General features: G+C 37.5%; 2 protein-coding genes and 1 long non-coding RNA gene across 4 annotated transcripts; 2 read left to right on the forward strand and 1 right to left on the reverse strand.

Annotated features, from left to right (window-relative positions):
• The first annotated feature begins 17122 nt into the window (after positions 1–17122).
• pi15a (peptidase inhibitor 15a) lies at positions 17123–32519 on the forward strand. Of its 2 annotated transcripts, XM_087308762.1 has the most exons (7): positions 17124–17257; positions 18970–19300; positions 20462–20580; positions 20727–20859; positions 21879–21994; positions 25486–30307; positions 31093–32519. In XM_087308762.1, the coding sequence occupies exons 2-6, from the start codon at positions 19022–19024 to the stop codon at positions 25619–25621; spliced, it is 783 nt and encodes a 260-aa protein (XP_087164888.1). In that variant the 5' UTR covers positions 17124–17257; positions 18970–19021; the 3' UTR covers positions 25622–30307; positions 31093–32519.
• A 32836-nt stretch (positions 32520–65355) lies between these two features.
• On the forward strand, positions 65356–99613 carry crispld1a (cysteine-rich secretory protein LCCL domain containing 1a). Its single transcript, XM_087309367.1, has 15 exons — positions 65356–65573; positions 70833–71141; positions 81100–81218; positions 83384–83516; positions 86315–86430; positions 86554–86654; positions 90395–90541; positions 91130–91190; positions 93799–93865; positions 93956–94086; positions 94166–94209; positions 94417–94489; positions 94612–94687; positions 97020–97153; positions 97540–99613. The coding sequence occupies exons 2-15, from the start codon at positions 70869–70871 to the stop codon at positions 97589–97591; spliced, it is 1527 nt and encodes a 508-aa protein (XP_087165493.1). The 5' UTR covers positions 65356–65573; positions 70833–70868; the 3' UTR covers positions 97592–99613.
• On the reverse strand, positions 84332–90249 carry LOC147838000 (uncharacterized). The gene is made up of 3 exons (XR_015524852.1): positions 88988–90249; positions 87415–87668; positions 84332–87293 (listed from the first exon to the last, which is right to left on the reverse strand). It is a non-coding gene; the product is annotated as an uncharacterized LOC147838000 (long non-coding RNA).
• Positions 99614–144179: the final 44566 nt, after the last annotated feature.

Raw genomic sequence — 144179 nt, forward strand, 5'->3', positions numbered from 1 at the left:
AAAGTGTACCAAGAAAATATCCCACACACCATTATACAACCACCAGCAGCCTGAACCGTTAATACAAGGCAGAATGGATCCATGCATTCATGTTATTGATGCCAAATTCTGAACCTACTAGCTGAATGTCACAGCCAAAATCGAGACTCATCAGACTAGGCAATGCTTTTCCAATGTTCTATTGTACAATTTTAGTGAGCCTGTGTGAATTGTGTCTCAGTTTCCTGATCTTAGCTGACAGAATTGGCACAAGTTGTGATCTTCTGCAGCTGTATCCCATCTGCCTTGAGGTTGGACATGTTGTGCATTCTGACAAGCCCATGGTGGGCTGTGCGGCCCTCCAAAGAAATGCCACCCCAGACCATTACTGACCCACTGCCAAACTGGCCATGCTGGATGATGGCAGCAGAATGTTCTCAACTGTCTCTAAGATTAGTCTTGTCTGTCACATGCTTAGTGTGAACCTTTTTTCACCTGTGAAAAGAACATGGCACCAGTGTTGAATGTGCCAATCTTGGTGTTCTCTGGCAAAAGGCAAACGTCCTGCATGGTGTTGAGCTGTAAGCACAACCCCCACCTGTGGACATGAAGTGACCAAATCATCAGCCAGGAAGCACAGGAATTTAAAACTGGTCTGTGAGCATCACCTGTAGAACCACTCTAATCGCGTGTCTTGCTAATTGCCCATAAATTCCACCTGTTGTCAATTTTAATTTGCACAACAGCATGTGAAATTAATTGTCAACAGCTGTTGCTTGTTGTTTAAGTGTTCGCTTTATTTTTTAGCAGTGTATTATAAATTCTTACACACTACAAGGTTTTGTGCCCAAATTACATCTACGATAGTGCAGGAGGGCAGCACGGTGGAGCAGTTGGTAGCGCAATCGACACACAGCAAGAAGATCGCTGGTTTGAGCTCTGTCTGAGTCCGTTGGCATTTCTGTGTGGAATTTGCATTTTCTCCCTGTATTTGCCTGGGTTTCCTCCGGGTGCTTCAGTTTGTCCCACAAGTCCAAAAAACATGCGTTACTGGTGAATTGGGTGAGCTAAATTGTCCGTATTGTATGCGTGTGAATGAGTGAGTATAGATGTTTCCAAGTGATGAACTGCAACTTGAAGGGCATCCATTGCTTAAAACATATGCTGAATAAGTTGGCGATTCATTTAGCTGTGGCAACCCCAGATTAATAAAGGGAATAAGCCGGAAAGAAAATGAATAAATAAATGAATAGATCTGCAACCCTGTAGGTTTTGAGAAAATTAAGCAAAGACCATCTTCCATTAACTCATTTTGTTCAGTTCCTCCTGTAAATGTATCAAAACTTTTATTATATTCTTAAGTACTTAATTGTTAAGTACTTAATTTGGCAACCCAAGCTCTTTACAGATATGTGCCCTGTGCTATATTTTTGATTACTGAGAAATGTGTACCCTGGGCTACAATTTTTGACAATCTCAACTTCATTTTCATGCGCGTCCGTGAGAGAAGCCGGTCTGCTTGTCATGCATAATTCATCAACTTAATATCGATTGACCCACCACCTTCCCTAAACCCAACCAATAGTGTTTTCAAAAACAAACTAGAAAAGAAAAGCTATTGTGGCCACATTCGTTTTACCCTGATTTTACATAGCTTATTTGGGGTTTTGCTTTACCTGGTTTCTGGAACTATACTTCGCCGGACACAAACCATGACTCATAGCATTCATTCTACACGCAAAATGCAAAAATATGTACCCACAAGCACATATTTCTGTTTTCTTAACAATGTTGCCCTGGGCACATATGTGTTGCAATTTGGATAGCTTTACAACCTATCCATTTTATATTTCCCTTTTTTGAACCCTCAGATTCCAGATTTTCAAATAGTTGTATGTCAGTTATTTTAAAAAAAACACACTGTACATCAATGGAAATCTTATTTAACAATAAATCTTAGTTTATAGACATTGTAAATGTGTAAATTGTGGAACATAAAGTCATAAATTGAAAAATAAAACAAAAGGTCAAGAGTTATAATACAGATGCCACAATGGCTATTTCTTAACCTAAATATTGTATTCTGTCACAGAAACATCTTTTATATACCTTTGAATCTATTCACATTTAAACAGTTCTAAACAGCTGGTATTATAAAGTGCTGTAACCTTAAAAAAACCCGAAGCGCCTAATACACACTATTCCTTACTTCATCCACTAATTCGTTTTGCACATACAACGATTTCTCCTGTCAGATCTGATATTTATCGCCAAGTGAGAAGAGACACATACAAATAACAAAGAAAGCAAGCCACATGTCACTAGGGTGTTCATCTGACACACAACATTAAGTTAAAATTGCACATAGGCAGTGTGATTTGGATACATGCTCTTGAATTAGCCGTGACAGGTAGAAAACCTTGGCGAGGGAACAAGGCTGAAACCGCCAGCTGCCAAAGCTACAAGTCATCTTTCATCTGCTGTCTAGACAGCCTCAGGCCCTCTTCAGCCGCAGCCAATCCGCTTGCTCATTTTCACAACCAAGGGTGATCTGCTAGACCGCGCTGACCCACACTGCACACTCTTATTCCCACCAAGGACAGACCAGAGATCTGCTCCAAAACCAGTATAAACAGGGAAAATGTCAGCACGGTCTGTCCTTTCGCCAACATATATCTTCGTACGCCATTCAGAGTACTATTCCATTAAAGGTATGGTTCACTTAAAAATAAAAAAGGGAAGTCTGTTCTGAGTAACTTCCTTTCTTTTGTGGGATTTACAAATTTGTTTTCTGCATTGCGTTATTAAAACAAATCTATTGTTAAAGCTAAGATTCATTCATTTTGACTGATCTCTAAAATACATTGATTTTTGTGCAGCTATTTTGTAAAAACACTGTTCTACTAGCAGCCACACAACAATTTCTATGAGAAAATTCACACTTTATTTCAGATTGTTGCAGTATTTTATGATTGCATTTTTATTAACTTTAGTAGAAAGTGTATATATGTGGTAATCACCTTCACTATATATTGTTACATATATTGTTCAGGGGCATATTACATAAGGTTTTTATTTTTTGAAATTTTTTGGCCTACCTAAATATTCTACTAAAAGCTGCATTTGGATCTTCTTGTCACCTTTTAACATTCCAATTGTTTTGTTTTGCGGCAGTGAGACAAATTTACAACTACAAGTCTTTTTAAGTTCCTAACGTTATTCCATTCAATGCCTGTCCACAGCAAATAGAAAGCAAATGTTTAAAAATCTTACATTTTCTAAGAGCCACCATCGTTATTGTCATGGTCACCAAGTTGAGTGCCCATCAGACACGCTAGACATCCCATTTGCCACTGAACTGAACTACATTTCCCACCATGCTCTGCAGTCACACACCTGTTCCAGATCCCCTCTTTAATACACACACAGCTTAAGCTGTGACAGATTACATTTACTATACATACACACCTCTCTCTCTCTCTCACACACACACACACACACACACACGCACATCTTTGCTGAGTCTTGTTAACTGTGATTAAACATTACACAGTGTTTCCCTATCTAGGCTAGCTGTGTTTTGACTCCGTTTTTTTTATGTTTTGTTTGTTTCAATGATTTACCTGTTATACCATTCACCTGTTATATTAAGCACTCTTTGGATTATCTACTGTACATACTAACTTCTGTCCCTGTTTGAACCTTGCCTGCCTGGTGATTTTAATTTAAGCTGCATTTGAATCTTGATGTCAACTCCAGCTCTTGTTGTCACCTCCAATCATGACAATTGTTTTGTTTCAAGGGAGTGAGAGAAATTTACAACAGGATGGGGGCGTTGTGTTCATCAGATGTGATGAACTGAACTACATTTCCCACCATGCTCTGCAGTCTAACAGGGACAATGCACAACAATTACATTAACCTCAAAGAGGACAGATGCATTGTGCCAGATTGTAGAAGGATTGCTAATTTCCACCTGCAGTCCCTGGACAGGTTAAAATTAAAACAATTATATCCAATTAATAAAAAAAAAGTCAGTTTAAAACATTCAAGCATAATCCCATATAAACTAAACCACTGACAACTCAAAAACAAATTACTCAGTGTGTACAAATTTGATTTGACAAAAACCAGGCATGAAAGCATCTTATAATTTGTACATGTGATTATTTCTGTTGGGAGAGAAAACCATACTGTAGATTTAAGGCTTTATAAATAAAAGAGGATTGACCTAAAGAGGTCTCATATCTAGGGACAATACATTCCCCTCTTACCATAGAACGTGTCACTCGTGATGTTAAGCTTAAGCTTGCCATGATTGATTACATGTACTGTATATACACCACTCACACACATCTTTGCTAAGTCTTGTTATTTGTAATTGAACATTACAGTGTTTCCCTATCTAGGATAGCTGTGTTTTGACTCTGGTTTGTTTTATGTTAATATTTGTTTCAACACCTGCTTTAGTCATTCACCTGTTATATCCACCACTCTCTGGATTATCTACATACTAACTTCTGTCCCTGTTTGAACTTCGCCTGGCTGATGATTCTAATGAAAGCTGCATTTGTATCGTGTTGTCTCCTCCAATTATTATTACTGTTTTGTTACGAGGCAGTGTGACAAATGTACAACCTCTCCTACACTGCAGCATATGGGCATTAAAGTATTTGAAAATACAATCACCCAGCCTATTTGAACTTCTTTTAGCCCCCAATTGAAGAATGAAAAATAACTTTAAAGTGTACGAGATCATGTTATCTAGATACATGCTTTCACTGGTGTAAACTAGTTATAGTCAGGTTTGAAGTGTACATTTGAAAGTTAGCTTTTTTAACCTCTAATTTTGTTAACAAATTCAGATAATTAGTTCTTCTGATTAAGTGTAAACATTGTTGCACATTGCCAGATCGGACTGCAATATTGGTGCAGTTAAAAGAATCTCTAGCACAACAATAAATATAAAACATCTTATACAGACTTAAAAAAACACACCTGCAGGTCAGAAGGGTATAGACGTTGTATTGCTCACAGTAAATAAAGCTGAAGTCTGGGAACATGATCATGCATCTACATGCTACTCTACTGTATCTATTTTTAACATACTACATTCCTGCACAGGCAAAATATTCCCTCTCATATATATATAAGACATTTATGACCAGCTTTGATGCTCCGACTATATAAGCAGGGGGTCAGTTGGCTTCTTGGCTGTCCTACATATTTCACAGGAGGTTCTGATGTAAACGCCACAGGGACAAGTAAACATGAAATGCTCCCCAGGTCTAAACTTAGCCAGGTTTTTTTTTTTAAATCTGAGAATGAAGTTGTACATGAACGCAACATACAGTATGAAGCAAAAACTCACATACTGTACAGTACTGTAAACAATTAAATGAATGAATGATTACACCTCAATGTTTTTTGTATCATTTATATTGTATATTTTAGTATTTTAAATGAGCATTTATGTTTTCATTTCAATTTAGTTGTTTTTTATATTTATTTTAATACATGTACATTAAATTCACAGTACATCCTATTAAAACACCTTATGTAATTCTCATGAATAACTGTTGATTACGGTTTCAATAGTTTAGTGTCATTGTAGTCTATTTTACTTTGTTATAATTTATATATTTTAATTTACCTTTTTAATTTGACATTTCATGTTCGGTTTTCCGTCAGTTCTAATGTTTATCCATTAAGTTTATCATGATCTAATAATAATACTGTTTTATAACACAATCTATGTTTTATGGGTGTTTTTGGGTTTTATGGGTTGAGTTATATTTTGGTGTAATTTTCTTTGTGTTTGATAGAGCTCTAGTTAGCTTCCCAGGTTTCTGATGATATGTTTGTTTTTGTGGTTTATGATTTGCACCAAAAATATTCATTATTGACCTTATTCTTGATGTATGAGTGGGCGTAGACATTGTAATCTTTTAGGCTCCAGACTTCTCATTCACATTTAATACAAAGTAGCAGAGCTGTTACAAATGGATTCACACCTGTATAATCATTCACAGATTGATTTTAAAGACTCGGAGGGGGTCGCATCATGTCTTTTAAAGTTCCTAACATAATTTGATTCAATGTCTGTCCATGGCAAATATAAAGCAAATGTTTGTGATTCTCACATTTTCCCAGAGCCACCATCGTTGTTCTCAAGGTCACCAAGTTGAGTGCCCATCAGACATGCTAGAGGGCATTCTACACATTCAATTTGCCACTGAACCAAACTACATATCCCACCATGCCCTACAGTCACACACCAGTTCAAAGTCACCTTTTGACTACACAAACAGTTGAAGCTTCTAGTCTCATTCACGATCATTGCTTTTTTTTTTAGATGTTAAAGACAGCTGTTATGCTGCTCGATTTTGAAAGATGAGATTTTTTTATTATATTATTCTACGTTTTATGCTTAGTCATGAATACACATGTTTGTAGAACAAGTAGTTTGAAAATATTCTGCTTTTTCTTTTCCTAGCTATTTCTCCCATAGGCAACTGAATCGAAAGGACATCATACTTCAGGACATTATTTATATATATATATATATATATATATATATATATATATATATATATATATATATATATATATATATTTTTTTTTTTTTTTTTTTTTTCCTCTTTTTTACTTCTTTTTTATTGACTATGGATTTGCCAGCTGTTAGAGTTCTGTGCCTGGAGTGAGACGATTGCTCCCTTGAGGACCACACAAGACATTTTTTTTTCAGGTCTGGCTTACCTGACTCATTTCCCAGACAGCTGCCTTTGCACATGCTAAAACTTTTGACTTAACACCTCAAAAAAGGCTTAGCTGTCTGAGGAAGCTTTGTTGTATTTGTAGAGTGGGTGCTGGCATGTAATGGATCACCCTCACTTAGGAGGACATCACCAGAACCACTCCTAATTCAGGGCCTTACTAGCTGCCTCTCACACCCCACTCACCCGTCTAAATGAGGCTAAGATGCCAATCGGGGAACTGTGGGATGGCAGCAATTGATAGTATATTATCCTTGGTTCACAACAAACATAAAGAAAATTTGCAAATCACAGTATTTGGTCTTGTTGACCTGCCGGATGTTTTTCACCTCATGTGAATTTTCCTCTCTAAATGTATTTTTTGAACTAAAGATGCAATTGAATTGAATAATGTGCATTTGTGGCAAACATGTAACCTTCACGTAATTTGCATTGCTCTGGGCAAATGTATTTCTATTTGTACAGACGCACTGACTTTGTGATTTACTTGAGCAAAAACACTGTATTTCATTAAAGGGTAGTGAAGGGGAAGGCCTGAAAGAAGTCAACATGTACATATACATCAGTAATCTAACTATTTGTGTTAATCTGAATAACACACTAATATGATTAAGGTGTTTACATCAGTTGCTTTTTGAATGTTTCTTTTCATGATCCCGCTTTACGTTACAGCACATAATTCGATTTTATGTGCACTTTGACTTTCATTCAGGGACATTTCGTGTATGCCCCCATAACAAACAAGAGATTGGATGAGAGTATGAACTGCTGAAGAGTGTAGTTTGAATGGAGTTTGATACCGCCGGCTGTATGGAAAAAAAAAAAAAACTTTCCTCATTTCACAATGCGGGTGTCTGTGGTCCTTCACTGACTCGGTAGGTGCAGAGAATAGTGTTAAACAGCAGTGTGTATTTAGACTGTCCTGTTGCAAAATCCTTCACGATGGGAGTAGTTTGATTAAGATGTTTACATGTCCATACTGCACTTCAAATAATGCGACTAAAATCGGCATACTCCACATATCTAAATCTGATTTCTGTTTAGTTCGATTATGACCTTAATCGACATAAATCAATTAAAAATCAATGTTTACATGGTAAACTCAAACTGTTGTCTTAAGGTGCTTTCACACTAGCACTTTTGGTCCACGCTTGGGTTTGTTGATGTCAAAGTACAGTACATTTATCTAGTGTGAACATGTCTTCTGATATCAGGTGCACACCCATTAACCGTTACCGAGTCCGGCTGAAAGAGGTGGTCTGGGGTACAGTTCGTGTGAACTCTGGTATGGTTTTGTGATATGAATGCAATCGTACCAAATAATGGAAGTGAACTGCCAACTGTACAACAAAGTTTAGTTGTTATAACTAAAATTGTCTCCAATAAAAAACTTCTGCAGACATTGCATGATGTTCTGAACATTTTAATGTTAAAAAAAAAAAACATTGTAGATGCAAGTGACTCTCTGTAATTTGTTTTTGGTAACAAATTCAAAAGATTCAAGAAAAAGCAAAATGACCATGATATGCGGACGTCTTCATTTTGGCGCTTTGGTTTTGTGGCCATGACCTAACAGCAGCTGTTCACAAATCAGCAGTTTGATGATGCAAGCAAAGGAAAAAAGACAGTGTGATCACAAACCAGCTGAAAAGGTGGCAAGGAGGGGGACAATTAAACTTGGATTCGGTCCAGGCAATTCAACCAAGTGTAAAAGCACTCTAAATCATATTAAAATCAGGTTATTAGTGTGCATGTAAACATACTCAGTGTGACTTGTATATCAAAGTTTAAAATGACCATACTACAATTCAAGAGTTCACACTTAGCTGATAATCAATAAAGCGTAATTGGCATGCTGCCCCGGGAGAGAGCCCTGAGCTCGTAATATCCTCGAGCACGGGGTAAGTTCGAGCTCAGGTAGGTCTCGCGAACTCCCCTGCTTGTCGCCATGTGAGAAGTGTAAACTAAGGTTGTCTTGGGTGATAATTCGGTTTAGTTGGTTGCTATGGTGTTTTTTTTTTGGACGATGGGAGGAAACCGGGGAACCCAGGGGAAATAGAGAAGAAGCGGGGAAAAGTAGGGATGGAAGGGGGGGAAAGCTTTGAGACGAAGATAACTGGAGTAAAAAACTTTTTAAAAAACTTTAAAAAGGTTATTTATTATCTATAAGCTTCTGTAATCATCTAATAGGGCAGATTACGTAGCTAATGAGATGCCAACCGTGATGATCATAAGCATGTGCTCCCCTCAAAATTAGTTTATAAATAAACCACACTACAAAACAGATGGACATACAGTAAAAGTATATCTGCTAACGACATGGATGAGCCACTATACTGACACTCCACCTTAAGTTTATTTCTAAAATCATTTCGATAATAGTATTTTGAGAAGAAAGATGTGCCAGTTTTGAGCAGTAAAATATACTAATGATTTCCACACTGGAATAAATCCCAGAGATGGTTCTGGACCTTTCAACGATTACAAACAAAAACAAATTATCAGTGACTGCTCAAATCATATCACAGCTGCGGTGTAGCTCTCAAATCTGACCCCTGAGGGCAGATGCTGGTTTTGCTAGTCTCAAGGCAGCGGTGTTTAAGTTTCATTCACACACCGATGACTGCTAAGTGATTTTCCTAGACATGCTGTTCCCTGCCAGAGAAGAAACTAAAGCCTTCGGGTGGAGTTCACAGCTGTGAGTCTATGTCTGAACGCATGGGCTGAAGGCACACTGATGAACTCCATGATGTGTAGCCTTTTTTTTTGTGTCTAACCCTGCTGGCATCAGCAAGGCTTCCGCGAGGCCCGGAGAGGGAGCGCAAGGGGAAACTTGGAATGAAGAAATAAGTAAATAAATGTTCTGTCTGAAAAAAAGTGGGCTTCTCTAACAGTCCTCCACTCTCAGTCTATCCCTCACAAACGAGAAGTGATTGTTTGTTTGACTGTGCGATCATTAAATGAGGTCTAATTACCTGTGGCAGTGCTGACTGTTGATGTTATAGATTAACTTTTGGAGTTGAGAGACCCAAAAGACATGAAAAAACACAGGAAAATCACGTTTCTTGATGGCGATTGGGAGTTCCCTTTTCTTACAATAGAAGGTATACGATTTGTTGTCAAGCAATTAGATTGCAAACTTTCTTTGTTGTTAAATGATATGACTGAAGCAAGTGTGGTGTGCATAAACGAACATCTTTCCAGAGGTGTGCTTCAGTAAAACCAGAGCAGGTGCAGTGAGGTCATAGTAAACGCTGTTTATTGGTGTGTTCACACTGAATTTGGATTGGTCTGGTGATGGAGGTTCTGTTTTGATGCAAGAGAAAAAATGAATTTATTTGACTGTAGATGTTACTTACAGTAGGTTGTGGTTAAATGGGACAATTGAAGAGTTTCTTTAAACCTTGTCTTAATAAACTGGATACTGTATGTGGTACTTGTGGAGATATACTTAATATCCGCTTGTTAAATGTGACGTCATGCGAAGCGGTTTTCCGGTCCAAGCGCTCTATCAAATTGTATGGGGGGACTCATCAAATGACTATAATAAACACTTACAAAGCGATGTATTAGTTTTGGAAATCACAATTGCAATATCGCATATTAGGTATAGATATGCTATGGTGACTTTCACCTTGATATTTTAGTGCAGATGTATACCTGACTGGTAAGCCATCAGACAAACAAATGCCCGTCTGAATCAAATTAGCAGGATGCCTGACTTTAACAGCAGGTCGGCAGTTTTACTTTAACTCATTCATGCCACCGTGACAAACTGGGGTATTAGACACAAATAAGGAATAATGTCTGGTAAGAGTGTTATGGAATTTAATAACACACGTCAAATGAAAAGAAAAAAAAACTTCATTCTCAAATACTTATTATTTGGGTAGTACACATATTCTGAATGTCTTTGGCAGAATTCAAATGAGCCATTTTAATCTAGATTAGATAATTCTAAGATTAATCTAGATTAAAAAAATGTATCTATCCCCACCTATTATATATATAATATATGGTCACACTTTACAATAAGGTTCATTAGTTAATGTTAATTAATGCATTTACTAAGATAAACAAACAATGAACAATACATCTACTTCTGTATTTGTTCATGTTAGTTTATGTTAGTTAATAAAAATACAGTAGTTCATTGTTAGTTCATGTTAACTCATGGTGCACTAATATTAACAAGCATGGACTTGAATGTTAATAATGCATTAGTAAATGTTCAATTATGATTAATAAATGCTGTACAAGTGTTGTTCATGATTAGTTCATGTTAGTAAATGCATTACCTAATGAACCTTATTGTAAAGTGTTACCTACTATATATATATATATATATATATATATATATATATATATATATATATATATATATATATATATATATATATATATATATATATTTATTTATACATATTTCAGATAGCTAGAAAGTAATTTATTTTTTATTATTTGTTTTAGTTTTAAAAAAAAGTGAGAAAAGAAAAACAAAATTTATTATTTAACAATTAATATTAGTTGTATTTTACAAGTGAACAAAAAATATAAAGTTTGTCACTATAAAAATACAACACATTGACATATAAATAGATTATTTTTATTCATTCATTCATTCATTCATTCATTCATTCATCCCCTCATTCATTCATTTTTTTCCGCTTATTCCCTTTATTAATCTGGGGTTGCCACAGCAGAATGAACCACCAACTTATCTAGCATAGGTTTTACGCAACGGATGCTCTTCCAGCTGCAACCCATAACTGGGAAACATCCATACACACTCATACAGTATTTCAGAAACTGCTGATTTACTGGGATTTTCACGCACAACCATCTCTTGGATTTAGATGGAATGGTCAGAAAAAGAAAAAATATATAGTGAGCGGCAGTTCTGTGGGCGCAAATGTCTTGGAGATGCCAGAGGTCGGAGGAGAATGGCAAGACTGGTTCAAGCTGATAGAAAGGCAGCTGTAACTCAAATAACCACTAATTTAAAACCAAGGTATGCAGAAGAGCATCTCTGAATGCACAACATGTCAAACCTTAAGGTGGATGGGCTACAGCAGCAGAAGACCACACCGGGTGCCACTCCTGTCAGCTAAGAACGGGAAACTGAGGCTACAATTTACACAGGTTCACCAAAATTGTACAATAGAAGATTGGAAAACTTGTCCTGGCCTGATAAGTCTCGATTACTGCTGCAACATTCAGATGGTAGGGTCAGAATTTAGTGTCAACACCATGAAAGCATGGATCCATCCTACCGTGCATCCATGGTTCAGGCTGCTGCTGGTGGTGTAATGGCGTAGCAGATACATTTTCTTGGCACTATTTGAGCCGATTAGTACCAACTGAGCATTGTGTCAATGCCACAGCCTACTGAGGTATTGTTGCTGACCTCCATGTCTTTATGACCACAATGTACCCATCTTCGGATGGCAACTTCCAGCAGGATAACGGGCCCTGCCTTAAAGCGTAAATCATCATGACAATGAACATGACAATAAGTTCACTGTACTCAACTGGCCTCCACAGTCACCAGATCTCAATCCTATAGAGCACCTTTGGGATGTGGTGGAATGGAAGATTCAAATCATGGATGTGCAGCAGACAAATGTGTCGCAACTGCGTGATTCTATCATGTCAATATGGACAAAAATCATAAAGGAATATTTCCAGTACCTTGTTGAGTCTATACCACAAAGGATTGAGGCAATGCTGAAGGCAAAATAAGGGTCCAAGCCGGTACTAGTAGGGTGAACCTAATAAATGCCGGGGGAGTATATATATAAATAAATAAATACATATATATATATATATATATATATATATATATATATATATATATATATATATATATATATATATATATATATATATATATAGGTAACACTTTACTATAAGGTTTATTAGTTAATGCATTTATGTACTAACATGAACTAATCATGAACAAAACTTGTACAGCATTTATTAATCATAATTGAACATTTACTAATGCTTTATTAACATCCAATTTCCTGCATGTTAACATTAGTTAATGCACCGTGAGTTAACATGAACTCACAATGAACAACTGTATTTTCATTAACTAACGTTAACTGACATGAACAAATACTGTAGTAAATGAATTGTTCATTGTTTGTTCATGTTAGTAAATGCATTAGGTAACATTAACTAATGAACCTTATTGTAAAGTGTGACCTTTTGTTTTTATTTTACTTCTGGGGATGTACTACGCTCTACATGTCTGCATATGGTGTAGATCTAACAGTCTGATTTTCCCACAGAGAGCACAGACTGACCCATTAACTTCAGCAGCTCTCCTCCAACAATGCACTTGTATGACCGCTTCATTTCTCACAGTCTTAGCTCTTGTAGACAATCACTTCCAAGAAAGTTTGGAAACCGCTGGCATTTGTACGGAGGAGAGGCCTGTTTTTGCGTCACGTTGCTTTCATTTGTCCTTCAGCAGCCAAAAAAAATGATTAAACCGGTGAGGGGGTTTTGCTTTTGGCTCAACAACTACTATGGCACACTAAATTGGCTAGACACCAATGCTGAACAAGTGCAATCTGTACAGTCTAATGAATTATTATAAATACGACAAAGAAAATAAAGTGGAGAGCAATAACTCTGTTGGACTTCACCCAGCTATTCTTGAATGTCCTAATTACTTGACCATTTAAGCCAGTTTAAGACTATTGTTGTGTTGTAACTACAACATTTAGTGGTGTAGCCTAACCGACAGGCATTAAAACTAGTTTATAGTATATAAAAGCAAACTCAGTTTATAAATATTTTTATGGCATGATAACTGATTAAATGAAAAATTACAAGAAAATGCATAATATGCTCAGTATATTGAATGTTCAGTATGATAATGTTGCAACCTGGAAAACCAGGGCTATTCAGTGTTTTTATTCACTTTTTTCTAAACAGAGTTCTTTTATTTGACTAAATTCGAATCATTTATTTAAATGATTTTTAAAAAAAAAAATCCACTTCTATTTTTTCGAAATCTACTTCCGATGGCCACATCTGGGTGAGGGCAATCATGGTCATCATATTAAATAATGGTTCCAAACTAAAGTGAAACCTGCAGCTTTTTCAAGGATTTTGAAGTTATTGTGCATATTTAATTTGTGAAGCAGATTATAAGACCATGATGGTGCAGAACTGCACCCTTCAATGATCTTGCTTTAGAAGGTAAAGACTTTTAATAGATTATGGCAAAGGGATGAGCCCTTCATAATGAAACACAGACATAAAATAACCATCAAAGTCAATATTAATACTAAACACTGAATAAAACAAGTTTTTATAATTGGTTTTAATTGGTTAAATTTAAACAATTATTTTGGAATGAGTTACTTGGTAAAGCAAAACCAGATTTAAAAAAAAAAACTTGCAAAACTGTCTCCAAAATGTAAGTTAAAATGAATTATCCTCGTGTTTTTCTAAAACGTTGTTGTATTTCACTCGTTTGTGCTTCTGTTTTGTTATTCCCATAAATTTCCATAGCCCAAGTTCATTCTTTCATTCTTTTTCTTTCCGGTTTAGTCCCTTTATTTATTCGGGGTCACCACAGAGGAATGAACCGCCAACTTATTCAGCACGCATTTTTTACGCAGTGAATGCCCTTCCAGCTGCAACCCATCTCTGGGAAACATCCATACACAGTCATACACTACTTACAATTTAGCCAACCCAATTCACCTATACCGCATGTTTTTGGACTGTGGGGGAAACTGGAGCACCCGGAGGCAACCCACGTGAACGGAGGAAAAAACCCAAGTTCAACACAAACAAAAAGGGCACCATGTCTTTTGTACTGTTATATTAAAGCAATCTTGCTTTGTTTTTAGTTGCTAACCCATAAAATGGAGGTATAATTAGTAACAACATTATTCTTTGACAAAGATTTGACTGATATCAACAAATTCTTTTGCCAGTGCAGATGGACAAAGATAAACGGAGGTGTGAAAAAGGGTCTTGTGCTCTTGGACATTCAACCACTTAACAAAAAAAATTTGGCTGAATTGCTATCATGTAAAGACTAATGTGTACTTATATGACAAAAGTCTGAAGTCAGAGTTCTTCCCAGTCCGAAAATATAAATCCACAGTGTTCAGCATTGTTATGCTTCCATGTTTTGATGTCAGTCCTCCACTACTCTTTACCAGTTTTGGGAGTAACACATTACAAGTAAAACAAGTTCATCCATTTGTCTTCTTTTCGGCTTTATTAATCTGGAGTTGCCACAGTGGAATGAACTGCCAACTTATCCAGCCCTTCCAGCTGCAATCCCACACTGGAAAACATCCATACACACTCATTCAAACACATGCCCTATAGACAACTCAGCTTACCCAATTCACCTATACCACATGTCTTTGGACTTGTGGGAAAATCCAAAGCACCAGGGGAGAACATACAAACTCCACACAGAAATCCTAACTGACCCAGCCGAAACTCAAACCAGCGACCTTCTTGCTGTGAGGCGATCGTGCTACTCACTGCGCCACCAAGACAGCCCTAATGCAAGTTATCTAATAAAATTACTTTTCTAAGTAACAAGTAAAGTAATGCACTACTTTAAAAAATAAGCAATAATATTAATAATATAATATAATATAATAAATGACGACGCAGTAGGTAGTGCCTCACAGCAAGAAGGTCGCTGGTTTGAGCCTCGGCTGGGTCAGTTGGCGTTTTTGTGTGGAGTTTGCATGTTCTCCCTGCGTTCACGTAGGTTTCCTCCGGGTGCTCCATTTTCCCCCACAGTCCAAAGACATGCGGCAAGTGAATTGGGTAGGCTAAATTGTCCGTAGTGTATGATTGTGAATGAGTGTGTGTGGATGTTTCCCTGAGATGGGTTGCGGCTGGAAGAGCATCCGCTGCGTAAAAAACGCAGTGTTTGTGTTGTGAAGTGAAGATTTCTTTAACTCAAGTACACTGAAAAAAAAAGGTTCGTTGTAAATTTTTGCAAACAAGTCATATAGCAGGGTGACACGGTAGCTCAGTGTTTAGCACTTTCACCTCACAGCAAGAAGTTCGCTGGTTCAAGTCCCAGCAGAGCCAGTTGGCATTTCTGTGTGGAGTTTGCATCTTTTCCCCGTGTTCGCGTGGGTTTCCTCTGGGTTCTCCGGTTTGCCCCACAATCCAAACACATGCGGTATACATACTGTAGGTGAATTGAGTAAATTAAATTGGTCGTAGTGTATGTGTGTGAATGAGTGTGTATAGATGTTTCCCAATACTGCGTTGCAGCTGGAAGGGCATCTGCTGTGTAAAACATATGCATTATAAGTTGGCAATTCATTTCACTGTGGCGACCCCTAATGAATGAAGAGACTAAGCCAAAGAAGAATTAATGAATTTATATAGCCTAAGCTGAGTTTAAACCAACTAATTAAGATGAACATTACTAAATTGAATTTGCTTGTTAGCCCATATAAATTGTTTACAACGACATACTTACTCCCATGGCTGTTTATATGGAAGTTAATATTTAGTCACACCTTGTTGGTATTTAAACATCCCATTTTAACGAGGTGGGACATTAACCCAATGCTCAACCCCCAACCTGAAGGACCAGGACATACACACATACACCATGGACAATTTAACTTGCTCATTTCACCTATAGCACATATCTTTGAACTTGTGGGGGAAACCAGAGCACCCGTAAGAAATCCACACGAACACAGAGAGAACATGGAAACTCCACACAGAAACACCATCTGACCTAGCCGGGGCTGGAACCCGCCACCTTTTTGCTGTGAGGCGACAGTGCTACCCACTGTGCCACCATGCTGCCTGTTTCCAACTACTTACCTTAAAAATTGTGTAAATCTAATGAATAAATATTCAAGATATTCTGATTCAGAATTGTGTTAAACAGTTTTAGACTGTGTAGATTGTAGATTTCTAACTGACTTTGAATTGATGTAAATAAATGTGGAGCTATTATATTAACATTTGAGACATTTGGCACAAAAACAGATACAGACTTTAAAAAAATAGTTACAACACTCCCTGGTTTAATAATACTCATCTATTTGTTAATTTGGAGCATCTTTATTGGACTAAGCTGCGTTTTTGGGGTCACGGGATTATTCACTTGCTTATCTTATGTTTTCTTTTCTACTCGCGCCAGCTGTGAAAACTAAAAGCAGATGTTTTGATTAAGCCTGCTCGGATGTGCCAGGAAAAGGATAAAAGAAACGCCGCGTTACGTCACAGATGATGTCACGCTTCAGGTGACGAATGGGGCGGAACCCCGCGCACCTTCAAAGCCCGAACACTTCCTGATGCGGCACCTCAGCCGTATATAAACCCGCAGCAGTGCTTCTCAGCGGGGAGAGAAAGAGAGAGAGAAAGAGTGCTCGAGTTCACGGAGAATCAAAGCACATGCACTGCTGGGCAGTCTCGGGCTAACAAGGAGACTTATTTAGGCTATATCCACAGGCAGCTCTAGCATCTCTGAGAAGGTAGGGATAACTGTGTGCTTTAGCAAACCTTTATTTCATTAATTTGGTTTTTGGTTTATAGTTGTGCAGAGTGTAGGCGGATGTGCGCATGCTCAGTATTGGGTAGTATCTGGAAAATATTGTGGAGTTATATTTATCTGAAGGAAAAGCATTTTTATTTCTTTTAATGTTATTGAATTAATAAAATGTATTATTGTAAAATTTATAATTCTAATCAGCTTTAAAGTATTTTAAGTCATCCGTTTATGCATTTAGATATTTTTTTGTTTATAACTGTCATATTGTTTTTTATTTTTTTATTTACTGTATTATTGTTATATGTGTGTGTGTTTTGGTTTGTTGGTTAATTATTATTATTATTATTATTAAAATTATTATTATTATTACTTTAAATGTATTTTCAAAATTATACAGTTTGAATTGTGACTTTTGCTGACATGTTAGTCACATTTTAACTTCAGAAATGAGGATAATCTTATTTGCTGATCTGCTGTGATTTTATCTCTTATTAGTGTTCTGCTTACTGATAGTTTTTTCATCAAAAGTGTCATTTTTAATGTACTTTCCCATGGTTTCCACAAAAGCAGCTCATATTTTTTGACTTTGATAATAAAAAGTAACATAAATGTAAAATAATAACTTTTTGAGCAGCATACTCTTTAACTACCTGCTCAACAAAATGGTTTACCATATTTTGACTGTTTTAAGTAATGACTGGTAAAGTCATTTAAAGAATGAACGTTTTAAATAATGGTTTACACTAAACAGCATTGTTGGTTTACAAAACAACAAAAAAAAAAAAAAAAAAAAAAAAACAATCTTGTTGCATGACTTCATTTGATTTTGGTTTTATTGTAAAAAGCAAACAAGAAAATGTGTTCAATGAGAATCTAGAATATTTTATGCCACACTTTAAAAAAAGGTGATTTAATATTCAAAAAATGTTTTATTTTTGTATATTTTTTAAAGTAAATTGGTCTTACTCTTCATATTTTATTAGATTTTTTATAGTATATGTATTAATTCAGGTACTTTTACCATTAATCAACATATCAACCATTTGGTAGAGGTTGATATTTTAGAAGATGTGGAATGTAAAAAAATCCATAGACTTTGGTAACTAGTGACATTAGGAGTTAAGAAATGCAATCCAATTTTATTTTTACTTGGTAGGGCAGTTAAAGGGTTAACAAGATTTCTGAAAGCTAATGTGAGACTGAAGACACAAGATGGCTTTTAATCTACAGGAAAAAGTTTAATGAAAACATAAATATTCACATAGAAAATACCAATAATAAGTTGGAAATATATTTACAATATTACTTTATTTAATTTATTTTTAATTAAACAAATGCAGTATTGATGAGCATAACTTCCCAAATGCTTCATGTTTCCAAATTTTTGCATGACACTGGTGGCAATCAGAGTTTTACTTTCTGACTTGTATTAAAGTAACATGCATGTGGTGCAAAAGTTGCAATCTACATTAATTAAAGTTCATTACACTTTTACAACCAATGTGAAATTAAATTTATAATGGAAGAAAATTGATTTTGGATTACTCAAGAGGAACAGACAAGTTGGCAGCAAAGATGTGTTCATTATGAAAATGTTTTCAAGTGTGGCTATGTGGTACAGTGAGGCTCAAGTCAAGTGACAAGAATGGGATTTATTGCATTCTTTAATAAATGAGAGTCATTTCTGTTTCGCAGGCAGATTCTGCAAAAGGAATAGAAACCTCTTACCACATCTCAACCATCAATCATGAATGAAAACTGCTTGGCTATTGACATTCTGCTCTTGTGTATATCCTGTGGAGCAAGTGCACTGGCAGCCTTCAGTCCCACTGCCTCCTCATCTCTGCCAGCAACCAATTTGACTGATATTGGCTTTGCGCCCCCAAAATATCTCACAGAGGCCGCAAACATTCCCAAAACCAGACGGAAACGTTATATTTCACAGAACGATATGCTTGCTATCCTTGATTACCATAATAAAGTTAGAGGGAAAGTTTTCCCCCCAGCCTCAAACATGGAATATATGGTAAGTCACTTCAGTTACTTTTTTTCCTTAACTAATTAGCCTATCACACAATCAGGAAGCTTTTAAAACATTCTGCACGTTTGAACTTTTGCTCTACACCCTCGCTGCAGTTCACCGGGTTCACTTGTTTTATTTATTTAATTGTATAATTACTTGGCACTTTGCCTGGAAAGCGCATTTTGCTGCTGTTTTAGTTGGACACGTGAGCGTTGCACATGTAACTGCACTCATCACAGGATGCAGGAATGACAAGCTTCTCCGTGTCCATTTGGCACCAGCAGCTGTTGAGCAGATTTAATTGGCTCGGACCACCAGAGTAGATCCTCTCCAGTATAGATCATTGTGCTAAAACTGCAGCTCTGAAATGCATCCAAATGTGCACAGTCAGGAGAAATACAGTATCAGATACGTTTCATTAGACTCAAATGCTACATTTTTGTACTTAGTTTCTGATTTTTCCATGCTTGCCATGTCTACAGTGGCACATATTTTTATTTTTTCAGTGCATATCCATGATTTATGACTTGACTCACTTGGGAATCAGACAAAAATATTTGTTAAAGGAGAAAGTCCACCCAAAATTAAAAAGCATAACATTTACTCACTATCTGGTTACAAAGTTTTTTTTTTGTGCCTTCTGTTTAAAGGAATAGACTCATTTTACAAACCAGCTAGAGCTTTTAGCTTAGCATAAATCATTGAATCAGATTAGACCATTTGAATCTTGCTTAAAAATTTCCAAAAGTAGTTTTGATTAAGATTAGAAATGTATTTTAATAGGAAAATTTTTTAGTTTTTTAAAAGCAAGATGCTAATGGTCTAATCAAATTCAATGATTTATGCTAGGCTAAAGCTTCTCCCTCTGGTTATTGGCTGAATGGATTAAAAATTATAAACATGGGATGTTTCTTTAACACAAAATAAGATATTTTGAAAAATGCTAGAAACTGGTTGCCACTGACTTCCGTAGTAGATTCCAAGAAAACACTATTGAAGTCAATGGGTTTTAAACATTCTTGGATTCTGGAGGGTAAATGATAACATTTAGATGAACTGTCACTGTATTTCTGAGGCAATTCTACTTCCAATGAAATTCATTGTTATAATGGAGTTATATAAAAGTATGTTTATAGACTGATGAAGATGTAATTGATGTCTCAGGTCTGGGATGATACTCTTGCAAAGACGGCTGAGCAGTGGGCATCCACTTGTATTTGGGAACATGGTCCTCGCAATCTTCTTAGATTTCTGGGTCAGAACCTTTCAGTCCGAACAGGAAGGTATCCATCCTCACCCTTGTTCTCATTTTTTATCTGTAATGATTCTTATAGTTGTGTTGTACTGTTGTAAGAACATTTGAACCTGAAAGACTGAGTGTTTTATTACACTATAATAAAAATTTGTGCTAATCTGGGATTATTTACAGGTATAGATCCATTTTGCAGCTTGTGAAACCCTGGCATGATGAAGTGAAGGACTATTCGTTTCCATATCCTCGAGACTGCAATCCCAGATGTCCCCTTAAGTGCTATGGGCCAATGTGCACTCATTACACACAAGTGAGTTGATTTTACATTTGTAAAAAAACTAAACTTTTTTTATTTTTAAAATAGTAAGGATAAATTATAATGACTGAATGTTACTGATTCTTAACAGATTTCTGACAATAAATGCTGTCATTAAATTACATGTTTTTTTGGACATTGATAAAAATAATTCTTACTTGAGCTCTTAATTCGCATATAAAGTTACACTAACAACATAATAACGGTGTACTAAAATGGAAAGGTTTATTTTCTTTTGTTTCTGAAAAAACTCTATGATTACACCATCATTAACACAATTCTCATTCACATGGATCTTCAAAAATGATTATAAACACTGTATTATGCATCCTTTGTAGTTAGCAATGCCACTTTGTAAAGAAACACTACAGTCACCTGTCAGTTTTTATAAAACCACATATTTGAGAGCGAAACAATTTTCAAACAGGACTTTAAAGCCAGTTTTTAAAAGTTATCACGTAAATGAACTGATTTTACGTAAATAAAAAGATTGATGAAATCTTAAAGTTTCCATTGCTAGTTGAAAATGGTGCACTCAAGATGGTTTCTGAACACTGTGCTAAATTAAACCACTTAAAGTGGTATGTTAAACCTATTAAGTACCTGTAATTGTTCTCCGTCGGTTCTTTTGGGTGGTATATAGCACTATATGTGCTATGTATCACTAAATGTGGCTCTTTGGCTTTTAATCATAGAAGAACTACTTTAAATGCTATATCTCACCTAAACCACACCAAAGAACCGCTGTAGAACCGTTACATGTTCTTTATAGGTTCCATATAGTACTTTAATCAGTTCTCCTATGATTTACAACCCCCCACCCCAAAAAAAAAAAAAAAACTTTTTTAGACACTGCAAATTAGAGTAATGAATCTTTACAACATAGTAAGACTATTTCACTAGCATATTATACATTCAGCCTTTTGAGACTTCTTTCAAAAACATCTAGCCAGCCCCAAGGTTTCGAATACTGGTGTATATTATTTCTTACTAGCTGTTTATGTTTTTACCAGATGGTGTGGGCAACGTCAAATAAAGTAGGATGTGCAATTAATACTTGCCATAATATGAATGTTTGGGGCTCCGTATGGAAGAGGGCAACATACCTGGTGTGCAACTATTCTCCAAAGTAAGTATTACTTTAAGTTTTTTTTTTCAGCTAAACTCCACAGTGAACCTCTTCAGTCACGTAATTACAGTAGGCTAAGCTAGCAATCTGACACTGCTCTGTTAAAAACATTTTGACGTGGACATCCACAGGTCCTTCTGGTTCAAAGACCTGGACGACCTTTTGCATTCCTGCTCCATGTGGAATTTTAGCAGGATTCTGCCTCTAATTCCAGAATCAAAGAACCATAATCTTTGTGTGGCTGGTGACTTGTGACTGACTTCTGACCTCCTTTTTTACTCTTGTAAGGCAGTGCACTTGAGAAAAGTCTTAGGTTCCTGTAGTAGAGCATGTTATTTTTGAACTGTAGTAAAGGCTCAACTTGCTAGCTGAGAACTAGTTAAAGCAGTGATTTAAAGCATGAAAGATGAGAAGTAATGCCTCAGGTCAAGGCTCAGTACAGTTTAAAATATCTTTAGGACTGTCACAATAATTACTAAATCATTTTAGCATGCGGTATATGGACTTGACCTTGGTAATATTTGCTAATGCAATAGATTGTTTACTGAGTTTGCATATAAATGTTTGTAACCAGCATTTTAGGCAAATGAGCTGCCCTTGTCATCTAGTCTATTCTCTGTGAGTTCAGACACATTTACTGAAAGCTCAGATGACCACACAAAATAGTAAAACACCTAATTGGCAAAACTCACTATAATCAGCATTTAAACCCTTTTTGGTGCTTTTTAGTGAGGTTCATCATCATTAAAGCAGACGATCTGTGTTATGATTAGCGCCATTATTGTTCGTCATAAGAAGAAGCAGTACCTGCTTTATTCCGGGTGTCATTCGGGGATCACCTATTAGGCTACTGTGTATATAATATAATTATATTGTGTAATTCTATAATTTGCACGTATGATGAAGCCACTGACAATATCCAAGAATATGAAATCTCTTTAAATACCCCCTCATATGTCTGCACGATTCTGGTTAAAATGACAATCACGTTTTTTTTTTTTTTGCTTAAAATCAAGATCAAATCAAATCACTTTTATTGTCACATCAGCAGCAGCACGTGTGCTATGATGAGTGAAAAGCTTAGACAAACATTTATATGATCACAATTTTCTCACGATTCTGTGGATGTAAAATAAAGGTTAATATGAGTGGGCTATTATTATTGTTGTTTCTCAAACATATGGTAAAACGGCAATAATGATATTAGGCCTATGTGTAGGTCTACTGTTGGTTAAAATGCTAAATTGTGTATAGACTTTGAATGGTGGACTTAAACAAATAAACTTTAGAATGTTCTGGTGGTTAATTGACAGTAAAGTGATGGAATTAGAATAAAACTAATTATTATCATTCTAAAGATTAATTATTATGTTTGAGACTTATACTTGTCATTTGTCATTGACAACTTTATTAGACCATTTATTCACTGGTAAAAAGAGACATTTGTCATTATTAGATTCCCAACTGCATTATATTCAACGTTAAATAGGCTTTAATAGTTATACTGATACTGTAAACATTTATTCTCACACACAACACTGTTTACTATCAAAGAAAAAAACATATCAAATGCTTGTCGTAATCATAACTTTTAAAATGCGATATGATCATTTAAATGATGTTTAAAGTGCGTTCAGCTCACATATAATTTCGCGGCCGCAAGATCATTACATTAGGATAGAAATTACATTTTTGGGTGAATTATACCTTAAAAATACAGTATGTGACACTTTTAATGCTATTTGGAGGTGTCCATGTTGCTGTGAAGATTTGTGTGTGTGCACCCTTACACTTCTCTCCTCACCTCGAAAATATAATTGGCTGAATTGTAGAAAAACAGAATTAGGATTGTGTGTAGGGTCGAATCGAGATCCCAATCTTTTTTCGATTAATCGTGCAGTCCTACCCCCTCGGCTGTGCACTTTTTTGCTTTCACATTTGCTTGTCACAACCACGGTGCATTATAAATAAAACCAAGATGCACGTTTGTTATTATTCTCTGCAAGTCATCTGTCCTTATGTATAAAAAATATTTTTAAAAATATATTTATAAAAATATATATTTTATAATTAATTAAAGCCATTAAAATGCAGGGATAAAGCGAAGGAAAGGGAAAATGAAAGTGATAAACTAGTAGTTTATCATGTAAGAATAAAGAGTCTACTAAATTACAGTAAAATTATACTCATTGGACACAAGAGAACTAACCAAGTTAGTAGCGCTGTGTGGATTTTCGGACATTGAGGTACAGTTATAAACCTATTAAACTGATAAAACAGATAGATAGATAGATAGATAGATAGATAGATAGATAGATAGATAGATAGATTAAAAGATAGATAGATTGTCATCTTTTTTTGTCCTTGGCTAATTTGTGTGTAGATAGCTGCAGTGGTGCAGTGGAAAAATAATATACGTATGTGTTTTTTTATTTTTTTTATTTACTTTTATTTCAAATGTTTTAGTCCTATAATGTTCTAAATGTTTATATATATATATATATATATATATATATATATATATATATATATATATATATATATATATATATATATATATATTTTTTTTTTTTTTATAATTTTTTTTTTAAACATAGACTAAGTAATAACACAAGAACGATCCTTTTCCACATTAAAAGATGTATATTTGGAATATCATACTAATATTATCATTATGTAAGCCAAGGCATGCCCTAAATTGACAGTCATATTGCTGATGTCTGTGGCCAAAACATCTTGCACACCATGACAGGCCAATATATCCTCTACAGCATGTTTCCAGCAGGAACTAATCTTTAAATATGTATGCTTGGTATATTAGAGGGTTTCGCACAGGAGGAATTTTTACATAGTTTCTGGAACTGTTTCCCCACCATAATAACTATAGGTACAATTTTAGTTACAGGAACTTGTTTGTGGGGAACAAAATTAGCTCCTAGTTCAGAGTACAGTTTAACCCTGCACAACCCAGGAACATGGTTAAGAACAATTTTTAGTAGGCACTGATTTATACATGTGTATCTGTGGTACTTAAGAAGCTTTTGCACAGGAGGCACTTTTTAATAGTTTCTAGAGTGCTTGCTTTTTTGTGTGTGTGTGTGTGTGTGTGTGTTCACACCATAAAAACTGGGAACAAGTTTGGTATTAAGAACTCATTTTGGGGTAACTCAGGAATTAAGTTGTCATAGGTGATTTGGTTCTTTTTATCGCTTTATCAATCACATAACTTGTATGTCTACCTTTCCTTCTTTGTTATCATGACACAATGAAAACTACTTCGATCACCATGTCCTTCATCTCTAAATCATTTATTTTGTTAATTGTAATGACAGTCCAGCCAACATAAATGTTAACAGCTACAGAGTTCCTATAATAATATTGCAAATAAAACCAAGTCAAGGAAAAGTTCATGGGGACCAGCCTGGTTACAAGTATGTTCAAAAACATTATTTCTGTGTCAATAACTGTGCTGTTGCTGTTTTTGTTTACAGGGGGAACTGGATTGGTGAAGCCCCATATAAAGTAGGTGTTCCTTGTTCCATGTGTCCTCCAAGCTATGGAGGATCGTGCAGTAACAACATGTGCTTTCCTGCTGTGAACTCAAATTACCTGCACTGGTTCAAATAAACACAGACAGAATGCACATGCCCCATCACAGAGACACTGTCCCTAGTGGGAATTTGCACAACATTCCTGCATCACCCTGTTTTTTATGTATATGGGCCATATAGGGCCTAGGGTTTTGCAAGGCTGCTTTTTTTAATGATCTGTACATAACTTATTTTTTTATTGTTTATACCATGTATTATTGATAAATATATTGTTTTGTGTATGGACCCATTTAATGGAAATTGTTTTAATTTCCTAAGAGGGACTTTACTGTGATCTGTCAAGACATGGTTGGTACTTGTAGTGTTCAGCTGTAAATGTACTCGGTCTACTTGTTAGCAAGTCTAACATTGCAAGTTTTCTGTAGTGCCAAGCTAGCCTTTAGTCACGGTCACACTAATTTGGAGAATGCAAAATTACAGTATTGTATCATCACGCATCATAACTTTTATTTTTTTTTTAATAATTTAACATTCACCCAAAATATATGCTGCATTTTTCCTCTAAGCAATGCTCTAATTCTACAAATTTAAAGTTGCCATTTATTCAATTATGCGTTTTAAGTGTTATTATGCATTAATTAAGTGGCCATCCAGAATCCCTAATGGTCACATCTTCACATTATGTAATTTTGGAAATCCGAGTTCATCTTGAACTTTTGACCATTGCAAAATTCAGTGAGCTTGCTTAGGCTGCTAGTCTTCTGCATTCACATTTATTTATATGTACATATATACATGAATGGAAGTCAGTTGATTGCACCCATCCTTTTCATTGCTATTGTCATTGAGCTGACTGGGTTTTTTCATCTGTGGAAGACAAACCTCATTCAGATTACATGATCTAGATAAAAAAAAAACTGTGGCTACTGAGCATAAACATCAATGTAGCATAATTTTTGTAACACTGTACAACAATAACTGCTATTTTTTATATTACTGTGAGGGGCAGGTATAGGGTTATGTATGTGTAAATGTAAATAAAACTCATTTTATTGGTTAATCGCTATAGCCCTCTTAACAACAACCTACTGTCACCGGGCACTTTATTAGGAACACGTTACTAGCACTGGGTTGCCCCCCCCCCTCCTTTGCTTTCGGAACTGTTTAGGCTGTGGAGTTGAGATGACACTCAGTTGGTGCTAATAGGCCCTAAGTTAGCTAGGAAAATATCCCCCACACCATTACACCACCACCACCAGCCTGAATCATTGATACAAGGCAGGATGGATACATGCTTTCTTGTTGTTGACACTAAATTCTAACCCTACCATCTGTATGACGCTGCAGAAATCGAGAGACCAGACTAGGCAACATTTTTTCAATCTTCTATTGTCCAATTTTGGTGAGCCTTGGCAAATTGTAGCCTCAGTTTCCTGTTCTTAGCTGACAAGAGCGGCACCTGGTGTGGTCTTCTGCTGCTGTAGTCTATCTGCCTCGTGTTGTGCGTTCTGAGATGCTCTTCTGCATACCTTTTTGCATTGTTACTGTTGCCTTTCCAACCAGTCTGGCCATTCTCTTCTGACCACTGGTATTAACAAAGCATTTGTTCCCACAGAACTGCCACTCTCTAGATATTTTCTCTTTTTCAGGCCATTCTCTGTAAACCCTAGAGATGGTTGTGCATGAAAATCCGAGTAGATCAACAGTTTCTGAAATACTCTGACCAGCCCGTTTGGCACGAACAACCATGCCACTTTTAAAGTCACTTAAATCCCCTTTCTTCCCCATTCTGATGCTCCATTTAAACTGCAGCAGGCTGTCTTGACCATGTCTACCTGCCTAAATGCATTGAGTTGCTGCCATGTGATTGGCTGATTAGAAATTTGCGTTAACGAGCAGTTGGACAGGTGTACCTAATAAAGTGGCCTGCGAGTGTAGATTTTGTTGTTGTTGTAAAGCATTACAAACATGGAATTAGTTACACTCTAAACAAGAAGAAATTAATGAATTTTCCATCTCTATGCTTATATGTCATTTACGAATGCCCACAACACCCTATGTCAAGTTAATGTGCATAATATGAATGGAGCTTAAGATTTTTTTTTTAGCTGCTATCATTCAGAGACATTATTAATTGCTTCCTTTGTCATCATTTACTAATCATCATGTTCTGCAGAATACAGAGGAAGATATTTTGAAGAGTTCTGAACTGGTCCCCATTGGGTTCCACTACCTGTTTAGTTATCAATGTGCATGTTAATATGCACCAAAATGATAACTCAAAAAAAAAAAAAAAAAAAAAAAAAAAAAAAGCATTGAAATAACCACCCAATGCAAGTAAGTGGTGTACAAGATTTTATGAATAAATTAGTTTATTACCCAGTAGTAAAACTTAGTCCAAAACCTAATTACTAGCATATATTATTCATTCATTCATTTTCCTTTGGCTTAGTCTCTATTTCAGAAGTTGCCACAGTGGAATGAACTGCCCACTATTCAAGCATATGTTTTACACCGTGCATGCTCTTTCAGCCACAATCCAGTACTGGGAAACACCATTCTCACTCATTCAAGCACACTATGGCCAATTTAGTTTATTCAATTCACCTATCCGCTTGTTAAGCTGTGATGTATCAGTGACGCCGCTACTCATTTGATATGAGAAAATATTTGTTTATAAACATTTTTTTTTGGCCTATCACACAATAAAGTGAATTTTATATAAAATTAAAGTGTACATAAGTCTCTGGACTTAATACATCATGGACTTTTTGCATCACAAATACCAAAATTTTTACAATTTATAAAAGGTAATCAATACTGGCCATCGGATATTAGGCATGGAGATATATATTGCGATCAAGATTTTCGAAAGTATTACAGTGCTTTGTAAATGTTTATTATTACCATTTGATGAGTTTCCCTATACAATCTGATAAAGCAATTGGAGCCGGAAGCTGCTTCGCGTGATGTCACACTTAACAAGCGGATAGTGCATGTCTTTGAATTGAGGGCGGGGGGAACCGGAGCATCCGAAGGAAACCCTCATAAACACTGGAAGAACATGCAAACACACAGTAATGCCAACTGGCCCAGCCGAAACTCAAACCAGCGACCTTCTTGCTGTGAGGCGATAGTGCCAACCACAGAGCCACCGTGTCACCCCTAGCATAATTTAATCATAATTTTTTTTTTTTAAATTGTCTTCGTTGTATTAGTCATTAAGAACCAACACTAAAGCGATTTATGACCTTAATCCGATAAAGAAAAAAGGGTGAACACGTTTACATGACCACGTACAGTGTAGGTTTGCATAATCTGGTTAAGAGCATGCATGTAACTGCACATATTTTAATAATGATGTAAATTATGACAGACTTGAAATATTATATATATATATATATATATATATATATATATATATATATATATATATTAACTATCCCTTTGAATTAGTGTGATCAAATGACTTTAGGTAAAGCAGTTTTGTGTGATGTCAACATTAACCCTGCATGCTGACTTGTGGTGCTTCATATAAGAAGTTAAGCTAGCTCTTATTGAACTGTATGACACTCAACAGTACTTGACTGGTTTGAAAACACTCACTGGCATTTTTATTAGTGCTCTGTTTTTGGGTCTTCCCTTTTTGGAAGCCTTCCACATGAGTTAAGCCTACAAACGTGTGCCGGGGGCTTAAACATTGTGGAATGTTGATCAGGCGTCTTTTAAATAACCTCTGCATTTTGCAACCCCAGAAAGAGCATTTATTGCGGTGGCTAATCATGCTGTACCCTCATGAAGTCTTGAGGAGGATTAACATGGAAACATGTTTGATGTGTAAGTGCACCTTAAAATGTGTGTTTATATGTATTTTTAGTTTGAAGGCTGTCATTTAATGGTGTTTTCTTTCTCCTTGTTTTGATTTAATCATTTGTACATGCGTTTATTACGAATTCAGCACCAGCAAGACATCTTTAATAATACATAAACAATAGTGGCACACTATTGCATTGTATTGCATTGTGTGGATTTCACTCGTTTCCCACAAGCACTTAGGAAATCTACCAGGCACTACTCTGCAGTAATCTGGAAAGAGAGGTGAGGTTATAAAGCGCAGTTTGTAATTTTCACTATAAATTCAACATGATATCGTGCATAGAAATTGTATTTTCTGTTAGTCAGTCATGTACAATTGATTTAGTTTTAAAGTAATATGTCATTGACTGCATTTTTCATTGTGTTAATGTCTTTGTAGATATCTTTTTATTTTCAAACATGCTTAACAAGTTATGGTGCTGGATTCAATAATGTCATTTTGTGTATTTTTTGCCCATTGTTATGACTCCATATATCTAATTTGTAATTGTATTTCAGTAACATTTTATTTATCATCTAAAATGAGCTGTACATTGCTTTTTTTATACAAATCTCCTTTCTATGAAATACGTTTTATTTAAATGTATTATTTTGAGCCTAATTGCAAAGCAGAAATTAACTTTCAACAGTTTGAGGTCAGAAAGATTATAAGAAATCGATACTTTGATATCACTTTTTTTGATGATCCCTTTACCACAATTTGTTGAATTTAAGTTGCATTTCATTCTTATATTCTCATTAGATTATAAGTAGACTGTTAGGTTGGGGTTGGGGTTAGTGTAAGTTGACATGTGCTTGCAAAGTTTCTTATAGTCAGTTAAATGTCTGTTGAAGGAGCAGTATCAACAGATAATAAGCAGACTGACTACCAATACTTAAATGAGAAGTTCAAGAGTTCACACTTAGCTGATGATTGGTTATAAAGCTTGTTTGACATGCTGTCCCTGGAGTGAGCCCTGAGCTCAAAAGATCCTTAAACCCAGGGCTCCCTCCCGTTGCAAGGCGAGAAGGGAGTTTGAGCTCAGGTAGAACTCAAGAACTCCCCTTCTAGTAGCTAATGAACAGATAGTAATTGCTCTTAAGAGATAGCTACTTAGTAATTGCAGGTCAATTGTGCTGATATGGATTGTGGGAGAAAACTGGGGGACCTGGGGGAAACCCACGTGAGCATGGGGAAATTGGATTAGAATGTCTTTATTTGCCCCGAAGGGCAATTAGGTTTACAGCTATAGCCGACAGTTGACAGCAACAAGTCACACTCAACGACATAAAAATAACAATAAACATTAAAATTACTCATGAAAAGGAAAAAAACAAAAAAAATCTTAAAGCTTGTTTAGTAACCCAACTGCAGTTGGAACAAATAAATACAGATATATGTTGGACTTTACCCGTCTACAATAACTATACCTTCTGCCTGATGGAAGGAGGCAAAACTCTAAATAAAGTGGGTGGATCTCATTTGCTAAAATGGAAATAGCCTTCTTCATGACTCTCACCACATACACTTGTCCAATTCTAGTAAGATTTGTGCTCAAGATCTTTTGAGATTGATAAACAATTTTTAAAAGTCTGTTTTTCCTCGTCACGCTCAAATTACCATGCCAGCATCTACAGTAACTGCAAAAGTTAGGCCTATCCACATTAAATACCTTCAACTTCCTTAAGTAGAACAGTCTTTGATTTGCCTTTTTACAGATAAAATTAGTGTTGGCATCAAAATTCAGTTTATCATCCAGAATATTGCCCAGGTCACTCACTGTCTCAACAACAGTACCGTTTATAGTAGTAGCAGTAGCATAGAAATAGAGTCACGGTGAAAATCAATAAGCATCTCTTTAGTTTTTGAGTTGTTAAGTTATATATATGAGTCTTTGCACCAAGCAACAAAGTTTTCCAACACTGGGCCATGATCCTTCTCATGATCAAGCAAAAGACTGCCAATGACAGAATTATCAGCATACTTATGAATGTGCAAACTCCACACAGAAACGTTCGGCTGGTTTGGTAATGACCAGAACCAAAGACGTTCTTGCTATGAGGCAACAGTGCTAACCACTGGGCCACTATGCCACCGATCTAGGAAAGGAGGAGGAGTGTAAGGAGAGATTCTTCAAATCAAAGATGACTGAAACCTAGGTCATTTATAGTGGCTTAATAGTCGTCTGATTGGTGGATGATAAATTGTATAAAGCGAGGCCAGCACAAATCATAAGCACATGATCCTCTCGAAATTATGTTATAAATAAACTTTGCTAATTGGCATGTATTTGCAATGCATCTTTTAGTCAACAAAACATGCAATCGGGACCATCAAAATAAAGTGTGACCGATACTTTTAATCACTGGACACATAAAACTGAACAAAAAAATTATAATGAAGACATTTGCAATGTTACAATTTTTTTTTTCAATGCTGTGTTCACCAAAATTACTGTTCCTGCCAAAATATTAAACAGCTAAATATTTATAGTACAAAGAAAAAAAATTGAACACTAAAATTAGCAAATTATATTGATGTATGAGAGATTGTTTGGTGTAATTAGAAAAAAAATCAGCTATCTTTACCAGGAATAAAAAAAAAGGAAATTGTTTTTCTAAAAACTGTAGTAATGTTACTGTTTTACTGTACTTTTTTATGTGCTTCATTCCGCAGTGGCGATCCCTGATTAATAAAGGGACTAAGCCAAAACGAAAATGAATGAATGTACTTTTTAATCAAATAAATGCACCCTTGCTGAATACAGGATACTTGTATTAAGCGAATGAAAATATCTTACTGACCTCAAATTACAGCTCTCAAAAAAAAAAACACCCAATAGCAACAATTTTATGGTTTAAGTGTTTTGGATGGAGGATAAATGTTGAAAGAAACATCACCCGTGCTGGTTGAGGGTGGAAACGATGATTTTGGACTTTGGCCTGCAACAAAAACAAATATATTCCAAGCAGAAACTCAATTACCATTTGAAGTATATGTGTTTTATAGAAGTACAAACAATACCACCATCCTTGTTGATTATTTAAATTGTATTTATACTTTTTAATACACTCGCTGATGTATTTTGTATTGTGGAATAAAGCTGAGTTGGTTCAAAGTTTGCTTTTCTTCATTATTTTCTTCCTTCACAGAAACAGACGGGGCTGATAGCGATTATAGTGAACTCCTTCTCATCCCTGTTCCTTTTGATGCTCCGTTTACAGTTTCGCCTAAGCATTGTAGATGTAAGACCACACTTCCTTGATATGAAAACTGGTTACAATTATATCTCGATAAGAAAACGTTGACTTTGGCCCCTCTGATACCCGTCTACACAAACAATATGTATATGATCTTACCCGAGAGGCCCTCAGTTTTGCTGTGCAGCGAATGAAACCGATGAACTCTGTGAAAGCGGCAGGCTCCTCCTCGTGATCTCATTTGGGAGAAGGTGGAGCCAACGTTCAGACAGACTCCCCAAATTCAGCAGATTTTGGGAGAACTGCAGATATTACAGGGAAATATGATGCCATTAATGTTTTGATCTGTTGGACAGACACAGCTGTTTCTCTGCAGACTTCCAGCTGTTAGAGGATAGGGACTCCTGCCAATGGCGTAAAAAGAATAACAGGTTTCTAAACAGTATAGTATGCGGTAGCTGTGCACAAGTATGCCAAAGCATTAAAAAGATAGTGTTTTGGAAAAAGGATGAAGTGGGTGTACTGTAATTTAGAATGGGCAGTCACTATTTACTGTCTTTCTTACCAGTTTTGGTGTGCACGATTCATCTGTGCATTGTTAAAAAAATGAAAAATGTTGGTCTTCATGAGCTTTAATCAAAATGCAATACTGTGCGCTTCCTTTTAAGACCACTTTCCTTTCCCACTAACGTCAATCTGACGGCATGGATGAGGAAAACAGCCAAATGTGTCATCTGCTTCTTTCCAACTGTCTGCAATGACCACTCTATAAAACTGGTTTCAAGAGTTCACACTTAGCTGATGATTTATAAAAGCTTGTTTGGCATGCTGTCGCAGGAGAGAGCCCCGAGCTCAAGGGATCCTCGAGCCCGGGGCTTCCTCCTGTTGGCAGAGCGAGAGAGGAGCCTGAGCTCAGTGGATCTCAGAACTCCCCGGCTGCGGTAGCTAAGGAAAAAAGGGGTTAGACAAATACTTGATTGTTATGTATGTTGAATACCTTTGGATGGTGGGAGGAAACTGGAGAACCTGGGAAAAGCCTACGCAAACACGGGGAGAACATACAAACTCCTCACAGAAACGCCCGCTAACCACTGGGCCGCCGTGCCACTAGATCAGAGGTAAAGGAGGAGAATAGGGAAGGAAGGGGGGTTTCTTTCAAACGAAGATAAAATGGACTGAAAACTGTGGTGATTTATAGTAGCTTAGGGCTCATATGATTGGAAGATAGTGATTAGCAAATACGAGACCGGCCGTGATAAATCATAAGCGCGTGATCCTCTCGAAATTAGTTTATGAATAAACTTCACTTAGTGAGCAGAGATGGTGACAAGTCCATTTTTGTCTGCTTCTGGGCCAGAGCTCAAATGTATATTAGCTGCATTTCCATTACCCAGCAAATACACATTTTTTTTTTCTTTGGACATGATTCAGCAGGTGTTAAAAGGAACGGAAAAGAGATCTTTTCATTCAGAAATTGTGGGTATGGCTGTCACCACCTGCTAGTCTTTACCTTTAAACTCTTTACCTTTACTCTTTACCTACCTCTTTACCACTTTATGCACCAGACACCTTCTTATGAGCATCCAGTGGTGGAAAGAGTACTGAAAAATTATATTCAAGTAAAAGTACCATTACTTGCCTAAAAATATAGTGTAAGTAGAGTAAACGTATCTGTTGTAAATATTACTAAAAGTATGAGTAAAAAGTAGCCATTTCAAAAATACTATTACAAATAGTTATTATAAATAGTTTAAATAGCAAATATAAATGGTATTACGCTTTTAAAAGCTAATGCGTTTACATGTAATTTGTGCCTGTAAACGTAACATTCTGTAGTGCATTGAGTTATTGCCCAGCAGGCATAGAACATCATAAGACATTAACATTAGGTTAGATTGTCTAGCCAGCATCTAAGGACAACGTTGTTTGCTCAACAACAACATCAAATGATGTTGATATTTGTTTGACTTCAGGTTGTGTTGGAAAGTGACCAAAATCCAGTGTCGAGCACACATCCAACGTCGTTTTGGCATCACATGCTGACACTTCCATGATTTTCATGGTAAAACAAACTGCAACATCCACATGACACTGGGGTACAACTTAATACTGACATCATGTTGACATCTTGTGCCTGCTGGATGTTTATGGCCATTTCGATCATCACATAGTAAACATCTGTCATCTTCTCATCAGTGACATGCAGCTTAACAGTCTCTGGGTCAATGCATTTAAAGATTTTGGACATTGTACACTTTTAATGCTTCCAAACAGTTTGCTGCAATTATAAAGCGCACATGTTTTGAGGTAGGGTTGGGTATCGTTTGGGGTTATTTCAATACCGGTGCTCAATCGATACTTTTAAAACAGTACCGGTGCCAAAATGGTGCCTGAACCGATCCTTTTAAGCTACAAAATTATTTGAAAAAAAAAATATTTTAATCATAATAACTGAACAATATAAATATATATTTATAATAAGTTTAAAGTAAACTTCAATTCATATATTATATATTTGAATTGCATTAATATATTTCTTTTGATCAACCCTATATTGAAGTAGTTCATTATGAGTCGATATTTGATTTGATTGGACAGGAATCACAGGACTGATTTTTCTAATCCCCATAAACAAGAAAAAAGAAAGTAGTGACTGAAAGTTGAGGAAATCTAGTGGAGTAAAAGTACTAATTACTACACTAAAAATGTACTTAAATGTACTACTTACTAAATTACAATTTCTGATAAAAACTACTCAATTACAGTGATCTGAGTATTTGTAATTAGTTACTTTACACCCCAGTGAGCATCGCATACTTCTTGGAAACCTTGTGTGATTCTGAGTGTGCTCCGCACAGGTGAGTGGGCTTGGCATATAGGACACCCCTCTCTGCCTGCATCAGACACTTTCTTATCGACACTCCTTTTGAAATATAATGCGATTCTGGGTGTGCTTCATGCAGGTTTCTGGGCTTGACAATTAAGCTAAAGAACACTCTCTTTCTTCTCCAAATGCACCAGACAAAATCTTATTAGCATCCCATACTTCTTGGAAACAATATGCAATTCTGAGAGGTTCACACAGGTGAGTGAGCTTGGCAAACCACAAACAGGACACACTTCTCTATGCATGCACCAGACTTTCTTGTCAACACTCTTCTGGAAATAAAGTGTGATTCTCAGTATGCTTTGTGCAGATAAATAGGCTTGATAATATAGCTGAAAGACATACTCTTTTTCTCTTCATATGCACCAGACACCTTCGCATAAACACTCCCTACTTCTTGGAAAATATGATGATGTAGGCAGGTTTGGCTGTGGTGTCTCATGCTGGGAATATTTTCATCCATACCCCTTCACACTGTTTCGAGAACATAGAATTGAGATTGAGCCTCAGAAGATTGTTCATGATCTAGTCAATTCTCTATATGATGTAAAATATAATGTCATTTTTTAATTTTTAAAAAATACAAAAAAATTATATACTCTCTGCTACTCTTTTAACAGCTTTTGAACAATATCTAATCAGAAATCTGATGTATATTCAAACAGAGCATCAAAATGGGAAAGAGAGCTGATTTAAGGGACACCATCTTGTTGATAGTGCCTGATGGGCTGATTTGTATATTTCAGAAATTACTGATCTTTTGAGAGTGTCATGCACATCTATCTCTCTGGTTTACAGAAAATGCTCAGAAAAAAAAAAAATCCAGTGATTGGCAGTTTTGTAAGTAAAAATGTTTGGTTGATGCCAAAAACACAGGTTGTTACAACTTGTTGTGGTCTGCAGCAAAGCATATCTGAACATTAAACACATAAAACCTGTAAGCAGATGGGCTACAGCAGCAGAATAAGAGCACACAAGTAAAGCTAATCAGGCTGGCATACCAAAACTGGAAAATAGAAGAATGGAGAAAATATGATTGGGGTAGTCTTAATGGTCATTGGGGTCTATTTGAGCCTTACTTAAATACCACAGCATACCTAAGCATGCATCTTCCTGACCATTTCCATACATTTATGACCGCAGTGAACTCTTCAGTATGTGATGGCTACTTCCATCTGGATAACACACCATAACAAAAATTGATGTGTCCAATTGAAAAACTTTCTTCACTCGTAAATATCACATCATAGAGGTTAAATCTATTGTGAACAGGGTTTGACATCATTCCAGTTTATTCCATTATGTTTGATCATATTACTACATATTTATCAAAAGTTCTGTTTAGTAGATTTCTAATCTGATTTTTCACATGCCCCATTGTTTCATACTGTAGGCCTCATTAAGCTTATACAATGCAGCCCTGTTTTGATTTAAGCTCTCAGATCTAAATGACAATAAGTGTGCATTATAAAATCCACACAAAATTCAGTTCAACTGCAAATGAATGTGTTTAAGCAGATACTCTTCAAATCCAAAACCCCACATACAATGGCTAGCATAAATGAGTTCACCTGCAAATATTTTACAGATAAACATCAAACTATAAACTTAACACCATTGATTTGATATTATACACAAGATATTTCAAGAGTTCACACTTAACTGATGATTGGTAAAGTTTGCATGGCATGCTGTCCTGGGAGCTTCTCTTAGAGCTTACACGATTCTCGATTCCTGGGCTTCCTCCCGTTAGCAGGGAGAGTGGGGACTTTGAGCTCAGGTAGATCTCGATGAACTCCCCCAACTTTTTTCTGACTAAAGACCGATATAGGGAGCTAAGGAGAGATATATGGCTTGCATGTTTTTTTTTTTTTTTGGACTGTGGGAGGAAACTGGAGAACCCAGAAAAAACCTACGCGAGCATGAGGAGAACAAGCAAACTCCACACCGAAATGTCAACTGGTTTAGTAGGGACTTTAACCAGAGACATTCTTGCTGTGAGGCAACAGTGTTAATCACTGGCCCACCGTGTCGCCATCTAGAAAGGAGAGAGAGTAGGAGTGGGTGGGGGTATTCTTCAAGACAAAGATACTGAGATAAAAAAAATGGTTATTTATAGTGAGCTAGGAATCATCTGATTGGTGAGTGATACATGATAAATGAAAACACTTACGAGGCACTCACATGCGGCATGCATGTTTCCAGCGCCAACCTAAACTGAAATCAACTAGACTGGATCACTGAGAACGAAAAGTTTTTTGATTAAATGTTATAAGGGGAAATACGTTTTTGCTAAATAATGAAGCTCAGATTGTTACAGTCGCTACTAAGTCCCTACATATAATAATAATTAATAATAATTTAATTAAGCGTTAATTTTGATTTAATTTCAACTTTTCGATTATGGTTAAAAAATGAGTACACCCCAATGACTAAGTGAGGTGAAAATATCAAATCAAGGAGGCCATCCCAAATCGGTATCCTAAAATAATTCTAAATTTTAAAGATGTTAAGTGACATCGCTCTTTATATTAATGAATATAACTGTTTAATATTATGAGCGACACGGTGGTGCAGTAGGTAGTGCTGTTGGTTCCCAGCAAGAAGGTCACTAGTTCGAGCCTAGGCTGGGTCAGTTGGCATTTCTGTGTGGAGTTTGCATGTTCTCCCCGCCTTCGCGAGGGCTTTCTCCGGGTAGGCTAAATTGTCCGTAGTGTATGTGTGTGAATGAGCTGGGGCAACCCCAGATTAACAAAGGGACTAAGCCAAAAAGAAAATGAATGAATGAATGTTTAATATTCAATTTTTTTAAAAACTATTTTATTTTACAGTGTGCTCTCTTTTAAACCAAACAGAATATATAGAATCTTAAAATGTTAAATTTAAAATGGAAGATACAGAAACATAATGTGTAACGTGACGTGACGCTGACTACAGGGGTGCAGATCCAAATGCAGGTTTATTTAGCAGAATCGTCAGGCAAGCAACGGTCAAACAGGGGCAAACAGATGTATACAGGCAAATCCAGATTCATAGTCAAAATAACAGGCAGATAGCACAGGGCTAGGTTCAAACACGGCAAGAGAAAACACATTGTAATGTTTTACTAAACAAGATAACAAGACTCAGCCCAGATGTATGTGTGGACGCTCTATAAATAGTTCATGTAATCAGTGTTTGACAATCCTCCGGCTGTGTCAATGTAATCAGTCAGGATCAGGAACTGGTTATGTGTGTGTGTGGTGCATGACTGAATCTTGTAGTCCATAAATGGCGGATTTGTAGTCCGTTATTGATCTGCAGCCGCTAGTTTGCTGATAATCATAACAAAATGACTTTTACTTAGATAGCATGCCAGTGATTCATAGTCTTTCAGCAAGCTTTTATTTGTGAATTTCTTTTTTCTTTTTTTTGCGCAAACATGCCCTCAGACTCTTCCAGCTAAACATCAGGTAAATGTGGCTGACAGCGAACCAAAAAAAAAAAAGATTCAGAGTCTTTGGCTTGAAACTTCACATCATGGCAGACCAACAACTTGCTGATGAAAACTTGGCTCGCGTTCCTCTCCTTTCAAGTCTCCTGGGAGTCATCGCAGATAGCATTTTTCAATTCTTTGTGTGCTTTTTCCCTCCTCTCCCTCTATCTCTACACGCCATTCCCTCTTTGAGCAATCAACAAATCTGTTCATTGGACAACCATGCCTCCCCCTTTTCTCCCTGCGCCTCCTTCCTCTCATCTGAGGTGGCTAAGTTCAGACTGGCCTCTGCTGTCCTCGGACTGCCTCTTAAACACTGTCCCCACTTTCCATGATACATGAGAAAAAGCCAGGCCTTCGTCTTAATGGAGCTTTAAGCTTTATATAATTCTGGGCAAATGCAGCTTGGAGAAAAGCTTGTAATTTCATTTATGGACATTTTCAAAACTCACCTTTTAATTCCTGGGAGTTGAGGTTGGAGAAAAAAAAAACTAAAAAGCTGTGGTGTAATGGAGGGTGACTGAGTCTGCGGTGTAACGTCCTGCATCTGGAGCTCTCCACAGCTAGATCTGGTCTGCTGCAAAAGCAACAGAACTGAGTGTAAACATCCGTCTCTCCAAACTCCGATGCTACAAAGAGCTAAAGGTGTTAAAACGATAGTTCATCTAAAAATCTAAAAGTGAAAACATTTTTTTGGTAACTCACATGTTACCCACCTCTAAAACTTTATGAATTCTACTGCTAAACATAAAAGGAGTTTTTTTGTTGTTGTTGTTTCGCATGGCATGCATGCATGCATGTGCGTGTGTGTGTGTACCTTGTATTTCTAATGTTTGAGCGAACATTTTTTTGTGGTCCCCATGGAGAAAACAGCTCATAAATTATACAGAATGAGGTATTTTAAAGGTGCAGTAGGTAAGTTTGACACCCAGTGGTTGAATTAGGTATTGCATTCCTGGATCAAAATAAACGCAAGCGCAGGTTGCCAGATTGAGGACCAACTGGAGTGTATGTTCTAATTAAAAGCAACAGCACATAATAAAAGGAAAAGTTTTTGTTCTAACCGTCACCTCAAATTTATATATTAGAAACAGCTTCTTTTTTTAGCCGCTGAACAACAGAAAACTGCCAATATTCACCTCTGGTACACCTCATGTGCTTTATTCGGTGTTAAAGGCTAATAATATGAGTTTGAATGCCATTTTACATGACATTTCTTCACCTTGGAATTATGAGGTTCTATCTGCGTTCTGAATGATTCCGACACGTAATGCACATTTACAAAGCACTTTTCAAAGTCTTCAGTATTTTCAGATAAAAAATAACGTTCTCTTAGCATGTTTTCCAAAATATCTGCAAACATATCTTTGCATTTTTATGCTTAAGAAGAGTAAAAACATTACATACAGCACCTTAAAAATGTAATAATGCAGATTATTTCCTCTTAGGATTGGGTTTAGGGGTAGAGTTTGGGTATGTTGATGTGGCAATGTTTTTTCAGTGGCATGAACTGGGAAACTTGTCAGGATTAAGGGAACTTTTTATGTAGCTCATCAGACAGGGGAAACACTTCATCTTTCAAAAGGACAATGAGACCCAAAGCACATACTGTATACAAGATTGCAAAGCACTGACTATGGGACAACTCTGGAGAGATGTAAAAATGTCTGAGCACCGATGCTCCTTATCTGGCATGATATAGCTTGAGAGGTACTGCCCAAAAACATTGCCAAGCTTGCAGCATTCTGCTTAAAAAGCCTTGAGGCTGTAAATAAAAGGTCAACAAGTTCTGTCCAAGGGGGTCGATGTCCTGGAGACTTTTGCTCCAGCCCTAATCAAACACTCCTGGACAAGCTAAACAATGTCTTACTAGGTATAAATTGAATCTCAACTGTGAATGACACTGACCCTCCAATATCAAGTTTGCTGACCCCCAAAGAAAAAAGACCCTGTAGGGGTAAGTAATGAGCACCTATGTACATATTTGTTTTTAATACATTATGGGGTATTGTTTATTTAGTTTTAAGAGTAATAATGAATTTAACAATGAATGTAACGAAAAAGAGAAATGCTTTCTGGATTCAGTATAAGAGACAAAGCAGCAATTTGAGGACCAATGTCTTCAACTTTGACTTCTGAAGTTTGGAACACTCAAGTGCTCCAGGAGGGCCTCTAAAAGTAGCATTTTTCTCAGGCTGTTGTGTATACTGTAGTTTCAGTCATTTTACTCTTAGTGCAAATAATGCTGTACAACACAGGCTCATTCTGAAAACGTAGTCCCGTGAACGTTTCTGGAGACTGTGAATTATGTAGTCAGAGGTACGTATGGCTGCATTTAATTTTTTAAGCAAACTCTACGGGCCAATATGATGCCGTTCCTTTTCACACTTACCAGCTGACCGCTTGCCGCAATCAGTTTGTCCAATTAGCTTGTCGTGTATGTCGGCGGGCTTGAGATGCAGAGAGGAGTTGACCACGACAATGACCGGGTTTGAATCTGGGGAAGAGCTGTTCTAAAAATCAGGTGAGACAAAAACAGAATCCAAAAATACAATGAACAAATTCATAACAGGGTGAGAATGTGGTAAAATCCGAAAATACGGTAAAAATCAGACGAGGGCTTTTCTTTTTCTGGACGGCTTTTGTAAATTGTTGGTTGGGTTTAAAGATGTCAGCGGGTCAATCTGTAAAGTTGGTTGGGTTTAGGGAAGGAGGAGGGTGGGTCAGTCGATTGGCTGGTCACACAGTCAGTCATTCAGTCAGTCAGACAGACGGTCGTTCGACAGCAGCCTCTGGTGGGTTAACGCGAGAACAGCGAGAGACATTTGAGATATGAAAAAGCGATAACAGCGGCCTCTTGTGGATTCGCGAAAACAAAAACTGCAAAAATACATACCTCCCGGGACATATTTTGCGGTCTCCAGAGACGTCTATGGGACTACGTTTTCAGAATGAGCCTGGGTTAAAAGAATAGGTTATTTTCTTTACAGTTTAAGAGAAATAAATGATCATATATATAGAAGGCTGAGAAGGCTTTTTTTGCATCTTAACTCTTCATGTTAACTCCTACCTTAAAGGCTGTATTAATAAAGTGAATAAAACAAAAACACATCTAGGACCCTATCCTATACCCGGTGCAAAATGTGTTTGATGTGATTTGTTGCTATTTTCAGACCAGCGCAACCCTAACCAGCATAACCCTTATGTTTTGCACCACGTTGTTTAAATAACAAATCCATTTGCTCCACTTTGTGGTCTTATGGAGTGTGCCGGTCTATAAAGGAGGTGTGTTAAAGAGCATTGTTGGCGCGTTGCTGTTTTGAGGAACTGAAATAGACTGCACCATTGACCAAGTAAAAGCTGGTCTAAAGCTTAGTTTGGGTGTGTCAAATTCTGTCGTACGGCACTGCGAAAAGGGGAGGGATTTGCTCCATGTATTAAATTTCTGTCCAGAGAGGTCATGTTTTGATCCTTGATTGGTCTCACGCAGTCAAGTGCTGTGATTTTGCAGGTCAGAGTTCACCAAGCTTGAACTTTGCATCGCAGCAACCTGCGAAACTTGAAGCATGACCTGTGTTTCTGGTCTGACGCATTCGCGTGCGTATGGATGGAAGTCTATAGGAGGAAAAGCCCAGTGTGACCGCAGCTTAAAGCACAGAGCATGTTAGTTATGCGCCTATGCAGGTTCAAACACTTAATACACCCAGGATGTACAGCAATACACAAATATCTTTACATATAAAAAAAAAGTATTAAAATGTAAATTTTTTTTTTTTATTTAATACAAAAAAAAAACACTACCCTCAAACTGCCTTCATGTCCGGGGGGCTTTTTTCAGTTTATTGATGACAATTGTATTTTTATTATAATGTTATTAGTATTATTATGAGTGTTATTTGTTATTTGCATATTTATATTTGTTTTAATAAAAACAAGTTTAGGTTTGTCCGCCTGTCGGATTTTGGAGACATATGCATCACCATATGGGGCATAAAAATAGGACGTGTGTTTGGATATAACTCACTTTTTTGACCACATTTCACTATTATTGTTCAATTTTTCGTTTCTGGAAATTAGAACTGAATTTATAAATAGTTCTGAAACAAATTAACAAATTAAATTAAAAACATAGGCTAATGTATGTCTTCAGTGGAGTGCGTATAACACTGTTACCTTAATCATGAAAATAAAGGAGTAAAGTAAAAAGATATAGGCTGACTGGAGGAGGTTCATTCTTTATCCTCGCACTGCAGATGGTCTGTTTAACTGTTTTCTCGCTGGTAAATCGTTTAGTTTTTCCACTAACAAAGTCCACTATGTAAATAGCAAATGGGCCATGGCACATCGCAACTGGCTCTTAAAGAGAATGGGAGATGACACTCTGATTGGTTTAATACACATTGTGCTCAAAGCACACCCATAACTCATTAAGAGATTAAACACAACCCTGTTAGACCATGCGTCAGGGTGCAGAGCGTATTTTTCCATCCTTAAATTAGCAAAAGTGTATTCGCACACACCCTTAATGCATTCGCACCACGCGCTTTAGACTTTGCGCCTAGACTGTTCAAATAGAGCCCCCAATGTGAATTCATCATTCCTCATTTTGTTTAAATATCATTTCAAAATCTTCTGTATATAATGTAAAATAATTTTAAACTAAATTTTTTAAAACTAATCTTACCAGAAATGAAAACACTAATATCTTCACATGCTTAACTTTGACATGAAGAGCAATAAAGTGTGTGGGTAGCATGATAACATACTGTTGATAGTTGCGTTAGTTCATAGATGCGAAATTTCTCCAGCAGCTTACATGATATTTAATGTTTGACATAGAGTTGAATCATACAAGCAGATTTACATTAAACAGTTTATATTGCCACTTTGCCATGTGCTACTGTATGTTTACTACACTTTCTTTCAGGTTTCAGTTGATGAAAGAATGAGGAGCACTGTTAAAGTTGTTTTTGTGGTTTATGATGGCTAGAAAAGTGTGAATTTACACACATCTGCCTGACAGATAGCAAAGGCTCTGACTGGTTGGCGATCTTCACAGATGTCGGCATGTGGTCATAAAAAAGTTCTCAGCTGTAAATCTCTTGGTTTGGTGTGATAGCATTTGTAGTCCATTCTGAGGATACATCATAGTGAACTGTGCCTCCTTTCAACAGGAAAAAAAGTCATGGGCTGCAGCTCCATATGTGGTGACATTGCATCTATTTAAGCTATTTTATTAATTGTTTAGGCCTGTTAAGTCAATCTCTCTGAACATTGTTCTGTCCGTCCTTCCTATGAAACGGCTCATGACATCCACTGACGGGAATGCCTGATAAATCTTGATATGATTTGTTGTAAATTTGACTTGACAAAAAAATAAATGAATGACTGAATGTATTAATAATGGAGTAAAACTTAATTTTTTGTAATAAGTTTATTTTAATCATCTTGGTGATAATTTTTCATAGAGTGCATTAGTGTAATATTTTTATTGGTACTGTTGCAGAAGTGTTTTTTCCCCATATTCATCCTCACAGGGACTTAAAGAAATGTATTTATTAAAACGTTATAAGTCATGAACCAAACCACCTACTGTAGCTGCATTCACATTTAAGAATCTGTTGTGATGCATAATGGTGCACATAGATACATCCCCAGCATCAAGAGGAGCTTAGCTTGGAAACTTGAATTGCCATGGAATGTAGATCCGATGCCTCTTCACTTCTTAAGCATATGACATCCTGTATAGCTTTGATGGCATGTATATGGACACATGTGGACGGTGACAAAGACTATAGAATACACAATACATGTCACTTGTATGGAAAAGTTTAACGGTCAATATGCTGAATGAAGCCCCGCCTTCTAGTACAGGAGCCAATTATCAATCGCCATTGACTGATGTTTCTCCAGGGTGAAAGCTCAGACCAAATGTGTGATTCGACAGTTTGATGGTCAACAAACACACTGGAATCTCAATGAATGCTTACTTCAGAGACATAATTAATATATCCAAAAAAAGCTGTTGTTTAATTTTATTAGTGGTTCCATATATGTAATGAAATCACAAGCTTGTAAACAATTTTGGAGAATTTAATCCCCATTCAGACAGAATGGCTGTGCATACTGCCGGAGAGGCATTTCAAAGATGGTCGTCAAGTGAATTACTTACTGTACCAGTAAGGGACTTTGATGGTTACAGCTTGCTTGATGGGAATGAGCGTATATATCCATATCCTGCCACTCTTTTAAAGTGTGAAAACATAGATTGCGCAAATAAATAGATGTAGATGATTTGGATGCAGACCACACCTTTATCAACTTTTTGTGAACAGAGAAAGAAACACATCAATGTCGTTGAGCCACCATTATAGCAAGTGGGACGAAAATACCATGAATCCAACTTTGTTTTTGGCAGGTTTCTCTGGAAGGCTCGCTGTCTTTTCTCTTCAAAGCCTAGATGGAATCTTCCTCACCTCCGCGAAGGAAAGTATTAGTGGCGACGGGGAGATGGCCACAGTTGGCCTTGAGCTTTGAGTTTGTTGTGGTCATCCAATGTTGTGGAGTGACCCACCAGCAGCTTCTATCAGTAAGTTTTTACCAGCAGAATATAGCATGAAAAACAAAATGCATTGTCACTTTCACTGCTTTATATCCTACCTCACATGGTCTGCAGTGTTTGCATGTAATGCGTGTGGAGAGTAATGATTGCCCTATCAGACTGAGTTGAGTCAATAACGCTTCAGGAGAAGATTGTAAGGAGGGTAGTTCCTAGTGTGGCTCTCCAGAATGTGGAGTAAAGCTCGAAATGGAACTAGAAGAGCATAGAAAAAACCCACTGCAAAACAGGATGACACTGCAAAGACAAGACATTTAATGGGATGTGATGCAACATCATTTCTCAGCAACATAGTCTGGTCAAACGCCAAATAACAGGGTTTGCTGTAAAAAAAAAAAAGAAAAAAAGAAAGAAAAAAAAGAAAGCAAGTATAGACCCTTCCCCCAAAGAACTGCCGGGGTTTAAAATTTGAAGATTGGCTATAATGACTAAGGTGGAACTTTCTTCTCTGTGGTATTGGATTAAGTATTGGAGTAAAAGTGTTGAATTTACTTGAAGCCCAGCTCTCACTGTGAGATTTTTATTTTGTCAGACTGTATGTACTGTACATGATCCCCATATTAAACTGTAAGATCAAACATAGACATGCAACAAAACACACCAGGGGTTTAATGTCGTCCATCCATGGCACAATTACAATTACAATTACACGAGTTCAATAATTACACCTTGTGGCAAACATAAACAATCTGTAGCTGCAATTTTGCTAACAGTGTGCTCCAATATTAAAACCAGAAAAAGTCTAAATGTTCCTCTCTGTGGTTTGTAATTGACACACTGATAGCATCAGATTTGCCTCTCCTATTGGTTCCCATTTTGATTGTTGTTTTAGCCAGGGGCGATTTTAGGATTTTCATTTTAGGCGGCTCAGCTCGTTATAAGGTTAAAAAAAAAAAAGGCTCAACCCACCTGTTTACTGTAGTAAAAACCACTTTCTATATTCAAGTGTATTTTTTGTTTCCATGTATTGAATAAATAAACTGCTACTTTTCAAATTAAATGGCATATATATATATATATATATATATATATATATATATATATATATATATATATATATATATATATATATATATATATATATATATTTTTTTTTTTTTTTTTTTTTTTAATTTACAGGCTAATTCACATATTTCACGATCTGAATGATAATAACAAATAAGAATAATTCTAGACAACATTTCTATCTCTGTCAGTGACAGTTAAAATGAGTACATTCTCTAAGTGGTGTGTTTAATCCTTTCTGTGCAAGACTGTATGGTATAGTTAATGCCACACAAACTATAAAGTGTTTAATATTGGTAGTTCATTTTGAAATAGAAATAGCGAAATGTTCATTAAGAGTTTTCGCTGGAGGACACTGTGCTGATGAGGTGAACGCTGAGAAAACCTGACTGCTCCTCCGTGACATTGGTATACAGATGATACAAGGTTATCTATATCAAATAACTGCGAATAAGCATACTTAACAAATAACAATTTATTAATAAACACACAGATTATTCTCTCACTGTCCACGGCCGTGGTTTGCTGATCAAATGAAAAACAAAAGACGGTGAGGAGCCAAATTCTGTTTTCTTACACATGACAGAACATTGTTTCACTTTGGAAAAAAAAAATTTTAAATTCTGTGCAGAAAAAGTAATAGAATTTTGTAATAGACCTGCAATGTGCGTTAAAGAAAGAGCTAAATTAGTCTGTGTAAAAACAAACAATTACAATGGGCTGCACTGATGCAAGCATGCTCACACGTACTGTTGAAAACAGTTGTGTTGCTTATTGGTTGTGGAATCGTGATACATTTTTGGATTCTATGATGAATAAAATGTTCAAAAGAACAACCGTCCATACTGAATAAAACAATTCTTTTTTAATAGTTTTTTTTCTTTTATTATGTAGTGCACATAATAAAATATGTTGCTATTTATTATTTATTCGTTATACAGACCTTATTATCAAATTCACACAGCAATTATCATCAATACTTAATTGTTGACATATTTCTTGGGAACATTCAAACCTAGTGGATAAAATGTCAAGCCAGGTTTGATGCTAAAAAGCCCTACAAGATTCCTAGCACAACCAAAGATTGGGCTTGATCGCCATCTGCTGGTGATTCACCCCAAAGCGCAATATATATATATATATATATATATATATATATATATATATATATATATATATATATATATATATATATATATATATATATACACACACATACTTGATACTTGAACTTCTTATGAACTTAAACCTGTAAAGTAGTTAAGTAGTAAAGTTGTGTCACAGTATTATTTGAATTGTTATCAGAGTCTAGGATGATAGATTGGGATGATAGCAGCATGATCGATGATTCCTTGGATTTACTCTTTTTTTTTTTCGTTTAGTGGTTGTAAACAGTTTTTTTTTTTTTGGGGGGGGGGGGGGGGGGATGAATTTAAACAAACAAATTGTTTGTAAAAAATGTCCACCCTGGTTTTACATTCATCATCCTGGTAATATAGATGTTGGTCTAAAGCAGTAAATAATTAATAAATGAATAAGCAATTGATTTACAACAGGGGTCACCAAACTTGTTCCTGGAGGGCTGGTGTCCTGCAGATTTTAGCTCCAATCCTAATCAAACACACATGAACAAGCTAATCAAGGTCTTACTAGGTATACTTGAAACATCCAGGCAGGTGTGTTGAGGCAAGTTGGAGCTAAACCCTGCAGGGCACCGGACTTCCAGAAACGAGATTGGTGACCCCTGATTTACAACGATGTAGGGCACAGGGTTGCTTCCTACTGAGATTTCAGCTGCTGTCTGGGCTTCACTGCCTTTCTACACCTCCCTTTTTCATGTGTTCAGTATTACATGTACATGTAAATTAATTTGTAAATTAATTAGCTTTTTTACATATATATATTTTTTTGCATCTATGGGTTTCTTCACACTGTAAAACCCCAAAAGTTAAGGTAACTCAAACCAGTTGAGTAAATCGATTGCATCAAACAATTTAAGTTCAAAACGAATCGTGAGTACTGTAAACCTAATCCATTTGAGTAAATGAAGCAATTTGAGCACAATAAAACCCAATAAAGAAAGAGAACTCAAACCAACTGAGTACTGTAAAACCCAATAAGTTAAGGCAACTCAAACTGTTTGAAGAAACTGATTGCCACAAACCATTTGACTTAAAAAACTAAACTCTTTAAGTGCTGTAAACTTACTCCATTTGAGTAATGAGATATTGAATTAACTTACTACCTTTAACACTAAGTTTAAAACCCTTTTCAAATGAGTAGAATTAACTTTGAGTGAATTTTGAGTTAACTACACTTATTTCATGTGATAAAACTGACTGTTGGGTTTTACAGTGCAGTTGTAAACAACATCTGGTGAAAATTTCAGTCAACAGCACCTTTAGAAAAATGTTTTCTGAGAAAAATGTTGACGTGGTACTTATTTCTCCCACTGTATGTTCATTATCTGTCCATTGCAAGCTGAATCTGACCACTTTATTAATTCTAAAAAAAAAACTTGACTGATTTTCTGTCAAGCCTATAAACCCACAGACACTGTTAAATAGGTAGATATGACAACAACATTTTAAAGAGGTTTGGAAACCTGTAACCACTGGCTGCTATAGTATTTGTTTTTCCTTCTATGTAAGTCAATGATTATAGGTTTTGAATTTCCTCTCAAAATACCTGTTTTTTAATGTTAAACAAAATAAATAATAATTATTAATAATTATGAAGATTTGAATCCACACTAGGGTAAGTGAACAGTGAGTAAATTTCCATATTTGTGTGAACTATACATTTAAGTGGCTATTAAAGGTGTAGTTCCCCTTCGGTTAGGGAACTTAAGTGCCATAGAGTGGATGAAATCCACGAATGGGAGGATTCGGTTCAGAAGCCGCTTGTCTGAAAGAGTATTGAATGGGCCAATGAATGCAATGAATTGGCAGCGTAAGCTTGCACAGGTGTACTTCATTGCCAATTATCCCAGCATATAAGCACACCTGGAGCGAGCAGACGCCATCCTTTTCGCTTCAGAGACTTTCTGATCGAGTCGATGAGGGTTCCTCCTGCTGTGACCAGCGATTCTGAGCGAACGAGAGCATTCTCCCGGTCCAGAGTGTGTACACGCAGCGGCAGACGGTCGAGCTGGGTTTCTCCCTTGCCTGGCGTTCTTTGGGTCCGGTCCTCCAGAGCGGTGCGTATAACGTTGCAAACTTCACAGAAAGAGCAACACAGTCGTGCAGCACGTCCTTTTCAGAACAGCGCTCCGACTGTGCGTTTCTGGATGCGGTGGTTTCCTGTCCTCGGATGATGGGCACGGGCACTGCGTTGCATGTCTGGGGGGTCCAGCATGTTAATGCGCTGCTCGCGGGCAGTTCATGTCGTCATTGCGATGCCATGACTGTTGCGCAATAAAGATCGCGGCTAGCCTTTGCAAAAGGGCGAACCACCCCAGTTTTCCCCTGCTCTGTAGCGGGCACTCGGGCAGATCTGAGGGTTTCAGCGAGAGAGAATCCGTCGCCCACGGGCCCGCGGACCTCCCGCTCCTCTAAGCGCTCCATCCAAGCTTCGGGCGGGGGAAGCGATCCGTCTAACAGATGGTAGCCCTTACGCCCGATGACACTGGAGACCAGACGTCCACCGCGGCATCGGAGGGTGGGCTTTCATTGTCCGATGATGATCCAGACCCGCTCGCTCCCTTCGGGCTGGTGAGCGCTGTCACTACAGATCCTGAAACGGACATGTTAGCCGTGCTTTCCCGGGCTGCTTCGGCCGTGGGTTGGAGATGGTTTATCCCCCAGCTCCGCGGCCGGACCGACTAGAGGGGCGTTCCCTTCTTCCCGGAGGTGCACAGTAGGCTCACGCGGTCTTGAAAAGCACTTTTTTTCTGCTCGTGCTGCGTGTCCCTCCACCCTCACCACTCTTGACGGTGGAACAGCCAGGGGGTATGTGGCGATTCCTCAGGTTGAGTGCGCGATGGCGGTCAATCCGCGCGGCGCCTCTTCTTGGCGGGGTCCCTCGGAGCTAGAGCTTACATAGCTGCGGGCCAGGCTGCTTCCGCCTTGCATGCGATAGCCACCTACCAGCGCTACCTAGCGCAGGCGCTGGCCGAGCTGCACGAGGGTAGGTCCAACCCAGGCTTACAAGCTTCGCACCGCCGCCGACTTAGCTCTTCGGACTACTGAGTCCGCTGCGTGTGCGTTGGGGAGGACGATGTCCACATTAGTGATCCAGGAGCGCCACCCCTGGCTGATATGCGCGAAGTCGACAAAGTCCACTTTCTTGACTTTCCTCATATCCCAAGCCATGTTCGGCGACACCGTCTGTGAATTCACCCAGGAATTCAAGGCGGTGAGAGAGCAGTTGATGGGTGATGTCTTATCGGCGGTCCGTAGCCCGTTCCGCCCGCCGTGCCATTCATACCTGCTCCTCGCCGAAAGCGCCCGCCTACGAGAGTTGCTCCGCCCCCGCACACGCCTCTGGCGAAGCGAGCGCGTCGGGCACCTATAAAGCAGGCAGCCCTCCTGCCCAGAATGCCGCTAAGTCTGGCAACGGACCGCGAAGCGTCCCTGGGACAGGCCATCTGGAGAAGAGGGAACTTGCTCTTTCCCCGCTGGATGGCGGGGCCCTATTTCCAACGGCACTTTTTTACTGCCATGAAAACATTATGAAAGGGCACTTTTCACTTCCCCGGATGTGACAGCCCGAAATCTTTCAGTCTGGGACGCTATGCTTTCTAGCTTGCAGATTCGGTGCGTTTCGCCAGTGGCTCACGAGCGCTGGGAGGACGGTCTCCTTTCTCCCACCCCTCGAGCCTCCCCTCTGGAGCTCGGGTGCGGAGTGAGAGCAAATATCTCACCTCCAGCTTTTCCGTGGGACCCACGCGCTTCCCGGATCAGCACACCCACTCCGCGCTGCCCCACTGCTGGTACATCAGCGATTGTAGCGATGAGTCCATTAGCGGGAGCTCTGCCTGCCTGGTTAGCGCGGGCCAGCTCTTCGCGGTGGCTCATACGCACAATCAGACTCGGCTATGCGATTCAGTTCGCGAAACGGCCCCCCAAGTCTCGGGTGTGTATTCACCAGGGTCAGCCCCCTGTCCACCCCTGTCTTGCGAGAGGAGATTGCTGTCCTCCTGGTGAAGGATGCAATCGAGCCGCTCCCTTCAGCCGAGATGGAGAGCGGGTTTTACAGCCCACACTTCATCATGCCCAAAAAGAGTGGTGGGTCACGGCCAATCCTAGATCTGCACGTTTTGAACCGCTGCCTGCACAAGCTGCCATTCAGAATGCTCACGCAGAAGCGCATCCTCCGGTGCGTTCGTCCTCTGGGTTGGTCTGCAGCATTAGACCTGATGGACGCGTATTTCCATGTCTCCACTCTTCCTCGCCACCGTCAGTTTCTGCGGTTTGTGTTTGAAGGTCGAGCTTGGCAATACAAAGCCCTCCCCTTTGGGCTCTCTCTGTCTCCACGGGTCCTCACCAAGCCCGCAGAGGGTGCCTTAGCGTCCCTTCGGCTCGCGGGCATCTGCATACTCGATTTCTTTACGACTGGCTGATTTTTGCCCTCTCTCAGAGCAATTGATTATGCACAGAGACAAAGTGCTCTGGCACTTCCACCTGTGGGTTTCAGGTCAACCGAGAAAAGAGCAAACTCGCCCCCGTGCAGAGGATCTCTTCTCTCGGGCTGGAGCTGGACTCGGTCACCATGGCAGCGCGCCTCTCCGGAGTGCGCGCTCAGCTGATGCTGTACTGTCTGAGAGAGCTCGACAGCAAAATAGTGGTCCCACTGAAACTATTTCAGAGGCTCCTGGGGCATATGGCATCCGCAGCCGCTTCATGCCGCTCGGATTATTCTATATGTGACCACTTCAGCACTGGCTTCACGATCGAGTCCCCAGACGCGCATGGCACGCGCGCGCACACCGAGTCTCTGTTACTGCGCTGTGTCGCTGCGCCCTCAGCCCTTGGAGCGACCCCTCGTTCCTACAGGCCTGGGTGTCTCTAGAACAGGCGTCCAGTCTTGTTGTCGTTTCAGCAGACACTTCCAACACTGGCTGGGGGGCTGTGCGTTGCGGGCATGCGGCTGCGGACCTGTGGAAAGGTACCCAGTTGCATTGGCATATCGCCTGGAGCTGTTGGCAGTGTTCCTCGCTCTCCACCGTTTTTTTCCGGTGCTGGAGCGGCAACACGTGCTGGTCAGGACGGACAGTACGGCGGCGGTGGCGTATATCAGCCGTATGGGGGGTATGCGCTCTCGCCGCATGTCTCAGCTCGCCCGCCGTCTGCTCCTCTGGAGTCATCCGCGTCTGAAATCGCTGCACGCCATTCATATTCAGGCAAGCTCAACCGTGCAGCCGATGCGCTCTCACGGCAGCCTTACGTCCTGGAGAATGGAGACTCCACCCCGAGTCTATTCAGCTGATATGGGCGCGATTCGGGGAAGCCCAGATCGATCTGTTGCTTCCCCCGAGATCGCTCATTGCCAGTTGTTCTTTCCCTGACCTAGTGCTCTCGGCACGGATGCACTGGCTTACAGCTGGCCTCGGGGCATGCGCAAATACGCGTTTCCCCCAGTAAGCCTGCTCGCGCAGTTACTGTGCAAGGTCAGGGAGGACGAGGAACAGGTTGCTGGTTGCGCCCCTCTGGCTCAACCGGACCTGGATGTCAGAGCTCTCCCTCGCGATAGCCCTCCCCTGGCAGTCCCTTCGAGAGAGCACCTACTCTCTCAGGGACAGGGCATCATCTGGCACCCTAGCCGATCTTTGGAGGTCATTAGACGCGAGGAAGACTTAGGTAATCTCCGATTGCGGTGGCTAATACTGTCACTCGGGCTAGAGCCCCCTCCCCGAGCGCGCCTATGCCCTGAAGTGGAGTCTATTCACTGAATGGTGTGTCTCTCGCAGAGAAGACACCCGTAATTTGCCAGATCAGCGTTGTGCTTTCTTTACGCCGAGAGAAGCTGGAGAGCAGGCTGTCGCCCTCCACACTCAAGGTTACGTGGCTGCCATCTCCGCTCTCATAACGCGGTGGCTGGCAGCACCGTGGGAACGCATAACCTCATCATCCGGTTCCTCAGGGGCGCTAAGCGAATTAATCCACCCCGCCCCCTCTCATGCCCTCTTAGGATCTCGCCCTCGCTACACAAGCCGCGTCAGATCCCTTCGATCCTCGACTCAGTATCTTTCTGTCCCTGAAGACAGCTCTGCTGGTCGCGTTGATATCGATTAGAGGGTCGGGGACCCGGAGGCATTTTTCGGTCAGTGACTCGTGCCTGTAATTGGGCTGGCTTTCTCTCACGTCCTGAGACCCTGCCCGCGATATGTGCCCAAGGTTCCTACCACTCCGTTTTAATACGAGGTAGTGAGCCTGCAAGTGCTGCCCTCGGAGGAGGCAGACCCAGCCCTTCTTTATTGTCCAGTTCGCGTTTTACGTATTATCCGGACCGCACTCAGAGTTTAGATCATCTGAGCAGCTCTTCGTCTGTTATAGCCGTCGGCAGCAGGGAAGTGCCGTACCGAAATAAGTTCCCACTAGATTGTGGATGCCTTTCTTTCACTATCAGAGCCGAGGTGAGCCGCGTCCCCCGAGAGCGCGTGCGCACTTCCCTCGGAGCTTCGCATCCTCTCGAGCACGCGCACGCGGCGCCCCTCTAACAGACATCTGTAGAGCTGCGGGCTGGGTGACACCCAACACATTTGCAAGGTTTTACAATCTGCGAGTGGAGCCGGTTTCCTCAAGGATATTAGGTAACCCTTGGTGATTGAGGAAACAATTCGGTAGGGTGTTGGAACACGCTTGCTGCGCCATTCTCCCTAACACGGAGGTACGTGCGCCTTTTTATCTCTCAGTAAAGTTCCCCGTCAGGTGAGCCCTGCAGATTCCTCCGTGGCCCCCAGCACTGACTCAGCGGATGAGTCACTTGCTGGCCCACTACGTTGTAGGTCTGCCCGCTGGTCAGCCCGCGTTTTGGGTAAAGATGCCTGCTATGCGTGATCCCCACTAGGCGATCCCATATGCTTATTCCGCCACGGTTAAGTCCCCCCCCCCTGGGCGGACCCGTGTCTTCCCTCTCCGCTAACCACTCTTTTGCTATGCGTACTCCCCCTTTTTAGGGCTAGTCCATATGTAAATTCTGCCATCTATCCCCTCTTGGGTAACGGATGGCCTCCGCAGCGTCCTCCCTATCGGGATTGCACGCTTTCCAACGTACTGTCGTATTTTCCTAGAATTATCTAGATGCTCACGACTTCCCAAAAATATATCTAAATCCGTAAAACTTCTGTTGAAGTAGGATAAATTAGGGCCAGGGACACGTTGGAGGACCGCGCCTCCCATGATGTGGGTGCGTCACGCTTGCTTGACAATCCCCTCATCGGGGGCGTTGGTAAGGTGCAGTCATTATGGCCCTTTCCATACATCTCCCATTCGTGGATTTCATCCACTCTATGGCACTGAAGTTCCCCAACCGAAGGGAACCCTTCGTTCCCCGAGGAGGGGAACGGAAGTGCCATACTCCGTCGCCATAATGACTGTCCCTTAGCTGTTTGAAAGTCTCTTCAGCTTAAAAGGATGGCGTCTGCTCGCTCCAGGTGTGCTTATATGCTGGGATAATTGGCAATGAAGTACACCTGTGCAAGCTTACGCTGCCAATTCATTGCATTCATTGGCCCATTCAATACTCTTTCAGACAAGCGGCTTCTGAACCGAATCCTCCCATTCGTGGATTTCATCCACTCTATGGCACTTCCGTTCTTCTGTACTTCTGTAACCTCGAACGTTCACCCCCCCCCCCCCCCCCCCACAAAATAAAAATAAATAACTTTTCATTTATTCTCATTCATGTGGTTTAAAACCTTTATGAGTTTTTATATTTTATATATTTTCTTAAGTTTAACACACTATGTATTTTAAAAATGTTGGTTGCTGGCTCCCATTGAATTCCTTCTTTTTTCCTGCTATGGAAGTCAATGTGTGCCAGCAACACGCATTCTTTAAAACATCTTGTATTTTGTTCAACAAAAGAAAGAATCACAAACAGGTTTTGAACAAGTGCAGGGTGAGTAAATGCTGGTTTACTGCATGCCTTGCATGTAGCCGTGCATTTATACTTATGCATGCTGTTTGTGTTGCTTTGCAATAACACTTCTGAATTGCTAGCTAGTGGTAGGTTCTGTTACAGTATGTTCCTCTGTATCAAGATTTGTCGTGGGCGTTTTAGTTTTTTCTTAAATATACCTTAATTTAGAAGTCAGGGCCAGAGTGGGACTCCTTTTCAGCCCTGGAGTTTCTGGTCTTAGACTGGCCCACCTCAGTTCACGACTGACTATGTTAAAATAAGGTAATTTCCAATTCATTTTCTAATGACACTATCACATATTTTTCAATGAAACAGCTGCTTTAGAACTTTTCATAAATATGAAACATTAAAGGGTAGTCGTAACCCAACGTGCTGACCACTGGGCCACAATGGCAAGGTAACCATGATGTTACTTTATTGATGGCTTAATCTTTTTCTCCCCTTTTTAGATTTCTGATGAAGTAATGTCAGATTTATTAATGTAGTGAATCATCTGATTTTCATTGAGCAGGTGTAATATTCATTAATTTTAATTATTCAAATTCTTATTTTCACTAAGGTGCCGCTGTTTGGGATCGAATGATAGTTACATCATTATGAACCTGCAGGCCGCATTTTGCTCATGGGGCTGCAAGAAAATAAATAAAAAGAAGAAGATGCGACAAAATAATGAATAAAAAGAGTGAGGCTATGGTCAAATAAATAAAAAGATAAAAAAAGTGCGACAGCTGAGAGTACAAGCAGCTAGGGACACCGGCCCTCGCGGCCAAAAAAACGGACCGGCCCACCGGGAATTCTCCCAGTCCTCCCGATAAGCCAATCCGGGCCTGGTAGAAGTAGCTAAAACTTACTCATTCAAAGGTGGGAACCGGCGGACGTGCAACAACTTTGTCCATAAGGTAAACACAAAATATCTAGAGCTTCTTAGTGGGACTCGACAATTGTAGACAATTGCTCCATTGAGCTCACGGCTTTCAGCAACACCCACACTGGGCACAGCTACCAAGCTGACCAATCATAGAGGTTGTGCTACGCGTCGTTGCATCGTGTAGATAAATTTTTTGACAGGTGCGCGTCAGCATCAGCCACGGCGAAGGCTATGCGACCATGCGAAGGCTGCACAGGACCATACACATGCGCTTGACACAGAAGTATAAATCAGTCTTAAATGATGATTAAATTTTAAATTTTGGGGTGAACTATCTCTGTCAGAACACATGTAACAAACAAAATCAGTCATGTTATAACAACTAGTTTTATTTGACTTAACAAAATGCTTATATTTTTTGAAAAAATGTTTATAATTTTATGAGACGTGCAAGATCAACAGGTCCCATTGCAATGTACAGGGTTTTAAGAGTACCTATTCCCTTTTTACAAAATAAATTTCAGATGTCCCTAAAGTCTGTATATGAATGTCAAAATACCCCACAAATAACTCTTTGAAACTGCCCATTTTAGGCTTTGATCCTCATTGTGCCATTTTGGAGACTGTTGCTTTAAATTAAAATGGTATTGTGCTCCCTGCCCTCCTTCCAAAAGAGGGCGGGGCTACAAATACCTATGTGTCAGCATAGTGGCAGATTTAAAAACAACTCTCATGTCCTCTGCTAATGAGGGAGAGATCTTCATTAGTGGGCTGGACTTTCCCCCAGCCCACCCCTTTTTTAAATTGTAATTTTAGAACACAGGACATACAAGGGCAATAACATAACATTAAATTGACATCAAAATAAACACAATCGAAAGAAAAAAAATACAATTATTCAAAGAAAAGATTTAAGGCTTTGAGATAATTAACAGTTTTGCTTTGGCATTTTTTGTTTCTTTTATCATGCATAGGTAATGACCTATTTCTATTTTACAGTAAATATTAGGGTTTTACTGCCCATTTACATTTATGAATAAAAAAATCCATACATAATGAGAAAATGAACAATATGTCAAATTTTGATGTCAACTGTTTTCTCATAATAAACAAACATCTTTTTCTTTGAATTCCAATGCAATATTCGTACATTGTTTAGCAAAAAAAGAAAAGATCACACTAAAATAATTGTGTATTAATTGCAACCATAAAATAAATGAACAGTACTCTCTTCTTTATCATTGCAGAAAGCACATTTTAAATCAACATCTTTACAAAATTTTGCAATTACCTGTTTTACAGGATAAATCAACACAATCTCACGGCAATTCGTAACTTTTTCATTTAGTGGCTAATTCGTATGAATTCGTACGATCTAATTCGTACAATTTAGTAATATTTGCTTATCCCCCAATGACGGTTGGGGTTAGGGGTGGGGTCAGGTGCCACGCCTCCTTTTAAAAATCGTACCATTTCGTACGACTGAACTCGTACGAATTCGTACGAATTAGCCACTAAACTGGCAAAACGTAAAATACTTAAGTTTTCTCGTGAGATCAGGCTGGGATAAATATGATGAACAATTTTAAATGATACCTCTTTAATTTTACTTGTTATACAAAAATGTCTGGAAATCTTAAAAGTCTCATTCCAGTTGACCTTAAAAATGTGATCTACAAAATACAATGGCTGAAGGAACACTGACAATCCGGCAAATCATTATAAGATAATTATTATTACATTTTGTTCTTTTATATTTATACCTTTCAATTTTTTATATCATTTTCTAATAATTTCTTAAACTCTAAGGGAATACCATTAATTACTATCATATAGTCATTGACAGGTATTTAAAGGGATTTTTTTTCTAGAAACTCTATAGGTAAGCACATGACAATTACTATTTAAAAGTTGTGAAACCAGCAAATTATTATTTCTAAACCAATTGATTTAAAAAAGAGATTTATTTGAGTGTGTAACATATCTATTATTTTAAATTAAGCATTTGTGAGGGGGGAACATTTGTTTGTATATAATCATCCATGATAACAATGCCTGTTTGTGAAAATTAAAAAGTTTTATAGGAACCTTACTAATATTAAAACTGCTATTAGGAAGAAATTCAATGCAACCTACTATTTCAAAAAAAATTGAGCAAATAGGATTTTGTATCCACTTGATTTTGAAAATAGTGTTAAGTCAAGTACGTTTAGCCCACCTTGATGAATGGATTACAAAGTTTTTTTTTTATTATTCAAATAATGAAGTGTATTTTTTTCAAATAAAATTATATATAAATTTATTTAGTTAATGATAAATTTTAGAACGTCTATAGCCATTGCAATGAAAACTAATATAGATAAACGTTTAGATTTTGATAACAAAACTCTCCCCTTCAGAAATATGTCTCTCATTCGCCAAATGTTACATTACTTTTGCACTTTATTGACTAATAGGGTGTAATTTGGGACTTTCCCCCACTGATGACACGTCCAAAGGGAAAATGTCAGTAAAAGTATTTATGCAGAAGTTAATTTATGAAGTTAATTGTTTATTTATTTATTTTTTTTATCATTATAAGCCGGTTATATTCACAGACTGTTACCACACAGTTGTGTTTAATCCCCTTATAAAAGTGCTGTTCACAAAAAAAAGGTCCTCCATAAAAGATCTGCTGCCAGTCTTAATGCAGAATATCCTGTATAATCAAAGCCTTGATGCATTACACCTACTTTTTTTGTATAACAAGAGAGTTGCTTGTATAATTTTAGGAACGTGGTTACAGACATTAGTATAGGTATTATTTTCAGAGTAATTAGTGTATTCATTAATGTAATTCCACATAGAAAGCAGAAGAGGGAGACATTGAGCTGTGTTTTTGTACTTTTGGGTTCATTCAGTTTACAGAGAAGTAAATACACACACGACCGTAAGTTAAACACTTATCTGTCTCATCAGCCTTAAAGCACATGAACAAAGGAAGGAAGGGAGGATTTGGCTGCCCAACAGAGGAAACCAAATAAGAAGAAAGTGCATAAAAACTTTAGCTGGAATGAACCAACAATCTAAGAACTCTATATTGTTCTTCATTGCATAATTCATTTACTTTACATTGCATTTACGAATATTAGGTGAAGCTATAACTGTTTGGACAAGAAATGTAAAGCTCAATTATAAAAATATTGGAGTGTCTATAACATTTTTAAATCTCTTTCCACATATTAAACTATATGTGTACATGAGTCATTTTATGTAAGACATCCAATAAACATTATTTGGAGTTTTTGTTTTTTTAAATGTCTGGCTCAAGTTTAATGTCTTAACAGCCCATATTAGTAATACATTCTGAGAAGTCAAACATGGAGCAGTCATGACTCTTTGCTGTGGCTTATGAATTACTGTAGTGTTTTGTGAAGAGTTCCTGCTGCTTTTCTATTTCAGTTGTGGAGAGAGAGTCCTGGTCTCTTCACACAGCTGTCCATTCTGAAGCATGGCTGCGGTCGCGGCCCAACGCCAGAGACCTACACGACCAGCCACAAACTTCAGTTCACTGCTGTTTAAAATGTGGTAGGTCATGTGGTAGACTAGAGGCTCATTATAACATTAAGTGCAAAGTAAAGCTGGACTCCAAAAACATTGCTTCTGGTTTGGAGAGGACAGAGATGCTAAATAAGAATATAAGCGTCAGCAATAAAACTGGATCTCTGAGTTCAAATTTATGGTTTTGATTTATGGTGATGTACATTAACCCTCTGGTGCTGTTTAGTTTTTGTTTTGAACAGAACAGTTGTGAAACTTCTGTTCTGTGTGTGGCCCAAAATAGATACATTTAAAATGAAACTAAGGCCGTACTCACACTAGGTACAGTTGCCTCGAACCGGGCCAGAGCACGCTTGCCCCCCCTCCCATCTCCCACCCGCACTCACACCACAGTCAGGCCTCGGCACACTTACGTCATCGCTGCTGCGCTGTTCAGTGAGAAGCGCTCTCTCACTCAGCAGCACAGTGGAGATTTCTCTAGTTATATCATGTCAGTTGTTTGATATGCCGTGACATGCAGTCAAATATTTCGCCAAACAGTCCTTAGGGATGCGGTGACATGCAGTCAGATTTTTCGCCGAACAAATCCGTCACTTTTGGCACTCATAAACAATCATAAAGCTCTCGTGCTGCAGGAATGAGGAGGTCTGCTGAAGGTGCGCAGCTGTACAGCAGTTTGTGATCACTGAACAGTAAGAATGATTAATAAATCCATATAAAACAGTCCCTTAAAAGTCACGTCTAGCTTTCAGTTTCAGGCTTTGGCGCGTTTTGCACTCACACTACAAACATACCGCGCCAAAGCCCAAGTGAACCGAGCTCAGGCCCACCTCTTCCAACCGAGCCAGGGCCGGCCAAGTGAACCGTGCTTGAGCCCGATTCAGCGCACTCACACTTCTCAAACGATGCGGGAATCGGGACTGAGCACGGTACGGATGGAATAGTGTGAGTAGGCCCTAACATCATCCAGTGGAACATTTTGGTACTGCACCCAAACAAAGTCTTTATTTCAGCACACATTAAAACATGTAAATGTGTTACAGTCATTCCAGACTTTTCCTTCACTCAAAAACAATCTGTCGTCAGCATCAAATACCCTGGTAAAAATAAATATTACTCTGGTTTCAGTGTTTTTCATAATCAGAATCTCACCTGGATTTCTACAATCATATTTCCTCCTTCCTATTGTTCAATAAACATGTTTGTCCATGTCTTCAGTGGTGCTAATGTTACAGAAGACCAGACCAAAAGATCCCTGAAGGAGCCCTCATCTCAAATAACAGCACCTGTGGACGTCCTGATGGTGATAGAGAGAATAAATTGCTTCACATGAGGGAACAGCTCCACTCAGGATTATGCTCTCCATTTTAAAACATTAGCATCCACTCCTCAATCCTGGGTCAGCCAGACATTGCATCACTTCTATGTTATGTCAACAACTCTATCTCATAAAGAAACTCCATGATACTAAGTACAAGATTCAATCTATTAATGGAAGTCCCATTGGATGAGGTCTTGTGAGATTTCATGTGGAGGACATTCCATTGCTGCTTCTGGAGGAGTACACCACTGAGGGAGTACTAGTGTGCCCTTGGTTTGTTTCCTATGACCACTCTATCTCATAATTGAGAGGTATAATCTTTAAGTAGGTTAATGAATGTTTTAACCAAAGTTTCCTGATTTCTCTTCGCCTGTTTTGTCTCCAGCAGTGTTTCCTGTCAACCCCATGTCTATTGAAAGTCATATTAAAGACCTCTCCATCGATAACCCTTAAGGATTCTTTCACTTCAGTGATGTCTTATGCCAAAACTGAACCTCCAAAGTAATACCACACCGAACACAGAATTGTGCAATCAAGCTCCTTTCTAATAAACCAGTATCCAAAGGTAAAATACTCTCCATCTCTGAACAGAAGGCCATAGAGTAGTACATTAAGGAGATTCCTCAACAAGGCTCTATATAACCATCAACTTCCCCTGCTGCTTCTCTATCATCAAGAATTATAGTTCCATTATAGCCCATTGGCTAATCTTCTAAAAAAGGTAAACTCAAGTCTTTACATCATTAGCAACCCAGAGTTACTGCTCATTTAACTTGCCCAGGAAGAAAGGAGCCATGAGTTAAAAGGGGAAATCTGTTTCCAGTGGTATTTGACGTAAAAAAAAAAATAATAATAATAATATGAAATTCTGCAACTTCTGTATTTATTTCTACTTTTCCTGCAATAAATTTCCAGTTGTCCTTAAACATTCAAGATTTGAGAGTTTCAATTAGAAACTTTATTTTCTTCACAGTGGAGCCAGTCAACAGAAGGGCAATGGCGGAGATGATTGAGGCTTGGACTAAGGGTGCACTGATTGGTGGTTTGGTAAAATTGTGGTATATTGTTATTTCAGCAGGGCTACAGACCTGAGGGGAGGACTAAAGCAGTCACTGGAAATCACTATTGGGAACAGACACCGTACTGGGCCCAGGGAATGAAGCTGACACTGGACAGGGCTTGGGGATGGAGTAAACACTAATCGATTTATTCCCCTGCTCCACCAGCAGGAAAAGGAATTCAAGGAGTGTGGTGGGGTCTATGGAAACACAACGAGGAAACAAAACAAAACAAAACAAAACAAAACAAAACAAAACAAAACAAAACAAAACAAAACAAAACAAAACAAAACAAAACAATGTATAAACAAACACTGACCTGTGCAAAACAGAAAATTAAATATCACAAAAACTTTTCGGTCAGGACTTTTTCAGGTCTAAGTGCATACAAAGACTGCCAGAGAACACTAGAGGATAACAGAAAAAGGGGAGGAAACCACAAGGATGACAAAAGAGAAACAACAGGAAGCTGAACAAACAGTAGAATTTAATACACAAAGTAAAACTGATTACTAAACACAGGGGGAACTCATGGCAATCAACATGGGGGAGATACTGAATCCATCCTGACATCAGTCAGCTACATACAAGTATGTTCAATTACAGTTAAGATGAATGTCAGAATGTCTAAGAGATAGTTTATTACATTTGTTCAAGAGCGTATGGTTATATTATTCATCATAATCTGAAAAATACCCAGATAGAATACAATACTGTTTTTTCAAGTCATACTGGGCAAGAAATATGATCTGTAATTGTAACTACTGAATGATTTATGATGTCACACATGGTTTGAGTATAGACTATAGATATTCTGGGATTTTTGAGCGCAACAGACCCTCTAGAGCATAGGTCTGAAACTCGATTGCTGGAAGGCCCCAGCTCTGCACAGTTTTGCTTCAACCCTAATCAAACACAGCTGATCCAACTAATCTATAGATGCGTCCCAAATGGCACACTATACAATATGCACTCAACATTATAGTATATTTATGTAGTGTTGTCCTAGATAGAACACTAACGTTTTTTTTTTTGTTTTGTTTTTTGTTTTGACTAAGCAGAAATTTAAACTGTTTCCCTGAAATAAATGATCAAAGTACCAAATAATACCAGCCATGAGTATAAGCTCATTCACCATTGGGAAGCACTATAATCACTCTCATAGGGTGAATTTAGCTTTTACAATTCAAACATGAGCGCCTGAAAGCTCCACCTCGTCCACTACTTGAGCAAAGAGTGTCCATCATTCCACATATCTTTTTACAGGTTGAATAAGTGCATCAGTTGGGTAATTAAAGTGCAGCTATTGTTTTTAGAGTTTTCAGTGTGAACGCACTACTTACACTATACTAAAAAATGACATAAAATAGTGCATAAGTATGCGATTTGGGATGCACCTAAGGTGCTCAAGACTACTAGACTATTAAGCAAGTGTGAGTTAGAGGTGGTTGGAGCTAAACTATGAAGAGCTACGCCTCTCCAGGAATTGAGTTTGAGACCATTGCATTACAGCAAGGGTGTCCAAACTCAGTCCTGGAGGGCCGCTGGACGTCCTGCATAGTTTAGTTCCAATTTCCTTCAACACACCTTTCTGAAGTTTCTAATAGCTAGAAAGAGTTTGATTAGCTAACTTATATGTGTTTAATTGGGGCTGGAACTACAATGTACAGGACACCGGCTCTTGAAGACTGAGTTTGGTAACCCCTGCTTCAGAGCATAGTGAGAAAACAATATAGTGAATACAATATAAACCTATAAGTGGCAAAAGTTAAAATGCTTTGTTAATGAGATATTCAGCCAGGTGTAATCTGACAGAGGCAAAAGTACATGAATTGGCCACATGTTTGTTTTTCTTTATTTTCCACCTTGGAGCTAACTAGTTTTGCAGCAGCGAGTCACATAACATCCCATACAGATACTAAATTAACTACAAATCATTCACAGATAACCACTGTCATGTCAATCAGATTACAGTTTAATAATTCATCAGTTTAATAGCAACTAAGAAAAAAAAATCTTTAAAAAAAAAATAAATAATTGGCACCTGGTATTCTGAACTGATGTCCTCACAGGGGCAAGGTAATTGTAAGTGGACGCTTTGGGCCCCAGGAAATCTGAGGGCCCCCAAATAAATAACTAAGTATAAATGATACTTTAAATTATAACATTGTTTTCTATCATATTTTGTACGGTGAGGGTCTAATATTTTTTTTATTTGAACGTAATTATTACATCTGTGCAAATGTGTACCCCACCTTCAATCATGGACCAGTCTAGCAGTCAAATCAGTAAAGATTTAGTTTTAAAAACAAAATAGTTCATATATTATTTTTACTTAAGTGAATTCAATTAATTTCAAAAGTTTTACAAGGTGATTTACATTTTATTATTATGTTGCATAAAGATAAAAAATAGAATTCGAGATCAAGATCGAATAATATAAGAAAAAAACTGCAAAATAATAATAATTTATTTAAAAAAAAATCTACATAAAAGGTGCATTATAGAACTTTTGGGCCGCTTAGCTGGAACTGCTTAGGGCCCACCCCTGTGTCCTCATGGCAGCAATTCATTATAAATTATTAAATTTATTAAAAACAAGTTTGAACTTAAATGATCTGTTTCATTTAGATAAATCATGTTTGCTTGTTTTTCAGAGCAACTCTTATTGCATAGCGCCAAAATTGGACTATTGAAGCGTTTTATTTATTTGAAGGTTAGTGCTTGATACAAATACTAGTGATTCTGCAAGCCACATGGGATATAAAGACAGAAATACACAGATTGTAAATATTAATTTGAAACCAGGTCAAACGAATGGGTTGACTGAAACAAAGTAGGTGGGGTTTGCAAAGAAATTCGACTCTATAAAATGTTGAGTGTGGATTTGAAGAGATGCAGCAGTTTGTCCCACACACGGCACACAGGGGGAACCGAGTCTCCCCGGCACAGTGATGACCGTTCAGTTGCATTTATGAGCACAATCACAGATGCCTTGGGATCTATGGACAGGCACTTGCAGAAACAACAACACTGGCAGAACACTTGCAGAGCTCAATACTGAAACTTACCGCAAGTCTGCAGAAAATCTCACTCGCTGGATACACTGCTTCAGGTAATTCCGCTTTTAAAAGTTTAACGGGGTTATTAATAGACATTTTAAGCCGTTGCTTATAGACTCCTTGTTAGTAGTTATGCACATTATTAACTGTTTCGATAACCTTTGCTGAAAAAGTTTGATTTAAAGTGTTATACATGTTTAATTATAAACTCGTTTGTGCTGCTGTATGTATTTTATTGAGGAACTAAACTAAGCCAAATTTTAAATATTTTTTAAAGAATGTTTTAATTGTCTTTGTCATATCCTAAACATATTATTTTTGTACTAAATCGCTATTTTTAAAAAATAGTTACATTTTGTCTGTCTGTCTGTTGGTTATCTTTTTGAATCAATGCTTGAACAACGCTAAAGAAATTAATAACTAAATTATCGAATAAGACATTTGCATGCATAAATTAAAAACAAACAAATAAAATATACATTGTAGTTTCCACATTATGAATCCATCTGATAACGTTTCTAATAAAGTTCAGCTGAAAGAATGTCTTAGTTTCATTTCGTTGCTCTTTTTAAAGGGTTAGTTCACCCCAACATTTTAATTGCCTCATCATTTATTCTCCCTTTCGGTTTTAAACCTTTAAGAAATTCTTTCTTTTATTGAACGAAAAATAAGCTATTTTAAACAATGTTGGTTGCTGGCACCCATTAAACTATACAGTAAAGGAAAATAGCTTACTGTGAAAGTCAACGTCAAATAGGTTTTACAAGTTAAGGGTGAGTAGCTACAGTAAATGATGGCACAATTTTAATTTTTGGGTAACCATATTCCTTTAGTAGCAATGTCCGATCCTTCTTTACTATCAAATTTACTACAGGCCTATACTAAATAAATTGATGAACCATTTCAAAGATCAACCTAATCTGATCAACTTCCTGCATTATCACCTGAAGTGGCACTTCACATAGTGACCAAAACCCAAGGTCATCTGACGTTCTGTTCAGACCTAAACCCGATTTTCATTTCCAAACAAAATGCAAGGTCCCACGACGTTGGGGTTCAATGTCAATCTGATGTCATGTTTATGTCCTGGCTCTGCTGGGCAGACACATTTGACCCCAATTTCCCAGTTCGCTTAACAAGTACTCCGAATTGGGCACAGGCACGGTTCAGGTGGCCAGCCCTGCCTGGTTGGAAGAGGTGTGCCAGAGCGCAGTTCGGTTGGGTATGCTTGTTGTGTGAGTGCAAAACATGTCTGAGCGCGAAACTGAAGATGAGACATCATTAGTCTTTTAAGGGACTGTTTCATATAGATTTATTAATCATTCTTACTTTTCAATGAACTTGAACTGTAGTTTTTTAAAGATACAAACCTCTCACTGCACATCATCTGCCACTTTCTGCAAACCTCCTAATATTTTCAGCAAAATGACTAAAGCAATCTCCATTTTAGGGAGTGAGAATGCTTTTCTTCTGTTAAACTGAACAGTCACATCATCAATTACGTAAACGTGCTCAGGCTCAGATGGCAAAAAATGCAATTTGAGTGCCGGCCGAGGAGAGGGGAGGGGGGATATTTGCGCTTGGGCATGGTTCAAGACAACCATGCCTAGTGTGAGTACACCCTAAGAGTAGTTTGAAGCCACATGGAGCAGTCAGCAATTGGTCTCATGGTACTTGCCAGTCTTTGCAGCTCTGTATCAAGTCAAACACACCGGTCCTGTTCATATGGACGGTGTATATATTTGGAGGGAGCTCTTTGCAAAAGGCACTTTAGAATAAAAAAATTATCATGGCTGCCATATTGAAGTGTTGTTTTAAACCAAAGTGCTCAAAACTGGCCACTTTAAAAGACCCCCATGATCTTTTGCTCAAGAAAGTTGATTGGTGTTGCATGCAGCATATTATTCAAAAGGGCTCATCCCTATGCCCTAATCCCTTTAAAGCTGTCAATCCGGAAGGTAAACAGTTCAGAGGGAATTAGAGCATAGGGATGAACCATTCCAAATGGAACACCGTGTGTTATAGAAACTCAAAGTTCTGAATTGTCTTACATCCTGCTGCTTACAAACACACTAAAACATATCACATTTACAATCTGAGTAATTTAAATGCATTTGTTGACATTAATTGACCTTAAAGAATAGCTCACCCATAAATGAGAATATGTCACCATTTACTCACCCTCATGTTGTTTCAATCCTGAATAAATATTTTTGTTCTCCTGGACACAAAACAAGGTATTTGGAAGAATGTCAGTAACCAAAAAAGATCTCACCACCCATTTACTCCCATAATATTTACTCCCAAAGTATTTGCAACTATGGCAGTAAATGGACAGTGATCTGTTTGATTACTGACATTCTTCCAAACACTTCCCTTTGTGTTTAGTAGAACAAAGACATTTATTTAGGATTTTTACATGCAGAGTCTGAGTAAAAGATGCTGGCACAATTCCGATTTTTGGGTAAACTAATCCTTTAGTGAGATACTTAACTTGATATCACTTTTGAAATGAATGGAAAATCTATTTCACTAACTGCACCCAAACAAAATCTTGTGAAAACATTTTTTTTATATACATAATGCATGTCAGTCTAGTCAGAAATTAGACTTGAAAGACATTTGAAGTTGCATTTACTCCTGGAAAATTTCTGAGTTGGTCAATATACAGTATGGATCAAAGCACTCCCTTGCATTTCTGTATAACAGCAGAAATGACATCAAATACTCTGTCATTTGTGGTCAAACATTTAATCCTTTAAGACTGCTTTTATTTTCAATTCATATTATTTTAATGCTGGCACAAATTAGGCTGAGATAGACTTACAATATCACACTGTATAAAGTGTCATTGATCATGCAATTCACAACATAACGTTTTTAAATGTTTTTGTCTTTTGAAAGTATTTTCTATAATAGACGCTTTCTTAGATGAACAACTATCATGTACAATCTACTGAACACACTGCACCTCTATTCCTCACATCACATCCTCATTTTAATTTCTGTCAACAAATAAAAATGTATGAATGGGTACCCTGACCAATGTATTTCAACAAGAATTTTGGCTTGTTTCCATATCTGATAGCCTGAAAGAACAAGTAAAAATTATATTATTAGAAATGTTACAAACAAAAAAAGGTCAAAAGATGTTGCCTGATGTGTTGCTACCTTGATTACATTATTTTTTTTTTTCGCAGTTTTAAAAAAATATACATATACATGGGCAGCACTGTGGCGCAGTGGGTAGCGCAATCGCCTCACAGCAAGAAGGTCACTGGTTTGAGTCCCGGCAGGGTCAGTTGGCATTTCCCCCACAGTCCAAAAACATGTGGTATAGGTGAATTGGGTAAGCAAATTGTCTGTGGTTTATGGGAATGAGTGTGTCTGGATGTTTCCCAGTGATGGGTTGCAGCTGGAAGGACATCCGCTGTGTAAAACAAATGCTGGATAAGTTTGTGGTTCATTCCGCTAAAGAGAAAATAGTGAAATATATATATATATATATATATATATATATATATATATATATATATATATATATATATATATATATATATATATATATATATATATATATATATATAGTATATATATATATATTGATAGCATTCGTGGCAAAGTGGCTTAGTGGTTAGCACTGTCGCCTCACATCAATAAGGTCGCTGGTTCAAGTCCCGTGTTGCCGTGAGTTTCCTTCGGGTACTCTGGTTCCCCCCATGGATTAAACACATGCAGTATTGGTGAACTGAATAAACTAAATTGTCAGTATTGTATGTGTGTGAATGTGAGAGTGGATGGATGTTTCCCTCTAAAGGGTTGCAGCTGGAACGGCTTATTATTTGTAAAACATATGCTGAATAAGTTGACAGTTCATTTTGCTGTTGTGACCCCTGATTAATAAAGGGACTAGGCCGATGAGAAATCAATGAATAGCATTTGTTATTTATTTATTTATTTATTTTAATATTTAAATGTTCTCACAGAAGAGAAATGTATTTTTGTAATATTTAATATGAAGTTAGATATTGTTGTTGAATTCTAACTTATTTTAATTGCACAAAAAGTAGCTGTAAACACTCCCACTGTTTAACACAGAACAAAATATTCAGAAAAATATTGGGAGAAAAGCAGCCATAGAATTCCATAGTACGGTTTATTCCTACTATGTACTGTATGGAGTACTATAAAGGGATAGTTCACACAAAATTCAAAAATGTACTCACCATTTAAACTGTTTCAGTGTCTTTATTTTTTGTCTTCTTTGGATTCTAAAAGAGCCATTTTAAAGAAACTGGTAGCTGCATGATAGGCAACTGGTAGACATTCATTGTATGAAAAAAAGACAATACTAGGTCAGGAACCGTTTTCCAACATTCTTTAAAATATAGATTTTTTTTTTTTGTTTTAGTCCTTTGAAACAAATCTTGCTCTCCTTCAATAGTTTTTAAACATAAAAATGTGTCCTAATTATCTCTCAACAAACTTAACTTAATATACAATTAACTTAATATAATATTTTCTTAATATACAACAATAATCTATCACAGGTTGACAAGTGAGTTAAGACACTGGATCCAAATGCAATTTTTAATAAAAAAGATTATTTGTGCAGAAAAATGCAAAAAACAAAGCGATGATCAAAGTAAAATAGTTACAAAACAATCATCAAAACATAACTAGAAAAACTATAAACAGGACGACACTCACTGAACCCATGCAGGTACTGACAAACAAAGAGTCCACATTGACTGATATGTGCAATGTGTATAAATAGTCCAAACAATTGATGATGACGCTATTCAGCTGTATGTGATTAATGGTGACTGGTTTGTGCAAAGGCATACTGGGATATGCAGTTCCTGAATTACATGTGTAGTATGCCAGCAATCGTTTAGGAACAGATTGCTGGTTATGTGACATAATCCCTTTATGGTCACACTTTATATTGATGGTCCATTTGTTGAATTTAAGTTCCATTGCATCTACATGCCAACTAATTCTCATTAGATTATAAGTAGACTTTTAAGTTGGGGGTTAGGGGGTTAGGGTTGGCGTCAGGGTTAGGGTAAGTTGACATGTACTTGCAAAGTTAAATGTCTGTTTAGCAGCAGTATCAACAGATATTAGAGACAGGTTACTAATACCCAAATAGACCATCAAAATAAAGGGTTAGCCACTTTAATGTTTTAAAATATCCATAATTGTGTTATGCCATATTGTTCTGAAAAAAAAAAGCCATTCTGTAGATTTTTCTTTTACTGGTGTTCTTCTCAGCTTTACAGTTTGAAAACTTTTCTTTTTCTCCTCAGACGTAATCATCGCATCATCATCAGAGCTCATCCATCATGGGTCACTACACCTTTGCATTACCGACAGGGCTTTTTCTTCTTCTGGTGACCCGGACTGTGTTTGCCATGGTGTTGTTTAATGCCACAGATCTCGGCTTTCTTTTGGAGAAGTACCTGGAGGATGATGCTGATGATGATGCTGGTGACAGAGTGATGGAGCGACAGAGAGGCAAGAGAGCGATCACTGCCAGTGACATGCAGGCCATCTTGGACCTTCACAACAAACTCAGAGGACAAGTTTACCCACCGGCTTCAAATATGGAGTACATGGTAAAACATCTTTTTAGATGGTATAAAATGGTTAATATAACACACATTAGAAAGCATATAGACTAAATTGTTTGTGGTTTAGTTATAAGAGTACACAATTCTATTGATTCTGCATTGGTTTGATTTTAAGTCAACCAATTACTGAGGTTGCATATTGACCTTATTCTCCGCAGACGAGCGGGCGCTGCTGTTTGAATCTTTTTGGCACGAGACTTCCGGTCTCATTCACTTCCATTCATTTTTAGACATTAAAAACTGCTCGTTTCGCTGTTTAGAATAAGGTCAATACAGGTAAAGTCAGAATTATTAGCCCCCCTTTGAATTTTTTATATTTTTAAAAATATTTCCCAAATTATGTTTAAAAGAGCAAGGACATTTTCACAATATGTCTGATAATATTTTTTTTCTTCTGGAGAAAGTCTTATATGTTTTATTTGGACTAGAATAAAAGCAGTTTTTAATTTTTTAAACAGCATTTAAGGTTTTTAGCCCCTTTAGGCACATTTTTTTTTTCCGATAGTATACAGAACATCATTATACAATAACTTGCCTAATTACCCTAACCTGCCTAGTTAACTTAGTTAATCTAGTTTAGCCTTTAAATGTCACTTAAGGTTGTATGGAAGTGTCTTAAAAAATATGTAGTAAAATATTCTGTACTGTCATCATGGCAAAGATAAAATAAATAAGTTATTAGAAATGAGTTAATAAAACTATTATGTTTAGAAATGTGTTGAAAAAAAATCTGCTCTCTTTTAAACAGAAATTGGGGAAAAAATAAACGGGTCTGTTAATTCTGACTTTAACTATACATATAGGAAAAATTAACTATTTAAAAACATTACAAATAAACTATTTAAAAAAACATTACAGAAATATACAGTTGTACACATTTGAAGTGGATCATCACCTTACTTCAAAATTTTGCGCAAATTTTTTTGTACAAAAAATTCCTGACACTATAGAACAACACCCATTTTTGTCTTAGATCAGTTTTGAAAAAGTATTGCTATTACAATTTTAAAGAAATAATATACTTTAATTTATCATTGTGATGACAGGAATGTTTAGTCTGTCATCCTTGATCAATTTATTGTCTGCTGAATGAAATTAATAATTTATTTTTGTTGTTATTCTGAAAAAGTACTCTACAAAAGTATTCTATAAGTATTAAGCAGAAAAAAAATCAACATTGATAATGATAGGCAATTTTCTTTTACGCACCAAATCAGAATATTATACTTTCTGAAGAATCACATGACACTGAAAATTGAAGTAATGATGTTAAAAATCCATCTTTGTCCTCACAGGAATAAAATAGAATAATTTTTGAATAAATAAATGCTGCCTTGGTGGTCATAATGAAATTTTTTCTCATTAACTATGTAACTTCAAATCTTAAAGGGTTAGTTCACCCAAAAATATTATTTATATTAATAATTACTCTGCCTCATGTTGTTCTAATCCGCTTAGAGAGTTAGTTTCAGATCACAAATAAATATAATTTCAATCAAATTCAAAAGAAGTTGACACAGTGGCTCAGTGATTAGCCCTGTCACCTCACAGCAAAAGCATTGCTGGTTCGAGTTCTCCCTTCTCTAATTCCCCCTGTGTTAATGTGGGTTTCCTTTGGGTTTTCCCCACAGTCCAAAGACATGACTTATAAGTGATGAATGAGTGTGAATGGATGTGTCCCAGTACTGGGTTACAACTGGAAGAGCATCTGTTGTGTAAAACATATGCTAGATAAGTTGGCGGTTCATTCCGCTGTGGCAATCCCTGATTAATAAAGGGACTAAGCCGAAAAAAATGAAATGCAATTTAAAACAACAACATGTTCACATGCCCTGAGATGTTCAAAGTCCAGAAAATGAACCAAAAACATTATTAAAACATTTTATGTGACTTTAGTGGTTTAATGGTAAAATTTTATAAAGCTCCAATCAATTTTATCTTCTCTCCCATGTCAGATCATCAGGGTGCTTGTTAACTGCAGCCAGTAAGACATTACCAGTCAAATCACCAATGCAACATGCAAACGTTGGATTGCCAGTAGTAAAAGCACATCTTGATAAGATACAAAAGACATTGGCGAGCAAAGGTTTTTTTTTACTTTTTTTTTTTGGTAAAATTATTATTGGCGTTTGGGGCCACATGGAATTTTTTGAAAATGATTTGGACATCTTTGTACATTGAACTTTGAACATCTTAGTGCCGTTGCTGTTTATGGAGGGTCAGAGAGCTCTGAAATGTCTAAAAAATCTTAATTTCATTCATTCATTCATTTTCTTTTTGGCTTAGCCCCTTTATAAATCTGGGGTCGCCACACCGTAATGAACCACCAACTTATACAGCATATGTTTCACACAGATGCCCTTCCAGCTGCAATCCATCACTGGAAAACAATCATACACACTCATTCCCACACATACACTACAGATAATTTAGTTCACCCAACTCACCTATACCGCATGTCTTTGGACTTGTGGGAAACACTGGAGCACCCGGAGGAAACCCACACAAACATTTGGAGAACATGCAAACTTTACACAGAAATGCCAACTGACCCAGCTGAGGCTCAAACCAGCGACCTTCTTACCATGAGGTGGTAGCACTATCTACTGCGCCACCGGGTAGCCCTAAATATCTTAAATTGTGTTTCAAAAATGAACAAAGGTCTAAGGGAATTGTAATGACATAACAGTGAGTAATTAACTACAGAATTGTTATTTTTGGGTGATAAAAAAAAACTCTTTAATGTTTAAGGTTTTGCACAGTTTTGTAATTCAAATGATTTGCTTCAAATAAAAACAAGGATGAATTTAAAAACAGATTTTTTTCCCCCGATGATTTCCAAAACAATACCATATAACTAATGCAGCTTACTTAGGTGATTGCCCTCTTGAACATTGCAAGCCCAATTATATTGCCGCTTTTCAGAAAGATGGAAGAGGTTAGAGAGATGCCTTGCAGGGACTGTTAACTGGGTGTCAGGAGTGGAGTTTGAGCAGTTCAACAGAGTGAGAGTAATAGGAAAGGTGTGATGGATGTGGAGATATGGAATGTGATGATGCGCGGCTCCAGTCTTCCACTGCCTCTTACAATAACTGACTCTGAATTCCAGGCAAAACGACAGAATTCCGGATGACGGCAGGGAAATCGAGCCTTGTCTCAACAGAAACCCACTCATGTTGCCACACACACTTCATTGACTTTACATTTCTTATTTAAGACAAGACACAGAAAATTTATTTAAAAATGAGCTAAGAGTTATAACAAAACTTATTCAGTTCATTGCCGGGTCTTTAAAGGGGTGATCCACTACAATATTATATTTTAAACTTTAGTTGATGTGTAATGTAGCTTTGTGAACATAAACAACATCTCTGAATGTAATATGCTCAAAGTTCAATGTAAAAAGAAACATTGGCTTTTACAGAGCTTAGCAAAGCCTTCAGCGAAAAAAAGTTTGTGGTCTACAAAAAATACATCCGGGCAAGTGATATCAAAAGAGCTTCTGGTTACGGGCATCCACCTGCACATCGAAGGGGTGTGGCCAGAGGTGCTATTATGTTATAGCAGAGAAAGCTAAAATGCTGCCTAAACGCTGCTATTTCCACAGAGCTTGTTCGGTGTCTGTATTTGGGCTTCCAAAGCACATGACACAAAGAGAGAAGAGCTTACAATTTAATTTTAATTATGTTCCAGAGAATTATATAAAATGGTATATCTCTAGTAATTGACAAAGGACAGCTCCTAGAATCTCTCCCAGTTCAGTGCTGGATTCAGCTAAAAACGCCTCAAAGAAGGAGCAGCTCCAACCATAATAGAGAAAGCTGTGGATTGTGACCCACAATCTGTAAATGTTTTTATTTGTTAAAATTGATCAATTAAATGCACAGTTTCTAGCGTTAACGGTATGTTGTAGCAAGGATCTAAACAACAAAAAATGCTGTTGGGCACCATTAACAATTTAGTTACAAATTCACATTTATCAGTTAAACCGCTTTAAACACCCACAATCTTTACCAGCTCTGCAGTGTCTTTCACAGTGCATTCTACATCTCAAATAATGAACTCGAAAAAGACATCTGAATGTTTCATCTTACTTACACTAGCTTATAATCTGAATATATGTGAAAGACACTTGTCAGATGTTATTTTAGAGAGCAGGTATGGGGTTCAGCTGTGTGCTCTTCATTCTTTGTGCAATTTACATTGTTTTACACACACATGCATTTAAAAAAATATCCAATATTAGTTTTAGTAAAAACATGCACTCGTTTTCCATTTTATAGAAATATATGTAAATGCCACATATAGGCCTATGTTTCCTTTACAAATATTATTGAGAATATTACATATTATATTCTAAAACATAAAAATACTTAGCTAACACTCTAATGTCATATTTTAATCATATAAATAAATAAATAAATAAATAAATAAATAAATAAATAAATAAAGAGGCTGTTTATTAGGAAATGAAATGTAATATTTATTATTTATTAGGAAATGAAAAAAAAAATCCTACTTTAATAATAATAATATTAATGATAATAAGTAGGATATTGTTTATTAATTAATTAATTCATTTATTTATTTATTTGAAAAGTCTACTTTTACAATTTGATACATGCAAACCACTGCAGAAATGTTCTAACCAACAGGCTCATGTCATATACAGTACAGATACTTAATAAATAACCTACTATAAATTAAAAGCATTAACATTTATGCCATGTTTTCACAAGCTTTGGAGACGTAACATAAATTCCGCTTTTACATAATAGGTCACCTATAGCTTCCCTCATGAGCCACGGCTGTGTTAAAAATGACATCAATGTTTTCAAAGTGCACTGCAAAGGCAGCGCAATTGTAAACATGAAGATTGCTAAAACTGAACTGTAAAAATACTTTGAAAGCAAACTACACCTAAGAGAGATGATTTCAATGCTTTTTTTTTTTTTAAATCATTTCAAGTTTTCATCTTACAATGTTCTAAATGAATAGGGCAAAGGTGGATAATAGAACACAGCCAGGAACTATGTTTCTAACTACAGCTCCAAAGGTGTTGTTGCAAGCATCCAAGTTTGTGACAAAGTACATGAAAAATAATGTGATTTTCTACAAATAAAGCATGGGCACACATTGCTTTTCATTTTATAAACACAACCAAACCTTAAAAATAAACTGTGGACCACCCCTTTAAATTTGCACATGAGGGATTTGCATACATGTACAAAACAACAATATGAACAGTACATGATATCAGATTTAGGATTTAAGTCTGGTTTAGTTTTTAGGCATAATTAAGTCAAAGGAGATTTTTGAGAGATTTTTTTTCCCCACAAAAAAACAAACAAACAAACAAACAAAAAAACAACAACAACTGTTTTGGTAGAATAAAAGGAAACACATATAGAGACAAACTCTCAGTATTAACTTGGTGGCCTATTACCATCTGAATGATCTTGTTCTTTGTATCTAATACCTAACAATTACTTTAATAACTACTAACAAGCAACAAATTAGGAGTTTAAGCTAAAAGTAATCGTTTGCCAGTGAGAATTGTGCTTTAAAATAAAGTGTGACGGAATAAAACATTTATATAAAACTGCACCTTGGAGTCTGGTGTTCATGATGCTGCTAAAGTGGAGATTTATGGTTGAGAGCAGGAGTTCAATCGGTGCTTTTGAAAACACTATCGGTTGGGTTTAGGAAAGGAGGAGGGTGATTCAGTCAATTGGTCAGTCAGTTGACAGCAGCGTCTGATAGATTTACACGAGAACAGCAGGTGAAGAAGAAATTTAAGATCTCAAAAAGTGTGCACAGCGGCCTCTGGTAGATTCGAGAAAACAGAAACTGCAAAAAAACATAGCTCCTGTGCAGGATTTGCCGCTCTCCTGAAATGTATATAGTGGTATGTTTTCAGAATTAACCTGGGTTGAAAAAAAAAACTAATTCTGAAAAAATTTAAAATATGTATTTGAAATCTACAGACTAAAACAGTATGATAATTATTTAGGGAAGACTATTTAAGCTCAGCAAACAACCTATAATCTCAAAACTGAGAGGTACATGTGAAAAACACTTTTTGCCTGCAGTGTCTCACTTGAATACTTTTACTGTGGCTCTTTTAGCTCTCAACAGAAAAAAAAAAACTGCTCCTGAGGGAGATTGGAAATTTTCAAATTTTCAAAATGTGACCATATGACAAAAAAACGTGCAGCTGATGAGGTGTTCAATGAAGTAAACAATGATGTGTGAAAGAGTGTGAGTGTCTGCACTGATTGGACATGTTTTCCTTCACTGGTCCTGTCTGAGTGCGGTTAGATTCTTTGGGGCCTCCCCACTGAGGACGCTGTACAAACAGAATCAGTTTACCTTTTTTTTTTTTTTTTTTTGGAGGTTACAGATTTTCCAGGATATAGACATATGCTAGAAATGTGCAATTAGTGCTATTTGAGATTCTATTTTAGACCATTAAAGGTGCAGTCTGTAAGTTTGAGACCCAGTGGTTGAACTAGGTATTGCATTCCTGGATCAAAACACATGCAAGCGCAGGTAAAACCCTTTAAAACCTAAAGGGTGATTTAAATTGTATTCTCGTGTCAATATTTTCATATTAATAGGTGTTTTTTGTTCTAACCAACACAAATTAATATATTAGAAACGGCTTCTATTTCTTGCAAATGAACAACAGAAAACTGACTATTATCACCTGAGGTACATATAATGTGCTTTATTCACTGCTAAATGGAAATAAAGTGAGTTTGAATGCCATTTTACATGTATTGCCATACTATAGAAAGCAGCTGCAGATAGTTCACCTCAGATCTTGAAAATGAAATAAACCGCTTGAAATTGAAATTTACTCAAAACAAACGCATATCAATAATTCTGCATGAACATTTAATAATGTTGAAGAAGTTTAATATGTATTAATTAGACTGTAAACCTTACCTATTCTTGAGTGAGTGCATATTCTGTCTTTCTAAATGGCTGTATTTAATTTTCAGTTGTGTTTTGTCTAGTGCAAACAGCCAAATTGCTTATAACTGAGTTTCTCATCACATAGTGTGTTGTTATGACACAGGGTTACAATGTAACTTGTCCACCTAATGTTTACATCCGTAAATTTATATTATTTGCTAATGAATAACCACCTAATGTGGAACTCTGAATTTGTGTCTCATTTTGGAGTTTGCTACTGTCCACCGGAGGTTGCATTTCGGTCACAGACACAATCTTTAAGAGCCTTTCTGAATGAATGAATAATATATGTGGTTTTCCAACAAGGCAACCTGCAGTGCTGAAATATAGTTGGCTAAACTGGCATTAAGCGGGTCAAAACATGCATTTAGAGTATTTGTTTATAAATCTTCTATTAAGAAAGCTAAGCTCATTTGACAACACTTTCATTATAATGTATTACTAGAATAAATCGTTTTAATTAGTCCTTTTATCTGGAAAAAAAAGCATATTCTTGGTTCCAGTGAGGCACTTATATTGAGTAAATGGTATCAATCCATCAAATGCTCACTGATTCAACTGTAGACACCTATAATATACAGTATGTGCTGACAGTATAATACTTATAACTAAAGCTAAAACCATAAAAACTTCAACAAAATGTCCTTAATTCAGTAACACTTAATACAGTAAGTGACCATGTCAATGATCTAATGATTTTTAGATGTTAGAGAAAGCTGTGATAGTGTGCCTTAAATAATCTCACAAGCTATTCTTACCTGAACCACAACTGGCAACAAGGCATTTAATTTTAGTGATTAAAATTTTTATTTATTTATTTTATATTTATTTCTAGTTAAGTAACCATTTCTTCATTTTAATTTCCTGTTTTTATTACATGGTTGGCCCTTTGGTTAATCTTAAATCGATTTTGCTACTTTATTGTGAAATAGTTGTACCCAAATTATGCAAAACATTTTATGTTAGATTATTGTATGAAATGTGCTTGATATAGATTTTATTATTATTAATTTAATTATTAATAAAATAGTACAATAATAATAAACTTTTCTATGTAAACATTTATTTTTGGACTTATTTTTTGGAATTAAAAAAAAAAAATAAATAAATAAAAAAAGAATGGGCCCATCCACTTCCTTTGTAAGTCTTTTGAATGTACTTTTGTCTAACAGAAAATGAGAGATGAGTTGAGAGTCTTTTTGTGGTAAGCAGCATTTCTGCACAAATGCTCTCAATTGAGTGATTCTTGTATTGATTGTGGAATATTCCTGTAATTCAGTATAAAAGCCCATTTTGATGGGTGGCTTAGAAAACCAAGCAGACGTCCTGTTGGCAGGTGCTCACTTCAAGGATTAATGTCTCAGGCAATTGTTTCAGCTATTTTGGGGACCTTATTGGGCCAGATTTATCGCTGGACTGTGCTTTGGGACTTCCCAGGGAAAAAGTGTTACATGTATGGGCAGTGACAGGGCAGATAACTCCCCCGTCACCCCTGCCACAATTCTGCCTCGGATTTATGTCTAACCTTGAGTTCTGTATACTTTCCCTTCAAGGTGAAAGCGCCATTTTGCTTTTCCAAAATGAAATGTTTTTATTAAACAGCCAAAATGTGGGTCAGCTGGACAGGAAAAAACTCTTTAGTGTTGAGTGGCCTTGAATGGTGTAGTTCAGAACGAAAACCAAGAACACAGAACAGGAACTACAGAAGACAGATTGAGAAACAAAGGCATATGGAGAACATTACTGTATCCAAAAAACTCATTGTGCCTTTTTGACTTGGTTCAGAAGAAAAATAAACCAGAAATAAACCTGGATCTTTCTACAGCCTGCATGCATTTGTTGTATCGAAAGAGGGCTATGTCTGAAAAAACAGTGGTTACAATTTATTGCAGGGTGTTTGCAAAGTAAGTAAAAAGTACTTGGTGGGAGACCATCAGAATAAAGTATATCAGATATTAAACTTGCGGTAGGGTATTGTGCTGGTTGAAAGTCTCTTGATATTACATTAGTAATGATTAAATTAAGTGATTGGAATGTATTTAAGTATTTTTAAGGTGTTGTACAAAGAAAATGCTCGTCCAATCAAAATAATTGGGCTGAACATCACAATAGGCAGCCCAAACTGTCTGTTAACATTTGTAGATTCATACATCTGTGCACCTTGTCTGCGCAAATAGCTACCTCTACTCTCTAGTACACATTCAAATCCCATTACTTTAACTTTTGCTAATTCTTTTGTAATATTCCATTTATGAAACCCACTTGTGCACTTGTAAATGTTTAAGAATGGTGGGCAGGGAAGGGGTTAAGCAAAGGGTGAAAGGGGTGTCACTTGAGTGTGATAGACATGATGAAATCAAACAAAGGTTTTTTTTAAAGATTAAAACATGTTTTCGTCTATCCTTCATAAGGGAATAACACTAAATACTGGTAAACAAAATATAAAATCTAAAATATTTTTGTAGTGTAAATACTCATGTGGCCAAATGCATTTAAAAAGCCACAAAAGACCATCTAGCCAGACATGACCATTGTGGAAAGTGCTGTAAAAAGCACATCAAAACAAGATATTTATATTCAATACATTGTACTAAAACACATGGTTAAAATAAAAAATCATGGTTAACATTCACATCTTTTCTTTCAGTTGTTATCCAACTAGCTCATAAGTATCCTGGTGTTGGTATGTACTTTTTTTAAAAATGAAAATGTGGAAAAAAATGAATGCAGATTACAATGTAAATGTTGTCAGTCACTTAAATCAGCTCACTAACTCCAACAGCTTTTAAGTACTATTTAACCGGACCAAATCCTTTTTTTCTGGTAACCACCTTTTCACAACCAGGTTATTATCTCAACCATACATACTTAAGATTAAGGGTTTAATAGCTTTGTTTCAGTAATGCTGTACCGGCCACCAGTTTCCATCTGATTCTCAGTCCTCTGAGTGTATTTCTTGTAGGTGTGGGACAATGAACTGGAGCGGAGTGCTGAGGAATGGGCTGAGACCTGCCTCTGGGAGCATGGACCAGCAGGCCTGCTGCCTCAGATTGGTCAGAACCTCGGAGTTCACTGGGGAAGGTCTGTTTTGTTGTCTTATACAATAGCAATCTGCATATAGCAAATAGCAAAGTATTCTGCTGTCCATCATAACTGTTATGTAATTAGGTTTCTATTGATAGAAGTGTTCTACTTTCTATTGTGCTGTAGGTGTATTGAATAAACTAAATTGGCTATAGTGTTTGTGTCCGCTGAGCATCCGCTGCGTAAAACATGTGCTTGATGGGTTGTCGGTTTGTTCCGCTGTGGCGACCCCTGATAAATAAAGGCTTGGTGCCGAAAAGAAAATGAATTAATGAATTTTCTTAGCGTCATTATTTCAGGCTTTAGTGTCACATGATCCTCCAGTCATAATTTTTAGGTTGTTTTTGCACTCAAAAAACATTTATTATCAATGTTGAAAACAGTTGTGCTACTTAATGTTTTTGTTATTGGCTGGGCTATGCAAAACTATTGCTGTATTTCAATCAGTACTCTTGCTCCCAAGGTTGTTCATCAGTAGGTCATGTGCACAAATTCAGGCACTGGTAAGGACAGTGGTGAGCTTGGTTCACTACACATTGGAACACACTGAGAGTGACATGAGAATGTTCTCATTGTAAATCATCAAAACTGGAGTTTGTAAACAACAGTAGAACTTACTATTTTCATTCATTCATTCATTTATTTTTTTCAGCTTAGTCCCTTTATCAATTTGGGGTCGCCACAACAGAATGAACTGCCAACCTATCCAGCATATGTTTTACACAGCGGATGCCCTTCCAGCTGCAACCCATCACTGGGAAACATCCATACACGCTCATTTACACACATACACTATAGACAATTTAGCCTACCCAATTTACCTATACCACATGTCTTTGGACTTGAAGGGAAAACCCAAGCACCCGAAGGAAACCCACGCGAACACTGGGAGAACATGCAAACAAAGTTTTAAAAAGTACATTAAAGATAAATAATTAGATTGCTTCATATACCAGCAACATTTCAAGCATTAAACAATTATAAATGCTTGCTAGATTTTTCATAACCTGTCTAGCTATGCTTGTTCATGTGAATAATCAGTAAATAACTGATTCTTTTTTAGAAAAACGTCTCTTGTTTGTCATTACATTTGATGATTTGGGTCACGTATATTTCTTGCTTCCAAACTTCTTTTAAGGGCAAACAGTGCATATTGATGTAAGCATGGACCAGTATAAGTTTCTGATGGTAGGGTATCCTTGGATAAAAATATTTCGGAATCACAGTATTGTGATTATTGCTCTAAAATAAGTTATTTTTTAAATGTCTGAGTAAAAAACAATAAATACTTGAACACAATTAATTTTATTTTAGGAGACATATATATAAAAACATTTTGGGTCAACATTGTGGCGAAATGGGTAGCACAGCAAGAAGGTCGCTGGTTTGAGCCTCGGCTGGGTCAGTTGGCATTTCTGTGTGGAGTTTGCATGTTTTCCCCGTGTTCATGTTCGGTTTCCCCCAAAAGTCCAAAGACATGTGGTATAGGTGAATTTGGTAGGCAAAATTGGCCGTAGTGTATGTGTGTGATTGAGTGTGTATGGGTGTTTTCCAGTGATGGGTTGGAAGATGGGGTTGGAAGAGCATCCGCTGCGTTAAACATGTGCTGGATAAGTTGGTGGTTCATTCTGCTTTGGCGATCCCTGATAAATAAAAGGGCTAAGCCAAAAAGAAAATGAATGAATGAATTTCAAATATTTCGGAAGAGTAAACAGGCTAAATAATAATTCAAATAAATCACTGACTTCTGCGGTTTTCTTTAGTTTCAAAAACACAGATTTTCTTTTCAACACATTTAAAAAAACATCACATATACCTTAGGAATGGTATAATAGAAACTTTTTGCAGTTTTAAAAACTTGCTTTTCCAAAAAGCTTTTCCAAAACACAATAAACCTTGAAACTGGTTAACATCCCATGCCTAAATTGATGCGCCCTGATTTTGATGGGTTTGAACGTTTCAGTTCACTAAAATAATTTTCAGTTTAAGACAGCACTTGAAATGGCTGGCAACCTGATCAATGCACTGACAACTGAACAAAGGTGCTTATTAAGACTACAGTATGTTATAGTTTTGCTTCAATCTAAACATTGGCTTTATTTTGCATTGAACATTGCAAATAATGCGTTTACTAATGATTGTTGTTTTAATTCTCACCCCAGGTATCGACCACCTACTTCTCATGTACAAGCCTGGTACGATGAAGTCAAAGACTACTCATTTCCATACCCCCAAGAATGTAACCCTCACTGCCCTTTTAGGTGCAGTGGTCCAGTTTGCACCCACTACACTCAGGTAGATATAATGACTAGAAAATGCATCGTAAGCTGTATTTACAGTAGGTGGAAACTCTTTGATGGAGTTGACAGATCTGAAAACAATTGTGAAATTTATGGGAACACAGAAAATATATTGTAATAGCAGTGTTACACATGCCCTCGTTCTGGTTGTCAGCTCTTCCGCTGCAGCGATTTTTTTATTTTTTTTAATTGTCTGAAATCCAACCAGGAAAACAACATAGAGGAAAGCATTAAACCGCATCAGTGTGTTACCAGGGAACAATTGAAGAGCCAATATATCTGTGTGTTTTGACAAGGAGTTATAGATGTTAGAAGGCAATTGTAGTGACTTTGAATGATGCAGTAGTATATTGAAAACTAAAAAGCGTTGGGGACCTCACAAATTTAGCTAAGCATTTCTATTTCTACTAAGTTAGCAGTGTCCCCAAATGGCAAATGGAGACTAGGGAATTCTCATAAAAATGTCATACAATTATTCCCAACTCAATAGTGACCATCATCTTAGGATGCATAATAATAATAATAATAATAATAATAATAATAATATTAATAATAATAATGTAGTTGATCTATCTCATTCACAATTTTCCAAGTCTGGTTAAAATATTTTTATAATAAACACTTTTTTAAAATATAAACATAAAACTTACATTTTAATAATTAGACATTTAGAAAAAGAGAGAGAAAAAAAAAACAAAAACAAAACAATCAATTACAAAAAAACAAAACAAAAAATAAATAAATAAACATGCATTCCCCCAACCAACTGTCACAATAAAGATTCTGGGAGAGATCCAAACAGCAAGTAATGAGTTTATTAACAAAGTCAAAATAACCCAACAGAGGATGTGAAAACAAAGGACAACGGAGGACACAGGGCAGGAAATAGACAGTCGAACGGGATCCAGCAGGTACTCCTCACAGTCCTGAGTACAAACAGACACACATGAGCAAACACAATGAACTGACAAAGAAACATAGAAACGTCGCCCAGATATAGTCATGATAATGAGCCTCAGCTAATCAAACCAGCTGAGTTCCGTGATGACACGTGACCATAATTAATACACGTGGACAACCAAAACAAAACAAACCCACATGACCAAACAGACACTTCAGAAAAGTGCACAAACCTGCAACCGTGACACCAACCACCCACCAGTGCTATCTAATGGTAAAAGTAGGTACTAGAGGCATAGTAAAAAGTTTGTAGACAGGAAATAAAAGGGGACTGACCATACGTTTTTGGCAGAGATTAACACACATAAAACAAATTTTGTTGTTTGTAAGTCTCAAAAATTCTTAGGAAACTCAAAATATAATTAATCTAGGGTCTGGTTCAATCAGAATGTTTAATGTATCTGAAAAAAACCCTGAAATATTTTGTTCCAGAAACTGTAATTTGGGACACGTAACATAAAAATTATACAGGTTGGAATCCAAAAACTGAAATTTGTCACACAATGGAGACACTGAAAATATATATTTTTAATTTACACTTGGAATAATAAAGCTAATGAAGGACTTTAAACTGAATGAGACAATGCCATGCATTAATGGAAGATCTGTGAACCAGTTCAAAACTTTGTTTCCAAATTTCACTTGGAATTTCTACTGCAAGTTCTTCTTCCCAGGCTGATTTATTGTTCTCCATAAATGGACTTTTCACCTGTTCTAAACATTTGTAAAGCAAGGAAATACAATTTTCCAAGTCTTGTGAAAGTGATATCAAAATGAACTACATTAAGTTGTATGACAGTTAAATTCAATTTCAATATATTTCTCACTCAAAGCTATTTTATGATTACAGAAGGCTGAGTGCTTTTGCTTTCTGTTGTTGTTGTTGTTATTCTTTTATTTCTTTTTGAGCTTGTGGTTATTGTACGGACAAGAAGGATTGCCTATGCAAAAACACTTGAATATTGAGCAAATTCCTTGTTCTAAATATCCAACACAGGCTAATTCTGAAAACAAAGCCCTAAATACGTTTCTAAAGACCACAAATTATGTAGCCAGAAGTACGTATTGCTGCATTTAGTCTTTAAAACGAACGGTATGATGCTTATCAGCTGATCGATTGCCTCCATATGGACAGCTTTCCCGTTGTTACCAATTTGTCCAGTTAGCTTACCATGTACATGACCAAGAAAATGGGGTTTGAGTCCGGCAAAAAATGGTTCCATAAAGCAGGTAAGACAAAAACAGAATCTAAAAAATAAAACAGGTAAATAACTGGGTGAGAATATGGTAAATTTGAGATCTAAAAAAGCATAGACAGCGACACCTGGTGGATTTGTAAAAACAAAAACTGCAAAAAAAGTAGCTCCTGGGATGTATTTGGTGCTCTGCAGAAATTAATATAGAGGTATGTTTTCAGAATAAGCCTGAGTTGCCCAAAATGGCAAACAGAGTCTAGGGAATCCTCACATAAAAGTCATACTATAATGCTCAATAATGACCATCATCTTAGCTTGAGATCCAAAATAAATGTAGCTGATGTATCTCATTTACAATTATCCAAATCTTGTAAAAGTGACTTCAAAATGAACCACAATACGTTGTATGACAGTATAAGTTCAACATTTCTCACTCAAAGCTATTTTAGGATTTCAGATGGTATTTGTACTGTGCTTTCTTTTGTTGTTGTTCTTCTTTTTCTTTTTGAGCTTGTGGTCATTGTATGGACAAGATGCATTACTCATGTAAAAATATTTGAATCTTGAGCAAATTCCTTGTCCTAAATATCTCATATAGGTCATTGTAATGGTTGTTTTGCTTCCTTATTAATTCCAGCTTGTTTGGGCAACAAGTAGTCGAATTGGCTGTGCGATCAATGTGTGCTACAACATGAATGTGTGGGGCCAGATCTGGGCAAAAGCTGTTTATCTTGTGTGCAACTACTCACCAAAGTGAGTTACTTATTTATGATTCTTCATTCATTATTCAATACTGTACTCGTTCTCTGTCATTTGTAGGATGATAGCTTGTCAGTGTTGTCTCTGCGTGTGTGTGTGTGTTTTTTTCCTGTGCAGAGGTAACTGGTGGGGATATGCCCCATATAAACACGGCACCTCTTGCTCTGCGTGTCCACCAAGCTATGGAGGAGTGTGCAGAGAAAACCTCTGTTATAAAGGTTTGTTGTTTCTTGTATGAGTTTGTAGAGCTGCAGCTTCCATTATTTACAGATACAAACTACCATTTAAAAGATTGGGTCAGTATATTAGTTTTTTTCTTTGTCTGATTTTGCAAATAAATTTACATAAAGAAAACTATAGTTGTACAGTATGTAAAATGATCATACATGTGAAAGAATGAGTCTGCTCCATAGTTAACACAGCAATGAAACGTGAGCCCCTCTCACACATTCAGACCTTTCCTGAAAAATAACGGCAATTTTCTGAGAAGGGATCATGTGTAAACCGCCCTTTTTAAAAATAAGTTTGGTCTGGCAATTCTTCGGAAAGATAAGTTGTAACATTATTGGAAATTTGCCAGAAAGCTGCTCTGTGTGAGCGCAGAAGGAAAATTGACAAAAGGAGCACCTTCACAATTAGAACGGACTGACGTGAGACATCTACTCCAACCAACACCTCCACCTCTACCTTAAACCCAACCGTCATAGTAGCATGGGCATTACCTTAGTGGGTGGTACAAGGTCCACTACATAGTTGAGCATTGCCTACACCTCCCCCTACCCTAAACTCAACCGTTATAGTAGCATGGGCATTACCCTAGTGGGCGGTACAAGGTCCACTACATAGTTGAGCATTGCCTACACCTGGTCACCTACACCTCCCCCTACCCTAAACCCAACCATCATAGTAGCTTGGGCGTTACCTTAGTGGACGGTATAAGGTCCACTGCATAGTTGAGCATTGCCTACACCTGGTCACCTACACCTCCCCCTACCCTAAACCAAACCATCACAGTAGCATTGGCGTTACCTTAGTGGGCGGTACAAGGTGCGCTACATAGTTGACAATTGCGTACACCTCCCCCTACCCTAAACCCAACCATCACAGTAGCATGGGTGCTACCTTGGTGGGCAGTACAAGGTCCACTACATATTTGATGATCGCCTACACCTACCCCTACCCTAAACCCAACTGCCACAGTAGCATGGGCATTAACTTATGCCTAGTTCACACTAAAGGATTTTAAGCCTGATTTGAGCCCGATTTGGAAGTAAACGAGCTCGCCGACAGATCGGGCTGTGATCGGGAAGAAATCTGCGGGTGCTCGGCGCTCGGCGCTCGCCGCTCTCTATGTGTGAACTAATGAACAACCCATCAACGAGGCTCGCGGACGCGTCGCCGACACCTCGCAGACGGAAATCCAACATTCAGCATGCTGAATATTCCAGAGCAGTCGGCCGACTCAACCCCACGTGTGGTCAGATGTAGTGACGAGCTGCAGCCAATGAGAGAGCATATCAGCATAAGCTGAATGCCTGTGTGTTCAGGAGCTCAGCAGAAACCTCTGTGATTGGTCAGAATGGGCATCGGTGCACTCGCTTCATTCTACGTTAGCACAGACATGAGAGTAGGCTATATTAACAGTGGAGCTAGAATTCTGTAACTATTAAAATTACCATACTGCTCATTCTGACCGTTCTCATATAAAACGCCATATTGTCACAAAATATTTACATTCAAAGCTATTATTGAGATATTAAAATTAAGCTTTGAATATCTGGCATCATATTTATTGACACCATTACCCTAAAAATATATATTTTTGTGGTAATACAGCCTATAAATATGTAGTTAAGATACTAAAACACTTAAAGGTCTTGGCTTTCATTTTCACTTTCAAACAGGAGCTATTCGGCACAGAATATGTTGTTTTGAAAGATATCTGAAGTAAACTGATGTTTTTGCCATCAGAAAGTTTTGTTTATGTTAGCAGGAAGTTGCCGGGCAAGAAAATGCACACATATTTAAAGTCACAGCGAAAAGTATCAGACATGCATGCAGTCATTTTGACCAATATGGTAATTTAAGGCAGAAATGCTCAGTTCTTTACTGTTTTGTAATAAAAAAAAAATAATAACAATGTCAGAAAGAAATACACTGATAGTTAGAAAACGACAGGGTGTTATAAATATGTTAAAATTAAAAACTCTCTATGTATCTATCCTATCGAACCTTGCAGATGAGTGATTAATCCGCTGATAAATCAGCTGATTTGATGATGATTTTAAATGCTTTCTCCAAAGCTTGAAACGCTGTCAGTGATGTCATCAGCACACAAGCAGCCAATAGTGTTTAGCTTTTTCTGACGACTCCTGTCTCAAAATTTCATTGGCTGTGGTTTGGTAGCTTGAATGAGCTGATGGGGAATGAGTTGTTGTCAGATCATGTAGTGTGTGACCCCCCTCTTGTGGATAGTTCACGGAGTGTTGCGTAGTGTGAACACCACAGAGATTAAAAGACACAAAGTCAAGTCATGTAGTGTAAACAGCACAGCGATCTGCTGATGTTTAAAATCCTGTAGTGTGAACTAGGCTTTAGTTGGTGGTACAAGATCTGCTATGTAGTTGACAATGGTCTACACCTCCTCCTACCCAAAACCCAACCATCACAGTAGCATGGGTGTTACCTTATTGGACGGTATACAATGTTCTCTGTGTAGTTGACAATCACCTACACCTCCCCCTACCCTAAACTCAACCATCACAGTAGCATGGCCTTTACATTAGTGGGTGTTACAAAGTCCGCTACGTAGTTGACGATCGCCTACACCTTCCCCTACCGTAAACCCAATCGTCACAGTAGCATGGGCAGTACAGGGTCTGCTACGTAGCTGACGATCACCTACGTCATCATGCTGTGGGCTGCAGAGAGGCCATCTTGGCTGTTTATAAAAATAAAATCCTTTGAATATTTTTTCCAGACATATTTAACTGCTAGATGTTAGGCAGATAGCATTTCTATGTTCCTTCTTAATGCCAACTGTGTAAAAAAATATATAAAAATGCTCATGAAAAACCGCTGTTTGTTTACCTTCAAGCTTTGTTTCAGCTCTGCTTCAATTGCTTGACGTGTGAAGGTGTGCTCCAGTGAGCAACAGCCCAAACATATTTTGTACATCTCGACATGCGAGACTGTCTCTCCATATGGTTTCATTGAAGTTGTTCAAAATATATCCATCCACAGAATTTGTAATGTGGTAAAATGTGTAAACATTAAGCTGCGGTTCACGCTCCTGCCTTTGGATGTCTCTGGGACAAAAGGAGCTCTAAAGAAAAGTGAAACTATCAACAAAAGTATAACCCCTTCTATGTTTACAATTACAAGTGCATCTGTTTAGAGGTCATTCCTGGTTAATGATGTCAGAATTTACCAGTATTTTAGAATGAATGTGTGAACGGTCTTTTCTGAAAAAATTACGGAACGTTCTTGCCGATGTGAACAGCGCTTTTTTGAATTTACCGGTAAAATCGTTACTGGTATCACTGTGTGAAAGGGGCTAAAGACTGAATCCATGCTGCTTAAAAAGTGCTGCAGCATTTAAGGTGGCACATAACAAAACTATGATGAATAGAATTACATTGTGCACATGGGTGTATAAAAATAGAAATAGTTGCCTTTATGGTTATTGTTCTTTATTTGAACAGATGATTATTATGCCGAACTGTTAAACTGGTCAATTTTATCATTAATGTACACACATTATGTATAAGTTTAAAAAATGCTGTATTGCATGCTTTCCATTTATCAAATCCTTAAAAAAAACATATTACAGTACAAACACATATATTGTATAAAATGTACATAAAATATACATATATTGTATACAACTATTAATGTGTAATTGCTATGGATTGCTCAATCCAGGCAAATTAAAGTACCTTTTTTGTTTCACTTTCAGGTGATGGAAAAAATAGGCAAAGCCCAAGTGAGGAAACACACGAAAGAAATTCAATAGAACCAGAGGCCCCTCACAGCCCTGGGCCCCGTTTACGGCCCCCAAGTCCAACCAGACACCCAAATGCAGTTGTGAGCAAAGAACAGATGTGTAAGTGATGGTTAACTGGTTATACTGTGCAGGATCATTCTAAAAAATACAATTGTTGTTGCTTTTTCATCTCAAATATATATATATATATATATATATATATATATATATATATATATATATATATATATATATATATATATATATATATATATATATATATATGTATATATACATTTTCCAAGAACATTCTGTTCTGTTTAACTCAGATTGTTTTGATGGTCACCATGCATGGATTTGTCAATACGTTGTCTCCTTTTTCAAACGTACATTTAATGTTACAAGTCACTTTGTGCAGTAGGGAGTTTTTTTTTTTCTTCTCATAATGGTGATCTCCCTGCTGAGTGTGTTTGCTTTAGGGACGATGAATACTTGTGGGTTTTAAATTGCTTCCTTTGCTGAAAGGGGGTTTGGACTGAAAACTGAGATCTCCTGCTGCTGGCCACCATGAGCTCCTGCTGGAATTCCACAGCTTGCTTTTACAAAACTGCAGGAACAGAGCTATGCGTTTCTGCAGCCCCGCTAAACTATACAGCCTGTCTAAACATAAATGAACCACCTGTGTTTCTTCTTTGCTTTGTTGTGCAGCCCAGACTGTGACATGTGACACAAAGCTAAGAGACCAGTGTAAAGGCACCACATGCAATAGGTGAGATAACGTTTTTCTTTTAAATAAACATGCCATAAAAGCCTTTTTTCATGATATGTATAATTTCTGGCTACTATTTGTATTTACTATAAGGGAATTCACACTGTAAGTTTCAAATAGAATGCATTTTGAATGGAAAAAGGTACACCTTACTTATACCGGGTTGGACCCCCTTTTGCCTTCAGAACTGCCTTAATCCTTCCTGGCATAGATTCAACAAGGTACTGGAAATATTCTTCTCAGAATTTGGTCCATATTGACATGATAGCATCGCACAGCTGCTCCAGATTGTTGATGCCAGATTTCAAAGGAGAATGGCCAGACTGGTTTGCGTTGATAGAAAGGCAACAGTAACTCAAATAACCACTTGTTGCATCCGAGATACGCAGAAGAGCATCTCTGAACGCACAACACGTCAAAACTTGAGGTGGATGGGCTACAGCAGCAGAAGACCACACCGGGTGCCACTCCTGTCAGCTAAGAACAGGAAACTGAGGCTACAATTTGCACAGGCTCACCAATATTGGACAACAGAAGATTGGGTAAATGTTGCCTGGTCTGATGAGTCTCGATTTCTGCTGCAGTCTTCGGATGGTAGGGTCAGAATTTGGCATCAACAACATAAAAACATGGATCAATCCTGCCTTATATCAAATATTCAGGCTGGTGGTGGTGTTGTAATGGTGTGGGGGATATTTTCCTGGCAAACTTTGGACCCATGGATGTCATTGGATGTCATAAACTGCAAATCATCTCTGACTGGTTTCTTGAACTTGACAATTAGTACTCAAATAGCCTCCACAGTCACTAGAACTCAATCCAATAGAGCACCTTTTGAATGTGGTGGAACATGAGATTCACATTATGGATGTGCAGCCGATGAATCTGCAGCAACTGTGTGATGCTGTCATGTATTTGAACTTAAAGAATTAAGGCAGTTCTGAAGGCAAAAGGGGGTCCAACCTGGTGTAAGGTGTACCTAATAAAGTGTATTTACTATGTAGACATGAAAACGTGTACTTTAGTTTACTGTATATATACAGTTTTACTGTGTGTTTTAAACAATCCTCTCAAATGTCAATGCTGTCCATACACCTTGATCTCTTCAGGCATGCTATGTGCAGCATGCCGTATCAGGTGTCAACATTTTGTCAGTGATTTTCACCTCTAGAGGTCGCTCTCACCATAGATACATTGGCTGTATAATGACAACAGACCCCTCTCAGCCCCTCCAGTAACAGATGCAACCCGGACAAACTATCGGTAGGGATTTTGGCCGATTAAAAAACAATACATAAGCTGATGTCACATAAACAAAAACAGGCCAGTAGAATGGACAAAAATAAAATGCAGGGTCTGGAGATCTTTTAAAAGTTAATCAGCAGGGTGTCTAAAATGTTTGATGATACTAACTAGACGGTTTACTGATAATGTACCTAATGGAGGTTCACTATCTTGCCAAAGGTTTTAGAACACCCCATCAAATCATTGAATGCAGGTGTTCCAGTTGCTAGATTGGCCACAGGTGTATTCAATCTAGCACCTTGGCATGTAGGCAGCTTGTACAAATATTTGTGAAAGAATGGATTGGTCTCATGAGCACAGTGAATTTAAGTGTGGTGCCATGAGACTGCAAGTTGCCAAGAATGCAATAAGTGCATTTGTGACATTTTTCTGTCTTCTAGATATAGGTCAACTGTGGTATTAAAACAAAATTTAAGTAATTGGAAACAACAGCTACAGAACAGTAGCTGCATCCAGGCCTTATGTAGAGTATAATGAAAAGTATCACATGCAGTCACTGTAGACAGATATTCCCTATTCATGACGAATCATGTTCCCATCTGGCAATCTGATGGACGTGTTTTGGTTTGGTGGTGGCTAAACTAGGATAACCATATTTGCCTGACTGCATCATGCCAAATGTAAAGTTTGGTGGAGTGGGAATTATGGTACAGGGTTGTTTTTGATGGGTTAGGTTTAGCCCCTTAGTTCCAGTCAAAGGACGTCTTAATATTTTAACATACCATGACATTTTTAGACAATTTCATGCTCTCAACTTTGTGGGAAAGTTGTGAATGGCTCAATCTTGTTTCAACATGGCTACACACCAGTGCACAAATCAAGGTCCATAAAGACTGGGATGACTGCATTTAATGTGAAGGAATTTAACTGGCCTGCACAGAGTCCTGAGCTCAACCCGACAGAACCCCATTGGTATGAATTAGAATGGAGACTACGATTCCTTCTGGTCCAACATCAGTGCCTGACTTCACAAATGAGCTTTAGAAGACTATTCAAAATTTTCCATGAAAACACACTCCTAAGCCTTATAGTAAACTTTTCCAGAAGGGTTAAAACTGTTATAGCTGCAAACCGAGGACCAACTCCATTTTAAACCCTAGGGATTAAGATTTTTTTATCTTAATCATGCCACAATGTCATTAAAGTTCATGTGTTTTACATTATAAAATTACATTTACAAAGTAACTTATAGTCTAAAGGGAATCATCAAAATGAAGCATTGCCATTGTTTTTCCTTTTTGAAATTACTCTCTCCAGTTTTCACAGTTGAACTTTGCAAATATCTTCTTTTTTTTCTTTAAAGGTACGAGTGTCCGGCTGGTTGTTTGGACAGCATGGTGAAAGTGGTTGGAACTGTGTATTATGACATGGTAAACATGGCAACATTTAAACATTTTTTTTAAGTGTATAATGTGATGTGTAGTCTCAACGCTTAATGCAAACAATATCTTTGCCCTCAGCAATCCAGTATTTGCCGGGCAGGCATTCATTACGGTGTCATTGACAATGATGGAGGCTGGGTGGATGTCACAAGACAGGGCAGAAAAGACTTCTTTATTAAATCATATAAAAATGGACTTCAGTCCCATGGGTGAGCAATCTGTTCAAGATTGACCTTGATGTGCATCAGACATAACTCTGTCTAACATTATATATTTTACATTACACAGAAAGTACCAGAGTGCAAATGCCTTCACAGTATCAAAAGTTACGGGTACGTTTTCTAATGAAACATCTTATGATGTGTGGTTCTATATAATACATGTTTTAAAATTAAAATTGGGGTACTATGTTCTGCTCAGCTTCATTTGTGTGCTTGGTATCAATCTTTGTATTTGACAACAATATACACCTACTTTAATTTGAAATAATTGAATACATAACCTTTACTGTTAATTTCATAATCTTTCTTTTATTCCAGTGAAAGTAATCACTTGTGACACTACTGTGTCAGTGCTGTGTCCTTACCAAAAGCCTGCAAGACACTGTCCAAGGTAAAACTCAATTTGCTGTCAGTGTTTAGTCTTAACCTAGTTTTTAAGTGTTATTTGCCAATTGAATTTGAAAGAACTGTTATCATTGTAAACCTTTCTGACATGTGTTGTCTTTCCACAAGGATTTACTGTCCTCGAAACTGCTTGGAAGAAAACTCCCAGCTTTCTCGAGTCATTGGCACCAGAATTTATTCAGATGTAAGCATTGTTCTGTTTTGTTTTTCCTTTCTAAATTTAAACTTAAAGGATTCGTTCATCGCAGAGTTTTACTTAATCTTCATGTTAGGTTTAATGTGATTTTGTTGGCCAGTAATCAGCACAATAACTAATAAGAATATATAATATCATTTGAGGTTAAATAAAGTGCGTTCAAGACAAAGCCCACTACCATGATTCCACAGCCAAAACAAAAGGCCAGAACTCATTGTTTTGTCAAAGAAAAGTAGTTTTGAATAATGTTTTACTTTCATATGCACGTACAATCAAAATATAAGAGTAGTCTATTTTATTTCAACTGACAAAATCATTTATTGTGCTGATACATTTCAGTTTCACTTTTTCATTTAATTAAGTCATTTGACCACAATGAGGCAGGACAGGTTTGCCAAATGTACTATTCTCAGTACGTGTTTGAGATGAGCATTGCAGACTTTGTGCAGAATAATGCTCGAAAGAAGGTTCACTATGCACAGTTTTAAAAGTGAAATGCCTATTAGATTCTTCAAAAGCTTTTTAAGAGTAGTTTAAATGTAAAACAAAATGCATTGTTGAAGAAAAAGAAATTGCTTTATTAATAACATCTCACATTGTAAAGAGTACACTGAGTAAACAGTGTAGAAATTACAACAAGTTTGAATATGTGCCTCTCACTTGTTAAGGGACCAAAAGTAATTGGACAGTATAATCAAATTTTCACTTTAATACTTGGTTGCAAATCCTTTATAGTCAATTGCAGCCTAGTCTGAAACACAGACATCACCATACGCTGGGTTTAATTTCTGGTGGTGCTCTGCCAGGCCTTTACAGCAACTGCCTTTAGTTCCTGCTTGTTCTTGGGGCATTTTCTTTTTTCAGTTTTGTCTTCAGAAAGTAAAATACATGCTCAATTGATTCAGGTCCATTGCATAACATGTAAATTATTTCCCTTAAACAACTCTGTAGTTGCTTTTGCTGTATGCTTTAAGTCATTCTCCTTCTGCACTGTAAAGCCCTGTCCAATGAATTTAGAAGCATTTGGCTTAATATGTGCAAAAAATAATACCTGAAACACTTCAGTATTCAGCCTGCTGCTTTTGTCAGCAGTTACACCATCAATAAATACAGGAGAAACACTTCCATTGACAGCCATACATGCCCACAAAATGTTACTACTACCACTGTGCTTCACTGCTTAGAATCACGAGCAGTTCCTTTCCTTCTCTATACTCATCTCTTCCCATCACTCTGGTAAAAGTTTATCTTAATCTCATCTGTCCAGAGGATGTTGTTCCAGCAGTGTGAAGGCATTTTTAGAACTCTAATCTGGCCTTCCTGTTTTTAAGGCTCACCAATAGTTTACATTTTGTGGTGAACCCTCTATTCACTCTGGTGTAGTCCTCTCTTGATTGTTGATGCTGACACACATACACCTACCTCCTGGAGAGTGTTCTTGATCTGGCCAATTGTTGTGAAAGGTGTTTTCTCCACAAGGGAAAGAATTCTTTGGTCATCCAACACAGTTGTTTTCTGTGGTATTCCAGGTCGTTTGGTGTTCCTGAGCTCACTGGTGCGTTTTTTCTTTTTAAGAATATTCCAAACAGTTGTTTTGGCCATGCCTAATGTTTTTGCCATCTCTCTGATGTGTTTGTTTAGCTTTTTTTAGCCTATCAATGGCTTGCTAGAGGGATTGCGACAGCTCTTTGGATCTCATCTTGAGATTTGACTCTAACAGATTCCAAATGCAAATAGCACACTTGAAATGAACTCTGGACCTTTCATCTGCTTATTGTAATTTGAATAATGAGGGAATAACACACACCTGGCCATGGAACAGCTTAGAAGCCAATTGTCCAATTACTTTTGGTCCCTTAACAAGTGAGAGGCACATATGCAAACTGTTGTAATTCTTACAATGTTCACCTGATTTGGATGTAAATACACTCAAATTAAAGCTGACAGTCTGCAGTTTAAACACATCTTGTTCATTTTAAATCCATTGTGTTTGTGTATAGAGCCAAAAGTATTAGAATTGTGTCTATGTCCCAATATTTATGGACCAAACTGTATGTATACTGCCATACATGAATACATATAAGACATTATAGTTCAAATAATTGAACATATAGTTGGAAATTGGTTGGAAAAAAAGTAAATGGCAATATTTGCAGTGAGTTTCACATATGACTTATATATGTGCAATTCAAATATAATATAAATTGAATTTCATGTATGTAATTTGCATAAATTGCCATATATGCCATATAACAAGCCCATTTAAGAAAAAATAAATATAAAAATTAATATTTCCCTATTTTTCTGCATTCATTTTCAGAAATCTAGTATATGCAGGTCTGCAATCCATGCTGGTGTTGTAAGCAATGAGTCAGGTGGTTACATAGATGTGATGCCCACAGACAACAGGAAGCTGTACACTTCTTCATACCAGAATGGCATAGTCTCAGAAAGGTAGGCTTTATCCCCAAACTGGCTCATGTGCACACGGTGGAAGGCAGAGTAAGGGGCGGCCTGTCTCTCCCTAAGCTTTTAAAATCACAGGCCTTTTACTAAGAAAGCTGATTAGGGTAGAGCCGTACCAGTGGTTCTACTCCAAGCATGGTAGAGTAAACTTTGTTAGTCACTCAGAATGTATGCTCAATAATGATGCACACAATTAGCTTGAATTATTGTAGTTTACCATTGTGTACAAGAATGAAATGAACATAGCCGTCCCATCCACAGATTTGCCTCAATACTTCATACATTTAAACAAGCTTTCCACCAAATGTCAGTCATTATGAACACAGTTCTGTTTAAGGAAACTCTGCTTATTTAACTTCTTTATTCTCTCTTAGCCTACAGAACCCAGCGGGAGGAAAGGCATTCAGAGTATTCGCAGTTATTTGAGCATGTGCTGAAGTCACAGTCACTCATCAACCTGTTCTGTTGATTAGGCTGTAATACTGGCCATTAAGAGGCTTTTTTCACTCTAACCAGCCTGTATTTCCTTACACACAAATGTTGAATGAAGTAGGTATTTGCTGTATAGATGGAAACCCTTTCCAGTGCTGATTACCCATTTTATTGGTTGAAATGTATGTGATTAAGGGATGATTCAGGGAATGAGGTGTCTGTTTTGCAGAGAAAAAGCACTTAAGGATTTTTTATCTTGCCTTATTTTCATTTCAGAACTTTTGTAGTGTATCTATGATATATTTTAGTTTCATTACATGTTGGGGAAGTTCTCATTCATTTATAGTTTCGTTATTAATTTTTGTAACTGTATTTATTTTTTTATATATTGCTTTAAGGCAAGAAAAGACTGCTGATAAGGTTTTGTTAAAGTTTTTGCAGATTACTTTGATGATAATGAAGAATGTGGATAATCCTGCAGGGCAGGAGATTACATCTAAATTTCAAGAACATCAAAAAAAATTAAATAAACTTGTATGAAACGTCCACATTATTAAACACTGTAAATAGCTTGTCTTGAAAAGCTTGTCTATAGTATTAATAGGGTATATGCTGAATTGAAAATCTTTTCAGTAACCTGGGTCAAGCGCTTCCAGTTGCCAGTATGCCGTTACAAAATCAGCACGTTTAAAGGTGCTGTTGGTGATTGTGTTCAGAATAAGTTTTGTTGTGCTGGTTGAAAGTCTCTTCACATTCCAATAGTACTGTTTAAAGTAAATGATCTAAATGTATGTATGTGTATTTTTATATTCTAGGTGAGGCATAAGAATAAAAAATGTTCATCTAATTAAATATAGTCCGGCCAACGATTCCCATAGTTGTGATAGCTAAAACTGTCTCTTAGCAAATGTAGATTTGAACAACTGGGCACCTGCCGATGCGCGTTCACCTGCGCCGCGATCACATGAACACGAGTGACAGCGCTAAAAACAAATGCTCAACCAAAACTTTGTAAAATCCTGAATCAATATTGGAATTACTTTTGCATGCTGGATGAAGGACAATGCCATGGCTGAAGTATTTCTTTTAGACAGGTAATGTTAAGTTTTTAAAATATTTTATTCACGCAAAGCTTATGGAGATGTTGTTACGAATGGCTGATTTGCATGGTGGTGTTGTTCAGCCACTGAAATCTCTAGGAAAACGATTGATGTGACTATTTTCAGCTTCATAAGGGACCATTTACAGCATCGCCTAGCCTGTTTTACTGAGGTGAAGTTGGTTTTATCTTCATATTGGTTCATTTTTGAACATTGACAACCTGTGATGCGCTCCGTATATTATTAACCATGCTACTTTGAATATCCGGTCAAAAATAGCATGTAAGTATGGCTTAGTAAGTGTAATCCATGTAGCCCGCCAGCCAACCACAAAGCATACTGTAGTCGCTTTAGAACAAATTGTGTGAGAGAGTGAGACTGATGAGTGAGACTCATAAGAGAGTTATGACAAGTTTAGCTTGCTAACTACACAACTGAAAACTTGCTAGATATAATACGGTTTTTCATTCAGAATTGTTTTATTATTAAGTACTATACCGTTTTTTTTACTGGCGAATGACATGATCTAGTGGGTCTCTGTTATCTCTGTTATTTGAAATATATTATGCTAACCAGTTAGCATTTAGGCAGATCTTCTACTGCACATTTAAGGTCTGTTTTCATTAAAAATGAACAATCTCTACTGCCTGATTGATATACGATATAAAGTGGGTTTCAGAATGTACAAGAAGCACTGCATTTAATTACATTTTTCCGCATTATGTCTTTAAAATATGAACATTTATTTTACCCCAAATATTTTCAATGAAGTTTCTACGCTAGCCTGCTAAAATAGGTTCCTAAGAATGAATAATTTTTAGTAGTCAATTGTCACCCACTGTCTAAAAGTGCCCTTTATGCTATTTTAAAGGTTTTCTACTGTATTAGTAAACACTTTTACATTTACATTCATCCAGTTCAAAAAAAACTTTCATTTTCTTATAATAGACATTGAATCACCTTCTTTATACATGTCATTTTACAAAGTTCCTTCAAGGAACTAAAAGAGTCTTCTATGCTCTGATTACCCTCATTACCATATCTGAATTTCAGCTCCAGAGGCTTCCTTTTTTTGCAATGATATGAACAGTAATGATGGTGTCGATTTAAGCGTATCAGAGCCTGAGTCTTCATCTTTTAGCAATGCATAAAAAGTGGATTTACTTTTGCAGTAAATGAAAGAGCATCTTCTGGACATGTCGGAAATGTAAGCCAGACTTTTTCAGGCCTCAAGTATAAATAATCACAAGAAGCCAAAAGCTGGTATTACTTTAATTTGGAACAAACCTAAATTTTACCAAGCAGATATAAACATTTAAAAATTATAATATTTAGAGAAATAAAAACATAACAGTGGCTCTTTAAGGTGCAGTTGCAAAATTTCAGGAAAATGAAATCACTGTTTCATTTTAGAGGCTGCATCCTCCGAAGGATGCATTAGAAATGCTCTGCGTCATCGTGTCGCAACTAAAAAACAAAATTGAAGGCTCCTTTAAAAGCAGCCTTTAAATGCATCCTTTTGTGATCCTTCATAACCTCAAATGTTCCAAGATCCGCGCTGATACGGCAGGACATTTTTAAAAGTAAACTCTGATTTAAATGTATGAATTAGGTTTATTATGTAAACACATGTTAAATAAACAAAAAGAGTATGACATGTCTTACGAATAAGTGATTTTATAGACAGTTTACATGCTCATTTGTACATGTATGGATCAAAGGAAACATATATCCAGCTTTTATAAACCTTGTTTTGCCTTCAGATCGCTTAAAATTTGTTATAAAATCACTTTTAAAAAAATTAATTACTGCTTATTAACAGCAGCTGTTACAGTTGCCTGGTGACGATATCCATCCTCTGTGGGCTAGATCATCTCATTTCAAAACATTTGGTTCAGCTTGTGTGGACTTCGAAGGACTCACCTTTGAAGTCTGCATCCTTTGGAGGATGCAGCCTCTGAAATGAGACACAGCTTTAGTAACACCCCCTGGCAGGCAATTTTAGACTTGTTGTCGGTTCGCTTGGTTTGTTTGGTCTAGATCCAAAAATAAAAAGAGACATTTAGCATTTTCACAGCTAAAAAATCTCTGTTCTGCTACAATATTAAAATATGTTCCTAGTTCATTTGCTTTTACGAGGCAAGATTTCTATATGGAGCAGAATTTGTCATGTACAGTCATCTCATCAGAGCACACCTGTTCCTGGATTCCACTCACATCAGTCATTCATCACAATTAATGGGCAGCACCTCTATGCACTTTTGGTGGCTTTCTCTGCAGCTGACATTACATTGTTTATCATTTTGAATGTTTTTGGGACCAAATTTTTTTGTTGTTAGGCTTTTCACATCGTTTTTGCTCCAGAATAACTTGCAAATCATTCAAAGGCATTGGTAAAACAAACTTTACTATATTTATTCAGTGTACGTAATAACTCACATATAGAAGCTACATTATAAATCATATATTGTGATAAAGCCTGGTTTGTAGGTCCTCATTCACATGATCTGGACCAGAATTAGTTTGTGACTGTGATTGGCCGTGAAGGTCATCAGTTCATCGCTGTTCACTAAGTGCAAACACAGATACACGGACATTGGAGCATTTTAAAGCCGCAAAGATCAGTCAAGTCATCAGCAGATCGCTTGTCTGTGTTTGCACTCGTTAAACATCGGTGAAGTGCAGTGAACTGATGACCTTCACGGCCAATCACATGCATCTGTGTTGAGCACTGGTGAATACCATGGCAAATTAGTGCTGCTTAGGAACACACTTAACAGCACTTAAATGTTAGCGGGAAATTTGTAGTTCCCTTTCGGGTGGGGAACTCCAATGCTATTAGTGGATTTGAATTTAGAAATCCACGAATGGGAGGATTCGGTTCAGAAGCCGCTTGTCTAAAAGAGTATTGAACGGGCCAATGAATGCCAATGAATTGGCAGCGTAAGCTTGCGCAGGTGTGCTTCATTGCCAATTAACCCAGTATATAAGCACACGTGGAGCAAGCAGACGCCATCCTTTTTGCTTCAGAGACTTTCTGATCGAATCAATGAGGGTTCCTCCTGCTGTGCTCCAGCGATTCCGAGCGAATGAGAGCATTCTCCCGGTCCAGAGTGTGTACATGCAGTGGCAGACGGTCGAGCTGGGTTTTTCCCTTGCCTGGCGTTCTTTGGGTCCTGTCCTCCAGAGCGGTGCGTATAAAGTTGCAAACTTCACAAAGAGAGCAACACAGTCGTGCAGCACATCCTTTTCCGGATGGTGCTCCAACTGTGCATTTCTGGATAAGGTGGTTTTCTGTCCTCGGATGATAGGCTCCAGCATGTTAATGCGCTGATCGTGGGCAGTTCATGTCGTCATTGCGATGCCATGACTGTTGCGCAGTAAAGATCGTGGCTAGCCTTTGCAAAAGGGCAAACCACCCCAGTTGTCCCCTGCTCTGCAGCGGCCACTCGGGAAGATCTGAGGGTTTCAGCGAGAAATAATCCATCACCCACGGGCCCGCAGGCCTCTCCCTCCTCCAAGCACTCCATCCAAGCTTCGGGCAGGGGAAGCGATCCGTCTAACAGATGGTAGCCCTTACGCTCGATGACACCGGAGACCAGACGTCCACCGCGGCATCCGAGGGTGGGCTTTTATTGTCCGATGATGATCCAGACCCGCTCGCCCCCTCCGGGCAGGTGAGCGCTGTCAAAACGCATCCTGAAACGGTCATGTTAGCCGTGCTTTCCCGGGCTGCTTCGGCCATGGGTTGGAGATGGTTTATCCCCCAGCTCCGCGGCCGGACTGACTAGAGGGGCGACCCCTTCTTTCCGGAGGTGCACAGTAGGCTCACGCGGTCTTGAAGGGCACTATTTTCTGCTAGTGCTGCGTGTCCCTCCACCCTCACCACTTGACGGTGGAACGGCCAGGGGGCATGTGGCGATTCCTCAGGTTGAGTGCGCTTATGAGCTTCGCACTGCAGCTGACTAAGCTTTTCGGACTACTAAGTCCGCTGCGTGTGCGTTGGGGAGGACGATGTTCACCCTAGTGGTCCAGGAGCGCCACCCCTGGCTAAAACTTGGCTGATATGCGTAAAGTCGACAAAGTCCGCTTTCTTGACTCCCCCATATCCCAAGCTGGCCTGTTCGGCGACACCATCTGTGAATTTACCCAGGAATTCGAGGCGGTAAGAGAGCAGTCTGATGGGTGATGTCACCTTCGGCGGGGCCATAAGCCTGCTCTGCCCGCTGTACCATCCATATCTGTTCCTCGCCGAAGGCGCCCGCCTATGAGAGCTGCACCGCACCCGCGCACGCCTCTGGCGAAGCGGGCGCGTCGAGCACCTCGGAAGCAGGCAGCCCCCTGCCCAGAACGCCGCTAAGTCCGGCAACAGACCGCGAAGCGTCCCTGGGACAGGTCATCTGGAGAAAAGGGAACTTGCTCTTTCCTCGCTGGAGGGCGGAGCCCCATTTCCAACGGCACTTTTTACTGCCATGAAAACATCTATGAAAGAGCATTTTTCCACTTCCCCGGATGTGACAGCCTGAAATCTGCCAGTTTGAGACACTGTGCTCTCTAGCTCGTAGGTTCGGTGCACTCCATCAGTGGCCCCTTCTCCGGAGTCAGGGTGCGGAGACAGAGCAGATTGCTCTCCTCCAGCTCTTCCGTGGGACCCTCGTGCTTCCCAGATCAGCACACCCACTCCACAGTACGTCAGCAATTGTATCGATGACTCCATTAGCGAGAGCTGTGCCTGCCTGGTTAGCGCGGGCCAGCCCCTCGCGGTGGCTTATTCGCGAAGCGGCCTCCCAAGTTCACGGGTGTGTATTCACCAGGGTCAGCCCCCTGTTCGCCCCTGTCTTGTGAGAGGAGATTGCTGTCCTCCTGGCAAAGGATGCAATCAAGCCGCTCCCTCCTCGCTAGCGACTCCCATTCTGAACGGCTGCACAAGCTGCCGTTCAGAATGCTCACGCAGAAGCGCATCCTCCGGTGCGTTCGTCCTCTGGGTTGGTCTGCAGCATTAGATCTGATGGACGCGTATTTCCGTGTCTCCACTTTTTGCGGTTTGTGTTTAAAGGTCTAGCGTGGCAATGCAAGATCCTCCCCTTAGGGCTCTCTCTGTCTCAGCGGGTCTTCACCAAACTCGCGGAGGGTGCCTTAGCGCCCCTTCGGCTCGCGGGCATCCGCATACTCAATTATCTCGACGACTGGCTGATTTTAGCCCACTCGCGGGAGCAATTGATTATGCACAGAGACAAGGTGCTCTGGCACCTCCGCCTATTGGGGTTGCAGGTCAACCGAGAAAAGAGCAAACTCGTTCCTGTGCAGAGGAGCTCTTTTCTCAGGATGGAGCTGGACTCGGTCACCATGGTAGCACGCCTTTCCGGACAGCGCGCTCGCCTGTTGCTGAACTGTCTGAGAGAGCTCTACAGCGAAATTGTGGTCCCACTGAAATACTTTCAGAGGCTCCTGGGGCATATGGCATCCGCAGCAGCAGCCGTCACGCCTCTCGGACTACTCCATATGAGACCACTTCAGCACTGGCTTCGCAATCGAGTCCCATGCGGGCACACACCTAGTCTCTGTTACTGCGCTGTGTCGCTGCGCCCTCAGCCCTTGGAATGACCCCTCGTTCCTGCAGGCCGGTGGGCCTCTGCGACAGGCGTCCAGTCATGTTGTTGTTCAACAGATGCTTCCAACACAGGCTGGGGGGCCGTGTGTTGCGGGCATGCAGCTGCGGGCCTATGGAAGGGTGCCCAGCTGCATTGGCATATTGACAGTATAGTGGTGGCAGCGTATATTAACCATATGGGGGGTATGTGTTCTCGCCGCATGTCTCAGCTCGCCCGCCGTCTGCTCCTCTGGAGTTACCCGTGGCTGAAATCACTGCTCGCCATTCATATTCCAGGTATGCTCAACTGTGCAGCCGATGTGCTCTCACGGCAGCAAATACACTCTGGAGAATGGAGACTCCACCCCGAGTCTGTCCAGCTGATATAAGCGATTTGGGGAGGCCCATATCGATCTGTTTGCTTCCTCCGAGAACGCTCATTGCCAGTTGTTCTTTTCCCTGACCAGGGGCTCTCTCGGCACGGATGCACTGGCCCACAGCTGGCCTCGGGGCATGCGCAAGTATGCCTTTCCCCTAGTGAGATTGCTTGCGCAGTTACTGTGCAAGGTCAGGGAGGACGAGGAGCAGGTGTTGCTAGTTGCGCCCCTCTGGCCCAACCGGACCTGGATATCAGAGCTCTACCTCCTTGCGTAGGCCCTCCCCTGGTGGATCCCTTTGAGAGAGGACCTACTCTCTCAGGGACAGGGCACCATCTGGCACCCTCTCCCCAATCTCTGGAACCTCCACGTGTGGTCCCTAGACGCGAGGAAGACTTAGGTAACCTACCGACTGCGGTGGTTGATACCATCACTCAGGCTAGAGCCCCCTCCACGAGGCGCGCCTACGGCATGAAGTGGAGTATATTCACTGAATGGTGTGTCTCTCGCAGAGAAGACCCCCGAACCTGCCAGATCAGTGTTGTGCTCTCTTTCCTTAGAGAAGCTAGAGAGCAGGCTGTCGCCCTCCACTCTCAAGGTTTATGTGGCTGCCATCTCCGCTCATCATGTCACGGTAGCTGGCGGCACCGTGGGAAAGCACAACTTCATCATCCGGTTCCGGTCGTCCTCGTATGCCCTCTTGGGATCTCGCCCTCGTTCTCACGAGCTTGCGCACAGATCTCTTTGAGCCACTCAAATCAGTATCCTTAAGATTTCTGTCCCTGTAGACAGCTCTGCTGGTCGCGTTGGCCTCCATTAAGAGGGTCGGGGACCTGGAGGCATTTTCGGTCAGTGACTTGTGCCTGGAATTTGGGCCGGATTATTCTCACGTTATCCTGAGACCCCGCCCGGGTTATGTGCCCAAGGTTCCTACCACTCCCTTCAGAGACCAGGTTGTAAACCTGCAAGCGCCGCCCCCGGAGGAGGCAGACCCAGCCCTTTCCTTACTCTGTCCAGTTTGTGCTCTGCGCATCTATGTGGACCGTACTCAGTACTTTAGATCATCTGAGCAGCTCTTTGTCTGTTATGGCGGTCAGCAGCAGGGAAGTACTGTATCGAAACAAAGATTATCCCACTGGATTGTGGAGGCCATTCATTTGCTTATTTGAGCAGAGGTGAGCTGTGTCCCCTGGGAGTGCGTGCGCACTCCACTCGGAGAGTTGCATCCTCTCGGGCGCGTGCACGCGGCGCCTCTCTAACAGACATCTGTAGAGCTGCGGGCTGGGCGACACCCATCACATTTGCTAGGTTTTACGATCTGCGAGTGGAGCCGGTTTCCTCAAGGGTATTATGTAATCCTTTGGTGATTGAGGAAACAACTCGGTAGGGTGTTGTAACACGCTTGCGGTGCCATTTTTTCCCTAACACGGAGAGATGTGTACCTGCTTATTTGTCAGTAAGGTCCCCGTCAGGTGAGCCCTGTAGATTCCTCCATGGCCCCCAGCACTGACTCAGCGGAGGAGTCACTTGCTGGCCCACTACGTTGTAGGTCTGCCCGTTGGTCAGCCCATGTTTTGGGTATAGGTGTCTGCTATACGTGATCCCCACTAGGCGATTCCATATGCTTATTCCGCCACAGTTCAGTCCCCCCTCTTGGGTGGACCCGTGTCTTCGCAATCCGCTAACCACCTTCTTATGCGCACTCCCCCTTCTTAGGGCTAGTCCATATGTATTGCCATCTTATGTCCCCCATTGGGTGCGGATGGTCTCCGCAGCATCCTCCCTATCGGGATTGCATGCTTTCCAACGTACTGTCGTAATTCCTAGAATTATCTAGATGCTAGCGACTGCCAAAAAATATAGCCAATCCGTAAAACTTCCTTTGAAGTGGGATAAGTTAGGGCCAGGGACACGTTGGAGGACCGCGCCTCCCATGAGGTGGGTGTGTCACGCTCGCTTGACTATCCTCTCATCGGAGGCGTTGGTAAGGTGCAGTCATTATGGCAATTTCCATAGTTCTCCCATTCGTGGATTTCTAAATTCAAATCCATTAATAGCATTGGAGTTCCCCACCCAAAGGGGAAGGCTCAAGTTACGGAATTAACCCTTCGTTCCCCGAGGAGGGGAACGGAAATGCTATTTTCCATCGCCATAATGACTGTCCCTTAACTGTTAACAAGTCTCTTTAGCTTAAAAGGATGGCGTCTGCTTGCTCCACGTGTGCGGAGCAAGCAGACAAGCGGCTTCTGAACCGAATCCTCCCATTCGTGGATTTCTAAATTCAAATCCACTAATAGCATTTCCGTTCCCCTCCTCGGGGAACCTGAGCGTTTTTGTTAAATTTCAGTACCGATTGGTGCCAAAATTTGTGAAAAGACAAATTTTATAAAAGAATAGGTTCATTAACTTGAGTTTGATAAATAGCATCTAAAACATGTGTTTGGGATCATCATTATATCATTGGGATCCTCATCAAATCATTATCTAACTAGTTCCATTTTCCTTAACTTCGCTGAAAATTAAGTCTGATTTCCCTTTTAATTTTCACTATGCATTCAGAATGGCCTTTCGGGTCATTCGGAAGGTGGTGAAATGATAAATGTGTGTCACTTTCTCTTCACTGATAAGATAAATAGCCAGGTACAGAACATTCCTCTATGACTCCAGACGATACTTCTGGGTTTCTTCTCACCACAGCCAATTTTAAGAGCTTTCACGGAGGTATTGCACAAGAACCAAGAATTTGCAAGTGTGAACACACCCTTAATTTTGCAAATGGTGCTTTTTCTGCATTAATTGGAATGATAGAAATAATTACAATTGAATTGAGATACAATAATCAACAAGGTAGCAATTGGCACTTTACAATTTTGGATAATGTATGCATGTATAATTGTACTGTACATATATTTGTGTGTTTTCTACCTCACATTTATTAAAATTTAAATTTAATAAAATCCAGTAATCCCACCCAATGTCTAAAAATATTGTGTGTTTACAGATAATAATGTGATTTTTATTGTTGTAATTATTTTCTGGAAAACCAGGACTGGCACAATGCATGGACCCAGAGAAACGATTGAGGCCATCTGTCTGTAATGAAAACCAGATGGAATAATTTTCAGTGTTTACTGCTCTCTCACCCCAAAAACAATTCCCTTGCGGATTATAGAGTCGTTTTATTGAGCGGCACAATTGCTCATTACTTTCATTCAGTCAGGTTGATGGATTCTGTAGATCTAATTTAGCTGAAGAATTGAATGTCTTCTTGGTAAGAAGGATGGGTAGATAACTACTAAACCAGGTGCTTCTTGTTGAGTATTAGACAGCTGCAGTATCATACACTCTATGCCTTATTTTAAATAACTTGTTTATTAGAAGTCCACTTTGTCAGTGCTGCCTGACTCTTTTCAGATGTGCCACAGTCACAGTCTGCTGTGCCATTGAAAGACATTATTTATGGCCAAAGTCCAAAACATCATTCTCTATCCAGCTTGTGTTCCACCTGAACGCCTGCGGTCCAGAAACAACTTAAGTGTAATTACTAGCCGGCACACTGACATCATAACAAAACAGAGTAATGCAGGGTGACTGCCTAACTAACATATGCTTATAATATAAAGTGCCACTAATGTAATCAAGACACAATTTCAACACCTTGATAAATAATTTTGCCAGTTTATTGGAGTTAGGTCCAACATACAACAGACTCATTCTGAAAATGTAGCCCTATATACGTTTCGGAAGATCGCAAATTATGTAGCCAGAAGTACGTATGGCTGCATTTTGTCTTTGAAGCAAACGCTAAAGCTGGATTTATACTTTTGCCTGGGGCCGCATCGCAAACTTCCACACAAAGTGGACTGGGCTTTTTTATTTGCTGCGTTCGCCATTGTGATGTTCTTTAAAACGACAGGGAGCGGTCAAAAGAAACCCACCGTCAAGTCAGACAGATAAACAGAAGTAGAAAGTTTCTGGAACTATATCATTAATATTGCTCAATATTTTTTTAACTGAATATTTTTATTTGTATAAATTATTTTAGTGATTTTTATAACCATTCAATATTTTTTTTAATTAAACTTTGATGGATCACTTGCTTTTGTTCATATCTCGGACAATTTAACTTATTATTATTTTTTTTAAAATAATATTGACAACAGAACATAGGTTGTTCTAAAAATATATTTTGAATTATGGCAAGAAAAAAAGCAACAACAAAAAAAGTACACTTCCTAAAAATATCTCCACTATTGCCGTGGCCTGTTTTAGCTTTTATCCCTCAGGTTTTTCCACCAATGTGGACAGCTTTCCCACTGTTACCAGTTTGTCCAGTGTCTCAACGCATACTTTGGCAGACTTGACACAGAGAAAGGTTGACTGCAACAACACGGTTTAAGTCTGGTGAAGAATGGTTCCAGAAAGCAGGTAAGACAAAAACAAAAGCCAAGAAATAAAATTAACAAGTAGATAACAGGGTGTGAATATGGCATGTCTACATATGACATGAATATGGCATATGGCGATATCTGTGCTTTCGAAAACACTATTTGTTGGGATTAGGGATGAAGGAGGGTGGGTCAGTTGATTGGTCAGTCAGTCAGTCTTTCAGTCAATCAACAGCGGCCTCTGGAGGATTTACGTTAGAAGAGCAGACACAAATAACACTGAGATCTAAAAAACATGCTTCTGGTGGATTCGCGAAAACAAAAACTGCAAAAAACTCCTAGGATCTATTTGGCGCTCTCCACAAATGTATAGAGATACATTTTCGGAATGATTCTGGGTTGGTTAGGTCGCTTTGGATGGAAGTTACTCCAAAGCAGAGTTTATGCAGTACTGAAAAACCTGGAAAAGTCATGACATTTCGAAAAGGCATTGTCTAGGCCTGGGAAAGTTTTGTAAAAACAAATAAACTCAAATTTTTTTGGAAAAGTCATGAAAATTTGTTTAGCAAATATCTGTGTACTTGAACATATTTGAGATGAATCTGAATTACTCTTGACACCTATTTTGATGTGTAAACTTCAAAAAAATAAAAAACTTAAAAAATCTAAAGCAATTTTAGCTTTGCCTCTCTTTCACTCACTTTAATCCTAATTCAAGATGTATTTAAGTGTCGTGTCCAGAAACAATATCTAACTGCAGAGGTAAGATACTGTGGGTGCAAAAGGCTAATTTGTACTAATCTCAAGTCTTGTGAAAACACAAGCCAACATAAAATTTTTAGACACTTTCTAAAAATTATTTTACAGAAATAAAAATAAACATAAACTACATGGATTGTCACATAATTTTGTATATGCTGTAATGAATTTATACATGCATTTTTTTTTCTTATTTACCACCTATACGTGAATATTCATGAATATCATGAATATTTATTTTAAAGTTTTGGAAAAGTCAAGGAATTTTAGTAGTAAAAATGTGTATGAACCCTGAAAAAGCAATATGTAGGAAATTTAGATAAGTGTTGCCACCGCTTTCTTAAAGCATAGTCAGCAATGTATATCTAGCTGGTTGTTCTCACAGAATAAAGCCTTACGGGCTCATCAGCAAAGACAAAAATCTTTATTCAGTAAAACCAATTTGCTTGATGTACATTATACCAGTTATTGCATACTTGCTACAAACGTAAACAATTAATTAGACACAATAATTTTATCTTTGTCAGTACAAGTCAAAATTTGTGATGATATTTACCTCATAATTTGATTGATGACTTATAACTACTGTATTAAACAAAGAGTTTATTATTTCCGTGTCCAAGGACACTGAAAAAAAGTTTGTCCTATAATGCAATGTTTTCTGCTTGTTCCTTTGTTTCTTTTCTTTCTTTTTTTCTTTTCTTGCACATTTTGTTATCTGACACATTTAGTTCAGTTCATAGAGCTCTCTCCGAATGAGCCAAGTTTTCAGTAAAACCAATGTCCTAGTTACAGTGTACCACAAAGGTCAGTGTTTGGTCCCTTTTATTTGTTATAAACAACCTCTTGGAAGATGTTCTTTATGCCATAGTCCAGTTTTGTGCATTAGTCTAATTCACATCTTTAGATGGAAACACAGCTAATATCTATATGCCTAAATGCATTGAATTGCTGCCATAAGATCTATGCAACACTGGCTCACTGTGAAAAGTTTACCCCATATACATTTCTGGAGAGCATAAATTATGTAGCCAGAGCTATGCATGGCTGAATTTCCTTTTAAAAGGAACTCTATGGGGCGGTATGACGCTGCCATCAGCTTCTGTTTCTTTTCGCGCTTTTCCGCTGTTACCAGTTTGCCCAGTAATTTGCCATGTACTTCACCAGACTTGAGACACAAAGAAGAGTTGACCACGACGATTGGGTTTTAAGTCTGACGAAGAATGATTCCAGAAAGCAGGTAAGACAAAAAATAAAAAAAACATAAAAATAAAATAAACAAGTAAATAACAGGGTAAGAATGTGGTAAGATCTAAAAATGGGGTAAAAATTAGGCAGTCTCGAGGGCTTTTCTTTTTCTGGATTGCTTTTGAAAACACTGTCGGTTGGGTTTAGGAAAGAGAGTCAGTCAGTCAGTCAGTCAGTGAGTAGGTCGACAGTAGCCTCTGGTGGATTTACGCAAGAACGTATCACGATCTCCAAAAATGTATATGGGGCACATTTCAATAACAAGCCTGGGTTGCGTTTACTGATTAGATATTTGTACATAAAAGGTAATAAGAATCTATATATTAAAAAAAACTGTAAGTTACAATGTAAGTTCAAACTAAAGGATGTGTGTTATAAAATAGGCTAGTTGACCAAATAGAGCATGCAGGACTGTCTTTGGAAAGCAGAAGTTCATGCAGGACAAATGAGGCCGGGTGTTCCCACAACTTTCCATCGACACACGTGCAGTGGTTGGCAGCGGCAGATTGAAGACTGAAGATGTTTGTGTGAGTGATGAAAGACAAACCTCAAGACTCATGTTTTTTTTGAGAGTCATTTGTAATAACAGTCACCATTAATAACATTTTAAGCTGTAGTGTGATCAACTGAACTGAGATCAGCATGTATTTTTCTCTTTCAGTTCTTTGGAACATCTTCAACAATCTTACTCATTCTTTTTTCTATTTACATGCTACATTTTCCTAAACCTTTGAAAGCGATTCAGTCTGGCAAGCTCAAGGTTGTTGACGATGAATTGAAATATTATGGTGACCAGAGGTAATGTCTGCCTTTCTACGCCCACCTTTTCCTTGGCATCAGAATTGAACTTACGGATGAAGGGAAACGCTAAAAATATGACTCTCAAATTGAATATATTTTGAGTGGAAGGAGCTTCTCTTGACCTGCCAAACAAGTCTTATAATTAGACCTATTTCAGACAGAAACCCAAAGCAAACATGAAACAGAGTTTTAAAATATTATTTAATTACAATCTAGGCTACCGAAACACAAACTCCAGATTGTTTCCGCACGTTTTGGATTAATGCAAACGTTCACATGAATAAGTGATTTAATTTATTACTTCTGACATGTTAACAGAACTTATAACGTCTCACTCTAAGTACAGTCAGCATCCTATTTGTTCAAATGAAAATAACAAGCCTGTTCCTTTTACAATTTACCACAGATTTCACACAAAGTAACCAGTCAGTCAAAATAGAAAAACAGCAAGTACAGAAAAGAGAGCAAAATGACAGCAATGAACAATTCGTACAGCTGATGAGGTGTTAGATGTGCTTAATTTTGAGTAAAAACAGAGTTCCCACTTTAAGCCAAATGTCAAATTCCCTTACTTTTCCATCACTTTTGCTATAATGAATAATTAAAAAAATTGTACAGTGATGGGTTAAGTAATGTTGTGTAATGATTCTGCGATCACTGAATTTAATGAAAAATCTGTTGCAAAATCAAACAAATAGTGCCAAATTAAGAGGTCAGAAATTTGTAAAATAAATTGGGCCAGCCTGGACAATGTTCACATTCCTTGTTTCATATTAAATTGGAAGGTGGTCTCCTGGTGTGTGATACTGTACCTTGAATTGTCATAGACAAAGCTGCTCTTTGGTGTGTGGCCTGTTTTAGATGAGTCATATGAAGGCTCATTCTGAAAATGTAGCCCTGCATACACTTTTGGAGATCCCGAATTATGTAGCCAGAAGTACACAAGCTGCATTTTGTCTTCAAAACAAAGCTAAGGTTAATCTGTGCTTTTTCAAATATTATCAGTTAGGTTTAGGGAAGGGGGTGGGTGGGGATATCGCTTGATTGGTTTGTTAGTCAGTCAATCAGTCAGTCTGTCAACAGATCCGTGAAAGAGCAGGTGCGAATAGCACTTGCGAGAGAAATTTGAGATCTAAAAAAAGCATACACCACTGCCTCTGGTGGATTTAGGAAAACAAAAACTGCACAAAAAAATTAATAAATAAAAAAAAGAAACTACCTCCTGGGACTTGTTTGGCACTATTTAGAAATGTATATAGAGGTAAGTTTTCAGAATAAGCCTGAGTTTAAATATTTTTCAGTCAAAGCCTGCTCTAACAAGTCTACTTTTCTTGTGTTCAAAATGTTAACATGAGTTTTCTAAAGCTTTTATTAGAGATATAGATATAGATTTTACCACAGTTATTGTTAAGAAGTAAAGAGTTTCTCTTGTTGTTTCTTTAAGTAATCCTTTTATATAAGTTCTTGAATATAGTTCTTGCATATAGTTTTTGAAGTAAAAACAAACAAAATAGCAAGAAATGGAAGAAATATTGCTCGATTTTAAGGGTCAACATAACCTGACTTATTTACATATATATATAAATATTTATATATATATATATATATATATATATATATATATATATATATATATATATATATATATATATATACATATATATATATATATATATATATATAAACAGGTAAAGCCTGGTGACTACATTTGATTGCATTTGATTTGAACATGTTATAAACACAGTACAAACAAAAACAAAACAAAAATTACTGATAATAAATAACTTGAAAAAAAATCCTAACTTTCAATCTCTGGAATAGACCCATAAAATTCTATGATATTACAGGAATCCACGACTCCTGTAAAGAAAACTGCTCTTGTTTCCACTTGAATGCAGTCATTTTGTGATGAGTGAACTTTTTCCTTTGAGCCATAGTTTTTGCATGATATTTTACTTAAATATACTTGAACTGGTTAAAATAATAAGTCTGCTATTATTATCTTTAAACAAGCAAAAATTTTTTTTTTTTTCCAATTTTCACCTTGGAAGTAATTGTAATTGCTGCCATACATTTTATTACACGCAAGCCAAAACTCCATCAACAAAAGCCCAAGGAAAACATTTGCTCATTTGAGTTACAATAAAACCAATGTGCCGTTTTCTTACAGGATGTCAGACTATAACCATAACAAGGTTTTGCTTCAGGTGTGAACCACATGTACGGTCTCTTAAAGCAAGCACACAAGAACATCTAATATCTGAATTCCTCACTCCAGAGATTCCCAGCTGCTGCTGTTTGCGAATTAATAATCAGATCCAAGGCAAGATTTATGATGAAAGTCTTGGTAAATGCATATAGTGTACTTTTCTCACATATTATTATTCTTATACTGCAGACCCCAACAGTTACTTTGTTGATTTTAAAAGACAATAAGTCCTGCTGTCTTACTGTTTTACTGAAGCAATGGCACATTAGTGAAAGGAGGAAGTAGCGTTAACTACAGGATCTGGCTCAGGCTTTAGAGCACTGTCTATTTTGGCCTTCCTTTGAGAAGGAATCTAGGTCAAATAGGATGATAGGAAGAATATTGTTATTTCATCTAATCAAATATAGAAGGAATCAAGCTGGAAATGATTGAATATATGAACTTATTTTCTAAAGGAAAGTATAGTTACGCATATTTGGTCATGTTATATTACAACAATCACTCAGAAAATCCCAAAATATCTTTTTTCTATACATATATGCACACACTATGTATTATGAGTGCCATGTCATGTTTTTATCGTTTCTTTTTTGTTGTTGTTATGTACAATTAATATTGTACATTATGTACTTGTCACGATCACCAGTGATCTAACCCCTATAGATCGTTGTAGAACATTTAATTTTATTCTAATTCTGCCACCATATGAACCACAACTCCCTTCAGGCACCACAAACACACACCTGTTCTGGTTCTTCATTGATTACACACACAGCTAATAGCTACACAAGACTGATTACATGGACCATATAAACAGCACACACACAAGGTGCATCCCATATCGCATACTCATGCACTATTCTACGCCATTTTGTATTATGAATAATGCTAGTAGTGCGTTCACACTGAAAACTCTAAATAAAAAGTGTACTGAAAATACCTGGATGATGCACTTATTCAACCGCTACAATGAAGTGTGGATTGATGGACACTTCACGCACTCAATGATTGCAGCTTTGCTCACGTAGCGGAAGGGGAGGAGTCAGGGGAGGACTGGGAATAGGGAGCACTGTGACATTTCCTGGTGGCCTGACGGTCAATTTGGCCAGCTGCCTAGCCCAACCCTTCCTTTACTTACTTATTACAACATGCGGCCTGAGCTACAATAACGTTTTCCCGGGTGAAAATGCTGTCCCAGTCCGCCCCTGTGCAGAGTTATTGATGTTGGATTTCAATGTTGTTTTTTTTATTTCTGCTTCATGAAAAAAACAAAAATGTTCCATTTAGAACAACACTACAAACATATACTATGTTGCTGAGTGTATAAGTGCATAATTACAAAGTGGATAAGAGCATAGTGTATAGTGTGCCATTTGGGATGCAGCTACAGACATTGCTGAGTTTTGTTTGGTTACCCTGCAACATTAAGAATCATTCTTTTAGTCTAGTCCGTGTCTGACCCTCACCTTGCCTTGTTCTCTCATTTAAGTTGTCTGCCACCTTTTTAGACCATTTACCTGTGACCTGACAACCAGGGCTTTACATTAACACCCGCCAACCCGCCAAATGCAGGTAGATTTCAGCTTTGGCGGGTAAGACTGCCGCTCCCACTAGCCACTTTGACAGGTTGGAAATCATTTTTACATTGTAGTTTTCTTAAAGCAGGGTTCGACAATAAGGATGGCCCAATATGTGTACAAATGTGATATTAGAATCGAGAAACAGCACGACTGAAAACAATAACTGTGTTAGCGCGAGACAAAGCAGGTAAATACCTTATGAGAGGATGATTACATGAAGCGTGAGCGCTCCAGTTTACTTGCACTTTTTTGTTTACTTGCGATCGGTTCTCTTTGAAAAAGACTAGACAACAAACAATGCTTGTGTACCCACAGTCCTGCTGCTTTTAAGAGCTCAAGATTAATATATATATATATATATATATATATATATATATATATATATATATATATATAGGTTACTACTAAGACATTTTTGGCATACTGATTCTATTTATAAAATAATGTCAGAAAATAAAAAATAGAGACTTGTTGTGTTTATTTCACTCTAGATACACTATAACTATACACAGTTTTGTCAAAACAGGTTCCAAAAGTTGATTTTGCATCATAGGTGCCCTTTAAATTTAGATATATAATTGAAAATATATAGTTAAAATAAATTAATTACTTAACGTAGTAAGTCTGTGTCATATAATATATGCAAAGGTCTGTTTATTTGGTTGACATGCATTATAGCAGCATGCAAGACGCATTACTGGTCACAAACTGTGGTGAGCAGAGTGAGTTTGTGCTACTCATCCACGTCACCACTGACCTTTCGCTGTTTATAAAATGGGTTTCATTTCGCTTCTTTTTCCATGTTCACACATGAGCAGTTGTCAGTACCCGAGGGGAGGTAAAAGAGTCGCTTTGTCTTGATGAAATGGCAGCAGAGGCCACACATGTCTCTGCCAAAACAAGCCGAGATTCAGAGCTCCACAAACTTCACCTGTTTTATATTAAACCTGTCAGATTAAATGAGTGAGCCGATAAACTGCTGCGAATACAGAGTGAGCCAAAATACACGCCTCTACCCCCTCACTGGCCCTATAGTTTCCAGCTGATCCTATGAACGTTTCGCTGGCAGTGACAGCTTGAGAAATAAATATCTGGTCTGAAGTCAGCAACAGTTGCTTGTTAATCAGTTCATTTCCTCTTCAGCTGAAAACTTGTACAGAAATAAACCATACCGGATAATACGAATTTAATGAAGTCTTACAATCACTTGTTGCATACATGAAAAATATATTCATGTATTAAGAAATAACACCCATTATATAATATATTACACTGTTTTCTGCAATCACAACTGTTGGTATTGTATACCACACACATATGAGTGTGGTATTGCTTTATGCAGTTCAATGGCAGAAGTGTATAAATAAAAAGAAAGATTAGCAGACAGTCTTGTTGTGTAAAGAATAAGTAAAAAAATTAAAAAAAACCTTCTTTTTAATTCAATAAATATCACTTTAGAACTTGTAAAAAAGTAATGCTGAGTTTCTTGAATGTAGTCAAGTTTAATTGATCAGCATAATACTGTGCCTATAAAGTAATCCCTATGTTAACAGTGTCCTGGAACGCCGCCAACTTTTCTGGGCTCTTAGGCATCTGAGATGGACCATCACACAGTAGAAACGTGTACTGATCAGGTATTTCAGGTATTTTTTAGGGAGAAATGGACGCCGTGTGCTGGTCCAAAGAAGAAAAGGATCATCCACACTGTTACTAGCAACAAGTCCAAAAGCCAGGGTCTGTCTTGGTATGGGGTTGTGTCAGTGCCCTTGGCAAAGGTAACTTGCACTTCTGTGATAGCGCCATTAATGTTGAAAAATACATAAAAGATTTTGAAATACAATTTGCTGTATTTTTGTAACGAATGAATTATTTGTAGCCTACCGTTGCAACTACCTGACCCGCATGGTCTTTGTTTTACCCATAACCCAATTATAAATAAATAAAGATAAGTTACACACAAATTACCACCTGTCAATTACTTTTTCCGCGGGACTCTGGCATGAATAGGTAGAGTGGTCTGGGCCGTAATGACGTCGACAAACTTGGTTGGTAAGAAAGGTGCACAAACAACAGGCACCATCCAACAGTATCTGAGGTTTTTGCTAAAATTTTAAAGTACAAGAGTGAAAGCGATAGATTGAAGCAGTGTACTGACACTGTCACACGTTACCTGATAGATTACTCTCACTGCCAGGGCTGGAGCTCAGACGAGCGCATGACAGTGTGTTTGTGTGTGTGTGTGTGTGTGTGTGTGTGTGTGTGTGTGTGTGTGTGGTCACGTGATGTGCGTTTGGACAGAGGGCTGTCCAGAAATGCAAGATGAAAGTGTGGATGTGGATCATTTTAGTTCTAAAATGCCATTTTAAAACCAAGCTGTATTAGAGTAAACGGGGTCTGAGTGTGTATTTTTCTCAAGCAGGTTTGCGGAGGGGGCGGGGCAAGGGATCGCGATGCAGGCTCAGCATCATGACATCTATTGGCCATCTACGATGGACGATGGCATCGTCTATCAACCCAACCCTAATGCCAACCATCAAGGACCTCAAGGACAACACACACAAAGAGATTATGCCAACTATAGAGGACTTCTAGAGGTATCCATGATCCTGGACCATGCCGTATCCTGCACAGATGCTGTGGCAGTCATGAAGGAGTGGAGATTATGAGACTGATTCCTGAAAGACCCCAGTAACAGGCGAGCCTCTGCATTGATTGATCCTGTGGGCCAGCCTGAACACCTACCAGTGACCTACTCACACCTGAAGTTCTCCACAATGGATCTCCAGCATTCTCCAGCCTCCAGTGCCTAGACTGCAGCTCTGCTCAAGAAGTTTGGCCAGAAGAGAAATGGTCGCACCTAACTGAGCCTGCTTTCTCTCAAAGTTTTTTTTTCTTTCCCTTTAATCAATTGGTCAGTTTTGTTGTTCGCCACTGGCCACTGCGCATCGATGTATTTGTTCTTCAGTGTTTGAACTCAGCAGTGAAAATTAAACCACACTGAACTGAACTAAACTAAAGTTCAACTCTCAAAACTGGACTGACACAGTTTCAATTTACTATAACTTCTATGTTAAGTTGCTTTGATAATCTACAATGTAAAAGGGCTACAGAAATAAAGATTAATTAAATTGAAATAAACTTGACTTTTTTAAGTGAAATGGTTTATTTGTATGTATATATAAACTGCATTTGTTTAAATCTTTTGTTTTTATATTTCTGTCATGACAACTCTTGAAGAGATTTAGTATAGTATACAGTACATCTGGAAAGTATTCATAGCACTTCACTTTTTCCACATTTGTTTATTGTTACAGCCTTATTCCAAAATGGATTAATTTATTTTCTCAACATTCAACACACAATATCCCATAATGACAATGTGAAAAAAGAGTTTTGCAAATTTATTGAAAATAGAAAACCTGAAAAATCACATGTAAATAAGTATGCACAGCCTTTGCTCAATACTTTGTTGTTGCACTTTTGGCAGCAATTTCAGCCTTAAATATTTTTTTAATAGATGCCACACGCTTGGCACACCTGTCTTTGGGAATTTTTGCTCATTCCTCTTTGCAGTCCCTCTCAAGTTCTATCAGGTTGGATGGGAAGCGACAGTGTACAACCATTTTCAGATCTCTCCAGAGGATGTTTAATTGGATTCAGATCTGGACTCTGGCTGGGCCACTCAAGGACATTCACAGAGTTGTTGTGAAGCCACTCTTCATTGAAATTTTGGCAGTGTGCTTTGCATCATTGTCCTGCTGGAATATGAACAGTCCGAGGACAAGAGTACTCTGAAGCAGGTTTTCATTCAGCATGTGTCTGTACATTTATACATTCATCTTTCCCTCTATCCTGACTAATCTTCCAGTTCCTGCTGATTAGAGACATCCTCCAGCATCATGCTGCCACCACCATGCTTCACTGTAGGGATGGTATTAGCCTTCTAATACGTAACGCCTGGCATTCACTCCAAAAAGTAAAATATTAGTCTCATTAGACCAGTGAATTTTTTTTCTTATCATCTGAGAATCCTTCAGATGCCTTTTGGCAAATTCCAGGCGTGAAGTGGCTTCCGTCTGGTCACTCTACCATACAGGCCTGATTGGGGGATTGCTGCACAGATGGTTGTCCTTCTGTGAGGTTCTCCTCTCTCCACAGAAGAACGGTGGAGCTCAAAAAGAGTGACCATCAGGTTATTGATCACCTCCCTGACTAAGTCCATTTTCTGACAATCGCTCAGCTTATATAGCGCCCAGCTCTAGGAAGAGTCCTGGTGGTTCCAAACATCCACTTAGGGATGATGGAGACCACTGAGCTCACTGGAACTTTAAGAGCAGCAGAAATTTTTCTGTAACCTACTCCAGCCTTGTGCCTCAAGACAATCCTGTCTCTAAGGTCTACAGACAATAACCTTGTCTTCATGCTTGGTTTGTGCTTTGGCATGCACTGTCAACCCTGGGACCTAATTTTGACAGGTGTATGCCTTTTTATGTTATTTCCAATCAACTTAATTTAACACAGGTGAATTACAATTAAGCTGCTGAAACATCTCAAGAATGATCAGTGAAAACAGAAAGTACCTGAGCTCAATTTAGAACTTCACAGCAAAGGCTGTCAACATGTAACATAAAAAAATGTGGAAAAAGTGAAGCGCTATCAATACTTTCTGGATGCACTGTATATATATTGCAATGTTGATGTGTCTGGTCCTGTTGACCTCCAGTAGATCAGCTATGTATTTTATCATAATGGCAGAACAAGTACTGTGACTTGCATTTAAAATACTGATGAGAACGCTTACTAAGCTTATTAATATTTAATAAAACATGTAAATGAGTGTTGCCTAATAACACACGAGAGTACCCTAGCAAACCACCCCTCAGAACACTTTAGAAATGACTTAGTAACACATTAGCAACAATTACTAGCAACCCTCCAGAACACTGTCGTCTTTATCAAGCCAACATTATAAATTGTTAAAGGTTCACAAAACCCTTGAGTACTTTTTTTTGAGATTTTAACAGATTTGTGTGTGTTAAGCATCAGTTAAGACAGCTTTAATTGTGGGGAAAACTAGATAATTTTGAGCTTTAGTCAGCTAATTTCAGCTTCCGGGATTAAAATGATTTTTGGGGTGTTATCAAAATCGGTGACATAGCACAAAACTGCAAGTGCAAAGATGACGCGCCGGTTTCTCATTATTCATAGCGCAGTTTTCCTATCCTATGAGAAGAGCCGGCTTCTTAATTATTCATGACTGCTCGTGCTTTCCGAAAACAAGGCAAACTTGCCAGTGCCAAGCTGTGAGATCCTCCCTTAATGACTGGGTGAAACCTCCTCTACAGACCCACAGCATACAGTGTTTAGCCGTTCATGAAGGGTCGTATGTGTTTGTTTCAATGATCCATGGGGTTTGTTGCATGCTTTTCCCTGCGATGCTGTCAGGGCCCATACAGCAATACTGTTTGTGTGCTGCAAGCATTTTTGTCGAGAGAGCAGAAGGAGAATTTGAGAATGGCGGACGTTGTCTTTTACTAGGAGTTCGTTCACATTTAGACACATCCCAGTGCTGCTGTTTTTGCCTAAATCCTCTAGATTACCAGCAGGGCTGATGGTTTAAATAGACAGGGCAAGAGACCTGCTGCACTGAGTCTTCATTCAGACCCAGGGATTGAGGGAAAAGTCCTCATTTAGTGTTTATATAAACAAGATTATCTTTATAATTGTATAAATTGTGGTTGTGTGTATAAAATTACGAATAACAAATGTAGCAGGGCATTAAATTACTGTTTATTTCTTTGCATTTTAACTTTAAACAGTTAACTTTAAAAACCGTCTCCTCATGGTTTGTGTCTCATTTTGTGAGCTCCCCTTCTTCTTCTCTGCTCTGCTGGCCTCGCCCATTCCTGCCCTTTGATCGCGGAGCTCCACGCCCATTATGATGCATCTTTTGAAAAAATTCGGAGGTAGACCTGAACCGAGAGTTGGGGGTTTCATGGCCTTTTAATGAACTTTAGCTTCTAGCTTACATTTTATTTTCTAGAATATTATATTTATTTATTTTTAATTACATATTACCACTACTGAATTATAATGTTCTGTCTGCATTCTGAGTGCCACTGAGTTATTGACTGTTAAGGTTTTCCGTCCAGCAAAAAATGATTTTTTATTCAGAATTTTTCAAGGTTTCTGAATAAAAAGTTCTGAAATTTACACAACTTAAGAAACAACTCATGATCGTTATGTTAATATAAAGTAAATAAATATATTCTAAAAACTCAGTCATGACAAAAATCTGAAAATGTACCAAAACCACACGGTTCATGTATGTTTCAAATGGGTTCCTTGTGTATTTCACATGCATTTTTTAAAGTGATTGCACGTGTGAATCTTCCAACCTAGGCTCATTTTGAAAATGTACCACTATATACATTTTTGGAAAATGCCAAATATGTCCCAGGAGTTACATTTTTTGCAGTTTTTGCAAATCCACCATAGGCCGCTGTGTACGTTTTATGAGATCTCAAATTTGCGCCTGCTATTCTTGCGTAAATCCACCAGAGGCAGCTGTCAACTGACTGTTGACTGACTGACTGACTGACTGACTGACTTACTGACTGATCGACCGATCGACTGACACACCCTCCTCCTTCCCTAAACCCAACCAATGGTGTTTTCAAAAGCACCGATTGACCCATCCACCCTTTTCCTTAAACCCAACCGACAGTTTTAAACAGCAATGCAGAAAAAGAAAAGCCCTTGTCTGATTTTTACCATATTTTCAGATTTTACCACATTATCGCACTGTTATTTACTTGTTTATTTTATTTCTGGTTTCTGTTTTTGTCTTACCCACTTTTTGGAACTGTTCCTTGTTGGACTCAAACCCCGTTGTCATGGTCAACTTCTCTCTGAGTCTCAAGTCCTTCGACGTACATGGCGAGCTACTGGACAAACTGGTAACAGCGGGAAAGCCATTAATACGGACGTAAGCAGTCAGCTGGTGAGCGCGAAAAGGAGCGGCGTCATACTGCCCTGTAGCATTCATTTTAAAGACTAAAAGCAGCCATATATACTTCTGGCTACATAATTTGCAATCTCCAGAAATGTATATAGGGCTACGTTTTCAGAATGAGCCTGAGTTGGAAGCTTCTTTAAAAACACTCTATCATGTTTTGATTTTGTTTGTTTTTTTAATCTAAAACCATTTTAGTATACAAACTCCACTTCTTCCAGACTTATTTTGATCTAAGCAAAATGAAGATCTTTAAAGGAAAAACAAATACTCTCTGACATGTCTAAGAAACTCTCTGGCTCATTCATCCACTTTTTTTTCCAACATTGAGAATGGACCACCCAGTCTTTGAGAGAATAATTGATTACCCAAATGAAAGAACTGATGTCATAAATGTTCTGTCCTTGCATGCTTCACAGTGTGTGAATGTTTGTTGAATTGGAAGAAAATAAAGGGTGCAGACAATTGATAAACTCTTGATTTGTCAGAAACACATGAAGACCAATCTCTCCACAGGCCCAGCTAGACAAAATACATCAACAAAGTAGAGCAGAGAAATGATTAAGAGAACATCTGAAGTCTAGCAGTTATCCACCTTAAAGATGTTCATATAGATGTCTCATTAGTTCTTGTTTTATGCTGTTAATTCTGTTAAAGTCGACATGAAATCAAAATTGTACACTTATTATTACAGTGGTATTTGTTATAAATGATGTATCTCTACACTTCATTATTTTGTAAAAATGCATTTGCAAAATCTTTTTATCGAATTCCAAAATCTTACCTCCCCCTTGGAAATGACTTTTCTTCATTTCTTGTTACATTGAATGCCATTAGGGTGGGGATATAAGGGTGTGTCGTTTCTGCTCTGCTTTTGTTTATTGATCAATCTTCTTTGATTTTATAACAGATGTTACTTTTTTATGCAATTGTGAGTTTATATTGTGCAATTGCACTTTTATTTCTCTGAATTCTGACGTGATAACTCAGAATTGCAACTTTATATCACACAATTCTACAACCCCCAAATCAGAAAAAGCTGGGACACTATGGAAAAAGCAATGAAAAGACAGTAGTAATTTCCAAATTTACTTTGACTTTTATGTCGTTACAGACAATACAACAATTATTTTATGTGTTCATTATGATTTTTTTTTTTTTTAAATAAACACGTATTGCAATTTTGGTTTTTGCAACACATTTCAAAATAAGTTGGGATAGAAGCAATTTAGGGCTAGTAATCAGGTAAATGGGTCAAATAATGTGATTTGAAAGAGGTGATGTCAACAGGTGATTGTAATTATGATTTGGTACAAAAGCAGCTTCCAAGAAAGGTCTAGTCCATTTGGGTAGAGGGTTGCCAGTCTGCCAACAAATACATGAGAAAATTATTGAAGTATTTAAAAAGATGTTCCTCACAGAAAAACATTTGCATATTTCAACTTCAACAGTGCATAACATAATGAAAATGATCAAGGAATCTGGAGGAATTTCGGTGCAGAAAGGACAAGGCCACGAGTCTAAGCTGAACAACCATGATCTCCGATCCCTCAGGTAGCACTGCATTATAAATCATCATTTATCTATAAGTGATATCAATATATTGATTCAGGGCTACTTTGAAAAACCTTTGTCAAGTAGCACAATACATAGTTACATCCACAAATGCCAGTTAAAACTGTTTCAAAAGGAAGCCCTATGTTAACAATGTCCAGAGGTGCCGTTGAACTCTCTGGGTTTGGAGACATCTGGGATGGATCAGATGAATCAGTATTTTCAGGTATTTGTTGGGAGAAATAGAGGCCGTGTGCTCTGGACCAAAGAAGAAAAGGATCATCCAGACTGTTACCAGCAACAAGTCAAAAAGCCAGGGTCTGTTATGGTATGGGATTGTGTCACTGCCCTTGGCAAAGGTAATTTGCACTTCAGCGATTGCAACATTAATGCTGAAAAGTACATAGAGATTTTGGAGCACAATATGCTGCCTTATTTTCCAGCGACACCCATGCATATTTTTAAACAATGCAAAACCACATTCTGCAAACAGTATAAAATTCTGGTTGCAGAGGAAGAGGATACAGGTCCTTGACTGGGCTGCCTGCAGTCCCAACCTGTCAGTATAGAGAATGTGTGGCACATTTTGAAGTGCAAAAGGCAACAACAAAGACCGCATACTGTTGCCCACCTTAAGACTTGTTTGCAGGAAGAATGGGACAAAATTACACCTGAAACTTTTCATCACTTGGTGTCTTCAGTCCCTAAACATCTTTGAAGTATTGTGTAAAGGAATGGCAACATCACAAAGGGGTAAATTCTTTACTGTTCCAACTTTTTTTGAAATGTGTTGCGAGAACCAAAATTATAATACTTTTTTATAAAAAAAAAAAACACTATAAAAATCATGGGGAGCACATTAAATAATGTTTGCTGTATTGTCTATAATGAAGTGCAAAGTTAAAGTAATTTTTGATATCACTATTTTCTTTTTTTATTTGAGTTTTCCATACTGTATTAACTTTTTCTGATTTAATGTTGTAACTTTATAACTCAAATTGAGACTTTATATAACAAATATGAACAAATATCTTGTTCAGTGTCCTTTACACAACTACTAAACACCATCATGGTAACATACATAAAATTTTAATAAAATTGTAAACATTATTTATCAACATTACATATACACAACTCTAATGATGAGAAAAAAAATATTAAAATGAACCATAACAATGTCAACAAAAAGGCAGAAATATGTGTCATGCAGAAAATTTTTACAGTTTTTGTTCATTATTTCATTTTTTTTCGGCTTAGTTCCTTAATTAATCAGGGGTCGCCAATGCGAAATGAACCGCCAACTTATCCAGCGTGTTTTACGCAGTGGATGCACTTCCAGTCAACACCCAACACTGGGAAACACCCATACATTCCTGCATTCACACACATACACTATAGCCAATTTAGCTTATTCAACTCACCTATAGTGCATGTCTTTTGGCCTGTGGGTAAACTGGAGCACCCGGAGAAAACTCACGCCAACAAGGAGAGAACATGCAAACTTCACATAGAAATGCCAACTGACCCAGCCGAGGCTCGAACCAGCACCCTTCTTGCTGTGAAGCAATCATGCTGCCCACCGTGACAGTCGTACATAGATAGTAATGTGAAGGATGCTTGAAATATACTTTTACATTGCTTAATCAGGTATCCTTAGTAAAATAAATTTGAATTATGCTTCTTTTTGGCAAGATGTCAGATTTATACCCCTATATTTACAGTATGTATGATCCACATTTACACCTGCAAAATGTTTGCCTGTGACGTCAAATACAGAAACTGATAGCAGCAGAAGTGTGTGTGTGTGGAAAAAGGAGCCAAGATGGCAGCGGAGTGAATGGTCACGTTTTTTAGCGCTTAGGTACTACGAGGAGTTTTAAAGTTAACAAAATGGTTATTTTTGCATGTAGAATCTTAAATTTTGAAAGTGTATGTGTTCCTGAATATTTTTAACGGACATTTTTAATTTCTGACGTGACAATGGGGAAAAAAAGAAAGAATCAGTCCCTTCAGGAAAGTGCTATATTGGCTGGATACCTCGTGGAAGAAGGGGACATGGAGTCTGCAAACTTGGAAAATATCGATGTTGAGACAGAAATTGGTGCCAATGAAGAGGTTTTTGCAAAGCCTATTTGTTCTACTCCATCCAAGAATCATACGAGATCAAAAGGTACGGATGAAATATCCTTATCTACACTCCTTGACGCGATTCAGAAGCTAACCGCTAAAATGGATGAAACGCACGACAAAGTGATTTCCATTGACAATACGGTCGCAGTCTCCTGTGGAAAACTAGATAAATTGTCTGAAAAAGTCTCCCACATGAGTGAAGAGATCAAGACGCATGGCGTTAAAATAGCTCTAATTGAGAAGGAGAATAAAGAATTGCGGGCAGAAAATCTACGTCTAAAAGAGAACTTTGACGAAATGCAGCGCTACTCCCGGCGATGGAATCTTAAGTTACAAGGGGTTCCAGAGCGCGACGGAGAAGACACGAGAAGTGTGACGATCAGCATCCTGAAACAGGTGGTCCCTGGCATACAAGACAAGATGGAAGATGTAATTGATGTTGCTCACCGCCTGGGGCTAAGGAGGTCTGACGGAGCACCTCGTAACATCGTGATGCGTTTTACTATGCGTACCTACAGGGACATTGTATGGCGAGCTGCAAAAGAGTCTCGCTATCTAGCGGAAAACAGAATTCGCATCAAGGAGGCGTTAATCAAACAGGATGTGGATGCTAGAGCCAAGTTATGGCCTTTAGTGAAGAAGGCTCGTGAGGAAGGCAAAAAGGTTTCGTGGAATGGCCCCTATGCTTTTGTTGCTGGAAAAAAACTTGAACTTATTCCCTAAAAACTTTACGGAGCATATGTAGCCGAACGTAATTTTTTAGTTATCTAAGCAATCTCCAATTGAAAAATAACTAACGGTATATCTGAGACTTTTCTTTTTCCCTATTGACTGTCATGACTATATTTTATATGTAATTTGTTCCTTCATAAGTAATTGCACTACTGGCTAAGGTTCATGTTAGCTTTATTCTCCTCTTTGCCGTTACTCGTTTACAGCGGTAAGTTCAAGAAGTGTGCATTGTTAACTTTGTTCTATTTGCATTCAACTTTATTCTAGTTTTCTCTTTTATCTCTGTTTCTAGTTATTATTATTATTTTTTTATATGAATGTTAAAAACTTTGAGTTTAACTCTTTGAGTATTGTTTCGTTAAATACCCGTGGCTTGAGAGATCTTACAAAAAGAAAGGCTTTATTTTTATATTGTAGGAAAATGAATGTTGACTTAATACTTTTACAAGAAACCCATTCTTGTGAGAATGATGTTCGTTTTTGGAAATCACAGTGGGGTGATAGGGCCTATTTTAGTCATGGGTCTAATCATTCAGCGGGTGTTATCACTCTCATCAATAAATTTAAAGGAGATATTGTTGAATCTCTAGCCTCTACAGAGGGTAGATGGGTTATTCTTGTCACTAAACTTGATAATGCAGTCTTTATAATAGTTAATATATATGGCCACAATTTAACTTCCGTCAATAAAGCATTTATTTCTTTACTACAGATAAAAATTGAAGCTTTAAAGAATAAATATCATCAGGCTTTTGTTATATTTGCTGGAGACTTTAATGAGGTTTTAGATAATTCATATGACCGATATCCCCCAAAAATGAGTCGCAGTAATGACATTATTTATACTCTGTGTGATTATCTTCAAATAACAGATGCTTGGCGACATTTTCATCCTGATGTGAAGGAATACACATGGAGTAATAATCTGCAAACTTATAAATCTAGAATAGATTTTTTCCTTGTTTCTCAACAGCTGTTACAATTTGTATTTGATGTAAGTCACCAGTATGCTCCATTTTCTGATCACTTAGCAATTAGACTAGTTCTGCAAACGAATCGTAAGGAGAATACCTTACGTGGTTACTGGAAATTGAATAATAATTTGTTAAACGATAAAATTTTTAATAGTCAGATTAAACATTTAGCTAATGAAATATTCTCAAATTGTGTGAGTAAGTCGCATGCTGCTGATTGGGATTATTTTAAATTTAAAGCTAGAACTCTAGCTATAAACCGATCTAAAGCCTTAAGAGTGGTTAATGCCAGTAAGGAAGCTAATTTATTAAATAATATAAATGCTTTGATTAGAAAAGAAAATCTCTCTGTTCAAGAAATTACTCAGTTAAAATCCTGTCAATTAGAATTAGACCAGTTGTATATAGAAATTGTTAAAGGTGCCTTTGTTAGATCCAGAGCAAAGTGGATTGAGCAAGGAGAGAAAAATACAAGCTTCTTTTTCTCACTTGAGAAAAGAAATTTTAAAAGAAAGAGTATTTCTGCTCTACAAATAAATAATTCCTTATCAAAAAATCAGGAAGACATTGGAAATTTTATTTCAAATTTTTATAGAAACCTATATTCCCTTGACTCTCATGCAAGCCAAAACGGATCTTACCTACAACAAATAGAAAACTATATACCTCAGATAAGTAATGAGTTTAAAGTATTATGTGAAGCTCCAATTTCTTTAAATGAAATTAGGGATGCAATGAAATTAATGAAAAAAGGGAAGTCGCCTGGCTCTGATGGCCTAACATTAGAATTTTTTATACATTTTTGGGAATTTTTAGAGCAACCCTTTCTTTTAATGCTTCAAGAGTGTTTAGAGAATGAAACAATGACCCCTACTATGAAACAAGGTGTGATATCTCTCATTCCCAAACCAGACAAAGATCCAACTATTATTGACAATTGGCGTCCTATTACACTTCTAAATTTTGATTATAAATTACTTGCGTCCATATTTGCCAAAAGATTAAAACGACATTTACATTATATTATAAATGAAACGCAGACTGGATTTATAAAAGGGCGTCATATTAGTTGTAATACTCGACTTGTGCTGGATCTAATTGATTATAAAAATGAAATAGACTCTGATTCTATTATCCTATTCCTCGATTTTTACAAGGCTTTCGACACCGTAAAGCATGAATTCCTTTTAGACTCTTTGAAAGCCTTTGGATTCCCCTTAAAATTTCTTAATGTGGTACAAATGTTGTACAAAGATATTAATAGTTGTGTAATTCTAAATTCATGTACTTCACCAAGATTTCCTGTGCTTCGTGGTATACGACAGGGCTGTCCCTTGAGCCCATTCTTATTTTTATTTGTTGTAGAAACTCTATCTATAGATATTCTACACAATAATAATTTGGTTGGTATTAATATCTTTAACAGAGAGATTCGCATATCACAATTGGCAGATGACACTACACTATTTTTAAAGGATAAAGATCAAGTGTCTCCTGTTTTAACCATTATTAATGCATTCTCAGATGCTTCTGGACTCAAACTAAATTTATTAAAATGTGAAATTATTTGCTTGTATGACACCTTAGATGCAAAAATTGAAAATATACCAATCAAAGAGGAAGTAAAATACTTAGGAATTAATATAACAAAAAATCTAATTAGCAGACAGTTTTTAAATTTTTCAACAAGATTATCTAAAGTAAAATATATCTTTAATAGTTGGCTCCAAAGAGATTTATCAATTCTAGGCAGAGTCTTCTTAACCAAAACAGATGGGTTATCTAGATTTGTATACCCCTCATTATCTTTAGCAGTAGATAATCAGACCTCTAAAAAAATTGACAAAATTTTTCTTGATTTTATTTGGAATAATAAGCCTCACAAATTGAAGAAACATTTATTATCAAATAAAAGGAGTGAGGGGGGTCTTGAAGTCCTAAATTTTGATGACACCAATAATACTTTTAAAATCAATTGGCTAAAGAGATGTTTGCTTGGTTCAGACTCTATGTGGTATTTTATTCCAAACAATATATTTAAAAAGATTGGTGGCCTTTCTTTTTTAATGAAGTGCAATTACTCCATTGGTAAATTACCTATTAAATTAGCTCAATTCCATCAACAAGCTCTTTTAGCCTGGAAACTGACTTACAGCCACAACTTCTCACCCCACAAAACCATTCTATGGAATAATGGTGACATTAAGATAAATAATAAATCTTTTTTCTGGGATAAATGGTTTAACAAAAACATTATTTTTGTTTCTGATCTTTTTAACAGTAACGGTGATCTTTTAACTTATGAGAGTTTTATAAACATGTATCAATTCCCTATTCGCTATATGGAATTCAAGTCAATTATAAAGGCTATACCTAGTGGATTATTATGTCTGATGAAAGCTGCTCTTAGTTATGAGGCAGGTACCAAACAATTGTCACAGTTACTCCTAGGAGGAAAATCTATTCTTAGTAGGGAATGCAATAATAAGTTTATACGTCAAGTGTCCCAGTCACATAACGCAATCACTCCTAGAGGAAAGTTTTTTTGGGGATCCATAATTGTTAATATTCAATGGAGGAAAACATGGTTATTACCATATAAATTCTGTATTCCTAATAAAATGAAAGAGGTGCACTTTAAAATTTTGCACAATATTTACCCATGTAATGCACTTTTATCCAAATATTGTGATGTTACTGATATTTGCACATTTTGTAAGAATGAGAGTGAAGACATTTGTCACTTATTTTTTTCTTGCGATGTATCATCACTGTTTTGGGATGATTTAAGCTCATACTGTTTCTCCAAGGTTAATATGAGTGGTAATTTGTACCTTAAGGATGTTATTTGCTATTTTGAAAACCAAAACAAGGCGTTAGAAGCCACTGTGAACTTTCTTATACTTGCTGGGAAATTTTATTTTCACAAACAGATTTCTTAAAAAAAATCCAACCTTTATTGACTTCTTATGTGAAATAGAACATTTAATTAAATCTCTTAGATTAATTGAAAATAAGAAATGTACTTCTTTCTTGAGCAAATATGATGAGATCTTTCATGCTACTTGAATATTTATTTCTTTTTTTTATTATACTGTCTTTTTTTATTTTTATTTATATCTTATTTTTTTTTTTTGTACTGTGTTTTAGTTTTACTCTTATCTTGTGTATGTAATGTGATTGTTGTGTAAAAGAACTGTTATCTTTTACTATATTCTAAATTGTATTATACAGTTTCTTGAAGCAATAAAAAAAAAAAAAAAAAAAAAAAAAAGTGTGTGTGTGTGTGTGTGTGTATGTGTGTGTGTGTGTGTGTGTGTGTGTGTGTGTGTGTGTGTGTGTATGTGTGTGTGTGTGTGTGTGTGTGTGTGTGTGTGTGTGTGTGTGTGTTTTTCTATAATTAGCCCAGGCATTGCAGCATTAATACCCTGATGGTATCCTTGTATTACTTGTTTTAAAGACCACATTTGGAGTCTTACTGTTTTTAATTCATAATTTATTCCAATCGTCACACAATTCATTAGGCAGCGCTTTGTTAATGGCATATAAATATTTATGATCCCAAAAAAAGCAAACAAATTGTGTCTCTGGAGAGGGCTGTTTTATTGAAATTACATGGCACTCTTTAAACCCTCAATCTGTATAGTCAGTTTCACAGGTCCCTGTTGTTTTGTTCTTTAAAGAGTCTGGATTTGTGTTTCAAGGTCAGACATTCGTGTTCAAGGTTCCACATTTACGGGGGAAAAAAGGTTATTATTTAAAAATAGACACCAAGGCTCCAATGTAATTGATTATGAATCTATTAATGACATTGTGAATGATTTTAAAAGGAAAACATAATATTCAGCTGTTACATTATTATTATTATTATTATTATTATTATTATTATTATTATTATTATTATTATTATTATTATTATTATGGCATTTATAGCTTTTGTAGAGACTTAGGTCATCTCTAGCTACAATAATTACATTTGATGTAAGTTCCTACTGTAATTGTGTTTTGGCAATTATTAATGAAATAAATATAATGTTATTAACAATTTCAGGAAGTTTAATAACAAATTTCAGTCATATGAAATGTCATGCAGGAAGCCCTTTGCAAAGAAAGAATGATTTGGTCGTTATTGAGGCACTGTCACAATAAAATAACTTTGATAAAGTGAATAGAATTAAGTACCTTTATATATTCTCTCAGATTCTGTATAGTTCTATATTGAAATTAAATTACTCCACACACATTCAATAGTGAAGGAAAATACAGATGTTATTTTTTTAGTTTAAATTCACACTCATTCACACACATACACTATGGCCAATTTAGTTTATTCTATTCACCTATATAGAGCATGTCTTTGGGCTGTTGGGGAAACCGTAGCACCCAGAGGAAACCCACGTCAACACGGGGAGTACATGCAAACTCCACACAGAAATATATAATTAGATTGTATGGGTCAAAATTATTGATTTAACTTGTATATCAAAATCATTACAATATTAAATAAACATTATGTTTCATGAAGATGTTTAGTAAAGAAAAAACAGCAATTCTGTTTTGTATTATGCATTACTAAGTACTTTATTTTGACAAATTTAAAGGCACTTTATTTTCTTTTTGACTCCTCAAATTCCAAATATTGCCATATCCTAATAAATCATACATCAATGGAAAGTTTCTTTATTCATCTTTATATAAAACAAATGTTGTATGAATCTAAATTAAAAAGAAACTGACACTTGTGACAAGTTTGGTCCAGAGTCACAAATGTCAAGAATCATAATGGTGTTTCATTGGATTTTCTATAGCTAATATTATTTATTTTGTAAGATTATTCATGTGCCATTTGTGTTTTCAAGATTAATCAACATGTTTCCAAGAAATGTGCACTAAATATTCAGGATCCAGCTCAGTTCACAGTGACCAGCACTGACATTTCCTAGCTGACCCCTTACACTCATCAAATGTAACATTGCCATCTAATGGACAACAGCTGCTGTGACAGCTGACCGTCAAGCTTCAACAGCACAACAGGGTAAGTTAACTCAGATTGTATGATGTATAACATTTAGAAGTAAATGTCTGCCCAACTAATATAGCTGATAGTAGCAAAAACAGCAAGTATAATATGCAGTAATTATTGACAATGCTCAGATTACAATAATATATACATTAAGTAATCCATTTAACAACAAAAAGTACTGTAGATAAGTGTTAAAATAGACATCTGTTTAGATTACAGCTATGAAACCTGGTTACTATGAACCCTGTTTCCACTATGAAACAAGAGATCATGTTTTTATTTATGCAACTTTGAGTTTTTAGCTCATAATTTTGTAATTTCCTCTAGAACTGTGAATATCTGTCTAATGCAAGCAAAAATGTCTATGTAATAAAGTGTATATATAATAAAGTGTTTATACTGCATGTTTACTGTGTAAAGTTGAAGTCATTTGGGGTCAGTTATTAACCCCCTTTGATGATATTTCTCTTTTTTAAATATTACCCAAATTATGTTTAACAGAGTACAAAAAATTTTCACAGTATATCTGATAATATTTTTTTCTTCTGGATAAAGTCTTGTTTGTTTTATTTGAGCTAGAATAAAAGATTTTAGTTTTTAAAAAACACATTTTAAGGTCAAACTTATTAGCCCCTTCAAGCTTTTATTTTTCCACAGAGCAAAGCATCATTATACAATAACTTGCCTAATTACCCTAACCTGCCTAGTTAACATAATTGTGTCATATACAGTAAATACAAAATTGCTTCAAAATGTAAAGCCTGTATTAACAATTGCAAATCACAATTGCAAATCACAATGGACTGAAGAAGAAAAAAGGTCTGAGAACAAGAAGAGAAAAAGAACTGGAAAAAATGAACTTGTGAGATATGAGATACATAAGCTCAGAATTGAAATAGAAAAGTCGGAATACTGTGAGCTCTACAAGCTTACAATTGCAGGACATAAACTGCCATATCTGGGAAATAAAAGTCAACATTTTTTATTTGGAAGAAAAATCTGACTTGTGAGTTTCTGGGAGGAAAACAAGATATAATCACAGAAGTGATACATACATATAAATTGTGACTGCAAATGTAAAGTCAGAATAGTCTATAAATCTTAAAAAATGCAATTCTTTAAAACAAAAATAACTGTAAACTCCAATTTCTGAAAAAAGAAAAAAAACATACTCAGTTCTCAGAATTGCAAGATACAGACTCTTAATAAGATAGACTTTAAAAAAGTTTTTTTTTTTAGTTAATGACTTTGAACTGTGAGAAATGCACAATTCTAAAGTAAAAAAAAAAGTTTCTTAGCAATGCATTCAATTCAATTCAGCTTTATTTGTATAGCGCTTTTACAATGTAGATTGTGTCAAAGCAGCTTCACATAAATGGTCATAGTAACTGGAACAGTGTGGTTCAGTAACTGGAACAGTGTAGTTCAGTTTTTAGTGTTTAAGTTCAGTTCAGTTCAGTTTAGCTCAGTTCAGTGTGATTAATCATTACTGAGAGTTCAAACACTGAAGAGCAATTTCATCGATGCGTAGCTCAACCAATCCTGAACCATGCGAGCCAGTGGCGACAGCGGAGAGGGAAAAAAAAATTTCACCTGATGGGAGTGAAGAAAAAAAACCTAGAGAGAACCAGACTCAGTTGGGCACGACCATTTTAATTTCTCCGCTGGCCAAAAGTTTAGTGCAGAGCTTCAGTCAATGCGGTGGAGGCTGGAAAGTAATCTTACTAGATTAATATTAGTAATCAAAAATATTTTTGATAAATTTAATTATTTCAATCCTTAATTTTCTTCCATTTTCCTGGGGGCCGGGTCGCGGGGGCAGCAGTCCTAGAAGAGAACCCCAGACTTCTCTCTCCCCAGACACTTCCTCCAGCTCCTCCAGGAGAATTACAAGGTGCTCCCAGGCCAGCAAAGAGACATATTCTGCCAGATGACAGAGCTCCTCACCCTATCTATAAGGATGCGCTCTGCCAACCTGCGAAGGAAACTCATTTCAGCCAATTGTATCCAAGATCTTGTCCCTTCGGTCATGATCCAAAGCTCAAGACAATAGGTGAGAGTAGGAACATAGATTAATCAGTAAATCGAGAGCTTTGCCTTTTGGCTCAGCTCCTTCTTTACCACAGCGGACCGATACATTGACCGCATTACTGCTGCCATTGCACCAATCCGCCTGTCAATCTCACGTTCCATCATTCCCTTACTCTTAAACAAAACCCCAAAATACTTGAACTCCTCCACCAGGGTGAGGACTTTCCTCCAACCTGGAGATGGCAAACCACCTTTTGCTGGTGGAACACCATGGCCTCGGACTTGGAGGTGCTGATTATAATCCCAGCCACGTCACACTCCACAGCAAACTGCCCCAGTGCATGCTGAAGGTCCATGTTTGATGAAGCCAACAGAACAACATTATCTGCGATGAAATCCTGTGGTCTCCAAATCAGACCCGCTCCAGCCCTAGGCTGCCTACAGAAATTTTGTCCATAAAAATTATGAACAGAATTGGTGCAAAGGGCAGCCCTGGCAGGGTGCAACATGCACTGCCCTTTGATATATTTACAGTAGAAAAATTTACTATGCAGTAAGATTTTAAAAAAAATGAAATGAGCTTCAATATCCTGCAGAGTTATCAACCCTGATCAAACATGCAGCGGCAGCGAGTCTTGTGACATTTCACATGCTCAGTGTGTATTTGTGTGCATGTGTGAATGAGTGTGACAGTTAGACAGCAGTTAAAGTGTGACAAGGCACACATTTTCTGACAATAAATCCAAATATAGCACAGCCAGCCTGTGATTAATAGTTTGGAGTTCACACTTCACACACTGCACAATGAAATGTGTGATGTTTAGTCCAGCAGAAGATTTTGTTCTTTCATCTGAAGCCTTCATTGTCACCCATCAACGTTTACATGCACAACATGAGCATTTAATTGGTTTTGTTGTTTGTCATGTCCAATAACTCTTTAAAAACTGAGTGACTCATGATTTACTCTCGCAAGATGAGCAGTTTGGGTCTAAAAAGCCAGAGTAAGGACCTGTTTCTGTTATATTTCATACATGTGTACTTTAGAGAACTGACAGAAATTAAGTAAGACAAAAAAAAAAAAAAAGAAAGAAACGCAAGGAAGAAAAAAAGAAAAGAAAAGAGTAAAGACATTTACATGAGCATGTGCATTATTGATTTATTAGGCTTAAGTAGGTTAGGAATGTGTTTGTAAATGCAATCAGTCAGTACATTTACATGGACAACAACATTATGATATGAACATGATTAACCCTTGCATGTTTGCAGAATTCGGTATAATTTATTGACCATATAGGTAAAAAATGACTGACCTTCACTAAACCCATAAAGCAGCAACATTTTATTTCAGTCCTCAAACTCTGTAAATGTCTACGTTTTCCCTTGCCAGAGTACATTATTTCATTAATGTTTAATCAGTGGGCAAGTTTTGTACACTACCTGACAAAAGTCTTGTCACCTACTATAATGAAGTTTTAGGAACAACAAATACCGTAATACCTTGACTTCTAGAATATGAAAGGCAAAGGTCTCTAGATTACACCCATTTTATCTAAAATAATATAATCGTGCATTGATTTTCAGTTATTTAATTAGGAGAGTTAATATTAATTATTTGTCCACTGCAGCATGACTTTATATTCTATACTGTACATTATTTCTGTTAAGTGACAAGACTTTTGTCTAGCAAAGTCAGAGCTTACTGCCCTAATTAGATAGTTAAAAATCAAGGCATGAGCATATTTTCTATTGGTAAAATAAACGTAATCTAGAGGACTTTGTCTTTCATATAAGCCACTTCTGATAGCAAATTATTGACTAAGTCAAGTTATTATTTGCTATTCCTAAAGCTTGGAAAGGCGACAAGACATTTGTTGGGTAGTACACTTAAACATTATAAAATGATGTACTTTTGTGTGAAGTAAAATGTATTTAATTAACACACTATCCACTTTATTTCATATTCTAGTTAACTTATTACATGTATTTCATGTGGATAAATATCTTCAGGTCTTTACATAATTATGCATATAGGAGTTAAAGTCGAAACACATCTTTATAGAAGTTTATGGTAACACTTTAGTAAAAGTAACAGTTAACACTATTTACCACTGCCTTATTACCTACCTTTTATTAAGATATTCATTGTTTATTAACATTTATAAAGTCTGAATTTTATACATCCCTAATCCTACCCAAACCCTAAACCACTACCTATTACTAAGCAGCTAATTAATAGTTTATTGAGCTAAAAGTCTTAGTAAATTGGTTTGTTCATAACATGAATTTTACATTAAAAATAAGGTGACCAAGTTTATATTGTTGTTGCAGATAAACATACACAGAAAACATAATATAAATATTTTCTAAAAGACTTAGACTTAATTAACAGTCATTCAATCATCTTTATCTAAGCCTCTCTACCTGATGGTTGGTCTTGCACAGTCATCTTGTTTGTAGTTTGTTAATACATGAACCTGCTTAATTAACTAATGTCCAACATGCAATGTATAGTGGGCAATATTACAGATTAGAGAACATGCATGGGTCTATACTTCGAATTTCTACTGGAAATAGTTGACCATACTCCTTTCACACTCCTTTCAACATAAAAACCCATTCTGTTTTTGAATACTATTTAGGACTGATAGTATGCGAAGTATCACACAGCAACAGATAAATCAGTGAAGTCATAATCAACTGTGAGGGAGTTTAGTGGTGTTATCGGGCCACACAAGTTATCCCAACAAGTACTTCAAGTGCAACAACTCTTTATTTTCATTTTCATTGAAAAAAACCTCTACATACAGTACTGCCTAAATCCTTACAAGAAGGAGATATACCATATATCAATATTCTTTTGGAAGTACTCATATTGAACTTACTCCAAAAAGGAACTCAAAATCCTACCACCCATCTAATATTGATCAAAATGTTTGTGGAAGGTTCATAAAAAATAAAGTGCAAGGCATACATGAATAATATTTACAATCACACACACACACACACACACACACACACACAAACACACACACACACACACACACACACACACACACACACACACACACACACACACACACACACACACACACACACTCACACACTTACACACACACACACACACATATAATGTTTAGTTTAAATATTAATACATCATTATTATTGTAAAGTGTTATCAGAATATTTAATGTTATAACAAATGATTTGTTTACTTTCTGGCATTGATCGAAATGCATCTTGTGACTGTTTATTTACTGCGCAAGCCCGAGCCCAGATGGACCCAATCTCTGATATAAATTAATCCGTTGGTGTTCTTTCAGGTTCGGGCAAAGATCTTCAGCTCTAAGTGACAGTGTAGCTAACAGTGTAGCTGTTTTTGTAGGCTGTGCCTTTAATACAGACAGTCAGATAATCAGCACAGTGACAAAGACAGACACGCATAAGGCAGATTCAGGATTCATTTTATGAGTTTGAGTCAAATATAGCAAAGAAGTTTGTTTGATATATTTGTTGTGGAGTTTATTCAAGCAAACAATGCAATGATGCATAGTCTTCTGCAACACAGATGCCATTAGAAAGTTTGCAGTATCACACGTTTAACATTACACTGTTTTTGCATGTGTACTTGAAGCAGCTCCTGCTTTATGGACGTGTATCCAGTTTATGTTACTATGCAGACATGTTAATACATGGCTGTCAATCAATTTGGTGGGCGGAGAAAACTACACTCCTACATCACATTGCAGTGGACATTAAAATCTATGAGATTTGGATCCTGTTTTAACATCAGGAAATAAAAAAAACTTGTTGTGTTTATATCACTGTAATAGTACAGTGGACACACTATATCTACACACAGTTCTGTACAAACAGCTTCCGAATGTTGATATTGCATTATAGGTGCCCGTTAAACTGTCAAATCAGAATCAAGAACATCAACAGACCATGGAATAATCTGAAGGCAACTCATGTAAACACCTTAATCATAATATTGTCTGATTTATAAAGTAAATAATTTGATTATGATATTTCCATGTGGCAGCTCTCAGACATCTTATGCATCCAGGGTTGCATTTTGTAGAGCTGTCATTTATTGTGGAGTTACCTGTATCATCAGCACAACTAAATTACTTCAAAGCCAACTCAGCTGCTAAAATGTGTTACCTCAAAAGTGAAGGTCAAAGAAGCCCTCAAACCATTTCCTATTCAACGGTTATGAATAAATCATAAATATGACACCAGGCTCCTCAGCATGGACAGTGGGTATTTCATTTTTTATGCATTATAGTAAGTGGAGAGCTTGCAAATACAGTTGCTGTGAAAGGTGCTTCATCTGATTGCTTGTCTTCTTTTTTAGGAATCAAATTATGTTACTCGCTTTGAGATTTGAATGCGAATGATCTGCTAATAATAAATACTGATGTTTGGTTGACAGAAGGTGACAGGAATTGAGGAATTATTTATTTATATATATATATATATATATATATATATATATATATATATATATATATATATATATATATATATATATATATATATATATATATATATATATATATATATATATATATATATATATATATGCATGAAATATTTAATGGTTTAATGGTAAAGCATTTTGCTACAATTCAATGTCATGCTCTTATGTATTTTAATGTAACTTTCACAACCATGTGAAATGTACAAATAATTTAGAAATAGCAGCATAATATTTCGCCACAAAGTAAACAAATGAGAAATGGCGACTTTTAAAGTAAATCCAAACAGCCTTCTTCTACTTTATTTCTTGTGGTGTTGGAATTGAAGCATGACAAGATGACAACATTTACAGAGAGTTAAACAAATAAATGAACAAATATGCAAGCAAAACATATAAATAAATGTAAGTAAAAAGGTACAAGATGCTGTGCTGTATTGTAAATAAAGGTCTGTTGACAGAGGGAAATGAATTTTGTTTGTTTGGTTGGTGGCAAAAAAAAAAAAAAACATTTTGTCAGTGGAGAAGAGATTATAAGATGTGTAATGGGGTCGAAACAGACACAGCAAATTCTCCATCAAGTAAACAAATAAAGGTCTGCTGCAAAGAGACACATTTACGATGCCTGTATTGAACATTGCTGAGAATATGATGAGAAAAACAGGTATTCTTGAGCATTTTGTCTTTTTTATGGTCACATCTTGTGACATTATGTCTTGTTTTTGGTTCATTTAAATGTCTTTATTTTGTGTTTTGTTCAAATTTCAGAGTTTGTTGGAATGACAAACAAGAAGTTCAGACATATAATAGTTCAGATTGTGGATTTCATATTTATTAAACTGAACCGCACTCAATCAGAGCACTTGCACTAAGATTGTTTTGATTGATCCAAACTTGCCAAGTTTGAACAAAATTTTGGGTAACACTTTCTTTTTGATGGCCTTTTGAGTATTAGTAAACTATCTGCTTACTATCTATTGATTCTGCTGCAAAACAGACATTTATCTGACTGTAAGAAACTTTGCAAGTACATGTCAACTTACACTAACTCTAACCCTAACCTAACAGTCAACTTACAATCTAATGACAATTAGTTGCAATGTAACCTAAATTTAACAAACCAACCATCAAAATAATTTGTGAACAAATTTTGATCATGGCTAAAGAACACTGGTAGCTATACAACACAACACAGACCCCTACAATAGTCTTGAGTATCTCATTATTTTAGAAAGCCACATAATACAAATATTCCAGCCTATATTCAAGCGGAACAGTTTGTTCTGGTTCTCAAATCTGATTGGCTGAGATTTTCTGCTTATAACAGGGCTGCTCCAACAAAGTTAAACCCATTATAGTTTGTCAAATACTGCTGATGTGCCACATAATTTTATTTATTTATTTTTTTGGGACGAATATAGTTGTTGAGGGGCAGCACGACGGCGCAGGGGTTAGCACAATTGCCTCACAGCAAGAAGGTCACTGGCTTGAGCCCTGAATAGATCATTATTTCTGTGTAGAGTTTGCATGTTATCCCCGGGTTCATGTGGGTTTCCTCTAGGTGCTTCGGTTTCCCTCACAGTCCACAGACATGCGCCATACAGTAGGTCAATTGAATAAGCTAAATTGGCTATAGTGTATGTGTGTAATTGTAAGAGTGTATGGTATTGGGTTGCGGCTGGAAGGGCATCCGCTGCATAAAACATATGCTGGATAAGTTGGCGGTTCATTCTGCTGTGACGATCCCTGATTAATAAAGTGACTAAGCTGAACAGAAAATGAATGAATTAATAAATAGTTGTTGAGAATTCAAATACGCTGTTTATATAGTTTATATAGAGCATATTTGATTTTTTTTTTTTTTGATGAATTAGACTTCCAGCATGCCAGCATTTGTTCATTGGTCAAATTTCCTAAAATGAGAACCCTTCTGCTAGACACTTATTCTGGAATTTGATGTAGTTTTGGGTATATCTAAAGGCAGTGTTTACTTACAATCATGTTATTTGTTGCAGAGCAAATATATATGAAGGGTTGCAAGGTTATATTACTTGTATAAACTCAACAATATTATACTCAACAAACATACTGTATAAACACATTATCACAAAGAGCTAAAACTTTTTGTATGTACACAAAAGGGCCATTTCTCTTAAATAATGTTCTCACGTTTGTCTAAATATGTGAATATGAGCTATCCTTCTTTTTACCAAAATAACCCATCCACTTCAGTGTCTCATATCAAGATGCTGCCTAGACAACATGATTACAGTTTTTTACAATGGCTATGAAACTTTTTTCAATACATTTAACAAGTTTGCTAAACTCTTAACGCAGCAACACACCTAAAACACACAATTGGCAAAACGGTTAATTTTACGCTCAAAATCAAACATTATAAACTAAACTTCTAAACTAATGTTCAAAATACAATAATAAACGAACACACTACACCATGTCTAACAAAACACTGCAATCATGTTTCAAAATGAAATTATTGTTCAAAACACAAACACATGTTCTCTTCCAACATAAACATTCAGTCAATCAGAACACACTGACAATAAAAACACTATCATCAGCTGACATTACAGAAACTGCATTAGTTTATGTTTCAGCTCTGCTCTTATATTTGAAGTCTCGTTACAGTTTTGTTTCGTTGGGTTAAGTAAATGCATGCATTTTCTTTTGTTTACGGCAAAAATTCTATACAAAACGAAGAAAAAAAATTGACAGTTTATGTAAAAAAAAATAAAAATACAGACACAGAATTTCTGCAGTACAGACTTTTTTGCAGAAGGACATCACTGCAAACAGAAAAAGCACCACAATTATAATAAAATAACAAAGTGATCTTCTATTCTGCCCGGTCTTTTGCCACATGTTCTCATTAACATTATACTTGATATCTTCTTTGGCGACATCCCCAGCCTTGTCAACATTGAAAATTTCATGTGGTACTTGATTGGCCTCTAACTTCATGACTCTCTGAAAGTAATTAGACACAGTGTATGCAAATGCTGTACTGTATATGTACTGTATGTACTAATGAACTCCAGGTTTAAAGAGTAGTTTACTGCAAAACACTTTGTATAGTACAGTGATGACTGTATTGCATAATTGGTGACAGAGTTCTTTGATGTTCCTTTCAAAAACCTCAAGAGTCGTCTATTAGAACATATGATCATGTGATTGGAAAAACCAAAACAAGACATGAGTGTGCTTTCTAGATGGGAATCAGCTGTCATATATACATATATATATATATATATATATATATATATATATATATATATATATATATATATATATATATATATATATATATATATGAGAGACTCATATTGCGGTTATATATATATATATATATATATATATATATATATATATATATATATATATATATATATATATATATATATATATATGAGAGACTCATATTGCGGTTATATATATATATCTTTATTTACTTATTTATTTATATAACCGCAATATGCTATTTCTCATTGGCAACTGAAAAAAAAAAAAATATATATATATATATATATATATATATATATATATATATATACACACACACACACACACATTTATTTATTTATTTATTTATATAACCACAATATGATGTTTCTCATTGGCAATTGAATAAATTACAGGGAATATATTTGTGTTTCAATTCACAATTAGAACAGCTGTTCACTGTGACTTTATCCTATATAATTTCTGTTTAGAACATGGTGTTATCTGTTCTGACATACTGTGTTAAAGCATTTGTAAATTTGACAGTAAAATTACATTGTTTTGTTTTTGGTTGTGCTTGTGTGTAAAAGAAGTTAAAGCATTTTAAATTTGTGTTAACTGGATGCATTTTGTGTCAAAACAACAAGAAATGTGTTAATTGTATAGCCCACGAAGACGGATGTTGTGCTAACTGTGTTAAGAGTTTAGAAAACTTGTTAAATGTATTGATAAAAGTGTCATAGCAATTGTAAAAAACTGTATTGCACAAGTAAGCTTTAGGCTGGCCATAATAAAAGGTCATACTAAAATGTCAATTTTACTGTGTTGTTGGTAGCCTGTGGAATGTTGGTGTAACGGATCAGACAATACACCAGAGGCGCGTGCAAAATAAGGACAGTTTATTAGGTACAGAGTACAACACAGGCAGGCTGCAGCACGTTGAGCCTCTGCTGTGCGCAGACCTGGTATGGCTTACGAGAGTCCTGGTGGTGACAGAAGGAGTTTGCAGAGCCGGTTGGTGATAAGGTTGAGGAGAAGAGCTTGTCAGCACTGGACAAAGTAGAATGCAGGTGAGGGCTGAGAACAAACACTATAGCACGAAAGGCATGATTTACTAAGACAGGACGAACAACAGAGAGCAGAGGGTAGAGAGTTATGCGATGACACCGTCACGTGCTCCTAGAAGGATATAATAATCTGACACAGAAACAGAGAACACAGAGGATTAAATAGGGATGCTAATAGGCAACAAGTGGCGGCAGGTGCTAATGCAGTGATAGTTAATGGGGAGGACCTGCAGCTGCGAGGCAAAAAGGCAATACAGAATGATAGAATTTAAAGAGAACAGACC

This window comes from Danio rerio, chromosome 24 (assembly GCF_052040795.2).
Source record: "Danio rerio strain M-AB ecotype USA chromosome 24, GRCz13ab, whole genome shotgun sequence".
In the NCBI taxonomy this organism is placed as follows: Eukaryota; Metazoa; Chordata; class Actinopteri; order Cypriniformes; family Danionidae; genus Danio; species Danio rerio.

Coding starts and splice junctions, on each gene's coding strand:
- pi15a (XM_087308762.1), top strand. CDS start 19,022: ATGAATGAAAACTGCTTGGCTATTGACATTCTGCTCTTGTGTATATCC. Junction 19,301..20,461: donor CCTCAAACATGGAATATATG/GTAAGTCACTTC, acceptor TTGATGTCTCAG/GTCTGGGATGATACTCTTGC. Junction 20,581..20,726: donor CTTTCAGTCCGAACAGGAAG/GTATCCATCCTC, acceptor GATTATTTACAG/GTATAGATCCATTTTGCAGC.
- crispld1a (XM_087309367.1), top strand. CDS start 70,869: ATGGGTCACTACACCTTTGCATTACCGACAGGGCTTTTTCTTCTTCTG. Junction 91,191..93,798: donor AAAGGCACCACATGCAATAG/GTGAGATAACGT, acceptor TTTTCTTTAAAG/GTACGAGTGTCCGGCTGGTT. Junction 94,688..97,019: donor GCACCAGAATTTATTCAGAT/GTAAGCATTGTT, acceptor ATTCATTTTCAG/AAATCTAGTATATGCAGGTC.